The 144,179-nt window shown below is 42.8% G+C and overlaps 1 protein-coding gene and 1 long non-coding RNA gene across 2 annotated transcripts; one reads left to right on the forward strand and one right to left on the reverse strand.

Annotated features, from left to right (window-relative positions):
- Nucleotides 1-288: 288 nt before the first annotated feature.
- On the reverse strand, nt 289-83,847 carry KDM7A (lysine demethylase 7A). Its single transcript, XM_043589706.1, has 20 exons — nt 83,486-83,847; nt 47,326-47,411; nt 42,301-42,418; nt 38,875-39,035; nt 36,916-37,057; nt 36,424-36,610; nt 35,031-35,193; nt 31,271-31,358; nt 29,882-29,988; nt 26,433-26,524; nt 24,038-24,127; nt 16,879-17,088; nt 15,252-15,376; nt 14,884-15,038; nt 13,314-13,411; nt 12,678-12,826; nt 12,070-12,278; nt 10,353-10,438; nt 7,548-7,821; nt 289-6,883 (listed from the first exon to the last, which is right to left on the reverse strand). The coding sequence occupies exons 1-20, from the start codon at nt 83,677-83,679 to the stop codon at nt 6,789-6,791; spliced, it is 2,829 nt and encodes a 942-aa protein (XP_043445641.1). The 5' UTR covers nt 83,680-83,847; the 3' UTR covers nt 289-6,788.
- Nucleotides 83,848-134,828: 50,981 nt separating this feature from the next.
- On the forward strand, nt 134,829-139,378 carry LOC122488397. The gene is made up of 3 exons (XR_006298606.1): nt 134,829-138,374; nt 138,565-138,651; nt 139,008-139,378. It is a non-coding gene; the product is annotated as an uncharacterized LOC122488397 (long non-coding RNA).
- Nucleotides 139,379-144,179: the final 4,801 nt, after the last annotated feature.

The raw sequence follows: 144,179 nt of genomic DNA on the forward strand, positions 1-144,179 counted from the left end.
TCTTTCCCCTCTTTCAGCAACTGCTTCCCCAGAAATACATCTAATAAAAGAATAGGACACATTACTCTTCACAGTTAAATCTTCGGAAACAGTAAGAAGCGGAAGTGTGACACAGCTTTTCACATTCCCCAATCTCCTATGAGTCAATAAACAGAAAAAGGGAGCAGCAAGTCAGATTTGGATATAGAATTCAGGTTTTTTTTTTCTTTCAAAGACACATTTTATACAACTTTCAACATTTATACTTTCAAACAAAATGAGCAAAAAATACACCGAGTGCTAAAAAAATCAAAACAGAAGTAATACAATTTTAATTTCAATATTTTAAAATACAGAAATTGGAAAGTAAGAATACTAAATACAACTTTAAACAAGTCACTTGTCCTCCCCTAGAATAACCAATGTAAGCTACTTGAAGACTTACAAAGTGAAAACAGAAACAAAATAAATACTGTACACTTTCCCCGCCTGCAGGCAAAAGATGGGAAATACTGTTACGAATCCAAAAAAAATGCTCTTAAAGCTTCCGCATCCCATTTCCCAGCCACACCCCACTCTGTTGTCACACCGTGTGCTTCTGTATTCAAAGGACACACATGTGCACACATACCGACTGCCTATACAAACAGACAAGACACTACTCCGCAGACACCCCAAACAAGAAAGGGTGACAGTCACCTTGGACCATGGGCATAAAAATCAGTTAAGGAAAGTCAGTCAGGCTAGCAAAACGTTACTACAAAACTAGTAAATACCATAGCCAACAACTGTCCCCTTTTCAAATTTCACAGATTTAAAACCCCTAAAACCAATACTACCCCCGCATCACCACCCTCTACACCCCACCCACCCCCCAAAAAAAACCTGCTGAAGCACTGGCAAAGTTAGACATTTCACAGTAAATGTGAAAATTCATATTATATAATCTCTTAGAATGAACCTTTTCACCCTCTTTCCACAGCATGAAACTGTTATGGCTTAATTTATATTAAAAGTAGAAAAGTCTTGTCGGAAGGAAATAGTCTGCAAGGGTGCACTGTGCTCCCTGATCAGCGCTATTTCACACCTAACAACTGCATGAATCGCTTTTGCAGTCAGAAGCTGTTTTTGAGAAAACTGAGGTTATTATAGCTTTTGATTCAGTCTAACCATATATGTAAGGCCCTTAGTTTGGTTTAGGTTTCTTTTGCAAGATAAAATAACCTTGGGGTTCACTTAGCAAGTTACACCTCAGGTCCCTGACTATAGTGTGGAAGTTATATGTATGCTTTGTAAAAATAAAAGGTTACTTATGAATCTTAGAGGGAAGAAATGATTCTTGGCAAGGAATCAACTCCTCATTATAGATCACACTCAATGCTGGTAACTGTCACCAACCAAAATCACCAAAGAAACGTAAGAAGAGTATGTCTGGGTTATTTTATTCCTGCAAAGTACTATATATTCCAGCACTTATGACCACTGTTTTGGTGAAAAATCTTGGGGACAAAGAGCTGACATCTTGAAAAGGAAATGGCCAAAATAAAACTGGGTGGAGGCAAGGTTTATCTTTATGATTAGGTTCCATTTAGGACTGATTTCCAAAATAAAAGAGGATTCAGAATGTCACAGGTCTTGCATAGGTTTATAAACTACTTGGAGGTCAAGGGCTACGTGGTAGCCAGGGTTTATTAGTGAAATAGTGCAGAGCAGATAAACTTGGAAGATTCACTGTATGCAGTTTCAAAAAGGTTTTAACAAAAAATTTAATTTTCCACTTGATAAGACAAAGCTTTAGGACACTACAAAGGGCACCAAGGGTGAGTGGGAGAGTCTACGGGGTAGAATGCAGGCAAATGAGTATCATATTCCCCTACCCATTATAAAGGGAAAAAATACTATAAAAGAATAAAACCACAGTCATGATAAGCTGATTGCTTTGGAAACAGGCATTTGCTTCTTAGCGACCTTACTTCTAAAATTGTGTTTCTGTAAGGGGATCAAATATTTGACTTATGGCAGGAAGCTCACTGAAAAACAAATGAAAATATGAAAAGGGTTTTTAGTAAGGCTACAGTATTAAAATTACATTACGTTCGTTCATCAGCAACGTAGTAAGCATATTATTTCTTTCCCTTTCCATGTGACTTCTAGTAAGCTTATCATCGTCATCCACCACAGGAGGAGCAGAGGCTGCACAAGGTCACACAACAGGGGCTGCTTCAGGAAGCGAGGGACCTGAGGTCTAGGATCCACTGTGACCCCAGGCGAATCACTGCCCTCCTGGCTTTCGTTGGTCTCCTTTATTTACTGGCAACACTCTTTTCCTAAGCTAACGATCTGAAGCTCAGCCTTCTCAAGATTGCTTTAGGTGAAGGTCTGGGACATCCAAAAATGGCTGCCGATTTTTAGCAGGGAGGGAGCAATTAGCTTAATATTTAATGGGGGAGGGAGAAGGGGAAGGAATTTTTGAAAAATGTTCAGATTTACATTACTAAGCCCTCATTTCTTAACATGAAATTGTAAAATGTTTACATACTGTAGTAGTTACTCCTGGTATCGCTTCTCGGCCTTTTGGCTAAGATCAAGTGTAGTTACTCCTGGCAGTAGTAAAGTGGGCCGTACAATTACTCATCCACTCTTTGGGGACTAGCCCTATCACTACAGACAGCACCTCTTGAAAAGAGCAGAAGGAATCTTCTCCTCTGAAGATGTCCAGTCAAGTCTCCTTTCCCACTACAGCGTGTTCTCTCTCTACCCAGCAAGCTCTTCGTGGCCAACTGCGAGCTGGCTTTATTGGTTCCCATCTTTTGACCATCTTCTATTTTTTCCCCGGCTCCTTGGGTAGCTGCTAAACCATTTTCATTCCATGACTTATTTTACCTTTATCTAGTACCTGAAGAGTCTGTGGAGCAGCACTGACCTAATTCCTCTTTGAGCAAAACCTCAAACCACCTTTGAGTTCCTTTAAACCATCATAACAGCTACTTGTTGTTATCCATAAACCCTTATCCATAAACTAGCTCATTTCTTTTTCTTCCACTTCAAGCACTAATTCTGATTTTAACTCAATGCCTTGTTAGAGATGCTTCTGATTTTTTAGGTACCATGCTCCGGGCATGTATTGTATGTGAAACAAAATTTATGAGTAATAGTTTTCACTTAAAAATGCATAGAGATGTGCACTGTCAGTTGTAACTTAAATGATAAATTCTCGGTAAGTATGACGTGTTAATAATTAAGGAATGTTTTTCTATGTTTTTACTAACCACATTTTTGTCCATACTTACAAATGAGAAAACCAAGACTCAGAAAGAGTGACTTATTTCCGGACACACAGCTGATGCATAAACGGTAGGACTTGGGACAAAAACCCAGGTTCATGCTCCCTTCCATGTTACACCACACCCCTCTACTACCAACATTAAATTATTAACTTCTGAAATACTTCTTAAATTTTAAAAATTAAAAAAAAAAAACCTTCCACTTCTTTGAAACTATTAAAGTTATGCTTTTTTTTTTTTTTTTTTAAATACACGGGCCCTCTTTTGCATAAGTTTGCTTAGAAATGAAACTAATACTGCTTATTTCTTGGAGAAGATGCCTTCAAGAGCAGAGACCACAACTTCAACTTTAAATTCCCCCACAGGACTAAGTAGTGCTGGGCACACAGGTGTTTCGTAAATACCTGCTGCTAGTACACGAGTCAATACAGTAGAGTTCATTTAAAAGGCAATAATTAGGATTATTAAAAAAACAGAACAGTCTTCAAGCTAAGTATTTAAGTTGTGATAAAGATGGGCTTGTTTTCTCTGAGTTTACAAGACGATTTCAGTCAGAATTTTTAACTCTGTATGCTTAAAACTTAACTGATGCTTACGAAGTTCAGTGTATTTCTAGGACGCCAAACTACTATCAACTGCCAGCTTTGTATTATTTACATCGTTAATCAATCCTGGAAAGCATGTTGTGTGACATTATGAGTTACAGTACAGGGGGTCCCAGGTTAACAGAAGTCACTTATTTGAATCAATACAGAAAAACCATGATCTACTAGTACCATTAAAATCACATATGTTAAGTCGCAATTGTTTTTACCTATTTATTTGCATATGATCAGCTAAATGCCACCACTGTTGTCTCCTTGTCTATGCTGCAGTGTCCGTGTGGTAGTATGGTTTATAAAGGAGACAGAGGAAAACATGAAACGTTGTCTATCACAGCAGAGTCCAGACCCTGGCTGCAGTCATCTCAAAGTTCAGTCATTTCCATGAGATGAAAGGATGCATCACAGCCAGTAACTTTAGAAGACCTTTGACTAGGAGACTCACTGGGCCAGTAGGCTGAATTTTCACCAATTCAGAGAAAGATACATGAATTCTGTTTCAGTGGTTATATTATACTACCGAAAGCTGTTTTTTGGTTTAACTTAGCCCGTTAATGGGCTAAATGTGCCAAAAATGAATCCACAGTACCTTCACTTAATACTTTTATATACTGGCTACTTAAAATTAGTATTTATTGGCCTAAGTACACAGGGTGGACACTGCTCCCCACTTTAATTCATAAAAATAAATCGATTTCCATTTTTATAGCTAAAGAAAAGAGGTCAGGTAATTAAAAACACTTAGAGCTAAGAAAAATGTAAAGAAAGCGAACCCAGATCATGATGTAGCCGGAAGAAGAAATTATAATTCTTATTTCTTAAACCCAAACAAAATCATGGGAACGCTAACACTAAAACGGTGTCTGCAGAAAACCAAAACGTCACAATAATACATCGGGAGGTGGGAGAATCAGTCAAACCCCAACTTTTGACAACTTGAGATCCAATGACCAAACAAATGACTGATTATACCCATCTCCTTAACTAGTTTTGGCATAGTGTAGACAGAGTTTAAGTAGGCCATTTACAGACATTTAGTATTTCCATACCAATTCTTTTTCCTGACACCCAGTTAAGACCCAGACTTTGGTCCAGTCGCTTGGACCAGAAAGGCTAATTCATAAGCTATTTTATATTTATTCCATGAAATACTGGAATAGAGACAGAGTAAGAAATATTTCTCTTTGAAAATACACATTTGAATACAACCATGAAAGATGATGGTATAGGTTTTTTTCTTAGCTCTTCAAGTGACACTTAATACAGAAGGGAATGTCCTGCTACCTTGCTGAGTAAAAAAGAGACAAATCCACAATATGGCCATATTTCTTCTCCATAAAAATAAATTTTATCTTCTTTGCCTATATTTTCTTTGTAGAAACGTGTAAAATGTTCTATTGTCAGAATTGGGAATATCTCCACCCCACCCCCAGAAATCACTTATTTTTATGCCATGGGGGAGAAAAGGGAAAATATAAGCTATTAGAGCAACTGAAAACTGGCATTTAGTAAGAACTGTGCATAAAGGAGATAAACGATTCCTTAAAGCTCGACCAGATACTTAATCTCAATATGCACTGGTTAAGTTAGGACATATGGAAGAAACTGCAAGAAGCACCATTTTACTCCAGATCCGTATCTTAAATAATTCCTTAGAAAGTTAAGAAATAAGAAACTAGACACACATACACCCAAAAGATCTACTCCAACATGCTTGCTTCTATACAACTTAATATAGTATAGTCCTATTATATTACGGCTTATTATGCAGATTTGAATATACTAAGTCAAACCATATCTCATATTTTCCAACAAGTTAGATACACACAGAATAAAAGCGTCATAAAATATAACCTCTGTGGCAGGTGCTCGTCCTGCCCTCCAACACCAGCAGTATGAAGAAGGCCCTCTGTAGTTACAAATGTATTTGAAAAACTATAAACATGACAGTTTAACCAAACTTATGATCCTTTCCCCAAAGGTAGGAAAAAGATATTAAAGCTGTTCTCTTTGGGACCCAGATATCATCAGCAAAAATGAAAATGCAAGAAGCCTATTTATATATAATTAGAAGAAAACTGCAATGTCAAACGAAATGCGAAATGTGGGATCTTTTATGTAATTCTTACACGTTGGCTACGAAAGTGTTTCCCTGCAAAGAGAAGAGTCTTGTGTCGTCACAAAATGATGGGGAGTGCAGAGGGAAGGTGGGATGTAAGGTAATCGACCTGGATAACAGTATGCACCTTGGATGTTAGCAAAAGCGAAGCTAATAGCTTATAAAAAACACATGAAATATATAAAATAAAATGATTTTCATATACATCTTAATTTAAAATAATTAATGCATCAAATCCCTGTTTAAGACTTTAACCTGAATATCAAATTTAAGAGTCCAGACTAGTTACTGTTACTGTGGCTCCTCCCCACATGTAACATACACACTATCAAAAATAATTTAAAAACTTTCACATTCTTAAATCTAAATTAGTGAGATATTTCTCCAGAAATCTTCCAAATAAATAGCTTTAAAAAAGAAAGAATTTAAAAGCTGTTAACTTTAAAAAAAAAAAATCTGTTAAATAAATTATTGATAATTCTTTACCTTACTACTGAAAATAAATCAAGACACTACCAACAACAAAATGAAATTCAAGCCCTGACAAGAGACCTTTCCCAGTTCAAGGTCTCTTTTTAAGGTTCTACCCTCCTTCTTCCTCTCCCCCACCAGGTCCAAAACGGTTATTGCTGAGTGGGTGTGGCACAGTGAAAATGCAGCATCAGGTTCATTTTGTTCTTCAGGCAGTGTTCTCTACTGTACATGCAAACCGCGTCGGGCGAGGGCCCGGCCGGAGCTCCAGGCTCCCGCGCCCCCGAAACCAGTCTGTCTCCAAAGGGAAGAGTGGCCACAGCAGCAGCCCCGTCACACAAAGAAACGGGCGTGGCCATTTCTGTTCAACTTAAGGATCTTCCCAAGACGTTGCTTGGCTGTTGCCATTCCTTTTTTCGGACGTTTACCTATAAAACACCAACGACAGTGTAAATCATAATGAAAGTCATTCTTGACAGACAGCACTTGGAGGACCTAAAGGGAGAGCTGTACGGAAAGCAAGGCTTTTAGGTGTTCCGATCGGGCAAAGTCACGCTCCTGGAATCCTGTTGCTTCAAACTTCCACCTCAGCACTTGAGAGATACAGGCCAACCTCCTTCACAGGACTTACCAGGCCATCCACCCCTCAGTCTGATCCCTGCCGATCTCTTGAGCATGAGCTCTAATCGGATTCCTGCGTCATCCGGTGCTTCAGTGACAAAACGGTGGGTCCCTAAATACCCCCCCCCCCCCCCCCCATACTGTTTCTCACCTTTGTACCATGGGCCATCCCATCTCCTTCACCCTCACTGTGGTCCACCCTGTCACTTCCCCAACCCGGCCTGGCTAACCCCTTAACCTCCCTTTTCGGGATCCACCTCCTCTTCCAGAAAGCCACTCCCAATCCTCACGGCTGACCTAGGTATCCTTCTGTTCCCACGGGCATCTCTGTTCGCACAACAACCTCTGCAAGCTGCCATCACCGCACCATCCCTCAGGCATCAGGCTGTCAGCAGCTGCAGGGCAAACCACTATACGAGGCCATCGAAACTGCCACCAGCACCGCCACACACAAAATTATACTCAGCCTACCTTTTGTTGCCTGGTTGCTGATAGGTGGTGGATTTGATGCAGGTCTCTTGGTGGGGTGAAGGGGCACTGAAAAGGAAGTTTCACCAACTGGCCTTTCTGGGCTTATACTGCCATTATTTATCTGGCACGCCCCTGAAATCAAGCTTGAATTCTGCGTATACTTTCCATTTTGAGGGCTTGAGCCACTGCTGTCCACAGAATTTCTACTTTGTACCTTCTGAATGATTTCGGATGAACCTTCCTTTTTGATGCATTTCTGGCCTCTACTAAGATCCTAAAAAAGGAAGGAAATAAGGCCGGATTTTTAGAGTCCTTTAAGATAAGTGAGGTATTTACCCTCTCTATTCAATAGCAAGTCAAGAGAGAGAAGAAATAGACTACTGAACTGCGGCTTTTGTAAAATGTGGCAGCCACAGAAGACCACCCCTTCAGGATGGCCATGTCACTCCAAAACCAAACAGCACGAAGGGATTCAAGTATTGAAGTTTGCACAGTAACTTAAGTCCAAAAAAAAACTTTTTTATTTACATATTTATATATACACACATATATAGTTTTATTTACATAATTTATAATTTATATATACATAGCTTATATTTTTTAAATGTTTATTCATTTTTCAGAGAGAGAGAGAGTGCGCGAGCACGCATGAGTAGGGGAGGAAGGCAGGGTGGGAAGGACTGAGGATAGGAAGCAGGCTCTGTGCTGACAGCAGTGATCCTGATGAGGGCTTCAAACTTCCCAACTGTGAGATCATGATCTGAGCTGAAGTCGGTCACTCAACCGACTGAGCCACCCAGGCACCCCACTTATAATTTATGTATATAAATACCTCTTTTCCTAAATGTATATCTTTGTATAAGTACATATAATACATAAAGTATATTATACTGCAACATGGCACTGTGCGTGTGCCATGATATGACATGGAAGGAACACGGGGATGGGGTATGTGGACCTACCATTTCCTTAGCATAACACAGCTCCCATGTATGGTGTAATGCACTCTCTTTTTTACAATCTAACCTCTGTTAAGTTTATCTCCACTGTATTTAAGTTGTGTGCTAAGAAAAGCCCCTGGATGTTGAGCCCCAAGTCTGATTTTTCTCTAACAATTCTTCCTTCAGTCTCTTCAAGATCACTGAGTGAACCATTAGGAAAAACAAACAGTGCTACTGACTGGTAGGTCTTGAAACCAATGGAAAGGGTCATCACCAGAATTAAAAAAGGAAAGGAAAACACAAACTTGAAAAGAGCATACATCTGATGTGATGTTTCATGAAACCAGTTGTATATGTGTGTATGACATAAAATAAATTCCTGATTCCGTAATGGTCAAATAAGTTTCAAAAACAGCATTAAACATAGACTTGCTTTAAATTAGTCTTACAAATCTGCCTGAGGATGAGAAAACAATTGTTATGATTTGACATGCCTCTCTATAAAACCTCTCTAGCTTACAGGCAAAAGAAATCGGATATTTTCTAAGGCGATCTTGCTAATTATGTGCTTTACTTCTTTATTTTCAAAGACAACAATAAAAACAACAGCTAGATTCAGGGGCGCCTGGGTAGCTCAGTTAGTTGAGAGTACAACTCTTGATTTTGGCTCAGGTCATGATCCCAGGGTCGTGGAATCAAACCCCACACTGGGCTCTGTGCTGAGTGTGGAGCCTGCTTAAGATTCTCTTTCCTTCCCTCCCTCCCCCCTTCCCTCCCTCACATGCTCTCTCTTTAAAATTAAAAAAATATAAAAAACAAAAGATTCAAATAATAGCTTATTTTTAATATTGAATCCTATAATACTAACAAATTATAAATTTTATGACCAGTGAGGTACTATAAAATCATACACTGAATGAGTGAATTACTAATAGTTAAAGGATTCCTTCCTTGACCTTTGATTCTGGAGCATATTCTTCTATTAAAAGAACTTGTACTTATGAAACTTTGCCTTAAAAAAATAACTTGGCTATTTTTCTTATTGTAAAATCGATAGCTATTTAGAAAATGTGGATAAGCCAAATGAAGAAAATAAAAACCACACATAAAATCCACTGCTCAGAGTATGCTTGGCGTTGGGAAGGTTAGGGGACTCAACTCTGCCACATGAGAATTTTGATTCTTCCTCTGTCATTTTCCAAGGTTTGCAGCAAAAGGTCGTATCACTTTCCTTGTATGGTGCTACTGGTAAGGCTGTGGCTTTTCAAAAAGCTATTTTGGGTTCATTTTGTTTGGTATAAGCAATAATACACTGGGATCCCAAGACATCAAGTGTCTCTTCTCTTAGAGCAGGGGCTCCTAATCTGGAGTCAGTGGATGGTCTGGGGTAAGGATGGGACACAAACCGTGAGAAAATTCTATGCAAAAATCAGTATTTATGATGAACATTTTTCTGGAAAGAGAATCTATAACTGTCATCAAATTTCAAAGAAATTTACTATCTAAAAATGTTCAAGAAACACTGTCAGAGATTAAAAAGAGATCTTCATGGTACTTTTTTTCCCTTTCACTCTACCCAGACATAACTTAAAAGTGTTGGCTTCAGGAGTTTTTAACTTTCCTTATATCAACTATTCTTTTCCAGATCACATTATATCCACATGGCTTGCATTAGCTGTTACATCGGAAACCCGTAAGGAGGAGAGCTGTTAAATGTGCATTTAACTGTAAATTATTTTTTTACCTTTACAGATCGAACGGTTGATTACTGGTTGCAGTAAAAAATAAAAAAAAATAAATAGAAAGCAAAAAGAGTTAATAACAATCTTCAATCTCCTTTTGATGTTTCAAGCCTGGCACATACCTGAAGATGAAATCTGGAAGTGGTATCCAACTGTTTTCTCCAGGAAGAACTCCTCAAGTCTTGATCTTCAGTCTTGACATGGTACCCTAAAGAGATGTTTTAATTAAATCATCTCCGTACAGACTTGATCGTAATGAACAAAATTCGCCTAATGTTTAAAAGTGAAAGTACATTTAGGTGGACATTTTATTAAAAAAAACCAAAAAACAAAAAACAAAAACAGTATGTTAACCCTTTAGGTACTTATGCACATACTTTCACCACACTTGTTTCCCTCCCAAGAATAAAACAGCCACCAGCTCACAATCTAACACATTAAACCTTTCAATTCTCTCCAAGACTGTCTTTCTATGACAGGTTTTGTGCCAGATGCTGCAAGATCTAGAGTCAAATTCTAAGGCCATCTGTTGGAGATGAGAAACCAAATGCAACATACTCTAAAACTGGTATATTTTTCCATATAGAATAAAGGCATATGTTTGCCTGAATTCCGCAGTATTTTCCTAGAAGCCTTCTTTTCAAGGGACCAGAGAAATTACAAGGAGACACAATGGTGTGGACAGACAGATAAACCCAGACCTGAATCTGAGTTTTTCCATTACCAATGCATCTTCAGGCAAGTTATCTCTAAACCTCAGTTTCCTCTTCTACAATAAGCCCAGAGTTTGAGATCAGACAGTCCTGGGTTTAAATTCCAATACCAACAAATAATAGCTATGTAATACTATAATGGCTATGTAAGTACTGTAAGTACAGGCAAGTTCACTCAGCTTTATTAAGTCTTCTTGCCTCCTCCTATAAAAGCGTTATTACATACACCAAAATGTTGTTTCAAGGACTAAATGAAATGGATGTCAAGTATCTGGCAGACAATTCACACAACTAGGTGGGAATGAACACAATTTCTACAACAAGAATTTCGTTTTAATGTGGTACCGTCTTCTCCACCCGTCTTCCTCAGACTTTCGGTAGACAAAATCTTCCCCCAAGGCACAGAGAACAAAAACGCTACATGACATCACTAATACTGTCACTGAGTCTTCTCTTCCCCAGTACTTCTTTTTCAAGTAGGAGAGAGAATATTCTCAACCAGAAAGAGATCAAAACTTGTTTCCCCTCCCATGAAAGGAAAGAGGGTTGATGGTTCAAGCCTAGCAGACCATGTGAGATGCCTCAACATTCTTTCCACTCTGAACAGCTTAGGAAAGGGAAGCAGTACTAACTATCTTGCAACAGAACTGGTAGGATTATGCCAGTGAACATGATTCTCCGGCCATTAATTTACATTTTGAGTTCTTATACTTGCATCTTGTATACATCAACATTATGTATTTTTTGGCCAATAAGTGTAACACCATCTCCAACTAAAGATGTCCGATCAACAGTTCTTTTTTTTTTTTTTTAATTTTTTTTTCAACGTTTATTTATTTTTGGGACAGAGAGAGACAGAGCATGAACGGGGGAGGGGCAGAGAGAGAGGGAGACACAGAATCGGAAACAGGCTCCAGGCTCTGAGCCATCAGCCCAGAGCCTGACGCGGGGCTCGAACCCACGGACCGCGAGATCGTGACCTGGCTGAAGTCGGACGCTTAACCGACTGCGCCACCCAGGCGCCCCTCAACAGTTCTTATTCATAATCTTTAACTGCAGCTAGGATTACAGAGCTATTAGTTGCGGGAGACATGTTACATTTTAGAGACTAATTTATGTTTCTTACCACATTCCACTGGTTTATCACAGCGATACACCTGTCTGACCTCATGGTTACTGCTGTGGCAGCCGCTGGGATCCTGGAGAGAGTCTCTTTCACCATTGCAGTCTGTGCTTTGTATCTGCCTTTGTAAACATGTGGAATAGTGCAACCCTGCCATAGACAGCATGCCCTGAATCGCTTCTTCCTCTGTGCTCGTCGAGGTAGGACATTCCCTAAAGAGAAGGTAAGTAAAAGGACAAGAGTTTATTTATTCTTTTGACACTTTTTGGTAAAATTTAAAAAAATGTTTTCATATAATTTATATCACAATGTAATAACACTACTACCATCAATAAGCCTAACTTTTTTTTGAGAGAGAGCACACATACACATGAACAGGGGAGGGGCAGAGAGAGAGGGAGAGAGAGGGAGAGAGAGGGAGAGAGAGGGAGAGAGAGGGAGAGAGAGGGAGAGAGAGGGAGAGAGAGGGAGAGAGAGAATCTCAAGCAGGCTCCATGCCTAGCACAGAACCTGACACAGGATTCAATCCTACGACTGTGAAATCATGACCTGAGCTGAAATCAAGAGTCAGACACTTAACCGACTGAGCCACCCAGGCACCCCAAGCCTACCTTTTAACTGGAATTTCATTCCTAGATGGCTTCTGGCCCTTTTGAACAAAGTTCCTCATCACAGTAGAGTCCTCCTTGAAGTTTGATGTTATTTCTTGTTTCTTTTCATCACCTGAACTTTCAGACTCTTCAGTGGTAAAATTATTTTTCTGAGATAATAAATAATTAAATGGAAGCAAATAATGTAAGAAATCTGAGTAAGTCTGTACGAACCAAAAACACTTTCAGTCTAGGCAAAGTCAGAATCTTAATTATCATGGAATTATTTCTGTATTTCATATGACAGCTAAAGTTTCTAGCAATTACAGTACGTAACTCCTTAGTACAAAAACATACAGTACAGGATTTCTTTAAAGTAAAATGAAACATAACCTATGAGAAATATAAGAACAGTATTTCCACCCACCCTTTCTAAAACGAGACAAAAGCCACATTTATCAAATGTAAACAGTCTGTGACTGGGGGTATGTGTGCACGTGCATGTGTGTAATCACCATTACAGGGAAGACCGGGTGCCACAAAGGTCATGGAGACAGGCTTTGGGAAAAGCTGTCATTTACTTTCCTCGTAGGTGAAGGAAAGTAGGTGTTCATCTTTCCATCAAAGATTGCAGTAGTCACAGGGGTTTGGGCATACCAGTGCAGTGCAGTCAGGTCCAGAGTCTTCTGAATCAGAAATATCAGAATATTCTGATGATCGATTCCTGAGTTCTGATTTCACACTTGTAAAAAACCCTACAAAGGAAAAGGAAGAGGGAAAAAGGAAAGTCAGTGGAAGCTTACGAGCAAGGTGGTACCTGAAGTTGGTCCAGCCTCCAGGTCTATCTCGACTGCCCCGCTCTCCCCTTTTCCACTGCTTTCATTTTGTTCATTTCTTTCTTCCCCCAGAGACTCTCTCCCTAATTGACCATGATACAGACTGAACTGTACTCTTAAAACGTTTGTGGCATTTACTGAACATGATGATATAGTCCTCATTTGCGTGGAAATTTTGTATTTCTTTCCAGAAAAAAACCTCCGACGCTAAAATTAGCTACAAGATGCTTTTCACTTTCCCTTTTGCATTCTTTCACTCAACAAAAAACAAAAAGATAACTCTCCTAAACCGAAAAAGCATCCACGTGGATAGCGAATTCAAGAAGTGTGAAAACCAGGCTTTGCCACTGCCCTTCTCTCCCACGTGGCATCACCACATAACAACTGTCTGCTAATCCCACCGATGAGCTGCCTTCCCCCTGGCGTGTGAACACATGCACAGCCACACCAAATTTACTTGGAATTAGCAGGAACTGACGTATCCAAAACGGACTTGATGTTAATTTTTCTTGTCATTATCAAAATACTTAACTACTTTTTAAAATAGAAGCGTAGGGGCGCCTGGGTGGCGCAGTCGGTTAAGCGTCCGACTTCAGCCAGGTCACGATCTCACGGTCCGGGAGTTCGAGCCCCGCGTCGGGCTCTGGGCTGATGGCTCAGAGCCTGGAGCCTGTTTCCGATTCTGTGTCTCCCTCTCTCTCTGCCCCTCCCCCGTTCATGCTCTGTCTCTCTCTGTCCCAAAAATAAATAAACGTTGAGAAAAAAAATTTTTTTTAAAAAATAAAAAAAAATAAAATAGAAGCGTACACAGAGGCTCTGAAAAATGCTAAGAAATGAAGACTTCATTCAAACAAGAACGATCTCAAGAAGGAGGAAGTGTTACTATTTGTCATGCTGACAATAACCAAGCAGAGGTCGTCCTGTCAACAGGCAATCAAATAAAACAATATATGGATTACTAACAGCTTCAGACCAGCCAACTGTACTGCCTCCTAATTCTGAAAACCATATACATGTTAGCTAAAATTATTTATGAGGCTGTATTAAACTGGTGACTATTTTATTATTTGGAGTAGAGGCCCATAAAACGCACAGGCTTTCATGTGACTCTTGCTAAAAACTGTCACTAGACAAAGGTGTCACTGACCAGCACGTATCCTTGTCACTAAAAATGCCTTCCCTGTGCATTACACCTCACTTGGCATCCGCACCCACATTTCCCCGATGGACCAACTACTCGGAAACACTTCAGATTTCTCAAAAGAGTATTAGGGACACGACAATTTTCAATCCTGCCACGAATTTAAGAATCTTAAAGTTAGCAAGATACTTTACACATTATCACATTGGTAATAAGCAGACCTTTAAAGCGACCATTAAAACAAACATACTGTTAAGTGGTTTTTGAGATTCTTCATTCTCCACCCCCTCTATTCCTGAACTCTCTTCCATCTTCATTTTGGCCTTTTTTGTCCTTCTCTTGTCCTCTTCATTTTCACTATCTGCTGTATAAAGACTTGGATCTGCAAAGGGCTGTCTCTCATCCCTGTACATGGAGGGAAAAGTGACCAAGTCACAAAACAGTGCAACGATGCAGCCAAATAGTATACCCTCTCCCCTAATTTACAGTCGGAGTGGAAAACCGAGATGCTTTCCCTGTATTTGAGTCAGACGTGCAATAATATGGACTAGGGATTAAATGAACACAGGGAATCCACCGAAAACTCATCTGTATGGCACTGTGATCTACTTTACATACTTAATTATCCTTCCATTTGTCAGCAATAATCGTAGATCATTATCTTTTGCTCTCCATTCAGGTACCGTGGAAGATGGCTGGAGATGTTTGTTAAATTTTCCATTCAGTTTAGAGCTCAAGATGTCCTTAAAGTATAAAAACAGAATTGAACTTAGCATCTGCCCTCAAACATGCCGGCCTGACAAAAGAAATGCAGTATACTGCTACCTTCCTCCATGGCCCTGAATCCCAAACTGTGCTAGACAGCCCCCTAGGCCAGGGGATACACAACGTGTGGCACTAAAGCTATGTGGTTCCTAAAACCAAAGCATAAATATGGTTTATCTTTCTGTAGGGCCATTGACAATAAAACACATTCTATAAAGCAGAATGTAAAATTTACATAAAGTGAATTTAAAGACATTTCACTCTTGCGGAAAGCTGAGAAGCTAGAAAAGCAGTGCCTTAATGTATTTTAATTCTCATTTCCTTGCTTCTTCCTGCGAAGCACTAGTCCCTCCCAGTCATCCTATCCTTGACCTAATCTCTAGTCTTCCCAAGAGGCACCATCAGCAACTCACAGACCACCACCCTGCCATCACGAGGGACAAAGGCCACTGTGTGACATAAAAGAACAACAGTAGCTGGTTTTTAATAGAGAGTATTTCCTATTGGTGGTGATTTTTTTCTTTAGTAATAAATAGAACCTTTCATAATAAGCTACGTCTTTTCCAGAGGGCTATCGGTTAAAAAGGTTTAGAACAAAAGCTTAAAATAGTATCAATACAATTACATAAAAATGTAAAATATTTGTTACAATTCCTACGGAACTTCTTTAAATATTTTAAGTCAGAAGTACTTCTTTCTTATTCATTTTAAATTATTCCTATCCTTTACTTAAGATGTAAATTGATGGGTGATCTGCATCTCATCACAAACTCATTACCATGTTTTACAAAGGTCCGCCCTCTCCCCTTTGTCCATTATGCCAGCATTTCTCTGACAGTTTCTCTGGGTTTATTCTGACCGTCTTCCTGTCCAACAGTCCCCCATGCTGGTGCTGTTGAGTCAGGGATAGGCTTTCTGCAATTGCTTTTCCCTCTGTTTCCTCAAATCCTTGTATCCACCTGACTTCTTCCAGTGTTTGTCAGCTCAAATGCCACCCCACCTGAGAGGCCCTCTGACGGCCCCAGCTAAAGTAGCCAGCCACGCACCAGGCCCTTTATTCTCTTGCTCTACTGTTCTGGCTTCCTTTATAATGCTTGTTATCTGAAATTACAACATTTTAGTATACGCCTCATGTTCCATCCTTCCAACTTGAGCTAGGATGGAAGCCACACAATAGCAGACACTTAAGCTTCGCTCACTCCGGTATCTTTTTCAGAGCCTAGAAGAGCACAGGGCATTTGGCAAACACTCAATAAACATGTCTGTAGATAAATGAGATCTACTCATCCTACTTCTACACCGATGCCCACAAAGCTGAATGAAGCCTGTTCCCTGTCGTAAGCATCAGTACTGTTGACCCCTACAACACTAAGCAAAGATGAGACAACAAGAATGGCCACACTCTTCTTTTTATGACCCTTCTAAAGAACTTGCAGGAACAGCCAAGTCTCTTTCTGTAACAATGAAACATAATACTTGCCTCTTCCCACGGACACATCTCTAACCTTCTGAGGACCTCCCTTGTATGGAGCTCTAGGATGTCTAGATTAGAAGGAGTTCGGACATTATGATCTCGAAGTTTCCTCATCTTTCGTCGGGAATGATATGGGGAAGTTGCTTCATTTGAGGATCGTGAAACTGGACACACAGTAGGAATTCCCTGAGATTTAACTGGTTTGCCATTTTCCTCCTTTAAGAATTAAATTCAGAGTGTTTTTATGACAAGACCACCATATATACCTGACTAAATAATCAGCCACACAAACATTTTAGAAAACAAAAACCATTCAGTTCGATCATGTAAAAAACAAAGACCAAATCATAACACTCCTAAGACTCAACATAAGCTTTGCTGAGACCATTATTCCCCTCACTCCCCCATGTAATATACTGTGAACGTATTTCTTTGATTTCAAATACCATTTTGAAAGCTGGGTTGTGTTCCACTGTATAGATATAGCATAATTTATTGACCTAATACCCACTGGTAGTTATTACAGGCTGCTTCCAGTTCTTTCCTATGATAAGCATTTTTTCACACATACATATTTGCATAAATCAGCAACTGTTTTTTAAACCAAAGTCACCCATCTACGTAGTTTTAACAATTAACTCTATAAAACGTATCGTGAAAAGCAGTTGTCTCCTCTTCCCCATCCCTGATTCCCATTCTCTTGAGGTAACCACTTGCAAGTTTCTTTTTAGTGTAGTGACATCCATGTGATTTTGCACCACATATACGGTAATATATACGTAACTTACCATTTTAACATTTTTAAGCGTACAGTTCGTGGCAGTAAGTACAGTCACATTGTGATGCAACCATCACCACCATCCACCTCCAGAACTTCTTAATCTTCCCAAACTTAAACTCTGTACCCATCAAATACAGTAACTCCCCATTCCTCCTCAGCACCAGCCCCTGGCAATCACCATTCTACTTTCTCAATGAATTTGACTGTTCTCGGAACTTCACGTAAGTGGAACCACACAACAGTAGTATCTTTGTGACTGGCTTATTTCACTGAACACGGTATCTTGAAGGTTCATCCACAGTGTGGCATGTGTCAGAATTCCCTTCTTTCTCAAGGCTGAGTAATAGTCCCCGGTGTGTATGTGATGTCTATACCACTCTTTGTTCACCCATCCATCCATGATGGACAGCTGGGCTGCTTCCACCTTTGGGCTGCGTAAATGATGCTACTATGAACGTGCATGAAAACCCTGCTTTCAATCCTTTGGGACATATACCCAGCACTTCCAACTCTTGTAGCTGTTTTGGTGCTGGTGGTGTTGTTTGTTCAGTTATTTGCCCACAAATTTCTAATCACGTTATTTCTTGATTTTTCAAGAAAAGAAACACTTTTCAAAAAGAAACACTTTTCAAGAAAAGAAACACTTTTCAAAAAAGAAACTTTTTTAAAGTGTTATTTCTTGATTTTTCAGCTTTAGATATTACTGAGTTCCTACTACGCAAGATGAAGTTTTAATCCTTGTACACTTTTCCTAAATGTACACATATTTCCTCTTCCTTCAGTAAACTGGACTCAGTGAAAATTACTTACGACTGAGGGCCACGACTTATTACATTTCCTTTCTTTTACATCCTTTGACTTTCCCTTGAATTTATAATTGTCTCACCCTCTGCTTTGTTTTCTATGTACTTATCACCAACTGATCTCAAAATTCTCCACTGGAAGAATATTCAAACACATTAGGTAATCTATCAATTTTATATTTTTCTTTAGTGACATGCCTCCTGGACAGGAACACCAGCTAAAGTACAAGATGCTCAGCTAAATTTGAATTTCAGATTAACAACAAATATAGAGCCCTTCATTCTCCTGATCCATCCTTGGCTGGTTGCTCATCAAAAACCCTTCCTGACCTGCCACTTAAAACTGCAACCCCCACCCACTTAAAACTGCATTCCACCACTTAAAACTGTAACCCCCACCACCATCTCTGGCTGTCACTCTCTATCTTTTCCCCTTCTTTATTTTTCTTCATAGCACTTGTTAATTCCGGATACATTAAAGTATTTATGGCTAACCTCTTCCTACTCAGCTCCATATGGGCACGGCCTCTGTTTTCTTCAGTGTTCTATACCCATCTTAGATGGACACAGCACACAGTAGGTATTCTGTGTTTGTTGGAAGAATTCCGGAGCTCCTTCTTTTGTTGGTGTTATTTACTTCCTCTCTTTTGGAACAGCACCTAAGAGTTTCCTGAGAAGGGGTACATGGGAGGCAAACCTTTTGAAATCCTGCCTCTTTGTCATCTTTATTTTAAAGTATGGCTCTGGCTGAATACAGACTTTGGTAGGCTGACATCGCTCCCATCACCCTCTTCCCCCAGAATGTTAAAAGACTTCGCTTCACTGTCTTCTAGTTCTACAGTGTCACTGTTGAGCAGTCTGATATTATTCTGATTCCTAATGCGTTATTTCCTAACGCTTTTTAGAATCTACTCCGTTACATGTATTCTAAAATGTGACCACTATGGGCCTTGGCATAGGTCTTTTCTCACCTAGTGTACTCAGCATTCTGTAGGGTCTCAATCTAGGAACTTGTGTCCTTGAATTCTAAAACATTTTCTTGGATTACTCCTCTGATAATCTCCTTATTTTCTACGTTATCTCTTTCTGGACTTTCTATTATTTTGATGGTGACTATGTAAAATGACCTTCTAATTGTTCTGTCCTATTTGGCCTTTTTAAATTTAATTTTATTTTTTAACTTTATGGCAGATTTTTCCCAACTTTATCTTCCAGTGATTTTGCTAAATATTATTTCTATTATATTTCTAATTTCCAAGAACCCCTTTCCTTTCTTCTTTAAATATTCTTTGTTATAGCCACCTGTTCTTTTCTCATGGAAGCAATATTTATTTACTCTCTTCTCTCGAAGATATCAATTATATTTGGGTTTGGGCCTAAAGATTTGTTTGTTTATTGGTTGTTGTTTCCTTCAAATACTTTTTTTTTTCTTTTTCTCTTTTATTTTTTGTCTTTGCCTTCAAAACTCTTCTTGGTTCTCCATGCATTTTAAAAGAAAAAGCATTTATTTATTTAAAAAAAAATGTTTTTTAAATGTTTATTTTTGAAGGAGAGAGAGAGAGGGAGACACAGAATCTGAAGCAGGCTCCAGGCCCTGAGCTGTCAGCACAGAGCCCTACGTGGGGCTTGAACTCATGGACCGTGAGATCATGACCTGAGTCGAAGTCGGACGCCCAACCGAGCCACCCATACACCCCAAAAGAGAAAGCATGATTAAAAAGCTAATTGGTTTCAAGAAACTGTGGCAAGAGAACTAGTTAAATATGTAGGGGGAAAATAATGCCTTAATTTACCTTATGCTATACATGAAAATTCAAGATTGCCCATGTACCCAAATGTAAAAGCTTCCAGGAAAAAAGAAAGTACCTTCAAATCTTGGGGTGGACAAAGATTTCTTAGAGTGGACACAAAAAAAATATTATAAAAGAAAACAAATTTATAAATTGGACTTCTTCAAAATTAAAAATTTCTGCTCATAACAAGACACTATTAAGAGAATGAAAAGATAAGCCACAGGCTGTGGGTAAATATTCACTATATTCATCATATATGAACACAGGCATGCCAAAGGACAAAGAACTTGTGTCTAAGAGCGGCGCCTGGGGGGCTCAGTCGGTTAAGCCTCCGACTCTTGATTTCAGCTCAGGTCATGGTCCCAGGCCATGGAATCAAGCCCCACATCAGGTTCCACGTTGAGCCTGGAGCCTGCTTGGAATTCTCTCTCTTCCTCTCTCTGCCCTTCCCCCAAATAAATAAATTTTACTTATAATAAATAAACATTTTTTAAAAAGAACTTGTGTCCTCTCAAAATAAATAAACATTAAAAAAAAAAAGAATTTGTGTCCAAGATATATAATGAACTCCTACTAATCAATAATAAAAACAATATAATTTCTTAAATGGGCAAAAACTTCCAACAGATACTTCATAAGAAAAGATATATAAACAGCCATGTACAAGAAAAGGCGCTCAACATCATTAGTCGTCAGGAAAATGCAAATTAACACCACAATGAAACAGTATTTCGTATCTCTGGGAAAGCAAAAATTAAAAAGACAGAAAACCCCAAATATATAGCAAGAATATGGAACAACTACAAGTCCTATACCTTAGTGGTGACAGTGGCACAACCACTTTGGAAAACGGTCTGACAGATTCTTATAAAGTGGAAATTCACTTACCATATGACCTGATAACTCTACTCCCAGGTACTTACCCTCCCCCTCAAATGAAAACATATATTTACCACAAAAAGACATACAACGTTGTTTATAACAGTTTAATTCATACCGACCACATCCATATGTAACCCAAATATCCATCAACAGAAGAATGGAAAGCAAATCATGGTATATTCATTCAATGAAATACCACTCGGCAACCACAAAACAGCTACTGGCTGATGCAACAACACGGATGAATCTCAAAAGCATTAAGTTGAAAGAAGCCAGACACAAAAATAGTATGCACTACATGGTCGCCTTTATTTGAAATTCAAGAACAGGCAAACTAATTCATGATGAGAGCCACAGAGGTCTGAATGGTGGTAGCTTTTAATAGATTATATTGGGGAGAAAGGACTTTCTGGGATGACAAAAATGATTTCTGTATCTCAGTTGCAGTATTGGTTACACAACTGCCTGTTTTTGTCAAAACTCGAACTGTACTTTTATGATCTGTGCATTTTACTGTATGTAAAAAGAAAAAAGCTAATTGGGAGCTCTGTGTAAGTAGGGCTTTGTCAATTGGTGGGTTTCACTGTAGGAAGCTGCCTGAGTTGTTCCATTCAGGAAGGTTTCAAAGGTCACTATCAGCGGATCTTCTTGCTGGCCTGGGAGGTATAGGCCAGGGTGCCAGCGTTTGGAGAGTCGGGTGGAAAAAGAATCATTCACTGTAAACTGTCACTTAATCCCCTTGTTTTCAGTATGTACCCACGTCCCTCAGCTGGGTTCAGTGTCCCCAAGTCCAGTCTCAAGTCCAACCTTGCAAACCACTAAATCCCTAGTTTTCTACATGTGTTAAGACAGGGATTTGGAGATTAATTCATTTCTTAAACAGACCTGTAATCAATCCTGTTCTCAATCCCACCTCCACTCTGATATTCAGAGGGTCCTAGCTCCCTAATTCCCGAGCTTTTTGAAGGTTCTCCTGTACAAGTAAGACCTGCTTCTGGGCTTCACCCACTGCCCACACAGATTTTGGCTCTCTCAAGCTTGTTAAATTGGTGATCACTTGTATACTTCTTTCCAGCTTCCACAATCATGCTGGAGTTCATTTCTATTATTCTCCTTGTCTTCAGGAATATCGTTTTTATTCTTCTCCTATCATTTTGGCTCCAAGAGGTGAGAGCAGTAAGTAGGTATGGTCAACATACCAAGTTGAATTAGAATCCTCTTTACTGGATTAAGGGCAAGTGCTCAGCTAAGGGATATGCCACTTAGAAAGTGCAAGCTAATTTACACTTCCTGACCAGCAGGACAAGAATACAGAATTTTATCTTTGCCAATTAGATGAACGATCATTTGGAATCATAAATTATTTGGCAAAATATGGCTGAATACTTTTTCACATACTGAGAATCTTTTTCATATTTTTATTGGATTGGCCATTTCTATTTCTTCTTTTAGTGAGATACCTGTTTATTTTCTTGGCACATTTTTCTACAGTCATTTTGCTGCCTTCTATACTCTCAACCCTCAACAACAGCAACAACAGCAGCAGCACTTTGCTGGCTATTTTTGCCCAATTATTCTTCCAGATAGATCTCACCATTTTAAATTTGTAATATCAATTTGGAATTGACATATTTCAGAAATGACATTTATTCAATTGTTATTTCACCTCCCTTACTAAAGATTTATAGTTTTTTTTTCATATAGACCCACACCTTTCTTTCTTTAAAAATCTTTTAAATGTTTATTTATTTTTAAAAGAGAGAGAGAGAGCGAGAACAAGCATGCACTTGAGTGGGGAAGGGGCACAGAGGCAGGGGACAGAGGATCTGAAGCAGGCTCTGCACTGACAGCAGAGAGCACAATGCAGGTCTCAAACTTGGGAACTATGAGGTCATGACCTGAGCCAAAGTCAGATGCTCAACCAACTGACGCACCCAGGTGCCCCTAGACCCACATCTCCTTTCTTATTGAGTTTATTCTTAGTTTTGGTTATCACACATGAGATTTATGCATTTATGTACCTACACATATATTTAAGATTATATATGTGACTCTTGATTTCAAAATCTATCTCTATGCATAAATAAATAAAATCTTTTTATTGCAATTACCACCACTCTTTAAAAGCGGAAAATATTTTTCCACTGTATCGGAACACATTGAGAATTATATAAAATATTCTATCCGAGGATATTAAACACAGCATTTCATTGTTTCTTAGATGTATACCTCTTTCCATTCCCCAAACACAGCCTGAATCTAAGCTGTTAAATTATCACTTAGCCTCCATTCCTCCACTTAATTTCCTTTCACTTCGAGCGAGACACTAACAGAACCACCTTGGTGAAGAATTACTTTAATTAAAATCCCCTTTAATACCGAAAATAGTTTTCTAATTAAACAATTAAAACAACTAATCTCAGATTTTATGGGCTTTTATCAAGGGGGGGGTTTACCAACCCAAGTTGCTCTAATACTTCAGTCACGTGGGTCTCCTTGCCTTTCCCCACCAGTAGCATCCCTCTTTCCCAACGAGCCTGACCTGGCTCGACTCACCTGACATTTTGTCTCTTCCTCTAATTACTTAACACATACTCATCTCTGCATAGCAGAAAGGAATGGGATCTGAATTTTTTTTTATTTTGTATTTTTTTATTCTTGGAGTAAGCTGAAGAAATTCAAGTAACCTGGTAACCACTTCTTTATTTCTTCATTATGATATAATACTCTAAATTTCTCTGTAGAAGCTTGGAAGCCTGAGAACCTGAGACTCCTTCCAAGACACAGCTCATTCTATTTCATCTAAGAGTATAAGTGCTTTCCAATGTTTGTAATGTCATGGTAGCTGCGTTTGCTTCTCAAAGCAGACAGTAACCAAGCATTCAGTTGACAGTTTCTACTCTTACCTCTATTGCGCGAATTACTTTTGAAAGTTCTTTAATAAGATGTCCAGGTCTGACGTTGTCGGGGATCTCAAAGGCATGTTCAGATACAAGCTGGATTCGGATTAACAAAGATAAGACAACCAAAGTTATTTACACTTTAATAAGTGAAAACTAATTTACTAAACAAATTTTGGATTCTCCAAGCGAAATACTAATAAGCCAGGTCTCAGAGTTCACAGAGTTGGTATAATACTCTTTAAGGAGAGCCTTATTAGCATGAAATCCTCTTAGCTCAAGTTAAAGATGGACTATCTTACAGTGAGTTTTGCTTTACACTGAGAAGTAACCTTGTACTCTATCCCTCAAAGCCCACTGTAATTCTAACTACTACTATAATTAGTAAAGTTAAGTCTAGCATTTAATTCATAGTATATAAGGATTTGTAAGTAGGAACACAGGGACTAAAATAATCCTATTTCCTATAGGAGGTCTAATCTGAATAAGTTTTTGAAACTTCTTTTCTAATTTAATAGGAAAAAGATTGCATCAGTAGGACAGACGCAGTGCTGAGAAACCCCATCTATCCAACTGCAAACTACTGCCATAATTTCTTATGTCTGTTTCTAAATCTTAACTGTTGTTAAGAACATTTTGATTCTTCAGATGCATTTGATAAACCAGTTTTTACTTTTGCTTTACATCTTCTCCTTGGTTTTAGCATAACTTGTTAAAACAAACTAGGAACAACAGTAACCCCAAGTGCTAACTATGTGCCAGGCAAGGTACTGCACTGATAAGCGCTTGAGGGTGTTAACTCATTTATCCTTTCACCAACGCTATGACAGAGCTAGTACTATTCTCACTTTACATTTGAGGGAAAGAATGCACAGGAGTTCGCTAGTTTATTAGTAGCATAGCTGAGATTTGAATCCAAACATCTGACTCCGGAGTCCATGCTCCTGACCACTAGACTAAGCTGCCTCTCATCCTAGAGCAAGGTTAACAGGCGGTTAAACGCAAACATCATGCTTTTAAAAGAGCACTTCGAATGTGATGAATTAACAGGATTTATTATTAATGAATTTCACTGTACATCAAAATCACTTACAAAGTTTGTTAAAAACAGAGGTTCAGATCCCACCACCAATCTATTTAATCAGTATCTCTTAGGGAGGATCCAGGGAGTTTGTTTTTAGGGAGCTCTAAAGGCGATTCTGACAAATACGGGAGTTTGAGAAGAACTTATCTCAAGTCTTCAGCAGGAAACAAATTACACAGTTTTTGCCACATATCCTTTATTTTGTTATGATATGGTTGTACGGTTTTGTAATCTGTTTATACTTTTATGTGTCATCTAGACGATGACGTCTCTGACAGGGGAAGACACAACTTTCTCTTTCCTGAATGCTTCCACAGTGCCTTGCTCTAGAGGGTATATAGCGATGATAATACAGTGAAAAGAAGTGAAAAAAAATTACTGGAAGGGTAACCTATTAATTATTGTCTCCAGTATCTCTTAAGAGCAGAATTTTTATTTCAAGTAGGCATTCAAAAAATTAATATGGGAATGTATTTTCATCAGCTCACATATATATCACTTATTAAAGAGTTGCATGTCAAGTTACAGAGGGGAATAAAGATGGCAAGTCCCTGTTCTTCAAAAGCTCATAAACCTAGTGAAGGGGATGTGAATATGTTACTTTACAGACATTACTGTGAAGTCCACTGGCATAAGAAGGATGCTACTAAGCATAAGGGTAGGACACACAGCTTCCAGTTGGGGAGCTGGGATGACCTCTTGGAGGCAGCAGGACTCCAATGCAAACAGACCACATTTTAGTGAAAATGGAAGCTCCTGCTTGAACCTTGACCTCCCTTTTCCTTTATTTTTACAGAAGTCTAGCAGATGGATAAGAGTACTTTGCGATTACAGAGCCCCAGCTTTAGTCCAAGACCCTCCGGTATTCTTGGGCAAGTCATATACAACTCTTTGAACCTCAGCTTCTTCATATGTAAGACAGGGATAAGGAGAGCATCACAGCCTCACAGAGTTGCTCTGAGAGCTAAATGGGATTATGGATATAAAGACTAAGCACAGCGATTAGCACACGATACGAGTTCAAAGTTATTTATTATCGTTCTGTATCTACATGTTCTTTTCTTAGCATCTTAAATATATTTGAGTTATTTTCTTTTCAGGCTAAAGATTAAAGAAGTACTTAGGTACTCTATCCTCATCAACGTAAACACAAGCCAGGACATCTGTGCACCACGTATGACAAAACACACGTTGTACTGAAAGCGTCCATTCCCTTGACCACGCCACTCAAAGTGCTGCCGCGGCAGCATCGGGACTCGCGCTTTGGATCTTGCCATAGAAACAGTAGCCATCGTTTCCCCAAAGAAAACTACTTACTTCTTTCTTCATCCATAATTTTAAAGCAGCATGCAGTGCCTTCACTCCCTGTACCAGGTACGTTTGAGGCTGGAAACCGTCTTCTCTCAGCTCTGTGGGAAGGGAAGCGGAGCGGGGAAGGGAGTTACAACGGAGAAAAGGGCTAACTTCAGACGCTGAGCAACCACCGACTATCAGAGTGCGTAACTTCCAAGTTACCAGAGAGGAAAAAAGTGAAACAAAAGGCAAGAAAGAAAAAGAAATGGAATTACATTTAAGCATAGTTGTACTAGGTGCTCCAGGCAAAAAGAAGCTCACACAGTGCTGAGGAAGAGACAAATCATGAAATAATGTCATATGGATCGACTCACGTGAACTCTAAAAACGGAAAACATTGTGCTATTTTATCACTTGTGACAGAGGTGATAAAACGGAAGAAAAGGATTATCACAAAAGTCAGGACAGTGGTTCTCTCTAGAAGGGAAGGTGGGGGAGCGGTGGGAAAAATAACTGGACGTTTCAAGCGTCTTGGCAAGGCTGTTTATGCTCTCCAGGTGAGCCTTGTAATTATTTAAACTGTTAAGCTCGTGCACTCTACACAGTCAGTGTGTGTTGTCTACACAGTCAGCTATAGGCATGACATATTTCATGATTATAAAGGTAAACACACCACACACACATGCGCATACCTTTTCCGAGTCTTTAAACCAAACTAATTATCTAAAACTCACACAAAATGTATTCTATTTATGTACGATATGGTCTAAAATTTGGGTAAGGTGAACCAAAAGCAAAAGGTTTTACTTCTGTCCAGTGGCTAATTTAGTTACACAAGTCCAAAATTAGTTCATTGCTGTATTATTACTGACACTAAACACAATTAAGTTTCATACAATCTATCCTCATTTTACCCATCACATAAGCCTAATAACAGTCTGAGAGCTGGTAAGTAACAGGCCCCGATGGCAAGTTAAAAGGTCAGGTGTGAAAGAACATAATGTGGGGTGACAAGACCACCATTCCCGCTTCCAGGATTGAATGCCTAGGATGATGAGCAATTGGTACAACGGCCACTTGGCCCCAGCCTTAGTGGGATTTGATGGCCTCGCTCGTGTTGCCGGCTATCCTATCCCATACTGATCCTGTACTGATGAAATAAAAATATTAAAAAACTTGAGCTACCAATATCCGTTTATAGTAAATCTTTTTAAGTCTTTAATGTACAGGGCCATGTTTTCAATCAGACCTCTGTATTTCTGAACTCTCAATGGCCTGAAACAAAGGCTAAATCAACATTCTAAGCAAGGTGCTGTTTGTGGGTGCAAGAGGAACAGCAAGATTTTGTCTTTCAGATAAATTTTTTAATTTGTTCCAAAAAGTTGATTGATGAACCTCTCTTGGACATTAGGAAAAAATACCACTTGAGGCGCCTGGGTGACTCAAATGGTTAAGCGTCCTACTTTGGCTCAGGTCATGATCTTGCAGTCCGCAGGTTCGAGCCCCACACTGGGCTCTCTGCTGTCAGCATGGAGCCCGCTTCAGATCATCCGTCCCCCTCTCTCTCTCTGCCCCTCTGCTTGTGTGCTCTCTCTCAAAAGTAAATAAACATTTAAAAAAAAAAAAAAAAGGAAAAGCATCACTCGAGGGCTGGGTGTATGTTAGTGAGAAAAGACGCAAAAAGACTCTGAACTTTCTGAGTACTGAATTGCCAATCTCTTATCTGGAGAGTTCAGTAACAGGGTTTTATTTCCAAAAACCAAGGACATTTATAAACATTTTTATAAGTACTTGTAAGTGTTCCTATTTATGTAGGCTTCTACTACCCAGTACTTTACTGGAAACCACACACGGCAACTCTATGTAGGGTCCACCGGGAGATTCCTGCAGTCCAGACATCAAGGCATGCTCACTGAAGATGAGGTGGGGCTCAGCCTCACCAAAACCTGAAAACACTCAATGAGTCAGGGGTTTAGGATTAGGATGCATTTCTGGAGACTGGTCTTGTGGAGAAAGCACCCATTCCTCTTCATCCATGGTCTCCTTCCTCCATCATATATATGACGGTATACCTGCACCACATTAAGACATCTACCTCCACTGCTGCAAATGTGGGAAGGAGCCCTACTGTTCTTTTTTTCCTTTCAAAGAGAGGGAGGTTGTGGGGTGTGTGTGTGTGTGTGTGTGTGTGTGTGTGTATCTTGAGGAAAGACACATAAATGACTTTTATCATTTAATTCTGTGCATTCTATCCTGGGAAATTATTGATTGTTTCTTTTCATTTTACCTTTTATTCTTGTGCAACTTTTAAATGGAGAAAGAAACAAATGTTTAGAACAGACTTTACCGTTTATGTTTTTATCTGTTTTTCTGAGAGTTAATTTTTTTTTAACGTTTATTTATTTTTGAGAGAAGGCAAGTCAGGGAGGAGCAGACAGAAAGAGACAGAGGATCTCGACAAGGGGCCTGAACTCACCAACCATGTGATCATGACCTGAGCTGAAGTCAGACACTTAACCCACTGAGCCACCCAGGCGCCCCCTTCTGAGAGTTAATTTAATAGCACAATTTACAAACTGACTAGAAAAGTCAGACAACACAAAAACCAGACAAAATGTATTCTCATGAGCACAAGTGAGAACATGGATAAAAGCAGACATGACAATCTGTGCCAAACTTGACTGCTCAAAGATAAAACACCAAAATATGAAATTCCACATTAAAAAAGTTGCTTCTAAGATTAAATTTTTTTTAACATCTATTTATTTTTGAGAGACAGAAAGAGACAGCACAAGCAGGGGAGGGGCAGAGAGAGAGGGAGACACAGAATCCTAAGCAGTTCCAAGCTCTGAGCTGTCAGCACAGAGCCTGACGTGGGGCTTGAACCCACAAACCGTTGAGATCAGGACCTAAGCCCAAGTCAGAGGCTTAACTGACTGAGTCACCCAGGTGCCCGGTAGCTTCTAAGTTTAAATTAAAGAATTTTCCCTTCCCAAAAAACATTATTTTCAACAAGAGACTCATAGCTTGACATTCAGCTGTTTTGTGCTAACAGGGACCTGAAACTGGCCAGCCTAATCGTCATTAAGGGCAATGAAACAGGTGCTACCTGATTCTTTCAGGACATAAAAAATTCACATTACAGTAACAGTCTCTTAGCTTAAACTCCATTTTTGTGAGGGAGGCCCTTTTACATGCCTGACAGTGTGTGCAGGCTACTAGAGTCCAAAGTGAAATGAACATTTTTCAGTATAACCTATGCTGTTCTGCTACAGCTCTTCATATATCTGATTTTTAAGGCCACGGACTAGAGACTCCGATTTGCTAAAAAGGTTCTTGGCAGGGAGAAATCGTGCATTTCAAAAGCCAAATAGGGGCAACAGTTACACCATAATAAAAAAGGGCCCTTCTCTCAGTGGCTTTCAGTGGAATTTACAAACATCATACATCATAATGTGAAGATTAGTAATTACCTTTCAAGGTTTCCAGCAAATTTTTGGCTACAAACCAACATATGGCTTCAAAGAAAGGGAATTTGAAAAGATCTGGTGTTTTTAGCCTTTTTTCCATCTCATAACACCTAAATAAAATTTGAAGAAATTTAGTATTAATATTAGCATTTCAAAGTTAAATGGAGGCACCCAACTCAAGGAAAATAAAAGCAAGCAGGCCACAACACATAAGCCCTATCAAGTAGGGTGTATTACTAAGCACTGCTTCATTTGAGTAAGAATGAACTGTGATCTTATCCAGGTCTGACTGACCGTAACAAAAGTACACTGAAGAATAACACCGGTCTTCCAGAAGATCAGAACCTCGGAATTTGTATCCCAGTTTTGGTAGAAGGAATTTTATAAGGGTTCCACCGTAATAAGTAAAATAGTATGCTTAGAAGAGAGCTCCCTGTGTTGGACAACACTGCAACACCCACTCAGGGAGTTTTCTTCAGGCCCTACTAAGCATTCAGGTTCAAGGACACAATCGGCGCTGGTCAAGGTGAGAAGACAGGAACCACAGCTTGTCACAGTGTCAGTCTTCCGTGGGAGTCCTGGCAGCAGTCCATATAGCCAGGAGCCATCTTTCCCCCAGGGACAGTTCAGGTAAAGAAACAAGATTCACATCTGACAGGTGTGTAAGGTGCCCTGGCTTAGAGCTTCCTGACCCCTAAGAGCCAGTATTTCTGTAGTAACTCCAAGGACACATAGCTTCCAAGTTCCCCGTGGGTATGGCAAATTACAAGAGTCACCACTTTCAGGAAAGCCCAAAGATATGGCTTCCTACTAGGTATCTCTAGTTCTCCCCGTCGTGATGCAGTTACTCAATCAGAAATCATTTTACCATAAGCAGTGAATGTAGCCTGGTAACATTCTACTCTCTTCAGGCTACCAAGGGGAACAGAGGCATCCAAAGGTCAAATTCTCAGACAGAAGGGGAAACAGCTGCTAATCCTTTACCCACAGCAAAACTAAAGCAGGTGTTCAGCAATACTAACCTAGAATTACTTTCCCCCAGCACCGTCACACCTGAGCCTGAGGGATTTGGTTCATCTCCCTTATTGTAAAAACAGTCAAAGGAGAGGACCCACCCATTTTTATAAAATTTTGAAATTCAGGGATACATTTAGTCTCAAACTGAATAAATGATTCTTTTTGTTTTTAGAGTTGAAATACATCAAGGAACCTTCCTGACAAAATTTGAAGATAATACATTTGTTTAAAGGTCCTATTTCTAATAATTTCTCAGGGCCTTTCTTCGTGAGATTTCAATTAAAATATATTGCTGAATTTATTTTTTGGAAACTTTAAAACAATGCCCTATTTAAGAAAAAACAAAAGATCCTTTAAATTACTGATGACACAAACCTGAGCTGCATGCCAATGTTAAGGTTGTGCAGAAAGTTCCCTCCAAAAGCCATGCAGTCCTGAGATGTGAGCACAGCATGTATCCACCCTGAAATAGTTAAAAGAACATAAAGCAGTGATCTTTCAATATTTAAACCAAACAAATGTGCTATCTATCTGGGAGACAAACTCACAATATCAACATCAGTTTACTTCATACTCCGCCCGAGCTAGAGAAGTTAATGTCTATTATGATCTACAGATACATTCATTTAAGTATCCATTAAATGCCTATTCTATGCCAGATTCTGTGCTGAGTTGGAGGAAACAAACGCATCGATCCAATCAAACAAAATCATGGTACAGGATAGGTGATGGTTTTTGTGGTTATTGCCGTTTTCGTTTTTTAGTTTAAAAACACAACCCAACTTCACATTGAAGATTTTACTCCGAGAGTAGTCAAATGTGGCTAGAATGAGCTGAACACATGTCTATGAAATGAACCTGGGACTGGCTGAGCACGTCCCTCCTCTAGTGTCATCCTGAAACGAGTGGTGCCTTAGGGACTAAGCAGAGGAGCAAGAGTAGAACTCAGCTGGAGGCCTGGCTCTAAGAAGAAAAAGGGAGATCACCCACATTTCATTATGGAAGGTTATGGTCCTATAAATATAAATGTTGACAATCAAAATGAGGTCTTTTTTTTCCCCACAAAAATGTTTTGAAAGGAAGAATCATTTCTAAGAGATGATGCCTAACTTTTGAAAGAAATATGCATATGCTGAACATAAAGCCTTGATATAACTATAAATATATACACACGTTTGCACGTAAAAATCAGCTACTAAAATAGAACCCATTTTCTTTATATTTTTCATTTTTTGATCTCTCATCATGCTGCAACACAACATGAAAAAAACTTTTTTTCATTAAAAAATTTTTTAACGTTTATTTATCATTGAGAGACAGAGAGACAGAGCATGAGCATGGGAGGGGCAGACACAGAATCTGAAGCAGGATCCAGGCTCTGAGCTGTCAGCACAGAGCCTGACGCAGGGCTCGAACTCACAAACCAGGAGATCATGACCTGAGCCGAAGTCGGACGCTTAACCGACTAAGCCACCCAGGTGCCCCGACAAAAACTTCTTTAAAGACTTTCATGTGGTGCCCATTTGTGTGCTCAAAGGCACACAAAGCCTTGAGCTTCACCCTGAAATCACAAATTAGAAATTTTTGTCAGCTACGAATCCTATATATACATCAGTGGTTCTCCACAGAGGCAGCACTGTCTATAAAGGATGTTTTGGGAAGTTTGGAGGACCTTTTTTGATTGTCTCAGTGATCAGGAGGCACTACTGTCATTTCATGAAGGAGAGCCAGGGATGCAATGAGCAGGCCACTCCACGCAGTAAGAAACTGTCCTGTCCTGCACTAGTCAGGACTCTCTCCTGGGCACTCATACAGGTACAAAATCTGTCATTAACTGTTGAAGTCTAGAAACTGTAAGTCCATTATATATGTAAACAGTATTTTTTGCACATTTGGCACAATTTCCCAGGAATACAACCTACTCTGTAAATTGAAGGAAAGTATAGTTTGTTTGAAAGTTTATCAGCTGCCAGCTACCCTGGAAAAAAGCAACAGTCCCTACAGTAATGGTTCTCAAAGTGTGGTCCCCTGACCAGCAGCATCAGCATCAATTGGGAACCTGTTAGAAATGCAAATTCTCAGCCCCCCTTCCCAGATCTACTAAATCAGAACTGCTGGGGATGAGGCCTAGCAATCTGAGTTTTAATAAGCCTTCCAGGTGATTCTAATGCTCAGTGATATCTGAGAACCATTAATCTACACCAATGCTAAAGAATTTCAGTTGCCAATCATACACTTGTCTGAACAGGCACGTATAAAATTGTATTTTACTATAAATTACTTCTTAATTTCTTCTTTCTATTCTAGTTAGAGCACTACATTTTGGGGGAAATTATTGGTTACTGGAGGTTATATCATCAAAGAATATGAATTCAAGATTTTGAAGAGGGCATAACAAAATATTTGTTATAAAAGGGTGCCCTGGGAAGAGGATTGAAGGGAGGAGCTGAACCCACTCACAATAAAAATATTGATACTCATCGAGATTTCTAAATTCTGGCAGTTCTAGGCATTTATTCTTCATTTATTCAATACATATTTATTATTATATACACCAGAGGCAAGGCAACAAAGCCAGACCTGCGGCGACAGATCCCTGTGAACTCTGCAGCCATTAAGGAAGGTCACCCACATCAGAAAAACATACTTCTCAAAACCACTGGCTTGGAGAGTCCATACCCTGCATTCAGTCACAACTCAAAGTGACTGACCTGATACCTATACTTGAGGTTATAGTTAAGGCTGGTATTCAATCCCTTCCCAGGGTCCCTCAAAATATACCTGCTGTCTCAAGAATGTCCCAGGACAGCAGCCCAGATTCTTAAAGCAGACTTGGCCTTCGGCAGCAATGTAGAGCCGACTAATTAAAATTGAAAGGGTGTCATCAAAATTTCAAAATTTTGTGGAAAGGACATTACAATGAACTATTAAGAAAGTGAAAAGATAAGCCACACAATAGGAGAGTCACCTGCAAATCACATATCTGGATATATCTAGATCATATATCTACTATACAGAATAGATCAAGAACACTTAAAACTCAACAATAAAAAGACAAATAACCCAACTTAAAAATGGGCAGAGGATATGAACAGACATTTCTCCAAAGAGATACAAATAGTCACATTAAGCACAAGAAAAAAGTTCAGCATCACTACTCATTAAGGAAATGCAAATCAAAACCATAATAAGATACCATTACTTCACACCTACTAGAACAGTCAAAATAAAAAAGATAATTACAGCGTTGGTATAGACGTGGAGAAATCAGAACATGTGTACATTGCTGGTGGGAATGTAAAATGGTACAACCATCTGGAAAACAGTTTAGCAGTTCCTCAAAAAGTTAAACGTCATAAACTGTATGACCCACAATTCCATTACTAGGTATATATATAACCAAAGAGAAATGAAAACATAGCTCCACACAAAAACTTGTACACAAATGTTCAAAGCATCACAATTCATAATAGCCAAAAGTGGAAACAACCCAATGTCCATCAACTGACAAATGGATAAGCAAAATGTGGTATATCTATACAGTGGCATATCATTTGTCCATAAAAACTAATGAAGCACTCATGTGCTACAACATGGATGAACCTAGTAAACATTATGCTAACTAAAAGAAGCTAAATACAAAAGGCCATGCACCCCGCATATTATATATGAAATGTCCAGAACAGGCAAATCCAAAGAGACAGGAAGTACATTAAGTGGTTGCCAGGGGCTCAGAGGAGGGGGGGGGCGGAAATGGGGAATGCCAACTAATTGGTACAGGGTTTCTTTTTGAGGTGATGAAATGTTCTGGAAGTGGTATGGGTCACAACTTTGTTAATCTACTAAAAACCACTCGCTCTTATATGTTAAAAGGATAAATATTGTGGTTTGTGAATTTTATCTGAATAAAAATTTAAATGAAGGCAAATGACAAAAAACACAATTCTGAAACAGGTCCTAACTACAAGAGAAGCCCTCTAACGGACAAAGCAGTGAAAAGTCTAAAATCAGGATTATCTCTCAGGCTATGCAAAGCTCCTTTCCAAGCATGTTAAAGCCAGAGGTTCTAATAAAAAGCCAGCTTCATGTGACTGAGTATCAACCATGGGGTACGGGAATGGGATTAAAGCCTTACCTGTAGGAACAAATAATGTATGTCCCTGCTTTACCACACATTTGTAGCACTTATCCACTTTATCTCCAAAGAACACCTCACTCTGGGTCACAGATGAACTCCAAGACTCATAGAGTGCCAAGTTTTCATCTGTTGGTTTTATCAAATAGAAAATCTTCTCACCCTAGAAGGAAGCAATCACACTATTTTTGAAGAAAAAAAAAAGCACCATCCTTAAGACGCCCTACAGTGATGCAATTTTCCAGTACAACGATCTAAGTTAAATTACATAATTATCAGATTTTTTAGGCTCAAAAGGACACCTTTCACAAACCTGATCAATAGCTCTTGCCCTTAATAAACATCTTCACAAAAGCTAAAACTCCTCCCCTCCCCCGCCAAAATCCGAGCAGAAGTCAGTAAGACAGCATCGGAGAAGCAGTTAGAAGAGAGGAGGGTAAAGAATCATGAACATCTTACTGATCTCATTTTCAAAGTATGCAAGCAAATACATGTTAACAGGCCCAGGTCACAGAGAGGCATCTCTGCAAACTCTGCAAACTCTGCCCTTGCCCCTAAGATCTACAATATGATTATTTTTAAAGGCCTGTAAGTAAACTTCATTTCATCAACTAACCCTTTGCCTTCTCCTAGAGAAAAGGAACAGAAGCTCAAGGACACAGCATCAAATACAGTCCAGAGCATCACAGATGCACAGGCATTGTATATAGATGAAGATGTGGTTCTCGACCAGCACCGTCCAACAGAACTTTGTGTGATGATAGAAATGTTTTTTATCTGTGCTATCCAATACATGAGTCATAAGCCACATGTGGCTGCTGAGCACTTGAAATGTGGCTAGTGCAAATAAGGAACTGAATTTTAAATTGTATTTAATTATTATTACTTAAATTTAGCCACGTGTGGCCAGTGGCTACTGTACCAAATAATGCAATTCTAGCTAAAGCAAGGTGAATATAAGCTGCCAAGAAAAAATAGCAGCTTTGTGGGCATTCCCAATTTATCCAACTCGCTGTCCTGGCCTGCCCTTAAGATCAGAAGCAATTACTACTGTAATTTTGCTATAATCAGGTATTTGATTCAGGGATTAACTGATCATTGACTAGGAGAAAAAGGAAACAGAGACAAAAGGCTAAAAGAGACCAACTTACAAGATGGAGACAAAAAAAAAAAAGGAATCTAAATATAAATTAAAAACTCATGGTGGCCCCTCCATTGCTTGAGACTTAAAAACCAACAACATAATACTTAAAGGTAAAATGATAGATCCTACTTAAAAAGGACAAAAACTTCCCTCTTTACAAATGTCATTTATAGCAAATGAATGCATTCCTGGAAAAACAAGATTATGTGTTTCTGGCAATAAGGGAACAGAGAAATATACCAATCTTACCCAGAGGACATGGTACCAAACTGAAGTTCCCCCAAAGTCAATATGGAAATCTGTGTAGCTGTCTTGAACTCCCATTAAGCAATATTTCTGAACAAATGGCTTGGGAAAAACTGAATCATCTGGCCAATAATTTTCCACCCAGGACAGTTTTCTGGCTATATCAGGGACCTCCACCAATTCAGACATCCTTTAAAAAAAAACAAACACACGCATATACATATACCCACGTCATGCAAATGAGTTCTTAAAATTTCATCCCCCATCTCAACCCAAACCAAGAAATTAACTGGAACTCAAGGTTAACACCAATAAAGTTTAAAATTCATCATATTTCTAAATATTCTCTGTGTGTGCCAAAGCAAAATGCACAACATTGCTATCACTGGACCACTTTAGAAGTAATAATTATAGTTCTTACTAAAATAAATGTATCATTTAACTACATTCAGCTAATACTGAGAAGACTAAACCAAAATGTCCAGAACTACTCACTTTGTATCTGAAAATTCAAGGCTGATCACATTTAACACTTTTGGTCTGTTAGGATTCATGAAGTATTTAACATAATTGTGAAGTGTCATTTTGCTGTCTGCCTGCCTTGCCACATCAATGACATCTATCACTTTGTCACCACCTGCAGAGAAAAATTATAGTCTTATTATCGGGCTTAAGAGTTACATCAATAGATGCCCTAAACAAAAATATTTAAAAGACCATATTCACTTCAGCCAGCTATAAAACTACATAGCCTAGACAAAGAATCTGCCTGTATTCTTGCTTTTTAAGTCCAACTGGAACTTTTGAAAAAGGGGGCAGTTTTTGAGGGAAAGAATAAAGCAATGAAGACAGTTACTCATTAACACTGAGTGTGAAAACCTAAATGTTTACAAAGTTTTCCATACGCTAGTGATTTTTCGTGTGCAGCTCATACTGACAAAAATGCATTCTATTGGTACGTGCAAAGTGCACCACATGCTCGGATTCTCCATTTCCTCACGCATAAAATGAGCGGACTGACTTCCTCCTTTCGCTTCTATAACTTCTTTGAGAAGTATCTTCTACAAGATTCTATCATTTAGAAAAACCAATCAGTCTCTGCGGAACTAGTGAGCAAGGTAACCCAACAGACAATTTCTGCTTGCCAGGTAGGGTCTCCTCTTCTAATATTCTGCTTCAAGAAAAAAGCCAGTGGTTAGGAAGCAAAAATCAGTTCCTATTAGTGCATGTGAGAGGAGTTGTGAATTGGGATTAATTTATAACTTTCCTATAAAACCATGAGGTGTCGCCTGCACACCAGTGCACTGTCCCCCCGGGAAGCATCACCAGTTCTGCAATGTGCTACAGGACAAGCGGAATTCAAAACACGGCAATAATCAATCTGAAAAAGAATTCAAGTAAATGCCATTTTCTTACTTTAACTTTAAAGTATTACCTAGTAGACTTTATTTTATACTTCAGAGGCAATACAATTGTTAACCAAGGCATCTTGCAGTGCTGAAAAGGAAGCTCTCCAGTCATTTGAATATTTTTTCGCTAGCCACTGACTCTACAGTGCTATTTATGCAAACAGGTTCAGGTTAAACCTCAGCCTCATCCCCTGATTCATCAAATAACTCAAAATTAGCTGGATGTGAAGTCATGACATTTAACCGGGTTTCCTCAGTGAAACAGTTATCAATAAAAACTGTCAACCAGCAGCTCAATAAAAGAAGAAGTCCTCAGACATTTCAGACTCAGGAGATAATGTATCACAGTAAATGTACAATTCTGAGTCAAGGGAGATTTGAGATCTAACCCTCAAAAAAATCTCTATCTACAGCTGACAAGGAATGAGATCTACAGAGTCAGTTTTATCTATAAATAGCATGATGAGAAGGAACAAAATGACTGAAAATGTCAAGAAGATGGCAAGACATAAATGGTTTTCCCTCCTGTTTCTTAAGCCTTTCTGGGCCTCAACATCACAAATGGAGTCCATACATCATTAAGTGGCAATATCATCAAGTCGTTAATATAAAAACAGCCTTGAAAATGGTCTCCTCTTTTTTCTAGTCTTTCTCTACACACAGGAGGCCACTACAACACCAGGACCCAGAGATTCCTCTCTGAATGAACCCGTCCGGCTTCCCAGTGTCTTTCTTAGTATTTACAGTTACACCTCAGTTACGGTTTTTCCTAAGCAAGTACCAGAGAATTTGATGACAAAAAAAAGCAGCATGGTGAGCCTGAGTAAATAAGAATAGATACATTGTTTCATTCTGTTTTCCTGGTAATTGTAGGTCTGCTGAGAAGAAATAGTTTTCAATATAGGTGATACTGAATTTCACTTTTCCTGACCCAGAAAACCGAACTAAATTAACATCTCCTCACTTAACTTCTCATGTTATTAGGACAATACCACTATTACTTTTACCGCATTCTCCCAAGTACTTAAAGGAATCAAGTGCGTACCTACATAGCGTTCCACATCCATGACTGAAAAAGCAGGTGGAGGGAGCCTGAGTCCCAGGTCATCTAATTTGGGGACCATAATAGGAACTTCAAATCCATGTTTCTCCAAGTATCTTTGTGTCAGCTGGCTGCCATGCATCTTTACAATGATTTCATCGGCACTAAGGAAAACAGAAGGATAAAATGTCATCTTTGTTGTTAAGTTCAGTTTTAAAAAAATAGTCTGGTAATGGGTTAATTCATACACTGCATTATTGTCCATATCAGCAGTTCTCAACCTGTCGTACCGAATTCTCCATTCTATAAAAAATGTTTTTATAAAGTCTCTTTTACTATTCTAAAGTAAAATTCATAATTAGTCCAATACATATAATTGGAAAAATACAGATGTATTAGATGCCTTCACTAACACAAGAGAAAAAATTACAGCAAAATATATATATTTCAAGATGTAAATGTTTAGGAAAACTATGCTAGAAGAGAGAATATAATAATAGGGTGATTACAATTTGTTGTAATGAGTGGCTGAATTTAAAAAAGTAACTAGATCAGAAGCCACTCAACACAAGTCGTGTAGGAAATCAGAAGAGCAAAAGGGAAGGGGCACATCAGAATAAAAATTAGTGTCAGGATAAGTAAAACAGATCAGATTCCATCTGGCTATAAAATTCTACATAAATACTTGTCAGACATTTCAAAGTCTCATGGCCATAGAACAATTCACTGCTGTCCTGCACAACACAGGCAGACTGGCTCTCACAGTCCCTGCCCACTGAGACAAACATCCAGAATGAACTCCTGACTTAAATTATCTGGTACCACAAGTATTTCATAAGTTCCAGTAAGCAGTCACCTTAAGCCACTAAAAAAGGATAACCCCACACGCCCTCTCTGATGATTAACACTCCACAGGCATTACACATAAGTGTGGTTTGCCCCTTTTCACTGTCCTCTCTCTTGCCATAAATTGAAGATCTCCTTAAGGGAAGTTCTAGATTTTATCTCCCAATTGCTCCCAGAATGCAGCTGCCGTACATTCAAATAAGTGCAACCCTTGCATTATAGGTTAGATCACAAGAGTTTCCATTTACACAACGAGACCTTAACCGTCTTGATGTCATCTGTGGCTTAGCCGTCAAAGAGAAGACAAGAGGTACCAGTTCTCTGAATTACTGGCTCTGTCCACCCTCTCAATAAGAAAAGGTCGGTTTGAGGCTCCCCAAAATGAGATAGACTTTTCCTGGATAGTCTTACATTTGGAGGGTGTAGATCTCCTTCACCAGACTCACTGAGTTCTGTACTACCTTCTACTCCCCCCCACCCCCCAGTTTCCCTCCTTCCCCAACCTCTGACAATCAAACACTTCCTTGAACTCCAACCTAAAGGAGAATTTCGAATCACTTGTACACCCTGATTTTTAACGTTTGGTGTTTTACTTCCCCTGTCGATCAAAAATACATAAACACAAGTGCTTAAAAACACAGGTTTTTTTTTAAACCTATTAAAATCTAGTATCTGCAAGAGAAAAAAACTGGTGACAAACTACACATGTATCACAGAGGGACAGTTAAGTAAATTATGGTGAATATACACAACTGCATACTACACAGCAGTTAAGGAGGGAGGTACATTTTTGTACACATAGAGAAAGACACAAATGAAATATAATAGAATTAAAAAAGCTGCACATCATTTGCATAACATAACCCCATTTAAAAAATTAGATGCATATATATTTATATATTCATACATCTATATACTAAAATACTTTATTTTATTTATTTATAAGTTTATTTTGGGAGAGAGAGAACACACACACATGAGCTGGGGAGGGGCAGAGAGAGACAGAGAGGGAAAGACAGAATTCCAAGCAGGCTCCATGCCATCAGTGCGGCGCCTGACACAGGGCTCAAACCCACAAACCATGAGATCATGCCCTGAGCCGATATCGAGGGTCAGACACCTAACCAACTCAGCCACCCAGGCGCTCCTAAACATAAGTATCTTAAATGTAATTATGTAGACAAAAGGCTTACACTAAGTCTTAAAACAGGGGAGGAGAAAGATAACCCATTCACTTTATCTTATACACTTGGTGTGTTAATCACATCAAGTATGTGTAATTTAACTAATTATTGTCACTCTCTGGTTTTAAATGATATGAAGGTTTACAGAGTTAAACAAAAGAAAACGAAAGACCTTTAATTAACGGTAATTACAATTTAGACATCTGTGACCATCTCCATAACTTGCTCTCGTTAGTGATTACTTTGGCAGAGAAGCCACCGGCATAGCCAGGATTTTTAACACTATTCTTTTGGGTCACAAACCTATTCGAAAAAAATAAAAGCTATGGCTCCTCTTCCTGAAAAATGTACATTCACATACTGACTGAACTGTTTATACAGTTGTAAGAAACTCACATGCCTCTCTGAAGCCAGTCCGTAGGCCCAGGCCGGAAACTCTGGCCCTACAGTCTGAACCAATCAAGGAAAACAAACATTCTCCTAACCCCTTTGAAACTGAGAAAAGAGAAATGTTGAGACTAGGGACTTTAATATCACAAAAGTCATGTGGAAACCACTGTGGAAACCTCAGTAGACCTGAGGGAGCCAACACGAGGCACGTATCAATTCTAGGTTTCTGTTTAAGGATTAAGGGGAAGGGGACAGACCGGAATGTAAAGGCTGTGAGGCAACGTCAAGGGTTTTATAGTCACAGGATCTGAAATAATTCCATAAGAGGCTGCACGTGATGTTGTGATTTAAATTTAAATTGTGCCTCTCCTCTTTCACAAGCCTGGATATGATCTGTGTAAAAGGCTATTAAGCATTATCACTTTAAATAGATGTCAGGCAGCAAGCAGGAAATGATCTCAATTAGCATGATTCAAAGCTGGATCATACTTTTGACTCTCTTTGAGCCACAGATAAGTCAAACACTTTCCATTAACTTTAAAAAATCAAGAAGCCTAGTCCTGGTGCCCCCAGAGAGGCCAAGCCATGGTTATGGGTCCCTCTGGTAGCCCTAGGGTAGAGAGAGAGATGCAAACTACCTAAGAAAAAACCCAAGTTTGAAAATCAGAAGAGATGAGGTAAAAGAGAAAGAGAAGCAGCAGCTGTACAGCAGAAGGAACCCAGCACCAGGCTTAGTGTATCTCAGAGTTTCTGGACAGAGACCAACAGTGAATATATTTTTATAAGGTGACCCAGTACACATATAGGACACAATAGTTCGTGAAACTGCACTTATTCCTGTTGCTAACAACATGCCGATATTTTCTATTTCATTTATTTAAAAAAAAAAAAAGGTAAAAATCTGAGAATAATGGGGTTGCAACCTGAAATTCGAAAACATTGCTTTAGATAATGTCACGTTACCAGGTAACACTCTCCAATTGTCTTTGGTCACAACAAGTTTCCGTACCTTGGGAAGACTCGAGAACGTAATTCCTGAACAAAAGTCCTGGTCCCAGCCTGCACTGGTTTGGAGCCATCATCAATTTCGGTGTAGTCATGCCTGTGCCAGTTCCTCCTCTTTTTCACTGGATTTTCAGATTAGAAAAAGAAAACAGTTTTGGTAACTGGTGATACCATGCACTTTCTAAAAGTTATATTCTATATAATCAGAAATAACAACTGTTTAAGTACAAACACACTTGCTTTTTAATGCATTTCCATGCTGAAGAGGTAAATTTTACTTTGTGTAATGCTGCAATTATAGGCAATTAACTGTGGATTTTTAAAAATCTTTTTATTTCAAAAAAATTTTTAATGAAAGCAACAAATTCAAATTAGCAGGTGGAGTCCATTATAATAGCCACATTTACACATACTATAAAATATCACAATTATTTTAAATCATGATTTTCACTAGACCATTTAAGTCATAATATGGTTTCTATGGATCATCCAAGTCATCCTCTCAGGATAGGACCTTTGATCCCACATCGGAAATTTATTCCAACAGCACAGCTCCCTTCTCTTTTATGTCAAGATCTATTCCCAAAATAAGCATGCTTACACTGCCACAAAAGAAGAGCAGGTGGCTACATCATAATTAAAGGAAAACAAGAGGAATGACAGAACAAATAACTTTATGATTAGTTCTAACGCTAAGATCCTGTGATGCTACAGCTCTGGGCAGCTACGATCTTCAAGAGTCACGGCAATCAAAATCAGTAGACTTGGATTTGACTCCTAGTTCAGCCATGACTTACTCCACAACCTTGGGCAAGTCACAGAACACGACTGGGTCCAGTTTTCTCAAGTGGAAATGAAGGCAGGAGGGCTGTGTTTCAAACTGTGTCAAGAAACCCTTGATAAAGCGGAAGATGGAGAAGAGGCTGAAAAGGGAACTCCAGACCTCATTCTGCTTCCACCAGGGCAGCACCACATACATCCCTTTTGTTGCTATTGGTGTAAGATGTCAATTTTCTATCTTTTTTTTTTTAAGTTCAAAAATCACTCTTAAGCCTAAAACCTTCATGATTCTGGGAAATGTACTGAAGTCTGCAACCAGCTTAGAATGCATCCAAAAAAAAAAAAAAAAGTGGATACACAAATAGACAGTGGGATAGTTACACAGACCACAGTAAAGCAAATAACGTAAAATGTTAATAGAGTCCTAGATGGTGAGTTTGGAGGCGCTTCCTGCAAAATTCTTTCAACTTTTCCTGTATGTTAGAACAATGTCATAATAAAACATGGGGTGGGGGCAACTCTATGAATCTAAGTTATTTTAAACCTGCACCTCACAAAGATCATAATAATAAAATAATACTGGATCCTCATATGGATAAGAAGTCACACTAAATACCCAATAGGGGAGGAAATAAGCCTTATTCATATCTAAGAGTTTAAAACAAGATTCCCAAGTAATTCGTGGCAGTCAGACCCTCAACATTGAGAAGAATAAATCCCATTTTTTAAAAGTCTCATGAGAAAAACTGAGAATCTTAAAGCAACCTTCCTAGAAAATACCATTTCCTAGTATCCTTCGTGTGTTATTTTTTTTCTCATTTAAATCACTTGTAAAATTCAAGGGTGTTTCATTTCAGGCTTCTGTTCTACATCTATATAGATTCATAACCCCATTTTATTTTCAACTGGGATCATGATATTCATCCTGCTTACCTTTCTTATTCTATCAGGAGCATTTTCTCATTAAAAATTCAAAAGCAATTTAAAGGCAGCCTAGAATTTTAAGACGTAGATGTAGATGCATCATTTTATAATCCTTTTTTTGATTCTTAAGCACTTAGCTCATTCTGAATCTTTCTTCAAACAAAGTTAAGATTAATATTCATATACATAAATCTGTTTCCCTCATTAATTCCTCAGGATAAATTCTTAGAAATGCTAGAAGAAAGATTCAATATTATGAAGATACTTGCTACATACTGCAAAACTGCCTCCAGAAAAGTGGTAGGTAACTCGTACTCTTACCAGAAAAGCAGTAGGTGACTCATATTCTTACCAGTGTACGTATAAGCAGCAGCCATTTCAAAACCCTGGATCAACAGTGAGCATCAGCATTTAAAAAAAGAAAAAGAAAAGGGTGCCCATCTGATAAGTAAACTATGGTATTACATTGTTTTAATTTTCATTTCGGCAGGACAGATTAGAATTAGAACAGATTTGGGACTGGACAGCTACGGGCTCAAACCCCAGCTCTACCAAACAGCTACGTGAAAGAGCTGGTTAGATAATATTTTTCTCACATCGAGGTGTTACAAATACCAAAGGAAATGACAGAGGTCAAGTACTTCTTAGCACAGTGTCCGGGGCATCCCATGAGCTGCCAATTACTTCTCTTTCTTTTTAAATAAGCAGTCTTGCATGATGTTAACAGAATGTTATAAATGTCCTGTTAGGCCAACAGGCTTAACACATAAAATCAGCCACTGCAAGAAGCTGGCTGAATATCTGAGGGGAAGGAATATTCTAGCAGTGGTCCTAGGGAGAGAAAATGTTGAGTTTGGCTTCCATATGCCTGAGGAGCACTGAGGTATGTATTTAAGTATTGGGCTTTTTTGATACTTGCCCTTGAATAGAGTTCCTGATTCCCATTAAAAGGGTCAAGTCTAAATTCACTATACCAAGTGGGTATTATACTGACTAATAGTATCTATAATAAGAATTCCCAGGGAATTCTGAGAAGACAGAAGCCCTAGGTAGCCAGCAAGAGAGGCTTAACAGCAGAGGGAAAGAGGCCAAAAGGGATGACCCAAGTTGAGGGTGGAGGGTGAGGGGGTGGGGAAAATGAGCCTTAGATCAAGATAAAACAAATTACTGGATCTTGGGCATTTTCCCTGTGGGTATTCAGAGCTGGACTCTTGCCCAGAAGATAACCAATGCCTGACCTTATGTTATTCAAGGATGAGAAGCATACAGGCCAGGGCCAGGCAGTAGTCAAGCTTCTCTCTGAAGCATCGTTATTCAAAGTGCAGGTCGTGATCCATTATGGATTGTGAAATCAATTTAGTGAGGATGACAAGCTTTTTAAAAAATTAAATCACATAGGAAAAATAGAAAATAGAGTGCATCACATATCATAGTTAACCCACTGGTATTTCATAGAAATTAAATTCAAATTATTTCATCTTGGGATTACATACTTGAATTCTAAACTAAAACTGTTATAAATTTTAGTTCCGTTTCCTTTCTTGAAATAACAACCCAGTATTGGTTATTCCCTCTAAGAATTATACTTGGTCAATAATTATTACAAGTTATATGCCACATACTTCACGGCTACACAAAATAAGAACTTTTAAAAACATTTATGACAATAAACTGGTCAATTACACTAACAATTCTACCAATTTGTGAACCTCAAATTTTATACTGTGTAACTAATAAATGGATAACCTGTAGATTACAAGGAAATATTTTAATGTATTCTTACAGCTTAAATTTCTCAATCTCTTACAAAGAGACTAGATAAATTACTAATATTTCTAACAGATAAGCAGTCAGTTGCTAGTAAGTTTCTCTTAAGTAATTACTTGCCCACAACTTCAGAAAAAAATTTCTGTGAAGAAAAAAATACTAGGAAAAAAGCTGCATTTAAAAAGGTTGGATACGGGGCGCCTGGGTGGCGCAGTCGGTTAAGCATCCGACTTCAGCCAGGTCACGATCTCGTGGTCTGTGAGTTCGAGCCCCGCGTCGGGCTCTGGGCTGATGGCTCAGAGCCTGGAGCCTGTTTCTGATTCTGTGTCTCCCTCTCTCTCTGCCCCTCCCCCGTCCATGCTCTGTCTCTCTCTGTCCCAAAAAATAAATAAACGTTGAAAAAAAATTTAAAAAAAAAAAAAAAAAAAAAAAGGTTGGATAGGTTACCTACATCTCACTCAAGTGTGTATCAAAGTATGTTCAGGTAGAGTTTTCTTCCTATTGCAAAATGATTAAGCCTGGTTTTTCCCTCTAGTCTCATGAACACAGAAATGCTAGTTTGTAGTCTACATTTTTTACAAAAGAAAGTTGTAACATCCTTCAAAACCTTTTAAACGTTATCCCTACTTTCCATCTGCACAATGACCATTAGCATTCCAGTCTATTCTTCTGAAGCATCTGTAAAATATCGTTTTGTGTGTGACGCTGGTACACCCCAGAGGATGTGTGAACTTCCCTGCCTGTGTCCTGCCCCTGGGGCAGAAGAGTGCAGGCAGACACTCGGTCTGGCTTCGGTCTTCCTCAGAATGGGACTGGACGGGGTGTGGCTTCAAGTTGGGCAGGACTCTAGGCCATACTCAAACTGATGACCAAATTCAGAAAACGTAAGTAATATTTTAGCATATTGATGCCCTAATTTTCTCCTAAAAATATAATGCATGTGTGTGCATTAAAGTCTGTCCCAAATATTACTGAAAGGTTTTTTTAAATTTATTTATAAAGAGATAAAGGCAGTTGACATCAGTTTCTAGAATTAGCAAATTTTTCACATTTCTCAAATTGAAAACTTTGAATATATGTCCTTGAATTTGGGGGCTTTGCACTGGCAATTAAGAATAATATTTTTTCATTTAATCTTTTTGACTTATGAAATAAGTTATTCAATAATTCAGACAGAAAGTGCATTCTCAGTATCTTCAGAAAAATATTCCCTACAGTTCTTAGTGGATGTAACATAACTAGTGAAAGTATTATTAAAATATTGTCATGTACACATTAAATTCTTTTTATTTTTTAATGTTTATTTATTTTCAGAGAGAGAGAGAAAAAAACATGCAAGCGTGAGGGGAGGAGGGGCAGAGAGAGGGGGAAAGAGAGAGAATCTCAAGCAGGCTCTAAGCTGTCAGTGCAGAGCCCGACACAAGGTTCGATCCCATGAACCATGAGATCATGACCTGGCCAAAATCAAGAGTCGGACACTCAACTGACTGAGCCACCCAGGCACCCTGTACACATTAAATTCTAAACTTCAGTTTTTATTTAAGCTTCTAGTACTTACTCAAGGAGGAACCATGTAGAACTGCACAGTTGGGACAGTGATAAAGGTCAATGTCAACAGCATGATGTTCTTCTACACCAACACAGCTAAGATAAAGAAAAATAGAATCAATATGTAAATAAGTTGAAAATATTTACTTAACTGTAATAGACGGTTAGAATTTAGCTGCGAAGTGTACAACAGCCTCACCAACAAATTTTGTAGATTCCAGAAACATATGTACAAATTTTATTCTCTTCCCTACACACTTGCTAAATAATTATGGGGCAAAAATATGCCCAAATACATGGGAAATGATTCACTATTAACAGTAGAGACATCAGAAATAATATAATTATAAGCCATAAGAGCTCAACCATTATGTAAATGTCACCTAGTGTGGATTCAATGTTTGTGTCCCCCCAAAGTTCACATGCCAAAGCTTTAACCCCTCCACGTGGCTGTATTTGGAAACAGAGCCTCTAAGAAGTAATAAAGACTGAATGGGGTCATAAGGGTGGGGCTTTGATGCAACAGGATCAGTGTCCTTAGAAGAGACACTAGAGAGCTCTCATGCTCTCTTTCTCTTCTCTTCCTCTTCCCTTCCTCCTATATCCTAGCATTCTATTAACCTAGCACTTAGTATTCAATTAAAAATATGTTTCAAGAAGGAGGGGGGAGAATGATTCGTAGTGAACCAAAACCTGAGAGTTCACCTCCAGCTAACCCACAGCACAGGAAATGCAAAGGACATACTTCTGGAAAATGGGAGATGATCACAGGTCTGGATGCAAGAAAAAAGTGAAAAGCTAAAAAAAGTAATAAATATATGGGTAAATTTACATGGAGACTCACTACCGAAAATAATGTCATGTGAGATTTAAAAATATATAGAGAACTAAAACACATAACAACAGCACTTGAGTAAGGAAAGGACAAACGGAGTTACAGGCTCTTCAGGCACTTATCCTGGAAGGACAGGAAAGGTGATGATTAACATCACCTTAAGTTGAGAATGCCTATTAGAATTTCTTGAGAGATGACTAAAGGAACGGAAATAGAAAGTATAGCTTCCAGGGGCCCCTGGGTGGCTCAGTGGGTTAAGTGATTTCGGCTCAGGTCATGATCTTGCAGTTTGTGAGTTTGAGCCCCGCGTCGGGCTCTGTGCTGACAGCTCGGGGCCTGGAGCCTGCTTTGGCTTCTGTGTCTCCCTCCTCTCAGCTCCTCCCCTGCTCACACTCTGTCTCTCTCTCAAAATAAATAAAGATTAAAAAAAATTTTTTTTTCAAAAAAAAAAAAGTATAGCTTCCACACTAGTACCGAAGCAGAAACAGAATTTATAAGAATTTATTTTTAAAAAATCAATTCAAAAACAGGAGGGGAAAAAAAAGAGGAAAAGAAATAGAGACAGCAAAATAAGATGGAGGTATAAATTAAAATATATGACCTCTGTCATTACATTATATGAAAATGGATTAACCTGTTCCAATTAAAAGCTACAGATTACCTGGCTGGACTTCCCTAGTTATAGGAGACATACATAAAACAGGAATGCAGAAAGATTGAAAGTAATAGGATGGACACATAAATACCATGAAAATAGTAATCAAAAGAAAGTACGCTATATTAAAATTAAGCAACACAAAATCTAAAGTAAAAAATATGCGATAAAGCCTAAAACTTTCAGTTCCCCAGGAGGACAATAACAAGAACAACTAACTGTACTGGGAGATTTTGACACCTCTGTCAGTATCTGATGGAATAAGCAGGTCAAACAAGAATCTAAATATACAAGATTTGAACTGCAGGATTAAAAAAAAAAACATGAACTAATGGACATCTATGGAATACTCTACCCAACCTCTCCAGGACACACATTCCTTCAAGCATACATGGACCATTGGTAACAAGCTACCATACACTGGACCACAGTCAAATTCTGAAGGTCTGAAATTAGGAACTCTCTAGCTACAGTTCAATTAAGCTAGAAATCAATGACAGAAAGCTAAATGGAAAATCTTCCATTGCTTAGAAATTAAGAAATAAACTGCTAAGTAACCCATAAGTCAACAGATAATGAAACACTGAAATTATCTGGAAGTGAGCACTAACGAAAATGCTACATAACAAAACTTGTGGGATGCAGAATTTATAAACAGAATATACAGTTTTTTTTTTAAATATCCCTTACAAAGTGTTTTTATTTCTTTTTAATTTTTTTTTAACGTTTATTCATTTTTGAGACAGATAGAGACAGAGCATGAATGGGGGAGGGTCAGAGAGAGAGGGAGACACAGAATCTGAAACAGGCTCCAGGCTCTGAGCAGTCAGCACAGAGCCTGACGCGGGGCTCAAACTCATGGACTGCGAGATCATGACCTGAGCCAAAGTCGGATGCTCAACCGACTGAGCCACCCAGGTGCCCCAGAAATATACAGTTTTAAGTGCATGCATTAGAAAAGGCTGAAATCAATACACTAATAAGCACCTACCCGAAGAAGTTACAAAACGAATAGCAAAATAAGCCTTAAAACATAAACAGAAGGAATAAAAAAGCAAAATTGATGACACAGAAAACAAACCATGCAACAGAGCATCGGAGTCAAAAATTCTTTGAAAAGACAAAACTGGGAAAACCTCTAGCAAGTTTAAGAAAAACAGGTGACACGAATAACCAATACTGGGAATGAAAAGAGGTAGAAACTAGATTCTTATAGACATTAAAGGTAAAAGAGAGTATTATGAACAACTTTATGCCGAGAGACTAGAATATATAGGTAAGACAGACAAACCTGAATCACAAGGAAATAGAATATTTGAATAGTCCTGTAACTGTTACTTAGTAATTTTTAAAATTGTCCCACCAAAAAAAAAAAAAAAAAAAAAAAAAAAAAAAAAAAAAATCCCAGTCCCAGATGGCCTCACAAGCAAATTCTATCAAATACTCAAAGAGTAAATAATTCTTGTACTAGAGGAGCATCTGGGTTGCTTAGTCAGTAAGCACTGGATTCTTGATTTCAGCTCAGATCATGATCTCAGGGTTGGTGAGATCAAGCCCCGCATAGGGCTCTGCATTGACAGTGCAAGCCTGCTGGGGATTCTCTCTCCCTCTCTCTCTGCTCCTCCCACGCATGTGCACACACATACTGTCTTGCTCTCAAACTTGTTTTTTAATTTTTTTTAATGTTTATTTATTTTTGAGAGAGAGAGAGAGTGGGGGAGGGGCAGAAAGAGAGCCACACACAGAATCCAAAGCAAGCTCCAGGCTCCAAGCTGTCAGCACAGAGCCCAATGTGGGGATTGAACTCAAGAACCTCAAGATCATGACCTGAGCCAAAGTCGGGCACTTAATCAACTGAGTCACCCAGGTGCCCCAGACAAACTTTTTTTGTTGTTTTATTTTATTTATTTTGAGAGTGTGTGTGACAGCAGGCGAGGGGCAGAGACAGGGGGAGAGAGAGGGAGAGGGAGTGGGGAAGAGGGAGGGGGAGAAAGGGGGTGGGGAGGGGAAGGGAGAGAGAATCCCAAAAGACTCCACCATGCTAGTGCAGAGCCCTATACGGGGCTTGATCTCACCAACCATGAGATCATGATCTGAGCCGAAATCAAGAGTCCCACACTTAACCAACTGAGCCATCCAGGCACCCCCCCAAAATAAATAAATTAAAAAAAAAAAAAAAAACTTGCACCAGAGGGTAGGACAAAAAGCCTTACTCCCTACCTCATCTTAGGATAGCATAACTTGATACTAAAACTTAGGATGATACGAGAAAGGAAAATTACAAACCACTCTCATTTATGAGAAAACATACAAATACCAAGTTTGGCCTATCTCAGGAATGCAAGGTGGTTTTAACACTAAATATTTTAATCAGTGAAATGTGCTACATTAAACAGATTAAAAGAAAAAACTTATGGGTGCCTGGGTGGCGCAGTCGGTTAAGCGTCCGACTTCAGCCAGGTCACGATCTCGCGGTCTATGAGTTCGAGCCCCGCGTCGGGCTCTGGGCTGATGGCTCAGAGCCTGGAGCCTGTTTCCAATTCTGTGTCTCCCTCTCTCTCTGCCCCTCCCCCGTTCATGCTCTGTCTCTCTCTGTCCCAAAAATAAATAAAGGTTGAAAAAAAAATTTTTTTTAAATAAAAAAAAAAAAAGAAAAGAAAAAACTTATGACCATTTAAAAAAAATGCAAGACAAGTTCTCAACAAAATTCAACATTTACTTATGATTAAAAAGCAAACAAACCTCTAAGAAAATCAAGACTAGAAGGATACTTCCATAATCTGTTGAAGGATACTTCTAAAAAATTCTATGCAAATAACATGAAATTGGTCTGAGATTAAGAACAAAAGAAGAATGTCTGAGCTTACCAGTTCTAGTGAATATTAGCTGGTGTAATAAAGTAAGGTTAAAAGGTTTAAGAATTAGAAAAGAAAAAAAAGCTACTATTTGCAAATGTTACGGTTACATATGCAGAAAACTCAAAAGAACCTATACATAAATGATAAGAATCAATAAGAAGGTTGCTCGATATGTTATCAGCACATAAAAATCAATCACATTTCCATATACAAACAATATAAAGCTAAACAATGAAATAAAACACCACATAGATGCCCCCCATAATTAAAATGTTTTAAGGATAAAATTCTATCTTATTTTTACAACTACGTAAAAAAATTAATCAACAAAAACTTTGAAATGTAGCAATCTAATGACCATAGCAAAATATCAAAAAAAATCTTACAGATCTCTGAATATACTCAAACAAGCCTACTTTCATGTGTGAACTCCATCCAGTACATCTGCTACCATAAAGTCATTGAGACTCTGAGTAGAGCTCGCTGCAATCAAGACAAAAAAGCTAAAACCAGCTGTCAAAAATAACATGACAGGGGCACCTGGGTGGCTCAGTCGGTTGAGCATCCAACTTAGGCTCAGGTCATGATCTCACCGTGAGTTCAAGCCCCATGTCGGGCTCTTTGCTGACAGCTCAGAGCCTGGAGCCTGTTTCGGATTCTGTGTCTCCCTCTGTCTCTGTCCCTCCCCTTCTCCCGCTCTGTCTCTCTCTTTCTCAAAAACACAAATTAAAAAAAATAAATAAATAACATGACATTGCCATTCAAACACTCAATCCATGTACCTTAATCAGGTAAGTGCAATTTACTTTTAAGCAGACTGAAAATTGCTTTATTTTTTTTGTCCAATTTAGATTTATTTCATTTATTTCCATAGAAAGCAAAAGGTGAATATGCTAATTGTTTAAAAAGCTTTTTTTTTTTTTTTTTTTTTTTTTTTTTAAAAAGAGAGAGAGTGTGTGAGCAGGGGAGAGGGAGAGAGGGAGGGAGAGACAATCTTAAGCAGGTTCCACACTCAGCACAGAGCCCGGCGCAGGGCTTGATTCCACGACCCTGGGACAATGACCCAAGCCAAAATCAAGAGTCAAACCCTCAAGCGACTGAGCTACCCAGGTGTCCCTATAAAGCTTTTTTTATTTTTTTTAACTGAAAGACTATAAATTTCCACTTCAATAAAATAAACCCTAGTAAAATTTTCTACGTATTTATGTATCATGTCCTGGGCCCATGGTTTCTTATACCCAAAAAGGTTTCTATAACCCAAAGAAAAGGTTAAAATTCATTGGATGGAGGATCCAAACTTCCAAATTTCAAAACTTACATATAAAACTACAGCAATCAAGACTGTGTGGCAGGAGCATAAGGACAGACACACAGATCAATGCAACAGACTTGAGAACCCAGAAATAAAGCCTTACTTTTAGGATCAACTAATTTTCGACGACAATGACAAAACCATTCAATGGGGAAAGAATAGTCTTTTCAACAAATGCTCCTGAAATGAACAAAGATGCAAAAGAATGCATTGGGACCTCACCATATACGTATACCAAAATTAACTCCAATGGATCATACACCTAAATGTAAAATTAAAACTATAAAACTCTTCAAATAAAGCAGAGGAGTAAATCTTCATGCCTTGAATCCAGCCCCACACGCACACGGAACAAAGGAAAAAATTGATAAATTGGATATCACACTATAGCCGGAAGGCTTCGGTTTTCTCAGCTTAGTCTGGTGTGAGATAACCAGCTGAATGTGGACAGTGTGAGAAAAGAAAGGCGTGAGGCGTGAGGAGCTAGGGAAGAAAGTATAAAATTGCTGACCTGAAGAAGGAAAGACCAAGAAACACAGTCACACTGCCAGGCAGTGTTGAGAGTCCACCTGAGGTCTGTGACCACAAATTCCAAGTAAAACCACTTCTGCCCATGTGTGCAATGTTTTTTCAGCAGTGTTCAACACAGGCCCAAGGAAGGAGAGTGGGTCTGTCCAGAGCTGGGGTTTTGTGGACAAAGACCAGAAAGAGAGGTGAGGGTATTTCCAAGGAAGTTAACATAATGATGGACGCTGCAGTGTGAGCTGGACAAAAGGGGCATGGAGACGGGAAAAGGTAGTGAAAGCGAAAAAATGGTCAGATGGTCTGAGGCGTCTCAGTGTGGTCCTATGTGCCTCAGCGGAGGCCTTGAGCAAGCGATCCGCGAGGGGCAGAGGTTATGCTCAAGTAGCGGAACGTTTAGAGCTTGAAACATCCAAGGAAGCAGATTCTCTGACAGTGCTACGGGCAGTAGCAGCGTGCTGAGATGCAGCAGAGAAGCAAGCGAGATGGGGGAGAGCTCTCTCTGTATCCAGTCAGAGCTCCAAACCAAGCCTCGAAAGGGAGGTTCATGAGGTGCCAGCAGTAGAGGCTACACTCCAACCAGAACAGAAACTCAAAGGCACAGAAGCCAACTTGACACTTCCAGAAACTCAGATTTGTCAGGTCATACCTCAACTATGGCCACATTCCTCTTAAATAGTGACGGTTACACCAAATTAAGTAAGAAAATAATGTCCTGGAAAATCTAAATCAACATATAACACAAACTCATCTATCAATAGCTAAGATACATAAATAAGGGTGACTCCCACAAGGCTTAGGGAAGAAGATAGGGCCACTTGAACTAATTTAGGACCCTTTAGGCAAAACTTAGCTAATAATCCCCAAAGATCCCTAGTTCCTCTCTCCAGCTTCTACTCTTCACCCCCCTCCCCAATATAATCTCTTACACTAAAATGTCAGTGATGTTTTCAGGTTTTGACAATTCTCATCAACTAGCAAAACATTTTCACCAGCATTCATTTTAAAATTTCAGAACCTGGAGTGCCTGGGTGGCTCAGTCGGTTAAGTGTCTGACTTTAGCTCAGGTCATGATCTCGCGGTTCCTGAGTTCGAGCCCTGCGTCGGGCTCTGTGCTGACAGCTCAGAACCTGGAGCCTGCTTTGGATTCTGTGTCTCCCTTGCTCTCTGCCCCTCCCCCATTCACGTGTGTGTGTGTGTGTGTGTGTGTGTGTGTGTGTGTGTGTGTCTATCTCTCTCTCTCTCTCTCTCAAAAATAAACATTTTTATTTTTTTTTTAAAAAAAATTTTAAAATTTTTTTTCTCAGAGTCTAAGAATTTTAAGTTTTTATCAAGATAAAAACTAAAAATAAACCAAAACATTATAAATGGCATTTTACTGAAGAACCTCTCACTACCTTATGTGCCCTCATGATTATCAAGCAAGCTAAATGTCTGCATGAGGTGAAGCTATACTCTCTTCCACTATGTGTCTGATCTACTAACTCCTACCTGTGCTTCAAACTTGGTTCAGAAATCACCACTTTGTGGACCATCACTGCCTGCCTGACTCCAATCACAGCTGACAACTGAGTTAGGTTTTCTTGTTCCTTTCTATAGCTTCTGTTATAAAGTTCAGAATATATCTTTTACCAATTTGGATTGTAATGGTTTCACAGGCCATATTTCCAGTAAATTATGAGCTCTGTCAAAAAAATAAATAAATATAAATAAAATTTAAAAAACTTTTTTTTTTCAACGTTTATTTATTTTTGGGAGAGAGAGAGACAGAGCATGAACGGGGGAGGGGCAGAGAGAGAGGGAGACACAGAATCGGAAACAGGCTCCAGGCTCTGAGCCATCAGCCCAGAGCCTGACGCGGGGCTCGAACTCCCGGACCGCGAGATCGTGACCTGGCTGAAGTCGGATGCTTAACCGACTGCACCACCCAGGCGCCCCTAAAAAACTTTTTTTAATTTCAGAACTTTATAGTAAATTTGGTACACTATTTTTTTACTAAAGCAATAAGTTGATAAATTATTTAAATCTCTTTAATCATATAAAATATCATTTAAAAAAATCAAATTAAACACAAAAAATTAAGTGTTCCCAGGGCACCAGGGTGGCTCAGTTCGTTAAGCATCTGACTCCAGCTCAGGTCATACATGATCTCATAGTTTGTGAGTTTACGCCCCATGTCAGGCTCTGTGCTGACAGCTCAGAGCCTGGAGCCTGCTTCGGATTCTGTGTCTCCCTCTCTCCCTGCCCCTCCCCTGCTTGCACTGCACTCGCTCTCTCTCTCTCTCTCTCTCTCTCTCTCTCTCTCACAAAAATAAACAAACATTAAAAAAAAAAATTTTTTTTAATTAAATGTTCCCAAACCAAGAAGGTTATTTCAGATCTCTGAAGGGCAGTAAAAGGAACTACTACATACATTTCAGTTTCTTTCCCAGAGAAGGGATAACTTTTCCCACTTCTTACCCTACATTAAGAGAATTCTAGAATCACTACAGCTTTAACAGGTATGTTAAAAGCAAATAGAGTAGGACACACAAAATGCAGAATTCTGAAAGCAAATTTTGTAAGAATCACTGTCAACCCTTTAGTCTCTCCATTTATTTCTCTTATAAAACTTTCCTTCATATACAAATCGCCCTTTTTCCTAACAGCAAAACATTAAATGTTTATTAGACTAGTGTGTGTATATGTTGGGGGTGGTTTTCTATAGGGGTGACAATCTGACCTTTGCTGAATAGCTTCCATCTATAGAAGAACAGCCCTATTGCCATTTGGTGAGTAGGACAGTGACAACTTTAGCACTTTCTATTGTCTTAATCTTCTGAAATTGTTGCTTAGCTGGCTTTTTTTTTTTTTTTTTTTTGGACCCTTGACAAGAACAGAATTGAATTAATGACTAACCAGAATTCCGTAGGATCTGCCACACATTCTCTTTTTTCCTCTTAGATAATGCTCCCATTTATATTCTCTACTCTTGTGGTTGGAAGGGTGGGTGGCCAAATTCTTTAAGATCTTACTGTCCTGTTGACTTCATTAGGTATTAGTCCTCTTGCTTCGAATTCTCTCTCCATTCTTCACCAAGCAATCCACACTACCTAGTCTTCAAAGACTCAACTCAAATTCCAACTTCTCGGTGAAACTTCACTGGATCACCCCACAGAAAGTCCTTCAACATTTTATTGCTACATTTTCACACTTTGATATTGAGCTATTTTACATACTCTATTTCCTGAGTTGAGCTCAAGATTTCTCCTGGCTAAGTACAGTGTCCCCACACCACCATGATCCCAGCAAATTTCTACTGATTATTAACTATGCAGAATACCTATCTGAAAACTAATACGTTGTGTTAAAGCTATAAGCAACTTTTTTTTTTAAGTTTATTCAGCTTGGGGTGTCTGCCTGGGTGGCTTGGTGGGTTAAGTGCCCGACTCTTGATCTCAGCTCAGGTCTCGATCTCAGGGTTCTGAGTTCAAGCACCACATTGGGCCCCACACTGGACATGGAGCCTACTTTAAAAAAAAAAAAAAGTCCATCCAGCTTTAATTTTTTTTAAGAATTTGGGGGTGCCTGGGTGGCGCAGTCGGTTAAGCGTCCGACTTCAGCCAGGTCACGATCTCGCGGTCCGGGAGTTCGAGCCCCGCGTCGATGGCTGATGGCTCAGAGCCTGGAGCCTGTTTCCGATTCTGTGTCTCCCTCTCTCTCTGCCCCTCCCCCATTCATGCTCTGTCTCTCTGTCCCAAAAATAAATAAACGTTGAAAAAAAAAATTCTTAAAAAAAAGAATTTGGTACAATAACTAAAGACATCAAACAGTTGGTAAAAAAGGGAAAGATCTTTCAACATATGAATTAGTAGATTTTTCATCCTTTCTTGGATGATAGAAGGCTCTAGTAAAGAAATTCATTCATTTAAAATTTTCCTTCCTTACAAAAGTTTTAACCTGTGTATCAAAACTCCACCTTCTCACCCAAAGCACCAAACTACTCGACTACGACCTCCAAAGCCCCACACTATCATCAAAGAGGCTGGGAAGTAGCCTTTGAAGTGAATGACCTCCAGGAACATAGAAGATAGTTTATAACCCGCCTTCATATTTCCTTTTAGATTCTAACTCTGAGGTCAGTGGGCTCATGGGACAGCGATAAGCCAGGCAATATCTACCCGGCCTAGGTCCTTGCCACAAGATAAACAAGTGTGGACTAGCTTCAGTGAGATGCACGGATTCTGGAATTAGAAAGGCTTGGTTTGATTTTAGCTCTCAGAGTTTTGACTCTGAGCAAGTTTCTTAATCTCTCTGGGCAGGAGTTCCCCTAGGATCAAATAGAACAATGTGTGTAAACACGTAAGGCACAGGGCTTGGCAAATAGTAAGCAATGGCACTGTAAATATTTTAAGTAATAAATGGTAGCCATTAATATTATTACATTTCTATCAAAGAGCGGTCATAGCTAGTATAGCTTTGGGTTTATTTATGAGGTTTGAGCGTGAGCAGGAAACTTGGCTTAATATTTTTTCTTCCCGATGTCTCTTCAGAGAACACTTAGATATTCAAATGGCCATTCTTTAAGGGGGTGAGGGGAGATACTTTGTTTTCAATTTCTGATTGATTTTGATGGTTGCATTGTCTGGACTCAGTCAGCCTATATTAGAATCCTGGCTACTCCACCTAGGTAGTTGTGCGACTTGGAGCAACTGACTCTGCCTGTTTTTGTCTTATTTGTAAAGATGGAGATAATGACACTTGTTTCCCTCTTAGAGCTAATAATAAAACATACATAAAATGCTTAGAATGAAACTGTAGAACATTAGTTTTGCTGGTCCAAAAACTTTATTTTGCTAACTAGTATTGGCTTAATAGGCTGACATTCTTACTAAAAGTACAAGGATGCCAAAAGGCATTTTCTTTCTTTCTTTCTTTCTTTCTTTCTTTCTTTCTTTCTTTCTTTCTTTCTTTCTTTCTTTCTTTCTCTTTCTTTCTCTCTCTCTCTGTCTCTGTCTCTCTCTCTTCTTTCTTTCTTTCTTTCTTTCTTTCTTTCTTTCTTTCGAGAGGGAGAGAGAGAATCGGTGTGGAGCCCAATGGGGGGGCTCAATCCCACAACTCTGGGATCATGACCTGAGCCGAAATCAAGAGTCTGATGCTCAACCGACTGAGCCACCCAGGTGCCCCAGGCACTTCCATTTTTAAATTACATTTTGTGCAGTGTGTTAACCCTGAGATTATTAACAGATATCAGCTAAAGTAAAAATTTATAATCTGCACATATGAAATTCAAAATGGTAATTTATGATTAAATCTGTGGTTCAGAAAAAGCCCAACTTCTATTATTTTCTTGCTGACATGTAAAGCTATTTTCATAAAATTAAGTGCTTTTCTTTATAAGTCAAGTATGGCATATTTCAACTGCTGGGGAGATTTTATTTTTGACATATTAAAGCTATTTATTGGCATATTATGTGCTTAACTATATTTAACGAGGGTTTTGAATGAAGTGCATACTATGAACCAAATTCCTTCAGTTCATAATAATCTCAGAAAATGAGATACTTTTTCTACCTCAAACAGCTGGCTTATGCTTCCAACTGTTCCAGGGCTTCCCAACTTATTTCCAACCAGCTGAATGAGAACATCTATGTTACTGAAGAACAGAACGAAGAACATGAGAGAAAAACAAGGGGAGGTTGAAGAACCAACAGGTGTGCTCGCTGGTACAAAATGCACCCCTTAAAAGCCGAACATTCTGTTAACAAGCTTCTAACAAAATTTGTTCCAAGGTAAATTTGTGAAACCTATCGACTCGACTACATCAAATACATTTTAAATGCTGACACACTGCACTGTTTGCTTCTTGAGTGCCAAAAACATGTTCCTTCTGCCTGTCACTGCCTGACATCTAAGTACCGAGTAGGCAATGTAAATGGTAAATGGATGAAATGGATCTTTACAAATAAACTGTTCTCTCACGAAGGTAATAATTTCTATTAAAATGTTCTAAAGAAAGAAAAGGTGTTTAAAATTTCCGAAATACCCAAAGAGCGAAACATATTTGCCTTTCACCAGCCTGTGGCCATTCCACTAGCCATTCGACCTCTTGGGCTAATAGTCTTGCTTCTCTTTGGCGAACTACTTTCTGCCTGTCTGGCTCTGTATAAGGTATGTCTGCAGAGACTAAGGGAAGCTATAATGCAAACAATACCCAGCGGGTCCGCTATTTGAGGATCTGCTATTTCATGGAGCTAGACTATACTGCACTTCTATTTGTAACCAGTGAAACAGCGAATAAACGAATAAACGCCACCCCAAAGTAAATATGATGTGAACATGTAAGAACTTTGTAAATTATTGGGGGGGGAGAAAAAACTGCCATGTCAATAAAGGATAAACATTAGCAATTTCATAAAGGTTTGCTTGGCAATTTTCTTAATAAAGGAAGGAATTTAAAAGTATGTTATCAGTATGCATATCAGTATATAATGCCTTATATATTATAATGCCTTATATATTATATATCATATATATAATACATATAATACTACTGTCTTAATGTATTTTTGACTGACAAATTTTACCTAATAACCATATCAAGTAAACATTATGTAAAAACTTGTTCTAAAGCAACCTGAATCTAGAAGTACACAAAATGTTTGCTGAGTCTAGTTCCTTGCTGGGAATGCAAGATTTAAAGCATTAACATTTCAAGAAAACTTTTCCTAACCTCCTTTAACATTCAGACTATCTGTGGCTCCCAAACCTGGCTGTACAATAGAATCCCCCGTAGGGTTTTTATAAGCTGCTAGGAGGCAGCCTTTCAAAAGAATGAGGCAGCTCTGTGGGGAGAGACAGAGAAAAAGATCTTTAAGATATGCTGGAAAGAAACAAAAGCCAGGTGCAGATTTGTATAATATGATGCCCCCACCCGGCCAACCAACCACACATGCATGTTTGTAAATGCATGCAGAGTATAAGTCTGTAACAATATGCAAAAAGTTGGTACAAGTGATTGCCTCTGGGAAAGAAATCAGAATGGATGCAGAATGGAAAGAGAGAATTGCTTTTTACCATATAACTTTCTAAATCTTTTGTGCTGTGCATTGCTTATTTTTCATTCTTTAACGTTTTTATCCATTTTTGAGAGACAGAGGTGGGGCAGAGAGAGAGAGAGAGAGAGAGAGAGAGAGAGTGAGGGAGACACAATCTGAAGCAGGCTCCAAGCTCTGAGCTCTCAGCACAGAGCCTGATGCGGGGCTCAAACTGTGAGATCATGACATGAGTTGGATGCTTCACCGACTAAGCTACCCAAGCGCCCGCACATTGCTTATTTTTAGAACGAAAAACATATTCTTGAGCCCCACCTTAGATCTACAGGGAAAAGTTAATGGGTGGGGCCCAATAACCTTTATTGTTAACAAGTTCCCCAGGTGGTTCTTTTACAGCCAGCTCAGAGCAATCCTCAGCAATGGTATCTGAGGAACTACGGATGTAAAATCCTGGCAGGGAGGCCAGGGCAGTACCTTATTCACAGTTGTTTGTCAAGACGATGGTAAGATGGAGACGCAGGTATGGTAGAGCACTTCAGGGACAGGTTTTTCTCCCTTCATAAAAGAGAAGGCCACGTGACAGAAAGATTGCTTTTGACCCCTTCCTTCCCTCCTGCTTTGGATGCTCTTAAGAAGACCTTCGCCAGCTCTCTTGCAACCATGTGGTGACAGGCCCGAAGACAGGTGTCAGCATACCGGGGAGGTAAAATAACAGTTTTCCTTCACATGGTAACTGAAATCTGTGCGTTATCAGAACCTTGCTAAGTGAAGACTGCACATACAGCAGTCTCCAAAAGAGCATGTCTTAACTGTCCCACAGGAGGTAAGGTTCCTCACAAAACGATTCCATACTCAAATAAGACTGCCTAAGAGGCAAGATACAGCCTATCACCACCCCGGCCATCGGCGTGTCCTCCGGGTCAGACTACCTGTGAGCCAGCACTACCCTCATTCACCAGGCAGAGCTTCTGCATTCCAAGCTACTATCCAGCGTCACGAGCACACTTTAAAAATTCTAACCTTTCCTGCCAGACCTATTGAAACGGTAACTGCCAAATCCCTCGGCATAGCTTGATTCCATTCCTGGCCGGGCTCATCCTGTCACAAGTGTAGCACAATGACAGAGTGGGCAATTTAAGAAGACCCGTTGTCTGATTCTACTTGAAATCTTCCATTTCTCTCCAGTTAAGAAAACACAGTAAAACAGGAGCAGAATGTAAGAGCTAGCAGGAAAGTGTAGCAAGTTAGGAGATGAAACACTACCAATAAATACCACCGGTCTGAGGCAATTTAGTGCACAAACGGTCCAACACATGCCAGCAGCCCATGCGGCACAGCAAACCAAGGTCCGTGATGCTTAGTCATCAAAATTCAATAGTGCAGTATTCTCTAGTAGAGCATAATATGCCCACCAAAATCCTTCTAAAAATAATTGACATATGGGGAATTTTATCTCCAGAGCAACTTTTCTAAAGACATTCAACTACATTTCACAAGGAGAATCTTCAGTTATAGGGAAATTTTATTCCAGTAGACCACATCATTCCTCAAAGATAGCAAAACGGCTGCTAGTTTTTATATGGTAATTAATCTGTGAAATGTTAACACTTGATTGCAACTGGACCCATGCCAAAGGTTACTTACCACTACAGAATATTTCTAGCATTTTGAAAAAGGGATTCAGAAAGGATAAAGAAAGGGAGAAATAAATTAAAACAGTAGCAAACAACTTCAAAGTCAAATCTTATCACACAAGACATCTTTTTAAGGTAGCAGGACCAGAAAACTATTCAATGAGGTAAGTAAGTGGCTTTCATGTTGTACTTTGCAGGTAACTTTCCCAGTGCATCTGCACACAGATACAAGTAAACGAAAGCACACTTATTATACAGGCATTAATACACAAATATGACCATCAGGTAAAAAATCTGTTACTATTTATCTTTTATAAATTTTTCTTCAACGTTTATTTATTTTTGAGAGACAAAGAATGAGCAGGGGAGGGACACAAAGAGAGGGGGGCACAGAATCCAAAGCAAGCTCCAGGCTCTGAGCTGTCAGCACAGAGCCCGGTGCGGGGCTCCAACTCATGAACTGTGAGATCATGACCTGAGTCGAAGTTGGATGCTTAACCGACTGAGTCACCCAGGCGCCCCTGTTATTTACTATTTAATAAAGGGAATCCAAACTCTACTTTCAAACCCCAGTATCTCTCATTTATGACCTTTCTTCTCATTAATAATTTTCTACGGCTTTGGGTGGGAGTCTCCCAAAAGCAGATCCTGATACACAAACCTGAATGCAGATGTTCACATGGCAGTGATCGCAGGAAGCACTAGCAGAGGAGTGTAAAAGTGGGACAGGAAGAAGCCACAGTACAAACCCTAATGAGCATTCACCCCTTTCGAGACAGCTGGAAGACTGTGTAGTAGGGGCATGGTCCCATCCAAAGGAAGAGAAAGCAAGGTTATTTATCCAGTCTCCCCAACAGACAATGGTGATGGCTATCCTCCAGGCATTAACTTCCCAGCATTTCCAGCCTATTTAAAATGCAAGGTGTTGAGCTCCTACAGCTGGAGAAAGTCCTCAGGCCAAGTCTCAAGTGCTTTCAGCAAGAAGTCTTCAAGAGATAAAGACAGAGGGGCGCCTGGGTGGCTCAGTCGGTTAAGCATCTGACTCCTGATTTCAGCTCAGGCCATGATCTCATGGTTTGTGAGTTTGAGCCCGGTGTAGGGCTCCACCAGTGTGGAGCCTGCTTGGGATTCGCTCTCTCGCCGGTGCGCTCTCGCGTGCGCTCGCTCTCTCGCTCTCTCTCTCTCTCTCTCTCTCTGTCCCAAAATAAATAAACTTAAAAAATTAAGAAAAAAAAAAGGGAGATAAAGACAAATAGAAATAGATTGAAACACTGAGCGCCAGGGGAAACAAGGGTAGTGTTCCTACAGAGCCTGCTACATATGCAAAATTCCAGTCTAGTCACACTAGTGTGTGCACCTACTTGTTCATTCTTGGTACATGTATGTTCATCTCAATACTCATTGAGTTCTTCCCCCTTCTCCCTATTATCCCTCCATTTTCTCGGGGACAAATGTTGAACAAGTATATATGTAAAATACAATAAAGTTATCATAAGTAACTAGGTATAAATTAAGTAAAAGACACTAATGTGTAATACTAATAATATTAATTACTTAAGTAATATGCAATATACTAATATGTGATATTAAGTAATATTAATAAGTAATATTTCTGAACAAAAATTAAAGAAAATTTGTCCAACTTGATGAAGAAATTCACAACTGATTTGTGTAGGAGGGGAAGAACCATCACTGGACCTCGGCAGCTCTCCAGAGGGGAAAATAATCATTCCTAGCAGCATATTATGTATCAGCTCCAGAGACACACATAAAGTTGATGAATTTTCTTTTTTTTTTTTTTTTTCCAACGTTTATTTATTTTGGGGACAGAGAGAGACAGAGCATGAACGGGGGAAGGGCAGAGAGAGAGGGAGACACAGAATCGGAAACAGGCTCCAGGCTCTGAGCCATCAGCCCAGAGCCCGACGCGGGGCTCGAACTCACGGACCCCAAGATCGTGACCTGGCTGAAGTCGGACGCTTAACCGACTGCGCCACCCAGGCGCCCCAAAGTTGATGAATTTTCAAGACAAATTTTGTTCCACCACTGAGGGCAGTCTCAGCTCTGGGCTCAGCTACCCTGAATCTCTTATGAGACTGGACCATTATGTAGAAGAACGAAACATGGAGCAGATGGAAAGAGGGCAATCTTTTAGACAAAAGGGATTAAAATATCTTAGCTATCCTAAGAGAGGTTCCACAGAAAAAAGTACCATTTCAGGAACTATTTTTATTGTATTTTATTTTTTTATTTTTTTTTTTAATGTTTGAGAGAGAGACAGAGTGTGAGCAGGGGAGGGGCAGAAAGAGAGGGAGACAGAGTATGAACAGGGACAGGGCAGAGAGAGAGAGGGAGACACAGAATCTGAAGCCTCAGGCTCCAGGCTCCAGGCTGTCAGCAAAGAGCCTGACACGGGGCTCGAACCCACAAACCGTGAGACCATGACCTGTGCCGAAGCCGGATACTTAACCTACTGAGCCACCCGGGCACCCCACCCCAGGAACTGTTTTTAAATTAAAGAAGAAATCATGGTGATGACTAGGGAATTTCCAGAGACTTTTGCTTAAGAGGAAAGTGCTACACTAAATTACGTGGGGAGGGGGGAACAAGGGGGATGAAAAAGGAGCATACAGAAGGGGTTATGGAGGGGGGTGGCTCAAGGAATGAGAAAAGAAAACAAAGGAAGCTGGGATTAGGTAGAAGAGATTAAGTCACAAAGAGACCCCTCGAGGGCAATGTACAGCACGGGAGGTGAGAGCAAGAAAAAGAAATGCAAGCAGGTGGAGGTGCAGGCCGTAACACCGGTTTGTTAGTTTAGCAGCCGTAACACCGGACGTGGGTAAAAGACACACTTGACATCTTCTTTCCTTCATCAAGGGATAAACTCCATACCATAAAGTGAACCCAGAATGCCTTCTATGACTCATCCATTCACTCATTCAAAGCACTATCAGGACACCTGAAATGTAACAATGATAAAATCAAGAAAATCAAGTGTCTACACTCCTGAAGCTTACATTTTATTTGGGGAGACAGAAAAACAAACAAGCAGCCATACAGTATATGTCTGATGTCAAGTGCTGTAGAGGAAAAAAAAATGTGCCAGAGGGTAAGGGATTTTCTATCTTATACTACAGTAGTTAGGGAAAAGATGACAATGAGAAAAAACCTAGAGGAAGTGTGGAACAGACCCTGGGGTATGTGAGGAAAGAATGCTCTGAGTTGAAGTAAAAGCAAATGCAAGGGCCCTGAGGCAAGTCGGCCTGTGTCAGAAACAAGAAAGCAGGGACGCTGCTGGCCAGGAGCAGTGGAGGACATGGTGTTCTTAGAGGCACAGAAGGCTTTTACTCTGGGGGAGATGGGACTCTCTGGAGAGTTCCAAGCAGAAGAGTCACAAGACCTGACTTATATTTTAAAAGTGTCACTCTGGTTCCCATGGCAGCAGAAGGAAGGGGACCAGTTAGAAAGCTACTGCAATAACCTCAATTTATGTAAGGGGAGCGATGTGAAGGGATGAGACCATGAAGGTAAGCCAACGGCGTTCTGCTGGAGAATTTAAAACACAGACTAAGAGAAGAAATAAGGATGACTCCAACGATTCTGGCCTGAACACCCTGAAGGAGAGTTGCCATTGACAGAGGCCGGGAAGGCTGCAGGAGGAGGAGAGGGCTGACTGGGAAGGGAGCTCTGGGTTCAACTGTGGACACACTAGAGGACGGGATGACTACTACTACAACTCATCCGAGTAGAGACATAAAGTTGGCAACTACATATTCAAGACTAGGGCTCAGGGGAGAGGTCTCTGAAGGAGATAAAAATTTAGGAATCATCCACATACAGATGAAAGCTGAAGTCACAGATGAGATAAATGCTAGAAAAAGAGAGCTACTGAGGACTAAACCCTGGGATCCTCCAGTGTTAAAAGATCAGGAAGATAAGAAGGACTTGCTGGAGAAAACCCAGCACGAGGATTCCCTGGAAGCCACGGAAGGGGAAGCTCACCAGCAACTTTGACAAGACCGTTGGCACAGAGTGGTAAAGATGAAAGTCCGATTGGGTTCAGACAGAATGGGACCTTAATTAGCAAAGAAGAGATAGAGAAAAAGAACAAAAACAAAATTGGAAACTGTGAACATGGACACTTCTTTTGATGAATTTGCTGTAAAGGGAGTAAAGAAATGGGGGCTGCAGATGAAAGGGGAGTGTCAGGTTAAGGATGTTTTTCTTCATTTTTAAAAAATGAAGGTTATATACTACTTGCTAATGAGAAAAAACAATATGGGGTAAGGGGTACAATTATTGAAGCCAGGTCCCTGAACAGATGACAAGGGGCAGGATCTAATATACCTAAAGATAATTCCCAATAACTTTGGCAGTTTCCTTTTCTTTCTGGAAAGTTACATTTCCAAAAATTTCCGGAATCTGAAAAGAGATCTCTCCATACTACAGCAAACTTCGGCAACTGTGGCTCACATACAAATGACTGAATACAAGATGTATAGCACTGACCCTTCAAAAACAATGACTAGAATAACAAGCACTAAAGAGGAAAAAATGTCATTTATTTCAAGAATACATGTTGTTCTGACAAAACAGATATGCTACATGTCCTCATTTAAAGATCCCTTCTTTCCAGTGGGTATGCAGACAGCTTCCAGTGACTCTATACTGACCCAGCTCAGGGTCTACCAAAGTGTAGTTATGCGAACCTGCTTGAGAGCCTCCTAGGAAGATGGTAACGTCTGAGCAGCTGATCTTCAAGTCACCCTGTCTTGCTCTCAATGCTAAGGGATATGCTGTGGTTCGGAGCAGTTACTCTTACTCGCTGGGCAGGCAAGGCCATCACTAAATCAGGGAGGAATCCAGAGAGCCCCACCCAGCACCACCACCATCGTTAGAAAGGCTGGACAACCTGATGGGATCCAGTTCCCAGATGGCATTACATTGGCAACAGGACACATTCACGAGAACTGAAGGCCAGGACGGCTTGTCCTGCCACTGGGCCTCCTGCTGTATGAAGCCATTCTCATTTGGTTAAGTTCTTCTTCTATCCTTTACTTCCCTTAAAGAAATGTGTATTCTTGGGGCCACCTGGGTGGCTCGGTCGGTTAAGCGTCCAACTTCAGCTCAGGTCACGATCCCAGAGTTCATAGATTCAAGCCCCACTTCTGGATCTGTGTTGACAACTCGGAGCCTGGATCCTGCTTTGCATTCTGTGTGTGTGTGTGTCTCTCTCTCTGCCCCTGTCCCGCTCATGCTCTCTCTCTATAAACATTTAAAAAAATTTAGGAAATGTGTATTCTTTCCCTGTGTCTGTAATTACCCTGTCATCAATCACCACCACCCTTCTGTCAATCTTACACATACACATTTTCTGTGGTAAAGAGTCTTTATCTCAATACATACATCTTTTCTCACAAAAATTCAAATACGTAGTGAGTACTGCAAACATGCGATTTAACAGACACCTTTGTTCAGGACGAAGTTACATTTAAAAAGCCAAAATCCATTTAAAGCTGTTTTAAAGAAAAATGTTAAATAAATATTGCAGTACACAGATACAGCAGAAACCATGATGGTGATCAATAAGACGAAAACTCACTGATGTGGTGGAGAGGAAGAGACAGAAAGGGAAGAAAAGTCACCCATATCCTAACGCCACTTGACCTTAAAGTCCTAAAAAGCCATGCCATCATCTTTCTCTGTTCTGTCCAGAGAAACAAAAGGACTTCTCCAAGCATGGAGCTGGTGAAAGAACCACGCAGCAGGCCTGGGGCCAGGACTAAGGCTGGAAACAAGCACTCTGCGACTGGCAGGAAGTAAGAGAAACTGCCTGGGTCAGGTAACACTCCCGAAGAGACGAGCAGCCCCAACAAGGTGATTCTGAGAAAAAGATGTGCGTGAAAGGCTGTGGATGAACAATTAGAACAAGGGGTTCAAGGAATGAGGACACCGAAAAGAATTTCACATCAGGGGATCCGGTCTCTCCCACCACAGGCTGGATGCCCACAAAGGGAGAGGCAAGAACAAGAAAATTTGGGAGCGGAGGCCAACACAGGCTACTTGGCATTTGGAAGGTTGGAAAAGCAGGTTTGGGGCAAGAATTCCCTGAGTCAAACAGAAGAGACTCTGCTCTCCCAGTAACCATGGGATCTGATCCTTTGATATACAGAAAATAAGGACAGCCTAGCAAAAAAAAGAAAGTGACTCAAAGAACCAGGCACACAAAAAATCAGCCTTAAAAAAGTACTGAAATAGGGAAGACTCTAAGAGAGAAATATGAGTCATATCTGTGACAAGTTAAATTAAGTAAAAAGACTCAAATTCCTCTAATCTGCAGATGAAACTATTTATACCCCACAATTCCTTCAGAAAGCAATGAAGTAAAAAGGACTGACCACATGTCTCCAATATAGTGTGTGTGATGTGATAGGTGAGGCAGTGTGGGAGCTCACAGAGAAGAGGAAAAACCCATGAACCCACAAAGCAGTTTCTGGGGGGAGAAGGCTCTGATGTGGCCTCCCCAGAAGGCCACAGAAAGTTTCTGACGTCATTGATGGGAACTGGCCAGAAAGCCTCTGCTTCCAGGGTGCCTTGTCCCACACTTTGTCACTTACTAAATTAGGATGCTATCCAAACTCACTCGGTTCTGACTTTCGTTCATGTGGAGTTGTTGGGTTTGGTTTTTTTTGTTGTTGTTTTGGTTTTGCTATTGTTTTTTAAATAGTCTGTGGAGTTCCTGAGCAGTAAGAATATCTCCAGGACCTCCAAGCAGATCCCCAGGACCATTTAATTTTCTTTTTTATATTTGTTAATACTAAAGTATCCATAAAACACTATGTAAATCAAAAGGACCACAGTGGACATTATCCCAATTTCTTTGTCAAATAGTAACTGCTTATCTGACAACAGCTTGTGCACATAAAAAAAAAAAAAAAAAAAAAAAAAAAAAAAACACCAAATTGGAGCACCTGGGTGGCTCAGTTGGTTAAGCCTTTGACTCTGCTCAGGTCATGATCTCACAGTTCACGGGATGGAACCCCATGACGGGCTAAGCACTGACAGCATGGAGCCTGCTTAGGATCCTCTCTCTCTGCCCCTCCCCTGCTCATGCTCTCTCTCTCTCTCTCAAAATAAACAAACATGAATAAAAATTAAAAAAAAAAAAAACACCAAAAATGGTATAGGTTCTCCCAACTTGAACAAGGTCATAATTTACTGCACATGATGTCAGGCTGTTATGATTGCTAACTGATAAATGGGAATCAATATTAGATATTTGAAATGCCTGTGTTTTGAGCTCAAGGAAAACTATACTTCTAAATTACAAAGGAAGAGAAGTTCTGCACTTCTTCACAAAACATTCTGAAAATGTTTTATTCCCCCTCCCCATAATACAATACAATTTGGATATGTCGTTGTATGTTCTCTAATACTGATTTTGATGTATTAGAATTAGCTGATGAATGCAACTTACTGCCTTGGTAAATTAGTATGTTAAATTTGCATAGTTAGTAGGGTTAAGCTCACCAAACTTATATTTTAGTATCACTGTTCCTTCTGCTTCCTGGTTGTGCTCAACATTCCCCTTAGAACATAAATTTTAAAATATGACTACAGGGGCGCCCAGCTGGCTCAGGCAGTTAGGCATCTGACTTCGGCTCAGGTCACAGTCCCATATTTTGTGGGTTCGAGCCCTACATAGGGCTCTCTGCTGTCAGAGCAGAGTCCGCTTTGGATCCTCTGTCCCCCTCTTTCTCTGCCCTTCCCCAGCTCGTTCTCTTTCTCTCTCTCTAAATAAATAAACTTAAAAGAATTTTTTAAATAAAATATGACTACAGATAAAAAAACATTTAAAAATGTGTAACACTAGGAACTTATCTTAAGGCTACCCAAATGCTTGTCAAGAATAAAGATAAACATACAAAAATAACACATACTACAGCACAGTTAGGTACTAAGAAGAAAAGAAAGAAAAGAAACGGAGAAACCAGATGAAGAATCCATCATCAGAGAACCAGGTTAATTATGGGAAATTCACAGAATGGAATTCTATGCAGCCATTTAAGAAGAATGAGATACCTGTTATGCTGTTACAAAAAGCTCTCCTCAACCTCCAGGATATTTTAATAAATGAAAAAGAGCCAGTACAGGGGCACCTGGGTGGCTCAGTTGGTTAAGCATCCGACTTCAGCTCAGGTCATGATCTCACCGTTCGTGAGTTCAAGCCCCACATCAGGCTCTGTGCTGACAGCCTGGAGCCTGCTTCACATTCTGTGTCTCACACTCTCTCACTCTCCCTCTCTCAAAAATAAATAAACATTAAAAAAAAAAAAAGAGCACAGTATAGAATCATCTGTACTGTATGATGTCCGCCTTCTTGGATGGTGACTCAAAACCGTCAATGTTGTTTACTGCTGGAGAAGTGAACTGTAGGAAGGAGACAAGAGATTTTCACTTCTCATTTTTTCATCTTTCTATATTGCTTGAATTTCTCACTAGATTTTTTTTGTTTTGTTTTTTTTTAATTACAGGGTATGTGGTCAAAGGAGATATGAATCCTTTCTTGTATTCATCTTTTTACCTCCCTATATTGCTTAAAGCTGATAAATGTTATACATTAAAATAATTCTTTAACGAATAATCAATAAAGAATGCTAATAAGCCGATTAATTCCAAAACTAGTGATAAAGGGAAAGAAACAGTTAATTCCGCCTCTCCTATACAAACTGTACCACTAGGTAACCAAAGGGGTAGATAAAGAAAAATCTTCTCTTTACAGAAGTAGTCTAACTAGTAAATAAAAAAGAATCACGTAAGTAAATTATCATCATTTTGGAACCACTCATAAATAAATGAATGGATACTGACATTGGTCAATGGCAGTAAACATGACAAAAAGAGAAATCAAACATTTTATGCTTCCTGATGGAAGACTATACCTCCCACTTATAAAATATTCTTTAAATTTATTTATTTATTTATTTTGAAAGAGAGACAGGCAGAGGGAGAGACAGAGAGAGAATCCCAAGCAGGCTCCGCACTGTCAGGACAGAGCCCAATGCAGGGCTTGAACTCATGAACCACAAGATCATGACCTGAGCCAAACTGAAGAGTTGGACACTTAACGGACTGAGCCACCCAGGCACCCCTATAAAATATTCTTGAAGGGAAAAAACTGAATCTGATCAAGCTTCTCTAGATCCAACTACCAATTTACAGGAAAGAGAAGAATATGTTAAAAGATGCAGCAGGGATGTGATAAGCAAAATCCAGAAAGTGGAAAACTTTGCAGGATAAAAGAGCACTGTTGACCAAAAACAAATTGCAAGGGGAAAATAAGAGACATGAGGAAAATCTGTAGATGAGGGTTTTCCAAAAGCAGCACTAGTGACACTTAGGGATGGATAATTCTTTCTCGTGGGGGCCGTGCTGTGCACGGATGTTTAACAGCATCCCTGCCCTCTACCTACTCGACTCCAGCAGCAATTCCCCCTCTCTGTCCACCGGCCCCAAACCCCGGTGCCACCAAAAATGTTTCTAGATATTCCCAAGTATCTTCTGGTGGGGAACAAAACCTATCCAGTTGAGAACTACTGCTACAGATTAAAAGACTTGTGGACTATATTTGGATCCTGATTCAAACAAACAGTAAAAAAAAAAAAAAAAAAAAAAAAAAAGTTAATGACATTTTTGAGACAGGTGAAAATTTGAACAATGACTATTTCATGAAATTAAGGAATTGTCAATTATTTTTAGTTGTGATAATGGTATTTTTCTGTAAGATGCCTTATCTTACAGATACACATACTAAAATATTCACAAATGATTGGTCATGAATTTGCTTCAAAATAACTAAATGCAGGGGCTCCTAGCTGGTTCGGTAGAGCATGCAATTCTTGATCTGGGGGTTGTAAGTTCAAGTCCCATGTTTTGAGCGACAGATTACTTAAAAGTTTTTTTAAATCTTAATACAAAAAATGCAAGGGAAGAGGGAGAGTTCAATGAAACAAGACTGGTCATGAATTGATAATCACTGAAGCATAGTGATGGTTACCTGGAAGCACATTATATTATTCGGTCTACTTTTGTGTATGTTTGAAATCTTCTCTAGAAAAAACAAAAATTAAAGTCAAGACCATCATGGTAACTAGCAGCACTCAGCTGAATGACAAGCCAACCCAGTAACTCAATCTTGGTAACATTCAACTGATTTCCACTAACTATCCCATGAATGTCACTCAGAGGCACTCAAACTAATGCATTAAACACACACGCACACACACACATGCTATTCCTCTTTTTCCAAGACAAATTAAAAGAAACTCCCAGGATACTTTAAACCCCGGGGGTTCACAAAACACAGATTAGAAAATGCTGCTTTAGAGATATTCCTGAATCATTAATAATGCTTTAGAGATTCCTATTATATTCATTTAGTTGCTCAGTGTATATCTGTTCCTTTATGTCGCTTCGATTCGTCAATTTTGTTTAATACTAAAAATGACCAAAAGCAGTGGTATTTTAAAATTTAGATAAGTATAATATTTTTATCTTTCTTTTTAAATATAATTTATTGTCAAATTGGCTTACATGCAACACCCAGTGCTCATCCCAACAAGTGCCCTCCTCAGTGCCCATCACCCACTTTCCCTCTCCCCACTCCCCCCTCCACCCTCAGTTTGTTCTTTGTACGTAAGAGTCTCTTGTGGTTTGCCTCCCTCTCTCTGTTTGTAACTATATTTTTTCCCCCTTCCCTTCCCCCATGGTTTTCTGTTAAGTTTCTCAAGACCCACATAAGAATAATATTTTTAAACTTAGGTACAAAGCATCACAGGAATACAACTTAAATATCCACTAGTGAACACTGTAGTGAAGAATATTTTCCCACAAGGCTATTCTTCCCAGCCAGCCAATGATAAGGTACACTTAAAAATATGTTATGTATATATTAACAGATGTAAGAGGGAAAGCATACGGTTCTCTTCATGGATGCTGAAGAAGTCTTTTGACAAATTCAATATTCATTCACGATAAAAACATTAAAAAAAAAAACCTAAAGAGACTCTTAATAGGATAAATTATGCCTAAAGCGTATCTAATTTAATGAAGAAACAGGGGCCTTTCCACTAAAATCAAGAACAAAGAAAGGATGTCCACTATCTCCACCACTATTTAATATTGCAAGTGGGATAAGCCTGTACAATTAGATAAGAGAATTCATTTAGAGGCAGAATAGGTATGATAGGAACCTCTAGTGAACTGATAATACAACGAACTCAAACAATTCTTTTAGTAAAATAGCTGGAAATAAAAGTAACTCCCGAAGTCAAATCTTCATATATACAACCAATAACCAATTAGCAAGCAAATGATAGAGAAAAGCCCATTTACAACAGTAACAAAGAAAACAATATATAGGAATAAACTTATAAACTTGCAAAATCTTCAGGAAAAAAAACCATTTAAACGTATCTGATAGTCACATTAAGTAGACCTAAATAAAGACACATCCCTGTTCTTGGGATTACAATGTCCCTTCTCCCTAATTTAGAAATTCAATGTAATACCAGTAAAATATCAACAAGCCTTTTTTTTTTAATTTTAATTTTAATTCCAATTAGTTAACATACAGTGTTATAGTAGTTTCGGGTATACAATGTAGTGATTCAACAACTCCATACATCACCCAATGCTCATCACAACAAGGGCACTCCTTAAATCCCCATCACCTATTTAATCTATCCACCCTCCTCCGGTAACCACCAGTTGTCTATAATTAAGAAACTGTTTCTTGCTTTCAAATAATCAACAAGCTTTTAATTAAATTAGACAAGTTGCTACTGAAGTTCATATGGAAAAATACACCCCCAAGAATAGCCAGAAAAACACTGAAAATAACTAACTGCAAGGCTGGGACTGGTGTTACCAGACTTTAAAACATACAATAAAAGCCATACTTAAAAGTATGGTAGTGGTATAAGAGTAGATAAACAGATCAGTGGAAAATAACAGAAAGGGGAGAAACTGATTCACATATATAGAGAATTTCAATATCTGATAAAGGTAGCATGTCAAACTACCGGGGCAAATAAGAACTTTTCTTTTTTCTTTTTTCTTTTTTTTTTAACATTGATTTATTTTTGAGACAGACAGAGAGAGAGAGAGAGAGAGAGAGAGAGAGAGAGAGAGCATGAACAGGGGAGGGTCAGAGGAAGAGGGAGACACAGAATCCGCAACAGGCTCCAGGCTCTGAGCTGTCAGCACAGAGCCCGACGCGGGGCTCGAACTCATGGGCCGCAAGATCATGACCTGAGCCAAAGTTGGCCACTTAACCAAATGAGCCACCCAGGCGCCCCAAGAACTTTTCAATAAACAGTGCTGTGACAGGAAAATTTATTTAGAAAAAAATAAAACTATATCCCTATTTCATACCATATACAAGAATAACTTCCAAATGTATTAGGGATCTAAATGTAAAAGAACACAGAACCATACAAGTTCTCAAAGAAAACCATTAAAATCCTTTTTAACCTTGGGGTAGAGAAAAGCTTGCTAATTATGACTCAAAATCCAGAACCAATAAAAGACTGGTAAATAAGACTATATATGTGATGTGTGTGTGTGTGTGTGTGTGTGTGTGTGTGTATTCATTTGCATGGCATAAAAAACATCACCACAGGCAAAATTATAAAAATAACTATGACCATGGAAGGAATATTTACATATGCCACAAAGGGCTAACATGCCTAAAATGTAAAGAGCTCCAAAAACCTGACAGAGTCAGAAAAAGTTATAAACAATCTTCAAAAAAAGAAATGCCCTCAAACATATGAAATGTTGTTTAAACTCATTCATAATTAGGGAAACACAGAGAGATACTATTTTTCGCCTATCAGACTGGCAAAGATTAAAAAACATGACAACATTCTGATGGCAAGAACATGGGGAAAGATGCACTCTCACATCCTGCTGGTGGAACTGCAAAATGGTGCAACAATTCTGGAGGGAAATCTGGTAATCCTAACAAACGATATACGCACTTATCTTTTGACCAAGTAAACCTACTTCTGCTAATCTAACCTGAATATACCTCCAACAATATGAAAATACATATGCACAAGGTTATACTTTTTTGGTAGCCATTTGTAATCACAAAATACTATAAACAATCTAACTGCCCATATACAAGAGAATGGATGAATAAAACAGGGAACATCCACAAAAAGGAGTACTATACAGCTGTTAAAAAGAATAAGGAAGAGCTCTATGAACAGACATGGAATGATTTCCAGTATGTATTCTTAAGTGAAAAAAAACAAAGAATACTCATCATAAGCCACCCTGTGTGTAAAGGAAATAGATACAAGAAAATACACATTAATCTTCCCACATTTTGTGGGAAAACAAAAACTCCACAACGGATAAATCAGAAACTAAAGAGAGGTAGCTGGAAAAGAGATGCAAAGGTACTGGAGAGATGAACAGGGTGTGACCCTTCTGAGTAGACCTTTTCACGTAACTCTGACTTCTCAGAATCATGGTAATATTTTACATACTCAAAGTATAAACCAACAATTAAACCAACCAGGATGTGGGAGGAAACCAAAATCCAACACAAATAGTAACGTATAAACCCAACTGTATTACAAATAAATGACATGACACACACACACTAAATTGGGGGATAAAAGAACAGAACCTAAGTGTGGAAAACAGTGTTTGACTAGATGTTATAGATAGCTAGAAAGTATAGGCTAGATATTATAGATACATATTTGATATTATAAAGCTAAAGATATTGTAGGTATAAGGCTAAAAACAAAAAGAACCACAAATAAGTGCTATAATTTAGTTAGTAAATCTATTACAACAGTGTGGTTTAGCAATTCTAGAACTACTTTATGTATATACTAGGATGGAAGAAAACATAACTATATTGCAGCTAATAGCTAGACTGTCCAACCCACTGCTGGACAAAAAAGTTAAAAGTAAGGAAAGGGAGAAGGCTAAACTGAACTCTGTAGTATTAGATTAGCATCAAAGTTATGATTATGAAAACTCGTAGGTTTTAAAACATACAGGTAGATGGAACAGAAACAAATACAGTTGTGTATGCATAATAAATTTCCTAGCTTTGTCATGGAGAACGCCTACAAGCAAAAAGCCCATCTAATGCCAGACCTTCGTTTCTAAAAACCAGTCTCCAATAAAAGGAACCAGGACTCACAGAAACACACACAAAAATCATCCAAGTTTCTATTAATTCACACCATAATTAATGGAAAAGTATAATACTAATAATATTAATGGAAAAGTAAACAATCACTATAGTAACAAAATGTCACTTCCAAAAAGAATCAGAAACTTGGTAGCAGCTGCAAGATCAACACTGGTCAACTGTTCAAAAGCTGTGCAAATTATTGTGGGGTTTGAATTGCTCAAACCAAGTAAAGCTTGCTTTATAATCAAATTCCTCTACACCTGTTCCATTATTCTTAAATCCCCATTTCAGATCAAATATAAAGGCATTCTTCCCCTTGGATATTCAGTAAAATCAATTTCATACCTAAGAACACAGGATATGAGAGCATACCAAGCAGAAATCTTCCCCAAACTGAGAGTTAAAAAAGAAAAAAAAAAAAAAAAAGTTGATGAGAGAACTATGTCACTGCCTCCAAGCATCCTGAGATGACTCCCACATCAAAACAGATTTTGTTCAATAGCAAAATCAAGTACACATATATTCACTTTTATAAGTCAAACACATGAAAAGAATGCTCACATATTTTCTTATGATAAACTGTCATCTCAAAAAGAAAGTGGCGGGGCGGGGAGCGGGGGGGGGGGGGGGCTTCTGGGTGGCTCAGTTGGTTAAGCATCTGACTCTTGATATCAGCTCAGGTCATGATCTCACAGTTCTTGATTTCAAGCCCTGAGTCAGGCACCGCACTGACAGCTTGGGGCCCACTTGGGATTCTCTCTCCCTCCCTTTATCCCTACCCCCCACACACACACACTCATTCGCATGCATGCTCACTCTCCCTCAAAATAAATAAATAAAACTTTGGAAAAAAAAGATATTGATAAGTTCCTCAAATGGGCTTTCCGTTTTCTTATAGGGAAATACACGTTCACCTAGTAAGTTTATGTCGTAACACTAAAAGTAATTTCACCTTTAAGAAGATACATAAAATAAATTTTAAAAATAATTTTTATCCCTGATGTAAAAAGTAATAAAGTAACAAGAAATAAAGAAGTAAATAAAAATAAGAAACCCATTATAACAAGCATGAAAACAAAGTTATAAAACTTCTCAAATATTTTATAAGTGCTACTCCCAAAGCAGTTATGACCATTTTTAATATATTCATGCCAAAGACAATAACTTAAATTGTTAGAACAATTTGTAAGAACAATTTGTAAGAACAAAAACAAAAGTACAATGTTTATAGATGTATCTCTCTGGAAACTGTTGCATCTATTCCACCAATGCCCTCCCTCACCCCATCCCAGGATAAAGACAGACAAGGGGGAAGAAACCCAATACCGCCCACTACTGGTCAAGAGAGCGAGCTCAGGAGTCAGCTCACCTGAATTCAGATGCTAGCTCTAAGACCTTCTAGCTTTGGATGCTGGAAGAGTTAGTAACCTCTCTAACCCTCAGATCCCATCTGGAAAACAAGGATAACAATAACCCTTACTCAGCAAGGTGACTATGAGAAATAGATGAGCTAATTAATACATCTAACACAACAGTGCCTAGCACTTGGTATAAAGCATTCAATAGTGTCTGAGTGAATTCCAGGACTCCGATGACTTCAGGTGAGGACCTGAGAAACTGCTACCAAATAGCACTATTCTAGATAAAATTTTTCTTTTCTCGTAAACGAAGCTTTTCATTCATTCTTTTATGACATCTGAAAATTACCAAAATTGATTCCAACTTTTAAAGTCCTCTCACCTGGATGATTACAACAGCCGTCTTCCTGGTCTGCCTGTCACCTTTGCCTCTCTGTCTATTCTCCACATAGCAGCCAGAATGAAGCTTTTAAAGGTTAAGTCAAATCGTTTACTCCTCTATTCAAAATATACCTGAGCAAAATCAAAAATACTCTTGTGTTCAAATGTCTCCTCAAGGCCTTCCATAATCACACCATATAAAAGCGGCCTTTTATACTACTTCCCAGCCTTTCTTTTTTCCTAGGTCAATTTCCTTTTCTTTTGTAATGTATACTTATCTATCCTCCCCCACTAGAATATAAGTTACAAGAGAGCAAGGAACATCTTCTTCATTGCTATACTCCTAGCACCAAGAACAGCACCATGCATACCACAAACCCCAAGCCAAAGCCAACATCATACTTAACAATAAAACACAGGCGGCAATCCCATTAAAGACGGGGACAAGAAAAAAATCGCAAAATACCATACATCAGCTACCAAATTGGCAAATTATTAACTTTTTAAATTTTGAAGTACACTTCAACAATAAAATCATTTTTAAAAAATCTCCAGTGCAGGGGGCGCCTGGGTGGTGCAGTTGGTTGAGCAGCTGATTCTTGACTTCATCTCAGGTCATGATCCCAGGGTCATGGGATAGAACCCTAAGTTGGGCTCCACGCTGAGCTCAGAGCCTGTCTAAGATTCTGTCTCTTTCTCCCTCTGCCCCTCACTCATGTGCATGTGCGCTCTCTCTCTCAAGTTAAAAAAAAAAAAAAAAGACAATTATTTAGGGGAGCCCAAGGGGCTCAGTCAGTTAAGCATCCGACGTCAGCTCAGGTCATGATCTCCGAGTTAGTTGGTGGATTCGAGCCCTACACTGGGCAGGCTCTGCCCTTGACAATGTGGAGCCTGCCCAGTATATATTCATTCATTCATTCATTCATTCATTCATTCATTCCTATTTTCTCCCTCCCTCTCTCCCTTCCTCTCTCTCTCAAAATAAGTAAACTTAAAAAGAAAGCTCTCCAGTGCACATACATCTCAGTGAATTTTTACAACTGCGTACATTTATGTAACCACCACCCAAGATCAAGATACACAACATTTCCTGAACTTCAGAAGCTCTCTTGGTTGGGTCTCCTCTCAGTAAATACCCCCAGAGAGGTAAGCACCAGTCTGACTTCTCTCACCCAACTACTCCTGTACTTGAACTTCACATAAGTAGGTTCAAACAGTAGTCGCTTTTGTGCCTGGCTTCTTTCATTCAACTTTGTATCTGTGACATTTGCCCATGTTATTGCATGCATCAATAGTGCATTCCTTTTTTAATCATTGGGTAGCACTCTGTCTTATGAATATACCACAATTTATCAAATCCACTGTTGATGACATTCAGGCTGTTTCAGTTTGGAGATAATATGAATAGTACAGCTGCAAACAATCTTCGGTATGTCTTCTGGTGGAAATATTATCTGCAGACTGGCAACATGTTTGATTGGTTCTGGGGGAAGGGTTTAATAATACTTTAGACTATGGATGACACAGGGAACTAGAAGTGGGCAGTGCTGGTGAGAGTCTAAACTGGAATAACCTTTCTGGAGGACAATGTGGCAACAGGCACCAGAAGCTTGAAAAGATCTGTGCCCTGAGACGAATAATTCTACTTCAAGGAAATTTCTTATCGGATACTTACAAGTGCCAGACTTCTAAGTGTTTTGCATGTATTAACACATGTGATTTATTCTATGGACATATTAGAGATGCTCACAATGGTTTAGAAGGATGTCAACCATCCATCATTAGGAACTGCAAGTAGTAGCAGTAAATAAGGTAAAAAACTAAAAGGGGAATGATGTTAAAACATATTGTACCTCTATGAAATTAAACATTATGCAGCCACTGAAACTGTTTTTAAAGAACATTACAGACACAGGAAAAAATTTATGTTAGCAAAGTTAACAGTGGAATGAATAAAATGAATTCCAGTTTTTTAAATCTATGCATATACCTTAAATGTTAAAATAGTGGTAATCCCTGGAAGACATGGGTACTTTCGTATTCTTGATATTTTTCTGTACTCCCCATTTTTTCTATATTGATTTTGTCAATCAAAGAGAATACAACCCTAAAAGGACTAATAAACAAAGGTGTTTACATTCTTATGGGGAGACAGAAGATATAATCCAATTTAATTAGGGCAGTGACGCAGTTTTGTATAGGATGAAATTAAGAGTACTATGTGAAAGACCTCTAGCCTAGAGATTAGCGGGTGAGACATTATCAGGAAAGATCTCCATTGTCTTACTTCCACCAAGGACTCCCGAGAGGAAGAACTCCATCTCTAGGCTGGAAGGAACCTTCACAAGAAAATCCTGTTAATTCTTCAGCTCACCATCCTTAGGATATCAATTACACATTGTACCCTGGCAAGTGTTCTTTTCCCCGCCCACTTGGAAAAAAAGGCTTAGCCAGAGGAGGAGTGAAAGAATTCCTGAACACCAAGGATACGGTAGTTCAACAGCTTCAAATGTGGAGGAAGCTGGTTCCACCCACTCTGCAGCCTGGCTGAAATGCATGAAGGAAGGGCCTCTCTTTCCCTGTCAGGCTACATGAGGGCAAAAACTTTTCAGATTTCCAGATGTCAGAAACTCCAGATAGAGTAAACTCAAATTTATACCAAAACACTGATCCCTTGAGTTCAAAAAATTCTTCTACCTGAAGAAATAAAATCATCAAGAAAATTATCCTGGTAAAGGTAATTCTCTGTATCAGCCCTCCCACTCCCTCCTCCTCTGCAGACAGACCACCCCTGGAAACCAGAAGAAAGCGGAGCATGAAGATTAAAACGGTACCTTAGTATTTGAGTGGCCAATTCTCACTTCAGCAAATGATATTTGTTTAATAATTAATACATAAAGAATATTTTGAGGTGTTCAAGAAAACCACCACTCATTTTTATGGTACAATAAACATTATTTTCTCAAATGTTGCCAAATTACCCATACTTGATTAAGAAATTTGCTAAGAAGATGTTGCTTTTGCATGGCAGGGCGTTATTACTAAATTTTCTAACTTGTGACATCTAAACCACATTGAAATTCTCAAGGACTGCTGGTCAAAAAACAAAACAAAACAAAACATTTCAGAGTCACTTCCACAGATATGAAATCACACAAATTTATGTGATAAATTTATGTTTTGGTCTCACTCTCCCTCCTTCAATATATGCCCTCTTTATTTTCCCTTCAAACTTCTGTTTTCAAATTTATACTTAAATGTCACAAAATTCTCCATAACCTACCTGCAGCTTTTCATGGCTATAGTATTCAATTGCCTAAATTAAGATTTAAGAAAATTCTAGTCTAAAATTTATTAATGTATCACATCTCTACATCGCACAATAGAACAAATTTCTTATGCGGCTAAAATAGTTTTTTGAAAAAAGTAACTATTTACATAATCACCAGGGATCCTGGTTTTATTCTATATGTAACCTAGATTTTTGGATAATCTACTCCGGTTGCCTAGAATATGTTATGGGAACAGAGGATATAGAAATAGAACTGGCAAAATTTGGTATGTTCAAATTTCGGCTTTAGATATAATCAAAATACAGAAAAAAAAATCGCTTTGGAATAATAAAAAAAGAACGTTGGATAATTTATTCTTAATTACATGTTCCAAAGGTGCAATAATATTCCCTTAGCATAGACCAGACTGTGAAAGATTACCTGATATACAAAATTAGGACGCTGTCCCTCTTTCACAGTGACAATTTGGCAGGGGAGGGGGGGGTGGTCATTGTTGTCGCCGTCAGAATTGTGCAACCTGATTAAATAAAACTACTTGAAGATTAAGTAAAACTAACTGTACCTAGCACTAAACACTGTAAAGAACGCGGTAACAGAAGCGGTTTTCTCTCCCAGGGCCAGTAGAGGGAGACTAAGACATCTGGCCTGGTCGTGCAGTGTTTCTGTAAAATTGGGGAGGGGGAGCGGAGGCTGTATTTAAATGTCCTGCTGTCAATCAAAGGACACTTCCTACAATCACAGTCACCATATCTGCTATTAGCCGTGAGCGTACTCTCGCCAAGATACAACACCAAACGGTGCTCGCGTAACCTGCTTCACCTAAAGGTGACCGCAGGCTTTGCCACAACACCCAAATAAGGACTTTGGGAGCCCAACCCCAACTAGTTTCTTTGTTTAAATGCCTGCGAATCCCTCCCACGCCGGAGTCAAGAGGCTGTGGCGCCGCCCTTTATTAGCCTCACACTTTGATTACAAAACACACGAGTCGACGGCTTGGCGGCGGAGGCGGCCCGAGCTCTCACAAACGTCAAACCCGAAACGCAGGCGGCTGCGGAGGCAGAGGGCGACGCTCGCCGCCCCCGCCACCCGACCCAAAGTGCCCACCGGCCGGCCAAAGTTCGCCCGCACCAGGCCCCCCGGATGCGAGCCCCCGGCCGTCCGGGTGTCGCCGGCCCCTTGGGCGACGGGAAATTTCACTCTTTGTAAAGTTTGAGCTGCGGCGCGGGGGCGACTCAGGGGGTTGGGGACCAGAGGCTGTCGTTCGGGCCCCGCTGACCACTCCACCCCCGCCAGGACCGGGTGTGCTGGGGTGGCGGGTGGGGGGCACGGTCAGAGCCGACCTGCCGCCCCGCCCGGGACCCCCGGCCCCAAACTTCCGACTGGCATCTTTTAAGTCCCCGAGAGTGCCTCATCTGTTGCTCTGTTTACTCCTCGGAGCCTCGCCGGGCTGGCGCTGCCGACGCCCCCGTCCCAGTGTCCCGCGGCCGAGGAAGTTTGATAAAGACCGGGGAAGGGGGCGCGACGGGGACCGCGGAGGGGGAGGGGAAGAGGGCAAATTCTGGAGACCCTGAGCTGGGGCGAGCCGGTCGCCGCCCGGAAGGAAGGCGCTGCGGCCAGCCGAGCAGGGCGGCCGGCCGGGCGGCGACTCCGGGCCGGAGCCCCGGGCGGGCGGGCGGGGCGGCGGCCGGGCTGCGGGCGCCGCGAGGGGCGGCGGGCCCCGCCGGCGCTCCGCCCGCCGCCTCCGCCGGCGCCTGCCCCGGCCGCGTCCCCTCGCCCCGGTCTCCCCCTGCCAACTTCTCGGCCGGCCCCCTTTGTTCCCGTTTGTTGTGGCGACTCTTCTCCCGGCCGGGAGATCCCACCAGCCCCCCTCAGCCCGCCCGGCGCCCGGCGAGCCCGGGGCCCCGCGCGCCCCGCTGCCCGGGCCGGGGGCTCGGAGCTGGGGCCCCTCGGCGCTCGGCGCCGCGGCCGGGCGGAGGGGGGCGCGGGCGGCCGGCGCGGCGGCGGCGGCGGTTGGCCCGTGGCCGTCCGCGGCGGCGGCGGCGGGGCTGGAGGGGGTTTATTTACCTGCCGTGGAACCAGTCCTTGCAGATATCGCACTCGATCATGAAGCGGTTCACGTCGTACGGCTGCCGGCACACACAGTACACCGGCGGGGGCGGCGGGGGCGCCGAGGCCCGGCCCGGAGCCGCCACCGACACGGCTGCCGCGGCGGCTCCAGCTGCTGCTCCCGCGGCCACCGCCGCCGCCGCTCCGGCCATCTTTAAAAAACACACACACGCTCGCTCGCTGCTCCGCTCGCCGACTGGAGCGAGCGCAGCCGCCAGCCAGCGCCGCCTCCTGCAGCAGCCGGAGCAGCAGCCGCGGCGGCTGCGGCGGCGGCGGCGGCGGCGGCGGCGCCTCAGTGCGCGCGCGCGAGGTCGCTGCCGGGGCCTGGGGGCGGGCGGCGGCGCGCGCACGACGCGCGAGGCTCCGGCCCGGCTCCTTCCGGCGCTCCGCGCGGGGCCGTGCGTCTCGCGCACGTCGTCCCGCCGCCGGCGCGCGCGCCCCGCTCCCCTCGCGTCGGCCGGGCGGGGGCGCTAGGGGGGGCCGGGGGGGGGGGCGCACCCGCTGAAGGGCACTCGGGGCGGGGGAGGCGGAGGGAGGCAGAGGCTCCCTGAGGACACGCGCGGCGGCGCAGGGAGCGCGGCCACAGGAGGAGGACGGCGGGAGCGTGCGAAAAGCCGGCTTCGGCGTTTCTGAGTGCGAGCTGAGGCCGGGGAAGTTCCTGCGCAGTGGAGAGCGGCACACGCTGCGTCTGTGCGCCGGGAAGGGAAACCGAGGAAGTTAGAGCCCCGCCAGGGCCACCTCCCGACGAGGGGAGAATCCTTAGGCAATTAGCAGCCTCCCTGCGACCTTTGCGGGCCAGAGCCGAGGGTTTAACAGCACGCGGAGCCCTGCCGAGGTGCCCGAGTGTGCTGGGGAGTTCCTCAGACCCGAAAACGTCCCACTCCAATTCCCACCGACCAGCTAGGGAATTAGTGTTGATGGAGCCGCTGATAGGTGAAGGAGGTGGTTCTCAAGAGGAATTCATTAATGTCAGCGAGCCGAGAGGGACCAGCGTGAAGTGTGCTGGGTGGAGAAAGGACTGCAAAGGACTCTGGCGTGTTATAAATAACACGACGTAGATGCGAATGCTTTCGAGTCCCAAGTTCGGAAGACAAGGATAAAATTCTAAATGACAGTGACACCTCGGGAAAGGAATACTACAAAAAAAACAGACAATACGGTATCTGGCGCGTAACAGGCCATTAATAAATATTTTTGAATGAAAGGTGAGATTGATAAGAATAAAAACAGCTAACAAGTACTGAATAGAGAAAGAATGCTTTGGAATCATAACTACGCGAATTGGAAGGCACGTTAAGGATTATTGAATCAGATATTTGTAGCTGAATTTCGTAGTAATTTCTATCATGGGGAAAGCCCTATGGCTCCCATCTCAGCCAGCCCGACAGAGAATCGCTGATCCAGCCTACTTTTTATAACCGAGGAAAGTGAGTAATTTGCCTGAAGTCTCACCGATCCGAGCTAGAGCTAAACTTTCAGTTTCTTTTTTTTTTTAATTTTTTTTCAACGTTTATTTATTTTTGGGACAGAGAGAGACAGAGCATGAACGGGGGAGGGGCAGAGAGAGAGGGAGACACAGAATCGGAAACAGGCTCCAGGCTCCGAGCCATCAGCCCAGAGCCCAACGCGGGACTCGAACTCACGGACCGCGAGATCGTGACCTGGCTGAAGTCGGGCGCTTAACCGACTGCGCCACCCAGGCGCCCCCAAACTTTCAGTTTCTTGATTATGCGCCAATCCTTTTTCTTCCACACCACTACCTGGCACGTATTTTGCAGGCAAAGAAACACCTGGAAATCAGAGTTGACCACAAAGTGAATGCGTTCGAAACATTTATACCGGAGAAAAAGGAAAAAAGTTACTGTAATTTTGGCGTATGTTTAGAGGCATCATGGAGTGGAAGCCCCACACTCAGACCCTACATATATATAAGCTGTGCAACGTTGGGCGAGTCACTCCATTTCTCTTCAACTAGATCCCTTGGAGATATGTTCAAAGAAAAATTATGGATACTAATACTACCTCACAGAGTTTTCATAACAAGCAAAAGAGATCATGTATTTTTAAATTTGTTTTAATGTTTACTTATTTTTGAAAGGCAGACACGGAGCACGAGCGGGGGAGGGGCAGTGAGAGGGAGACATAGAATCCGAAGCAGGTCCCAGGCTCTGAGCGATCAGCACAGAGCCCCCACGAACTGGGAGATCACCACCTGAGCCGAGGTTGGATGCTTAACTGACTGAGCCACCCAGGGTCTGCCAGATAATGTATTTTTAAAAGTACATTGTAGAGGATGTGTGTTGTTAGGGGAGAGCACAGCCGAGTGTAAGGGAAGGAGAGGCAGCCAGAGCTGTCATGTTGGATTTGGGGTGAGAAGGGCATCCACACAGGGAACTGGTCCGGTGCAGGGTGCTCTCCTCTCCCTGCTGAGGGGCTATCTGACCTTGGGAAATCAGCCTGGGTAGGTTGAAGAGAGCAGCCAAGCAGAAGAGGGGGCAGTATTGGTGGTGGGAGATTGGTTATATATAAGAGTATTGATCCAATAAGTAAACAAGGGAAATGGGAATCATATGTCTCACTATTAAGGAAGAGAGTTACAAATATATGGAAAGAAAACTAGAATGAGCCTTTTGGTAGTGGACTGACAATGGAGGTGTCAATTATTTATATAGGTGTTTAAGTAGTATATACTCTGTCGACACTGAGAGAGAGTAGTGACAAAACAAAACAATGAGTACATCTAGTCCAGATCTTGGCTGCTTTTTTTTTTTAATGTTTATTTAATTTTGAGAGAGAGAGAGAGAGAGAGAGAGAGCGCGCGCGCGCGCGCACAGGCGGGGGAGGGGCAGAGAGAGAAGGAAACACAGAATCCCAAGCAGGCTCCAGGCTCTGAGCTGTCAGCACAGAGCCCAACACGGGGCTCCAACCCAAGAACTGTGAGATCATGCCCTGAGTCGAAGTCGGATGCTTAACAGACTGGGCCACCCGGGTGCCCCCAGATCTTGGCTTCTCTACCATTCTCCTTATTTTTCTTTTTTGGCAAATTGGCTGATTTCAGGACTGGAGAAGAGAAGTACAGGATGAGCCTGGAGCCTCTAGCTGTGCCAGAAAATAAGGACATGCTCAAAGAATAATGGGGCATGTCAAATGGACACAGGCCAACTTGGGTCCCACTGGCCAAATCTTTGACAAATCCAGCTTCAAAATAAAAAATGATAATAATGTATTATAACCTATTGAATAGCACAGGAAACCATACAGAGGTAAATAACATACATTGATAATTTGAAAAAGATTGGAATATTTACATACTTTCAGATTATGTCCCCACAAAATACTTGCTCATTATAAAGGGAAATAGAGTAATTTTACAGTGGAGAGAGTCTGGCAGACACCATCTTAAGTGATTAAAGGCCATTGGTAATGGGACAAATCAAAACTGTGCCCCAGCTGATAGGATCCAATGAGAAGTATACTAACACCATTTCTGTGTAATTCTTCCTGGCCTACTTAGAGGAGTCTCCAGTTTGGAAATGCAACGTTTTAAAAGGTACATCAAGAAATCAGCAAGAATAAAAACACTATAAGGCATACGATCTGTAAGGAAAGGTTAAAGAAATTGTAAACACAAATATTTGACCTTGAGAAGAAAGGGATGAAGGCCACACGTCTGAATAATGCCAAAATTTTAGTGACAAGCGCCATGCATGGTAATTAAGAGCATAGATTCTACAGTCTATTATCTCTGTGACAACGTACTGTTGGGCTTTAGTTTTCTCATTTTAATGGGGATGATAAGAATAACTACTTCACAGGGTTGGGTTCATTAAAGGAGATAACAAAATGCTGGCCACAATTCTTAGTGCCTAATAACCCATATAGCTGTTAGCTGTAACTATGAATAATTATTTTACTCGTTTATTGACAATAATAGGACTGAAGAGCATCTAGAGAGTTAGAAGGGAAGCCTACGAGAGTATTATCCCAAGTCAAGGGGGAGAGAAATTCCGAAAGAAAATATCTTGAAGAAAGACACCCAGCTCCCTGCTAGCATTGGTCGGCAATGACTGTGGGGCTCCCTCCGCCTTTTTCTCCTTTGCAGATACCCTAGTACCTGAAGTAGACCTTTACTTTTCATATCAAACCTAAGCTGCTCTGTTGGTTGTTTTTAACACTGCACTTGTCCTTAAACCCTCATTTCTGTGAAAAGAAATATATTCTCCAACCTAACAACTCTGCTTCCTACTACTACCAATATTTGTCTAGCTCCATGATCATGTCTGCTGTTCTCTCCCTTTTTCTTCAAAATGCTGTTCAAAACTCACCCCCAATCCTGATGATACTGTGTACCTTTATATACATAAAATTTAATTTGCATACTACTTGTGTGTTACCCAGATATTCAGCCAGTACCCATACTTTTTTTTCTAGGGGATAATTTCCTTCTTACAAATTCAGGAACTGAAAGAGCCTGCTTCCCAAAACTTTATATACTTACAGGAAAAAACTGAATAATGAGAAAAAAAATTTTTAACAAAAGAAGGGATATTAGTAAAATATTTAGCAGTAGCTCTGGATGCTTCTGTGGTGATGAAGGCTATAGATCATTTGTCCTATGCAATTTATTTGGGGTCCTGAAAGAAATTACCTATCCCAACTTGTTTTCTTCATCAACCTGCCACGGTACATAAAAGTCCCATCCCTCAAAGGTAGGGGTAGGGAGGGTTTCCTATCCTCAAGGCTCCTGAACAAAGACAGATGTATCAAGTGTGAGAGGTATCCCATTGATGGTGATTCTGTGGAGCAGCAACACTAAGAAATATTCTGGGGACTGCAGGGTTCCCACAGCCAAGTAAGTTTGTAAGATACAGCCCTACACATCGGGCTCTGTGCTGAGTATGGAGCCTGCTTAAGATTCTGTCTCTCTCCCTCTGCCCTTCCCCTGCTCATGTGCTCTCTCTCTTGCTCTCTCTCTCAAATAAAAAAAAAAAAAAATTAAAGAACGAAAAAAACCAAGCACAATTCATGAACCTTGATCCTGATTCCAAAAAAATAGCTATAAAAGACAGTTTGGGGGATAATTGGGGACATTTTAATATAACCTGGGCATTAGATGATGCTAAGAAAACATTCATATTCTTTGGTGTGATACAGTATTGTAGTTCTATAGAAGAATGTCCTCATTTTTAGAAGACACATGCTGAGGTTTTAAAAGTGAAGCATTATTTTTAAAAATAAATAAATAAATATTTTAAAAGTGAAGCATTATGACATCAGCACTTGCTTTGAAAGATTTAGAAAAAAAAGGGAAGATGGAGATGAATGAAGACAGTACAATAACGTTAGCCATTGTTGAATCTGGGTAATGATGTGTACATGAATGTTCAATGGACTAGTCTTTCAACTTTTCTGTATTTTTGTAATTTTTCATAAGTTTAATAATACAGCCTCTTTCCTGAGTCTGCTCAGAAGTTAAATGATACTTATGTAGTCAATGATTTCCTATTCTGAATATCTCTACAGTTTCTTTTCTTGTTATAATGCCTTCTAGAGTTTCACCTGTCTTCCAGAGAGCAAAGTACTATAGGACCATTATTTCATTAAACTCTAAAACCCAAATATGGCTCTTCTAAACAGGAACAGGGAGTGGCACATTTTTAGACTATCTATATGCACATCCAGAAAGTTTTTGAAGTGCTCCTAACACTGTGCCTCCACCCCTCCATCTGTCATCTAGTGGGAGATGTTACTCATGGGTGTGTGCCACACATGTGTACAACATGGAAGCAGAAAAAAGTTGATAACCACCATGTTAGATCCTTATAAAAAAAAACTCCACTTGTGCCCCAGTCTAACCATGAGAAAAACACCAAACAAATTCCTACAGAGGGGCATTCTACAAAGTGCCTGACCAGTATACCCAAAATGGCCAAGATCATGAAAACAAGCAAAACCTGAGAAACTGTCACAGCCAAGAGCGTCCTAAGGAGACGTGACAATTAAATGTAATGTGGTAGCCTCGATGGCATCCTCAGGGGGAAAAAAAAACCACATTAGATTAAATCTAAAGAAATCTGTATAAATCATGGGCTTTAATTAAAGATAATGTATCAATATGAGTTCATTAATTACAACAAACGTATCAGACAGATGTAGGATGTTAACAATAGGAAAAACTTGGTACTTGCATATGGAAACTCTGTACTACTTAGAACTGTTCTAAAAAATAAAGTTTATTCCAAAACACTGTTGTGTACGTCACCTACAAGGTCTCCATGTTTCAAATACGAACCCAGTTGCTAAAACATAGCTACACAGGGCACTAGATCATGCTTTCCCATTCTGATTTCTGTGATACTTTGATGCAGTTTAAGAAGGTATGCCTGGTGGGGTGAGCAACATATTACTAATGATTAAGTCCGGAAAACTATTCAGGTCTGTGTCTATATGTGTAACATTATTAGCCTGAGGGATTGGCTAAATTTAAAAGTAAAGTAACTTATTTATCCATCCATTCATTCATCATTATTGAGTGACTGGCTACTACATACATCTGATAGTTGCTAAGAAAACCAGGGATGAAACACACATCCTCTATCCCCAGTGGGCTCTCACTGTAAAAAAATAAATAAATAAACAAGTAACTATAAAACCATAGCACGGGACACCTGGGCGGCTCAGTTAGTTAAGCGTCCAACTCTTGATTTCAGTTCAGGTCATGATCTCATGATTCGTGACGTCGAGCCCATGTCAGGTTCTACACTGACAGTATGCAGCCTCCTTGGGATTTTCTCTCTCTCTGTCTCTTTCTCTTTTATAAAATAAATAAACTTAAAAAAAAACCCATAACACATTATGGTAAGTGTTGTGGTGGAGAAAAACACAGAGTTGTAGCAGCACATAGGAGGGTCAGCTAATCCAGACTGAGATAGATCAGGACATGTTTAGATCTAAAGGGCAGACAAACACTGAAAGAAGCTCTATGTCCTTCACCATCCCTATTTCTGAAATATTAAAAATGTACTTTCCAAGCAACATAAGGAAGTCTTACTCTCACTGCAAGTAGATGTATCTATCAAGTAATATATACACATGTTTGTACGTATGTTATGTATGTATATATGTGTGTGTGTATATATATATGTGTGTGTGTCTACACATATATAGACACATATATATCAAGTACATACATACTATACATATATATCAAGTAAATATATACATATATATATACATTTACTGTGTGCATATATATTATTATATATATATCTCAAGTAGTTATATATATTTATATAGATATAGATACAGATATAGATACAGATATTGGTTTTAGAGTTTTCAGGCTATAAGAAGCAAATGAAATAATCAAGATAGTGCTTATTAGTAAACAAGTCAGGTTGTATATCTTTAAAAGTGATTGAATAAGAGACAGTGGCAAAATCACTAGGGTACCAACAACCACAAACACTTTTTAAGCACCCAAGGCAGTGTGTTTAACAAAACTGCAGATATAAAGAAAAACTGGATAAATACCATAATAGAAAATTATGGACAAGTTCTTACTAAATTTTGTTTCCATTCCTAGTTCAGGGGTAATTCATCCTCATTTCTGATTGATAACAATCAGTAGTCACTCCTAAAAACCTATAAATAAATATTTCTAAAATGCAAAGAATCTCTTTCAAACTGACCCCAAATGACAGGTAATTCTTTTGTGACCTGAAAACTGAAGCATTAAATATATATGTAATAAGTACAGATATTGTTCATTGTCTTTAAATTCCTCATATATCACCTATGGCCTATGCGTAACTATATTTACAGCCTAGTAAGTCTATAAATTTAGTTCAATTGTGAGTCCTGCCTCTTGAGTTTATTGTCCCACAGATTTATTCCTCTCTAAACCCTAATTGAGAAATTAACAATAAGACCAAAATTGAAGTTACAGTTATGTTTTGTTTTCTTTCTTTCTTTCTTTCTTTCTTTCTGTCTGTCTTTCTTTCTTTCTTAGAGAGAGAGAGAGTACGAGTGGGTAAGCAGGGAAGAAGGGTGGAGAGAGAGAGAGGGAGAGAATGAATCTCAAGCAGGCTCCACACTCAGAGCAGAGCCCGAAGTGGAGCTCAGTCCCACGACCCTGGGATCATGAGCTGAGCAGAAATCAAGAGTTGGATGCTCAACGAACTAAGCCACCCAGGCGCCCCTTAGTTTTTTCTAATTGCTCAAAAACTGTAAAATGCCACTGAACATCTTTCTTCATAGTATAGGAAATATAATTTAGAATTCCCAGCTCTCTTTTGCTTAAGTACTTAAAAATGGTAATTAATGTACAGTCAGCCTTAATATTTAGGGCCATTTATGGGAAAGAAGGTTGCATTTCCACATGTTTGAGAAAGAATAGCCTTAAAGATGCTTTTAACAAATGCACTAAGAATTACCGGAGCATATAATAACAAAAATAAAGTGGGTTAATAAGATTTTGCTGAGGTCTGTTTCATGTAAGGCAGTATGCTAGATGTGATGGAGAAAAATGAAAGAAATATACAAATGGCTCCTGCTTTTAAGTAACTTATAATTTACAGGAGTAAAAATAGTGAGCAAAGGGCTAATCGTGTGGTACACAAGGAGCCCTGGAAAGCCAAGATTTTCAGAGAAGTTGGACAAAGGGACATTCAATCAAGAACAAATACAGAACTGCAGCACAGACTTGTATAAAAGATATGAGGAAGATTTGGGGCGCCTGGGTGGCGCAGTCGGTTAAGCGTCCGACTTCAGCCAGATCATGATCTCGCGGTCCGTGAGTTCGAGCCCCGTGTCAGGCTCTGGGCTGATGGCTCAGAGCCTGGAGCCTGCTTCCGATTCTGTGTCTCCCTCTCTCTCTGCCCCTCCCCTGTTCATGCTCTGTCTCTCTCTGTCCCCCCAAAAATAAATAAACGTTGAAAAAAAATTTTTAAAAATAAATAAATAAATAAATAAAATAAAATAAAAGATATGAGGAAGATTAAAGCATGGGATGGGATGGGCCTTGCCAAAAAAAGTTAAAGACATTAAAGGGACTCTGAGAAAAAGAGTGAGAAAAGAACAAGGAAGGCATAGGCAGGATGCTTGGGGCTGATGGTGTAATACTGACCGATGACAAAGCAAACTTGCCCAATTATCTATTTCATTTTCATCACTCTTACCAGAAGACATCTTTGAGCTAGAAAATACTCTCTGCCAAAAAAAAAAAAAAAAAGATGGCATGTGGAACTAAGCACTGATTTGACCCGACTTATTTGTAGCAGGATTGGGAAGACTAGAAAGGTTCTCTGTTTAAAACTAGACTTAGTTTTTGAGTGGGCCAAAGGGAAGTATCAAAGTACGAGAGAGGCAGGGGTAGGTGATGCCAGAGACAGACGTAGGTTCATATGTATGAGGGTCAGTTTGCCCAAAGGAAAGAGTAAAACCAGTTGGCAATGCAAAGAAAGCTGTTTACTGGGGGATCAGAGACAAGGTAATAGGGCATGGAGAATAGAGCTAGTATTTCTATGCAGGAACTATCCTGGATGCTTAGTATACATTCTCTCATTTAATGTCTTCAACAATCTTTTTTTTTTTTTTTAATTTTTTTTTCAACGTTTATTTATTTTTGGGACAGAGAGAGACAGAGCATGAACGGGGGAGGGGCAGAGAGAGAGAGGGAGACACAGAATCGGAAACAGGCTCCAGGCTCTGAGCCATCAGCCCAGAGCCTGACACGGGGCTCGAACTCACGGACCGCGTGATCGTGACCTGGCTGAAGTCGGACGCTTAACCGACTGCGCCACCCAGGCGCCCCTGTCTTCAACAATCTTAATGGGAGTAGGATGATCCTCAGACTTTTCTAATGTGGGAAATAAGGCTTAACGTGCAGGTTAAGGTTAGGCAGCAAGTGAGAGGAGCCAGTGAGCTCTTCACCCAGGTCTGTATGACTTCACAGTATCTTCCTCTATATGCTGAAGATGGCCCAATAATGTGGAATCTGAGGAATAATAAACTCAAGAATCAGAGGTGCCCATTGGCATCAAGTAAGTCTGTGAACACCTATAACAGCCCCCCGCCCCCCACTTCTTGGGACTGGAGTCTAGGGTTAGGGTGACCTTCCCTAGGCGAGGAAACTGACTAGAGCAAAGTTAGGTACTAGGCCTATGTTGTCTAAAATACATCAAAAGAATGACCTAATCACAGGGACTAGGCCAGAAGGCCAGGAATTTGACATACAATTCAAGGAAGAATGACTTGGCGCTGACCTGCTTAAATACTTCCTGCTAAGATTCACGCAACATGGGAAAATGGTTAAGGGAAACCCCAGGAGTGCAGCTGAGCAGAAGCCTGCAAAGCAACCTGTCAGATGGGAAAGGCAGACAGCTAGGAGAGGAAGGTCTCCAGGGACTAAAACAAAAACAAAAACAATGAAACTGACAAATGGCTTGAAATGGTATTTTAAACAAACAAAATACAACTGATGAGTGTGACAAGTATATTGGAGCATTTGGGGAAAAAATTAATAAATAAACACTAAAAAAAATAAGCAAATTCAGGGGCTCCTGAGTGGCTCAGCCAGTTAAGTATCCAACTCTTGGTTTTGGCTCAGGTCATGATCTCACGATTCATGGGTTCAAGTCCTACATCGCGCTCTGCGCTGATGGTGGGAAGTCTGCTTGGGATTCTCTCTACCTCTCACTCTCCCTCTCTCCTCTCCCTCTCTCTCTCTCTCTCTCTCTCAAAATAAATAAACTTTTAGAAAGGAAAAAAAAGAAAAAGAAGCAAATTCAAAAATTGGTTGATTTTAACATTAGGACAAACTCAAATTGTAAACGAAAAACAGTACACTATGAGGTTCTGTAGTGAATCCTATTTAAAGTCTGGTTATTGATTTAAAAAGAAAAAAAACCTAATACATATAGGGGCACCTGGGTGGCTCAGTCAGTTAAGCATCAGACTATTGATCTAAGCTCAGGTCATGATAATGGTAATATTCAAAGTTGATAAATTGAGAAATAGCCCTATAAGTATGTTATTTAGAAATATAGAGTTATAGGGGCGCCTGGGTGGCTCAGTTGGTTGAGCGGCCGACTTCGGCTCAGGTCATGATCTCGCGGTCCCTGAGTTCAAGCCCTGCGTCGGGCTCTGTGCTGACTGCTCGGAGCCTGGAGCCTGTTTCAGATTCTGTGTCTCCCTCTCTCTCTGACCCTCCCCCGTTCATGCTCTGTCTCTGTCTCAAAAATAAATAAATGTTAAAAAAAAATTTTTTTTAAAAGAAATATAGAGTTATAGAGTGTCTCAGTCGGTTAAACGTCTGACTTCAGCTCAGGTCATGATCTTGTGGTTTGTGAGTTCAAGCCCCACATCAGGCTCTCTGTTGTCAGTGCACAGCCCACTTTGGATCTTGCATCTCCCTCTCTCTGCCCCTCCTCCGCCTCGCACATGCTCTCGCTCTCTCAAAAATAAAGAAACATTTAAAAAATTTTTAGAAATACAGAGTTAAATAACAGAAAAAGGGGCTGAAAGAGTTCAAAACAGTTGCCAGTAGAGAATGAGTCTGGGTGGCATGGGTGAGGGCAGCAAGGTGTAGTGATGTTAGCAGAAGACTGCTTTTTTCATTGCAAGTCACTTTTGTACTATTTGATCTGTTGCTTATATCATTATGACAAAATTCCTAATTTTTTATTTATTTTAAATGTTTATTTTTGAGAGGGAGCGGGCACCCGCAGGGTTCTGCGCTGTCAGTGTCCAATGCAGGGTTCGGGCAGCACAGAGCCTGATATGGGGCTCGAACTCACGAATGGTAAGATCATTACCTGAGTCGCAGTGGGACACTTAACAGACTGAGCCACCCACGTGCCCCTAAATGGCTAATTTTTTTAAGCTTATTTATTTATTTTGAGAGAGACAGCACGAGTCGGGGAGTGGCAGAGAGAGGGGGAGAAAGAGAGAGAGACAGAGACAGAGACACATAGCAAATCCCAAGCAGGCTCCGCGCTGCCAGCGCAGAGCCGGATGTGAGGCTTGAACCCACGAAGCCTGAGATCGTGACCTGAGCAGAAACCAAGAGTCCGACGCTTAACCGGCTGAGCCACCCAGGCGCCCCTAAATTGCTAATTTTTTAAAAGCAGATGGGGTTTGATTGAAAAAGAAACAAGAAACCACACCACAAAAAGTAATAATGAGTCACCAGTCAATACATTTAGAGAGGAGTGAGCCATGGGACAGTCAGCAAAGCAACTCACTAAAGAACGTGAGAACCAGCTGGAGCAGGTGTACCCTCTCCCCTCTCCTTCTCAGAAACAGAGTTGCTGGCAGCGGTGGCTTCGCCCTAGGCCAATAGGTGTCACACTACTGGGCTTGTTTTGGGGCTTGTTAAAACCTAGATCGCTGAGCCCCACCCCCAAAGTTTCAGTCGGGCTAGGGTGGGGCAAAGAATTTGCATTTCCAGCAGTTTCCTGATAAAGCTGCTGCTGCGGCTACAGGGAATCTGGGACCACAGTGAGAACCTCGAATCCGGGATGAAGCTAGAACTGCTCTCTAAACAGGCAAAACCATAACACTTAACGACAGAGAACAAACCGAAAGTTGCTGGAGGGAGGTGGGCTAGGTGGGGGATGGGGACCAAGGAGGGCGCTTGTCATGAGGAGCACAGGGTGTTGTATGGAAGTGATGAGTCACTCAATTCTACTGCTGAAACCGATATTGCACTGTAAGGTAATTAACTAGAATTTAAATACAAACTTGAAAAGAAAAGGAAAAAAAAGTACATGAAAACCGGCAGGCAACGTGCCTCAGGAGGGTTCTTAATAAGGGGACTGAGGGCCGGGAGACACGCAGCACAGCTAAAACTAACTCCAGGCCTCCACAACAGATGCCAGGAAAAAGAAGGAAGAGAAGAAGCAGGAGTAAAAGCCAAGGATAGAAACACGCTAACTTGCTATTTTCCCAGAATAAAGCTCTTCTTACTTTGACAATTGAGGAGGTCCCCAACCTGCTTGCACGCTGCCCACATCCTGACCAGCAGAATGCCTGCAAATATTCCTCACCCACTGACCTAAAACCCACACTCAGGGCTCCCATACAGGGAAGAACCACGTCAATCAACTGCAGGAAAACCCCAAAGCAGCTACACACTAACGTCTATATTTTTATATATATAAACGTGTATTGTATATTTTTTAATGTTTATTTATTTTTGAAGGGGGGGGTTGCAGAGGATCCAAATCTGGCTCTGCCTTGACAGCTTGGGCGCTGACAGCCGTGAGCCCCAATGCGGAGCTTGAACTCACAAAACGGGAGACTCTCCCACGGCGAGATCACCACCTGAGCGCAAGTCGGATGCTCAACCAACTGAGCCACCCAGGCGCCCCACAGGAACGTGTATTATAAATGTGAAGGGACGAAAAGGCATGTGAAGAAAATCCACGGTATAAAAGAGGAGGTCTAACGTGAAACACACACACACAAAAACAACTCACCCTAAAAGAAGTATAATTCAGGAAGAGAAATGTATTTTTGTCCTAACTCTGGTGAGTAGCCTCGGAGAAACTTGAGAGAAAATGTCAAGCAACAAGAGCAAACTGCTATGAAAAAGGAGCCCAGCTTCTCACAGAGTTTGAGGAACGTAAAATACATGACTATCAAAACTAAAAAAAAGAAAAAAAAAAGTGAATGAGCAGAATAATGAATGAACAAATTAATGGCCAAATTCGTGATCTGGACGATAAACCCAAGGATATGTCCCAGGACATGATACAAAAGACAAGAAAATACATGATATGTGAAGGAAAATGAACAGAAGAGGAAGGAAGTCCTATGTTCATCAAATGGAAGTTCTTCAAGGAAAGCAAACGGAGAAGGGGGGAAAATCAGAAACAACAAGGCAATATATATATAGATATATATAGATATAGATATAGATATCTCCCTAAGCTTAAGAATGAGTGATTTCAGAATGAAGGGGCCCACAGAATGCCAGGCCAGTGCGGTATAACAAGACCCAGAACTAGGCGCATCTTGGTGAAAATCCCTAATAAAATTCAGATTAAAATATCTATGTGTATGTACGTGGAAAGTTTCCAGAAAGAGAAACATGTTACTTACCAAGGAATAAGAATCAGTCTGACTTCAGACTTACCAAGATTGCCAGATGCTTGAATGTCTTCTAAGCAAGGTCAACTTCATAACTTAAGGGTTCAGTGGCAATGAAAATGTGGGACTCCATGATAAAAAAGTATTAAGAATTTCAAGATGGTGACAGGGGAGTCTTATACCAAACAGGGGAGGGTGGGCACTTCCAAGCACGGGGTCCTTCTAAGTACAGGGGCCTCTTATTTTGTGCTTCCTTTATTTCCTGGTCCTTCCCAGCTCCCAAGGCTTATAATACTTCATGCTATTTTCTTTCTTGGAGAGCACAGGTCTCATGCCAATAAAGGCAGTCCTGTTTCCAAGTTCTGAGAAGCAAAGATTTTGAACCTAACATTCTATACTCAGCCAAACTGTTGACTAAGTAGAAGGGCAAATAGAGATGTTTTGGGACTTGTAAGAATTTAGAAAATTTATTTGACACCTATCCTACATGAAAATGGCATTTGAGTAGCTTTCAAAACAACTTAGAGCTTCCAGAAAAATAAATCAGGACTCCAAGAAATAAAGTGGCTTGAAATACCAGACACAGTGGTAGCTGGGAATGACCTAGAAGTAAAGGAAGATGAAAAGAAAATGGGATACATTAGGTATTGATGCTTAAGCAATTTTTCTTGAAACTTCTAAGATTTAGTGACAGTGGATTCCATTCCTTTTCTATAGAGCCAATCATTGGTGGTTCAGTGGTAAATAATATTTAAATAAGTATAATATTATAATGGCTTTTTAAATGATTTTTATTCGTAGAATCAATCTATAGTCAACACACACACACACACACACACACCCCATCATTATGATTACAGAACAGAATGTAAACCTTGGTAATGTAAGAAAAAAGAAAGTCACATAAGGAAATAAGAGACAGATAAGAAAAGCAGAGAGCCCATTGGATCTGCCAGCATTTGATAAATCCAGAAATAAAGGTTTTAGTATTTTATCTGAAATTGTAAAATACCCCATAGGAAAACTAAAGAACTAAAATAATATATCGAATAAAGACTGGTAGGGAAAGTAGGTGGCATTGTAAGATGTATTAGATTCTTCATTTTCATAGCAAGGCATTAGTAGACGCTTTCTGAGTAACCAAAAAACAAAGGTATAAGCACATTATTTCAGGTTCTGTGATAACCACCATAACATTTCTAAACAGGAATTCTTGACAATTCTGAAGAGTGAGACTGAGGGAGTAGTTTGGCAAGGAAATATAATGTCTATTTTTCGTTTTATATTTTCATTTTCTACTTTTCTGTATCATTCTAATTTTGCTATGCGTGTGCATTATTTCTATAATTAGAAATCAGTGCATCAAGAAAGGAAATGAGAGTGATAGGAATCAGCAGGAGCCAGTATGGCTCGATGAACTTGACTTTCTTCCTGGTTACTAGCTTGGTAGATCAAGATAACTCATTACGACCATGTCCCAGACCCTCTTCTAGGAGCCGGGGATGCAGTAGTGAACCTTAAAAAGAAAAAGAAACAAAAAACTGAACCTACATGCAAGTACAGGAAGTTCACATCCTAGGTGGTAAGGTCTAAAGCAACTTCAATTAGGGAAAGGTCAAGGGATGCCTGGGCGTATGGCAGTTTTGGATTGGGTGACCAGGGAAGGCCTCGCTGAGAAAGTGACTAAATAACCAAAGACATGAAAGTGATAAGGGGAGTGCTCATGGGGATACCTGAGGGAAAGTATTCCAGGTAGAATAGCCAGTGCAAAGGCCCTGGGGCAGGAATACACGGAGTAAGCTCCAGGTACCCAGTGGCTGGAGTGGAGAGAGCAAAAGGGAGTGTTGTAAGAGATGATATAAGAGAGGTAAGAGAGTAGGGGCAGATGATACAGGCCTTATCTGCCCTTTGAAAGACTTCAGTTTTTCTAGTGAACAAAATGGCCAGAAAGAGCCCTGTGAGATGGTAGAGCACGGAACTTCTCAAACTTTAGCAAACACTCACGTGACCTGAGGGCCATGTGAGAACACAGATTCTGATTCAGCAGGCCTGAGGTGGGCGTTGAGGTTCTCCAGTTCTACAAGCTCCCTGGTTATACAACGCTGCTGGTCTGAGGACCACACCGTGAGCAGTAAGAGCCTCATTAGACAGCTTTCAACAGAGGGGGACATGCTACTTTAAAAATCTCTGGGGGCGCCTGGGTGGCTCAGTTGGTTAAGTGGCTGACTTCGGCTCATGTCATGATCTCATGGTTCTTAGGTTCCAGCCCCACATCAAGCTCTAATGCTGACAGCATGGAGCCTGCCTGGGATTCTGTCTCCCTCCCTCTCCCTCTGCCCCTTCCCCACTTGTGCTGTCTCTCTCTCTCTCTCTCTCTCTCTCTCTCTCTCAAAATAAAGAAACAAACTTAAAAATAAAAAAAAACAAAATAAAATCTCTGAGCACTACAGACTTTATTCACATGGCTGGATGGAGTTATTTGCTTCAGGTAAATAGTACCTAAAGAATGAGCAGGCTCTTCCATTCAGAGGACTCTGATCAAAAGCCAGTGAGGACCTGAGATCCTCAGTCCAACAAACTATGTTGAACTATATCCTGCCAACTACCACTTAAGTGAGCTTGAAACAGAATCAGGGGCACGGGGGTGGCTCAGTCGGTTAGTCGTCTGACTCAGTTTCCGCTCAGGTCATGATTTCATGGGTTCGAGCCCTGCATCAGGCTCTGTGCTGACAGTGCAAAGCCTGCTTGGAATTCTCTCTCTCTCTCTCTCTCTCTGACCCTCCCCAACTCACGCTGTCTCTGTCTCTCTCAAAATAAATACATAAACTTTAAAAAATTAAAAAGAAAAAGAAAAGACACAGAATCAACCCCCCCTATCAAGCCAACTACAGCCCTATCAAATACCTCGACTGCAGTCTGTGACAGACCCTGAGCCAGAAGACACAGCTAAGCCACCCCCAGATTCCGGACCCACAGACACTGTGAAATAATAGATGTTTGTGTTTTGAACCACTAAATTTCAGAGCAATTTGTTACACAGCAATAGATAACTCATACACCATCAAAATTCTCCTTTAAATCTATGGGGCATTTATGATGCTATAGCCCGCATTATCAAGAACATTCTTGACAGGCAAGTTCCTAGGCAGGAACTTTTAACTAGGCGTTGATGAAAACCAAATCATTTGTGTAAAGCTCACATACCCGATGACTGAAAGAATTTTCCACTGACTGGCCTCTGGCTCCATACATTAAAAAAAACTGGTTTCTTCTCCCTTATTCACATATTTTGTATCAAATTACCAACTCTTGCCCTGAACCTTCGTGGCATAAAACGGGGTGAATCAACATAGTGGCGGTAGGAGTGCTCCTGGTATTCAGCGCTGTGATGGGGCTGGCTCATTCTGGCTCACCAGCGCCGACTCTTAGCTTTTCAGGAATTTGGGGAGGTCGTCGTTGATCATAGCCATTCTTTTTTTTTTTTTAAACGTTTACTTTTGAGTCAGAGAGAGACAGAGCATGAACAGAGCAGAGGGGCAGAGAGAGAGGGAGGGAGACACAGAATCGGAAGCAGGCTCCAGGCTCTGAGCCATCAGCCCAGAGCCCGACGCGGGGCTGGAACTCATGGTCTGTGAGATCGTGACCTGAGCCGAAGTCGGACGCTCAACCGACTGAGCCACCCAGGCGCCCCTATCATAGCCATTCTTAAAAATTAAATAACATAAACATATAATGAAATAATGCTAAAAACAAAGATAATAAATACTCAAAACACATCCTTTCCTAATTATTTCATGACATTTTACTATCACTATGCTCTCGGAGTTATTTACATCTACTGTATTCATACGGTGCCTATACTAGACGATGGTATATACTCTTCCCGCCCCACATACAGTGATGACACCAAAAGCTTGGAGTAGGTGGGAGCATTTATACCACAGAAATCAGCGTTCGGTACCAACCTGGTTCTAAGCATTTCCTAGCACGGCCTGGTAGCCGCTCCTACTCCAGGTTTGCTCTGCCGTCGCAAAACCACGCACAGAACTGACTGCGACCTATCGAAATCTGTCCCACAAACCCAAACAAAAGGAAACCCCAATTCAAATTTCCTTATCGGGGCACCACTCCTCCACAACCCACCAGGAGGGTACATGTGACGGAGAGGAAACTGGAGTGGAAAGAGACGTCAGTTTTAAACAGCTGCCGTCAAAATATCTTTTTGCTAAAAGGCATCCAAATCGGCCAGAAGAAGGTCAAATTGTCACTCTTTGCAGATGACATGATACTCTATATGGAAAACCCAAAAGATTCCACCAAAAAACCACTAGAACTGATCCATGAATTCAGCAAAGTTGCAGGACATAAAATCAATGCACAGAAATCAGTTGCATTTCTATACACCAATAATGAAGCAACAGAAACAGAAATCAGGGAGTCAATCCCATTTACAATTGCACCAAAACCCAGAAAATACCTAGGAATAAATCTAACCAAAGAGGTGAAAATTTTATACACCGAAAACTATAGAAAGCTTATGAAAGAAATTGAAGAAGACACAAAAAAATGGAAAAATATTCCATGCTCCTGGATAGGAAGAACAAATATTGTTAAAATATCGATACTACCCAAAGCAATCTACATATTCAATGCCACATCTATAAAAATAACACCAGCATTCTTCACAGAGCTAGAACAAATCATCCTAAAATTTGTATGGAACCAGGAAAGACCACAAATAGCCAAAGCAATCTTGAAAAAGAAAACCAAAGCAGGAGGCATCACAATCCCAGACTTCAAGCTGTATCACAAAACCGTAATCATCAAGACAGTATTGTACTGGCACAAGAACAGACACTCAGATCAATGGAACAGAATAGAGAACCCAGAAATGGACCCACAAACGTATGACCAACTGATCTTTGACAAAGCAGGAAAGAATATCCAATGGAATAAAGACAGTCTCTTCAGCAAGTGGTGCTGGGAAAACTGGACAGCGACATGCAGAAGAATGAACCTGGACCACTTTCTTACACCACACACAAAAATAAACTCAAAATGGATGAAAGACCTCAATGTAAGACAGGAAGCCATCAAAATCCTAAAGGAGAAAGCAGGCAAAAACCTCTTTGATCTTGGCTGCAGCAACTTCTTACTCAACACATCTCCGGAGGCAAGGGAAACAAAAGCAAAAATGAACTACTGGGACCTCATCAAAATAAAAAGCTTCTGCACAGCGAAGGAAACAATCAACAAAACTAAAAGGCAACCAACAGAATGGGAGAAGATATTTACAAATGACATATCAGATAAAGGGTTAGTATACAAAATCTACAAAGAACTTATCAAACTCAACACCCAGAAAACAAATAATCCATCAAAGAAATGGACAAAAGACGTGAATAGACACTTCTCCAAAGAAGACATCCAGATGGCCAACCGACACATGAAAAAAAATGTTCAACATCACTCATCATCAGGGAAATACAAATCAAAACCACAATGACATACCACTCACACCTGTCAGAATGGCTAACATTAACAACTCAGGCAACGACAGATGTTGGTGAGGATGCAGAGAGAAAGGATCTCTTTTGCACCACTGGTGGGAATGCAAACTGCTGCAGCCACTCTGGAAAACAGTATGGAGCTTCCTCAAAAAACTAAAAATAGAACTACCCTACGACCCAGCAATTGCACTACCTGGTATTTATCCAAAGGATACAGGTGTGCTGTTTCGAAGGGGCACATGCACCCCAATGCTTATAGCAGCACTATCCACAATAGCCAAAGTATGGAAAGAGCCCAAATGTCCATCGATGGATGAATGGATAAAGAAGATGTGGTATATATACAATGGAGTATTACTCGGCAATCAAAAAGAATGAAATCTTGCCATTTGCAACTACATGGATGGAACGGGAGGGCATTATGCTAAGTGAAATTAGTCAGAGAAAGACAAAAATCATATGACTTCACTCATATGAGGACTTTAAGAGACAAAACAGATGAACACAAGGGAAGGGAAGCAAAAATAATATAAAAACAGGGAGGGGACAAAGCATAAGAAACTCATAAATATAGAGAACAAACAGAGGGTTACTGGAGGGGTTGTGGGAGGGGGGATGGGCTAAATGGGTAAGGGGCACTAAGGAATCTACTCCTGAAATTATTGTTGCACTGTATGCTAACTAACTTGGATGTAAAATAAAAAAAATAAATTAAAATACCAAAAAAAAATTTTTTTTTGCAAATTTGTCAAAAACAAGATAATGTGAAGGGGCACTTGGGTGGCTCAGTTGGTTAAGTCTCCAACTCTTGATTTCATCTCAGGTCATGATCTCGTGGTTTATGGGTTTGGGCCCCATTTCGGGCTCCCAGCTGACAGTGCAGAGCCTGCTTGGGATTCTCTCTCTCTCTCTCTCTCTGCCCCTCCCCAGCTTGCGTGAGCTTTCTCTCTCAAAAATAAATAAACAAAAAAACCCCAAAACACGATATGTGAATACCTTGCTAGAGCCCCTCCTAAGACATTGGGAGGAGCTCCAGCAAGTAGGAGGCCCCTGAAGCTAAAGCTTCATGGACCTCATGGTAAATCCACCTCTGTTCCAGAACTTTCTGGATGCTTCCATCACCCCTCAGTGGCTCCCACCAGAGTTGACTCGGGGCTTGGGAACATGGGGTGAGGGACATTGAGAGCTCTAGCATCTGACATGTTTCTGCACGTTCCGTGCTAATGCTCACTCAGTGGTGGGGGGAGGGCTCTCAACACACACATGCTGGAAGGACTGTGCCCCTCCCCGTCTAATATTTCTCTCCGAAAGAGACTGCCCTAGGGGCATGTCTTTCTCATTCTTCATTGCCAAAAAGCCATTAGCTTGCCTGGGCTGCCACAACAAAATACCACAGACTGGAAGCCTTAAACTATAAAAATGAATTTTCTTACACTTATGGAGGCTAGAAGTCTAAGAGCAAGATGTTGGTAGGTTTGTTTTCTTCTCAGCCCTCTTTGTTGGCTTGAAGATGGCCATCCTCTTGCTGGACCTTCCCAAGGTTGTCCCTCTGTGTTGTCATGCCCTAGTGTCTCTCTGTGTCCAAAAATCCCCTTCTTAGAAGGACACCAGTCAGATTGGATTAGGACCCATTCTAAAGACCTCGTTTTAACTTAATCATCTTTAAAGACCTTATCTCCAAATACAGTCACATTCTGAGGTACTAGGGTTGGGATTTCAACATGTGAATTTGGTGGGGGGGAGGGGGACACAATTTACCCCTTAACGCTAACCTTCTCGGGAGACACTAAGCTCAGCCTCTTGTCCTAACACTGATAGTAATAAGACTGATGGAAAACAGACCTCATTTATCAAAAAGGAAAATATAGCAGTATTTCAAAAACCATCATTCTGTTGCAGAATTATTCAGGAGATTCACAGAGAATGGGGTCATAAGGAGGACTTCACGTCTGGGAGCTACAAGGAGGCAGGTGATGACAGTGTGAAAAGCGCCGTGCGAAAGTGGGACTGCCTGGTACCCGAAGAGTTCTCCGTCACTTGAAGCCTTCACAGAACTCAATTGTCAGAGACAGGTGCCCAAGCAAAGCTGGAAAACTAGTCTGAGGCTATTCAAGCACTAGACAAGGTTTTAAATTAAACAATCTTCGGGGCACCCGGGTGGCTCAGTCAGCTAAGCGCCCAACTCTACTCAGGTCATGACATTGCAATCCGTGGGTTCAAGCCCTGTGTCAGGCTCTGAGCTGTCAGCCTGCTTCCGATTCTGTGTCTCCCTCTCTCTCTGCCCCTTACAGGCTCATGCTCTATCTCTCTCGCCTTCAAAAAGAAATAAACATGGGGTGCCTGGGTGGCGCAGTCAGTTAAGCGTCCGACTTCAGCCAGGTCATGATCTCGCGGTCCGTGAGTTCGAGCCCTGCATCAGGCTCTGGACTGATGGCTCAGGGCCTGGAGCCTGTTTCCGATTCTGTGTCTCCCTCTCTCTCTGCCCCTCCCCCGTTCGTGCTCTGTCTCTCTCTGTCCCAAAAATAAATAAACATTGAAAGAAATAAACATTAAAAAAAAATTAAACAACCTTCAAGACTCCACTACCCCCACATTGTCCAATTTTTTTCACAATCAACATGACAACCACATCACTAGATTTAGCAAATCTTTTATTTAAGAAATGTCGACTGTTATAATTCAAAGTCTATTTCATCACTGAGAGCTATTGCTAAGTAGTTTTCCCTTAAATTTCTGTCTGGGAAAGATCTGAAATGATGGAAAGGCAAAATAAAACAAAAATTCCCCAAGCTTCAAGATTTGAAAGTCAAGAAAAATGTTCCAGATCTCAGCATGAAATGATCCAAAATAGGCAATATAATTTTCACATCTCTTGGAAAAATACTGAGTCATATTGCCCACCCACATCTTACAAAAATAACAGAAATCCAATGATTCAAGCAAGATACTCTGCCATTGTCTGAAGCAAACATTTGAGTCATTCAGGAAAACGAGGAGCAAAGTCCCCTCAGTGAGAAAACATTGAAATTCCATGTCCCAAGGGAAGTTTTGTTATGAGGAGTTCTCTCCAGCCCCAAACATACCTTTTTCTCACATCCCGGGATACCTTCGGGCCAGAAATCAGAAGTCCCCTTTGCCAGATCAACAAACAGCACTTGTTGAACAGGCAGAGGACAGCCACGCGTTCAGTGAGCAGTGATTAGGACTCGGTCAACAGTCGCCTGGGACAAAGGCGGGAACCGCTTCCCAGAGATCCCCAGGGCAGATGGAGGCCACACTTCGCCCACCCCCTGGATTCCGGTCACCTCCCAGACAACCTGTGCATTTCTACATTCAGCAGCAGCAGGCTGGCCCTCCGTGCCCTCCACCCGAGATTCACCCCCCTTGCTCTCCCTCTTCTGGCCAACTGTTCTGTGCCTTCGTCCCCTTCCCCCCATGTGCCTCCTTCCCTCCCTGCTCCCCATTAGCCCCTTTCTCTTTCTGCAAAGCCCAAGTTTCCCTGTCACCGCCTAGCGGAGTGTCTGATGGCAGTAACTGCTCAAGAAAGGTTTGACACGGGACGACAACAACAGAAGGAATCCTAAATAAGCTGCTTCTGGGCTTGTCACTCCTGAAGGAACTGACCCAAGTGCCCTCCCCCCACGAGGAACTTCGGAGCCTCTGTTTCCTCTCCGGTCCCTGGTGCTGTGCTTGGCACCCCTAGGAAATTACTGAAAGGGCTCCAGGAAGGGCACCAAGGCCCAAGGATGCCAAATGAGGGCCCTCTGCCCGTCCTCATTCCACTCAGTCTCTGCAACACCGGGCAGCGATGATGACTCACTCTCTAAAAGAAGTATCCTCTCGGCTGCGGCAGCCCCTGCTCTCTTCGTAATTCAACCAACCACGGCCTGCACGGCCCTCTCTCTGCGGCACCTGCTCTGGGGCCTGGTCTTTGCCGACTCCTCTTGCTTTCCACTCTCTGCACACCTCAGACCTCCCCTCCCTTCAGACAGCGCCCCTTCGGAGGCTTCGAGCCGACCTCAGTCTCCATCCCTGTTCAGACATGGCCGCTTCTCTTCCTCATCCCTGCTCATCACCCGTCTTCCAGTCGTGCACCTTCAACCCTTTATCTTCTTGGATTTCCATCGAGCTTTGCCACCCCACCTTTAACGCCCTCATCCCAGTCACGTGAATGAGAAATAGTCTTTACCAGGCCCTACGAGTTCTTTCTTTAATTTTTTTAAATGTTTATTTACTTTTGAGAGGGAGAGACAGAGACAGAGACAGAGCACGAGTGGGGGAGGAGCAGAGAGAGGGAGACACAGAATCCGAAGCGGGCTCCAGGCTCCGAGCTCTCAGCACAGAGCCCGACGCGGGGCTTGAACTCACGAACTGTGAGATCATGACCTGAGCCGAAGTCGAATGCTTAACCAACCGAGCCATCCAGGAGCCCCATCTTTCTTTAAAATTGTTTTCTCAGGGAGCCTGGGTGGCTCAGTTGGTTGAGCATCCGACTCTTGATATCAGCTCAGGTATGATCCCAGGGCTGTGGTATCAGCTCAGGGCTGACCCCACGTGGGCCTCTGCACTAAGCATGAGGTCTGCTTAAGATTCTCTCTCTCTCTCTCTCTCTCTCTCTCTCTCTCTCTCGGCACCTGGGTGGCTCAGGTGGTTAAACATCTGACTTCAGCTCAGGTCATGATCTTACAATTTATGAGTTGTATGTGTGCTGACAGTTCAGAGCCTGGAGCCTGCTTTGGATCCTCTGTCTCCCTCTCTGCCCCCCACCCATCCCTAACATACAAAATTAATAAGTAATAATATATTAGTAACGATACATATTATATTGTAATATGTTATAATAATATACTATTAATATGAACTAATAATTAAAATTAATAATTAATTAATTTCTCTAAAATAAAAAATCAATAAAAAGAAATTAAAATTGTTTTCTTCCCTGCCTCCCTCCCACACTTTTCCTTCCTTCTTACCACACACCTGGATGCCTTGAGTTTTAGCCCCTCTTTCCTCCAGTTCGGCTTGAGGCATCTTCCTGAAGCACCTCACTGATCCACACTGCCCTGCTGTTAGACTGCAGCAGGCTCCCGGTCTAAGGAATTGGCTCATGTGATTGATTGTAGATTACGGAGGCTGACAAATAAAAACTCTGGGCAGGTTGGCAGGCTGGAGACCCAGGGAAGAGTTGTCACTCAGGTTCGAAGGCAGCCTGTTTGCAGAATTCCCTCTTCCTCTGGAGCAGTTAGTCTTTCTCTTAAGGCCTTCAACTGATTGGATCGGGCCCACCCACGTTATGGAGGTAATGTCCACTGGTTCAAATGTTAATCCCATTCCAAAAAATGCTGGGTTGGTCAACCTGTGCTGCTATGACCAACACCATACCTGGGTGGCTTCAACAACAAACACTTGCTTCTCACAGCAGTTCTGGAGGCTGAGAAGTCCAAGACCAAGTTTCCCGCCAATTCGGTTCCTGGTGAGGGTCTGCTCTCCGGTTTGCAGAAGAATGCCTTGTTGCTGTGTCCTCACATGGCAGAGAGAGAGAAATTGTCTCGCATGCTCATGTGCTAATCTCATCATGAGAGCTCCATTCTTCTGAAGGCCCTACTTTCAAATACCACCACACTGGGATTAAGGCTTCAACTTATGAATTTTTAGGAGAACACAAATTTTCAGTCCATACCAAATACCTTCCCAGAAATCTCCAGAATGGTGTTTCGCCAACTGTCTAGGTACCGTGGCTTATCCAAGTGGACACATGAAATTAACCATCACAGCCTCTCCAAACTCTGACACTGGCTCTCTCAACTCAAGACACCGCTAGGCTCTGTTTAGATTCCTCTCCCTTACACGGCAGGCAGAAACTCTCTCCAGGTAGTAATCTGGGGGAAATTAATGGTGCCCCTTATTGGTTCCAATTCTTTCAGTGATCACTGTTTTGCATTGCCTGTTGTATAAAGTCTGAAAACTGTTCTCTTATCCATCTTGTCTGGTTTGTCAATTGTTTTAGGTGGGAGGGTAAATCCAGTCCCTGTGGCTCCATTATAGCTCAAGGCAGAAGTTTATTTCTACAACATGCTATGAGGAGTGCTTTGTTCATCTGAGCTCATGTTCATCAAATAGCATTTCTATTTTCGAATTTAACATTTTTTAAATGTTTTATTTATTTTTGAGACAGAGAGAGACAGAGCATGAGCAGGGGAGGGGCAGAGAGAGAGCAAGACACAGAATCTGAAGCAGGCTCCAGGCTCTGAGCTGTCAGCACAGAGCCCGATGCAGGGCTCGAACTCACAAACTGCAAGATCCTGGCCTGAGCTGAAGTTGGACGCTTACCGACTGAGCCACCCAGACGCCCCTCTATTTTCTAATTTTAAAATGAAGCTGTTTATATCACAGAAAGGGCAAAAAGAGGCCACACCTTTGGCTGTGTAATCTTCTTCTTTTTGTGAATATATTACTCTCTCCATAAATCCATTTATGACTCTTTTATTATCATCATTATTTTTTTTTAATTTTTTTTAATGTTTATTTATTTTTGAGACAGAGAGAGACAGAGCATGAATGCGGGGAGGATCAGGCAGAAGGAGACACAGAATCTGAAACAGGCTCCAGGCTCTGAGCTGTCAGCACAGAGCCTGACGCGGGGCTTGAACTATTATTATCATTATTATTAACCATCTCAGTAAACACTTTTGGATGAAGACCTGTGAATTGGCGCTAAAATCGTTCTGGGACCACACACTCATGAATCCTCTTGGATCCTAAGAGAGAAGCACCCTGCCACTATGCAGATGCTGGACACGGAAGTTCCTGCAGCGGGGAGGTTACTTAGGGAGTGTGGACAACTGGAGTCAGAACACAGAGCCCAAACCTGATCTGCTTTTGAGGTGTGAGTTGCTCTCAGTTGGCAGGCCCCAAAGCCTCTCTTTCCAGGACAAAGACTACTCTCTATCCAGTAAAGGACAACAGAGCGTCTGGTTGCATGCTAAGGGAATCTGGTCTGAAATGACTAACGGAAGGAGGGGAGAATTGATCTGAGAGGTCAGAGGTGCTTGGTCCTGCCGAGGCGATGCCCCGCTACACCCCAGGAGGAAAGAGACACCCCGAGTGTCCTGCTATCATGGATAGAACGTGCTTCACGCCCTTCTCCTTGTGCCTTGCTCATCGAAGGCCCAACATAAATATTGGTTATAATTGGTGAATGGAAGATAGAACCAAGGGGAGTGCCAGGGTGGCTCAGTAGGTTCAGCACCCAACTCTTGATTTCGGCCCAGGTCAAGATCTCATGGTTCATGGGTTCAAGCGTTGGGCTCCATGCTGGAGGTGCATAGCCTGCTTGGGATTCTATCTTCCTGTCTCTCTAAAAAAAAGGAAGGAGAAGGAGAAGGAGAAGAAGGAGAAGGAGAAGGAGAAGATAGAAGGTCTCTGAGAAGCCAATTTTTTTTCTGGAAAGCTCTGTTTCTCCCTGATGGTTTCACCTTTAGCCAGTGTTTTGGTAGTTTTGCCAACACCAGATCTGGGGTGTCTTACACTCACACCACAGGGACAGAGGCCCGATAATTAGTTGGCTCACAGATGCACACATTTTTATCATACTTTAAGTCTTCAATTGTCTGACCTTCAACCATTTAAGGGGCCAGTCTGATGACCTTTGACTCCTGTCATTGACCTCTGACCTCTCAATCGCTTCTGGGAGCAGTGGGGGAGGATAAGGGGTAGAAGGAAGTTCAACTGTCTATGAAGCGGAAGTAGAAGAAATTCTCTTTTGGTAAGAATCCACCAAGAAGCCTTAAGATAGATAGCAACAGAATACAATGGAGGTGAAAGAGAGAGAGAGAAAGAACCAGATCCCTTTTTTCTGCATCGAACACCGGTGATCCTGAGGCTGGAGACAGCCAAGCAGCCTCAGATCTGATGAGCTCAGCTGACCACAGGAGAGCACCTTACGCAGTAATAATATCTCAGTTCTCGTTGACCGGGCCTGAGAAAGAGCCCCCCATTTTTCCCTCTTTCTCATCTCAGTCAGAGAATCTGCTGGGCAGGACGTTACATTGGCTGAGGGCACGGGCTCAGAAAGTTACACACCAGAGTTTGCAGGCTGGCCCCACCACGTAACACCATTGTGACCCTGGGCAAGACCCTCACATGTAAGGGGGGGCAGAGTTTGGCAACACCTACCTCATGAGATTGCTGTGAAGATCCAAGTAAGTAAGGCATTTGGAATGTCCCTGTCCTCCGTACATCTCAGTAAATCTGAACTATTATTTTATTTTTCAGACCTTTCTCGAATGTTCTTTGAAGTACCTGGTTTCATTTAAAGAAATTTTGAGGGTAGAGTTGTGGATTGTTATGAAAGATTGAAGACGGGACAAAACAAAACATTTCTGATGGGGGGAAGGGGACGGGGAAACTTGGAGGAAAGAGAACTATATTAAATGGGAAAGATACAAAAATGGCCTTCAAAAAATTAAAATCTTTTTGCTGTTTGGAAACATGAAAATGGACTCTGTATAGGTTGCTGCTCTTAGAATGCTTTATATAATAACTGTAAATGGAGAGCTTATCTGAGATTTAACTCTAAAACTATCAGTTGAGTCGATAATCGTATGTTCTTGAATTCTTGTTGCGGATGGGACTACGAGACGTTAGGAATCTAAGTTGTGCCTATTTGCAAGAATCAGACAAACTCTAAGAACCGGGGGAGAAAGTAGCCTTCCAGTAAAACAAAGAAAGTCATTATGTTCTCTGCACTCGGTGTCCTCCACTGTTTCAAAAAAGATACAGAAAGCCCTGATTTCCAGAAAAGGAGCTGAGAATAAAATGAACCCAGATTCACAGAGAACATCTTTTTTTTTTTTCTTTTTTTCTCCCACAGCTCTAATTAGTCTTGCTTTGGTGCTGCCACTAACATAAATTTCTGCCTTTTTTGTTTCTTTTGCATCACCTTCAAGGATTTCGGAAGAATGAGGTTTTGTCCAAACTAAAATTAATTGCCCTATCTTTCCCATGCTAGATTATTTCTAGAACAAATACATGTCATTTGTTTGCTCACTCAATAAATATTGATTAAGTCCCTCCGGTGTGGCAGGCACTGGGTGGGGGGCATAAGGACACACACAGCCCCTGACCCCAAGGAGCTCACAGGCTGTGCGGGAGACAGGTGAGGAATTATGCACACTGGAGAGCTATAGGAGCAGCAGGGCCTGGCGTTTAGAGGGGGGCACTCAGGGACATGCCCACCCAAAGGGAGAAGAGCCTACGTCTGCCCGTCAGTGGGAGGGTTACGAATGTTTTCAGGGGATGTATTTGATGACTCCTTTTCAGATATGCTTTCCAAATTGGCCTCCTTCTTTCCTTTTCTGTAGGACTTGGGGGCCTCTAAAGTCATCAAGGGTCATGGCTTGCAAAGGCCTTGTACAAATGTGGGGATATTTTTACAGTCCCAATATGTGCTGAGAGCATCAGTGTTATTCGTTAAGAAATGACTGAGAGAGATGCTCAGCCCAGCCATTTCCTCCCCCAGTGTTTGTTGATTGCCTCCTGCAGGCCCCTGTGACTATTATGCTAATTTCCTTCGGGGACTTCCCCAAGGTGAGCCAGAAGTCCTTCTTCTCAAGGACAAGGATCCTTACATCTAGAAGTCCTTTGGGTACCTCACCCTTAACTTTCAGGCACTCCTGGTTTTCACAAACACTCACAGCACTTTATAGGGGACCCTTACCAAGATTCACCACAGAGTTTCAGTATCTTTTTTTGCCAGACATTCTTTTCATTTCTTTTTTTTAAATATTTTTTTATTTTCGTATTAAAAACAATTTTTTAATGCTTATTTATTTTTGAGAGAGACAGAGAGCAAGCAGGGGAGGGGCAGAGGAGGGGGCGATCAGAGGATCCAAAGTGGGTTCCATGCTAGCAGCAGAGTGCCCAACGCAGGGCTCGAACTCATGAACCTATGAGATCATAACCTGAGCTGAAGTCGGATGTTTAACTGAGTCACTCAGGTGCCCCTCTTTTCATTTCTTCTTAAAGATGGCGTCTACCTGAGTGGCTTTTATGGGAATGACCAAAGGTCACGGTTGAGGAAGGGTGTGAAGGGAACAGGAGTCCAAGTGGAAGGGGGTGAGCAGACAAGTTGGGTCAAAGGCCTGGAGAGAGCAAGCCTGGGACCTCAGAGCAGGCTGCCAAGGTTACAAGAGCAGGTGGGGAAAGGCAGTCAGACTCTGCCACAGCCGTCTACTTCCTCCTGCAGGTGAACACCAGGTGCTGACGACAACACCCTCCTCTAACGTCTAGAAGATTTTATCATCTGTTCTAGCTTCCCCAGATTTAGGGACAAACAGGTTTAGGTCTCAGGTTCCCAGGCAATCGGACTCTGAGACAGACAAGAAGGTTATTGGGAATGCCCGAAGGTTCCTCGCTGATGGGGCCAGAGGGAAACAGGACGGGGCTAGGGAGGCTTTGGGCTGTGATGTGGTCACAACAAAGGCCTCAGCTCCCCCGAAAGGAGCTCTGGAGCTGGGATGGCCCATCAGTGTCTAGCACTGGGGCAAGGGAGCCACACCCCAGCACTCACCAGTCAGTAGATGTGGCAAGTCCTGGGAGAAGGCGGGTGACCTTGAGCAAGGACGGCAATTTCTGGAAAGAGACTCAACTCAGAGCCATCAGCCACCTCCTCCCAGCAGGCAGGGGAAAGAGCATTCACAGAACCCACTCCTGAGGGGGATGTTCACATAACGAACAATCGTTACCTGTACTTCTCATTTTGTTTCCACGTTGGATGATGAGCATGTTGTGGGAAAGACTTGCCCTTTCAGCTAGAAGCGTCCCTCACAAGGCCCTGCCTCTTGAAGGCCTCCCTGGACGGGATTACCAACTGGGCCTGCAAATACCAAAGTCCTTTATGCTACAGGGATGCCAGCCATGATAAAGGGGCCTTCGGGGGACCGTCATGCTGGCTTGGGATGCCTCATCTTCCCAAAATGCTGAAAATCAGGAGCTGAGGGTCAAGGGGCCTCTCAGAATCTCCACTCCCGCTGACCTAGAGATCTGCAGACCGTGGGTCTCGGTGTGGTCTGGGACCAGCAGCCTCAGCATCACCTAGGAACTCCACAGAAATGCAAATTCTCGGGCCCCAGCCCAGACTTACTGAATCAGAAACTCCAGGGGCGGGGTCCTGTGATATGTGTTCTCACAAGCCCTCCCCGTGACTCAGGCTCACTAGTTTGAGAAGCATGGAGTTAGTAACACAGCATGGTAAGTGTGGGAGGCAAGGGATCCCATGAATCAAGGGAGCCTATGAATCATGCCTTTGCAAGAGCCCGCACCTGGCCAGGGAAGAAGAAAAAGACAAAAAGCGGGAATGACAGAGTATCAAGGGTCAGCGTGTCCATCCAAGAGCACGGTGTGTCCACTCTGGCCTAAGGGCCAGGGGAAGAAGCCAGGCAGGCCCCGACACTCAGCACACACCTGATGCCACCTGAGATGCACTGTGGCAAAGGTGTAAGAGTATCTTTGTTGGCATCCTGCTTCTCGCCACGTTCAAAGGGTCCCGGGCTGGTTGTGGCTTCCTTATCGCAGTTGAAGGGAGGCACACGGGGTGCCACCTCCTTGGCTGAGAAAAAACAAGCTTCTGTCCAAGCCTCTACCCTCTATGGGAAGGAGAAGTGAAACGGGCTGCGGGCTGGGGAGGAAGGAGGGCCGAATGGGGTTTCTGGAGATGCCGAAACTTTCTGGTTTGATCTGACGGTACAACCCCAGCCGTGCTAGGAAAACAGAAGCGGCTCCCTCCCTCCCTCCCTCTGGGCCGTTTGGGCAACGGCTGCGGTAGTCAGGACTTACTGGCACCTGTCCACGCTCTGGTCTTGGAAGACAGAGCCCTTTGTGATAGGTGCATGGAGCCTTGTTAGAGAGAGCAGGTTCAGTCACCTGGAAGAGTGACAAATGAACCTGGCCCATATACCTAGGAGCTAAATGGCATGGTGGGGATCTCAGTGGGATCTGTCAGGGGGGGAGCGTGCTGTGAAGACTCAGAAGACCCCCGGGAGGAAACTGGAGGGAAAGACAGGCTCAGGAGGCCAGGAGAAAAGGAGGAGAAGGCATGGGGGCCAGTAAGAGCAGGACCAGAAGCAGGGAGGCGGGGAGGCCAGGGAGGAAACAAGTCCCACTGGAGCAGAGGGTCCTGCAAAACACACCAGGCGATGGGTCAAGGCCAGCCTAGGGAGCCTCCCCGACAGGGTTGCCAGATAAAACACAGGATGCCTAGTTCAATTTGAACTTCAGATAAACAAAGAATAATTGTTAGTATAAGTGTGTCCCAATTATTCCAAGACTTTCTGTTCTAAAATATTATCCACCGTTTTTTAAAAAAATTTTTTAATGTGTATTTATTCTTGAGAGATGGACAGAGCATGGATGGGGGAGGGGCAGAAAGAGAGGGAGACACAGAATTGGAAGCGGGCCCCAGGCTCCGTGAGCTGTCAGCACAGAGCCCGACGCAGGCCTTGAACTCACAAACTGCGAGATCATGACCTGAGCCGAAGTCAGCCACTTAACCGGCTGAGCCACCCAGGCACCCTGAGCATCCTGTATTTTTATCTGCTACATTGGGCAACCCTGTTCCTCAAGTAGTTATATTTTATGGTCCCCCACTTACTCCATGAGGTAGTTCTGTTGTCACCATCAACCCCATTTTACAGATGAGAAAACTAAGTAGCCGCGGTCACACAACTAGCGACTCTGTGTCCACAGCTGGGGTTCCTAACCTCTAGGCTACGATATAGAGTCTGGAACCCGTCAAACCTTAATTCAAAATCTGGCTCTGCCACTTACAAGGTAATGACGGAATAACAGGGACCCTCAGCAAGTCATTTAATCTCTCTGAGCCTCCAGTTTACCTATTTCCAACTCCTCCCCAGTAGTGTTTTATGAGAACTAAGCGAGGCAACTAAACAAATGGGAAGTGCTCAGTCAATGGTACCGTGATGATGATGATGGTGGTGGTGCTGAGGAGCCTTGAAACTCATCAAGAGGAGTCATTTACGATGCTACAGAAAATGAGGAACCACGAGCAGGGTCTGGGATGGTGGCAGAAGCTGACGTGTCTTCTGCCCTCTCGTGCCTGCCTCCTACCCGGTACCCGGTCTGCTCAGTTCTCTGACTTGTCTCCCTGCCCCTACCCTTACGCACTGAACCAGCCCATCCCGCGCGTATCAGAGGCATCCTGGCCCACGCTCACTTCGGAGTCCAGAGCCCCTCGTTGCTGGAGGCGGGGTTCCCTGCCTGGACTTCCAGCTCACGTTCCTGACTGTAAGCGGTCCTGGCCTTTCCACTTGTCCGTTAGCTCCTCAGATCGCTGCCCGGATGTGCCCACATCCCAGTTCTTGCTGCCACCAGGAAAAAAAATCCAACAGACGGAGCATTTTGCACCCATCTCCAACCACATATCACAAACGGGTCCTCCTCCCTGTTACATAACTCAGCCTCACCCAGACCACCAGCACGCATGCTCGGAATGCCTTTCATCGACATATCTCCTGAGTAAAAGCAAGACAGAAAATATCTGGTGATTAGGTTCAGTTTTAGTCATTTCCTGCCTTCTCAGGACAAGTCAGGTAGAAGTTCGCTCCTGGCTCCTCAGCTTCCCATGAAGCCCCTCACTGCCCCAGGTCCGCTTAGCAAGGGGCCATCCCAGACAAGCTGCCCCACCTTCTCCAGACGGGTTAGGTGTCCAGGGTACTAGGGATCCAGCATAGATGCCTAGTGTCATCACTGTTCACTTGTTTATTCCTTATGATTTTTTTTTTTTAACCATCAGGGCTTCATGTAGCCATTAATCCTAGTAAATAAACTAAAAACCGTATGACCAGTGCTCTCACAAGAACTCTCCTCTGGGGCTCAATGAGTCACGATTACCTCGACCTTCAAGCAGCCCCCCTGATTCCGTCTCTCAGTCTGACCTGTGTGACTCTTTTGTTCCAGGTCATGACAAGATTCCTGCTTTCAGGGGGCAAAATAATACTTTTGACCCAGATTCCAACCATGTGGTCACTCACTCTGAGTCCCTGTTTAACTCACTTTCTTGACTTTTAGAAGCAATGGCCCCCGGCTCCAGCCTGCTCACCAGGCTTGGGCTCCATGCTCTCAACACCGACCCATATTTCTGGTCTCATCTCTTCCCATGCCCTTTGCCTGTGTGGTTGATGTGACTTTCCAGCCCTCTTCAGACTCTCCCAGCTCCAGGGCTGAGTCCTACCCCCGGACCCTCAGCCACCCACCCCGCAGCACTGACAGTGCCCGGACTCCAGCCATCTGGCCCTCATAAAGTGTCCCTGGCTCCGTGCCGAGCTGCACTACAGATTGGCCCTTGGTTCCCTAGGAAACTGTAGGCTGAACTGGCTGCCAAGTCAATGGAGGGTTTCAGCCATGTGGTTGGCCACCTGGGCAGAAACCTTGCTGATTGCTTTCTTACCTATCATTTCCCCTTTTGAGCTCCGAAGCCCAACCCTATCTGAGTCACCTGGGCCTTGGAAACCTATTCCTTTGGAGTCATTTGCAACTTGGAAACCCAGTCCTCCTGGGTCACGGGCACCTTGGATATCTGATGAATGTCCTGCGTTAATTAAGTCTTTTGTACTCTGAAATATTTCATCTTGTTCCTGGTGTCCTAGGCCTGGGAGAGCTGGGCTCTGAGAACCGGCCACCCTGTCTCCAGAACCCAAGTATCTGAGTCACCAGAGCCTTGGTTACTTTTTTTTTAAATTTTTTGTTGATGTTTTATTTATTTTTGAGAGAGAGAGAGTGCACAAGCAAGGGAGGGGCAGAGAGAGGGAGACACAGAATCCGAAGCAGGCTCCAGGCTCCGAGCTGTCAGCACAGAGCCCGACGTGGGACTCAAACCCAAGAACTGGGAGATCATGACCTGAGCTGAAGTCAGATGCTTAAGCAACTGAGCCACCCAGGCACCCTGAGCCTTGGTTACTTTTGCTAGATCAATAAAACCTTGCAGTCATGTCAGAGTCCTGCCTTCATTCACCCTCCCCCACACTCATTCACCCAACTTATCTATTCACAAATGTTTATAAAGCATGTATCTTAGAGCCACATAATATGTTAGCTCAGGTTTCCCAGCAAGGAATAGGCAAGACGTGGTTTCTGGATGAGAGGAGCTCATAGCCCAGTAGAAGGCATCAAAGTAGAGCTAATTCATCTCAACAGTGTAGACAACGTCACAGTAGGGTTGGGGCAAGTTCAAGGTAATGGGAGCAGCACCTGGCAAGAGCATATCTCCTGCCCAGGGGTACAGGGAATGTCTTCCACAGTGAGTCTACACTGAATCCTGAATGACAGTGAGAGCCAGTGAATGAGTCCAAGTGGGAGGGGGCACTCCAGATCTCATGTGTGAAAGGTCAAGGAGAGAGAGCAACTCAAAAGGGAAATGAAAATCATCAACGTGACCAGGGCAGGTGGAGAGGTAGTCAGGCCTGACCATCAAGAAGGAGTTGGTTGGGGGTGCCAGGCTGGCTTAGTCAGCAGAGCATGTGACTCTTGATCTTAGGGTTGTGAGTTCAAACCCCACATTGGGCATGGAGACGACTTTAGGGAAAAAAAAAAAAGGAGTAGGTTGGTATCCTGAGGGTGATGTGAAGGCACTGAGGGATTCTAAGTAATACCCATCTCACCTGCTCTGAATTTCATGCTCAGATCCACACTTTGGGAAGCTCGCCCTGCTTCCCATGATGGAGATGGAGAATGAATCAGAGGGAAGGCAATGTTCTTGGCAGGAAGAGGCTACAGTGGCAGGATTCTGAGGCTGTGATGATAATGGCCTGAACCAAGGAAGCAGTAAAATGTATGAGGAACATAAAATCCACGGGACTTAAGATTGTGCACAAAGCTGAGGGAAAGGGAGAAGTCCAGGAGGGGAGCTCCAGCCCGGGCTGACATCAGTGCACAGAGGAGGGAGGGCTCAGGGAAGGAGAGCCAGGAAGAGCGGTCCTGAGGGGCATCCGGTGAGGGAGCTGTGTCTCCAGGAGCCATGTTGGCCAGAGACAGAGGTCTGAGACTCAGCAGTGTGAGAGGAGGAACAGGAGCCAGGAACACGATCCAATGGGAAAAGCAGAGGCTAAGGATGGAGCCCAGGAAAGATCAGCATTTAGAGACAGAAATTCCACGTAGTCCAAAGTATCTCCCACAGCTGATGCTGATTAATTGTGATGGAAAAAAGTAACTTTATGATGGAGAAACCTGGAAGACACCACTTTCACCAAAGCTCCTGGGTTGCTCAGCCGGTTAAGCGTCCAACTCTTAATTTTGGTTCAGATCATGATCTCATAGTTCATGAGGTCGAGCCCCTTTGTCAGGTGCTACACTGACAATGTGGACCTGTTTGGGATTCTCTCTTCCTCTCTCTCTCTCTCTCTCTCTCTCTCTCTCTGCCTCTCTCTCTCTCTCTCTCTCAAAATAAATAAACTTTAAAAAAAAGTGATCATCATAACTATTGCCAGTAATGGGACAAATAGCCATCATGTGCCTCTTGATATGATGTACTAAGAAGGACACAACATTACTTCTGCAACATTCCTGCCCCAATGCATGATCTGAGTCTAATCAAGAGGGAACATCAGACAAACCCTCACTGAAGGACATTCTACAAAATAACTAGCCCATGCTCGAATCCCAAGCAGGCCCTTCAAAGATTCCAAGAGTATGAAAGACAAAGAAAGAGGGGTGCCTGGCTGGCTCAGTTGGTGGAGTATATGACTCTTGATCTTGGGGTCATGAGTTTGAGCCCCATGTTGGGTGTAGAGAATGCTAAAAAAAAAAAAAAAAAAAAAAAAGGAAAGGAAGGCTGAGAAATTGTTTTGGATTAAAGGATACCAAGGAAGGGGCACCTGGGTGGCTCAGTTGGTTAAGCATCCAACTTCGGCTCAGGTCGTGATCGTGCGGCTTGTGAGTTTGAGCCCTGTGTTGGGCTCTGCACTAACAGCTCAGAGCCTGGATCCTGCTTCAGATTCTGTGTCTCCCTCTCTCTGCCCCTTCCCCAACTCATACTCTGTCTCTCTCCCTCTCTCTCAAAAATAAATTAACATTAATTTTTTTTAATAAAGGATACCAAGGAAAAACCACAATAACTAAAGAATTCAGTGTAAAATCCTGGGTTAAATCCTGGACCAGGAAAAAAAAAAGCGAAAAAAAAAAAGTTTACCATTAATGTGACTTTGGGACAATTAGAAAAATTTGGAATAATGTTTACAGATTAGACAACAGTACAATATCAGTGTTTTTCTGAGTTTGAGCATTGTACTTTGTAAGTGAATGCCCTTGAAAGTAAAAACCAATAGAAGTATCTCGGGGTAAAGGAGAATTGTGTCTGCAATTCACTCTCTACAGTTCAGGAAAAAAGTAATATGGATGAATGGATGGATAATGATAAAACAAGTTAACACTTGGGAAAGTAGGGTACAAGTGTACTGGAATTTTCTGTGGCATTCTTTTACATTTTTCTGTAAACCTGAGATTATTTTGAGGTTGTATTACATGCTAAATATTTATTAAATGGAGTTGAAAACTGACTTGTTAGTTGTTTCTCTAAGAACTTCAACCTCCATCTCTTCCTTCCCCTTTGCAATGTAACTATGCCTTCAAACAGCATTCTTTTTTTTTTTTTAATGTTAAGTTATTTTTGAGAAGCATGAGTAGGGGAGGGGAAACGAAAGGGGGCAGAGGGTCTGAAGTGGGCTCGACACTGGCGGCAGTGAACCTGATGTGGGGCTTGAACTCATGAGCTGTGAGATCATGACCTGAGCCGAAGTCAGACACTCAACCAACTGAGCTACCCAGGCGTCCCTCAAACAGCATTCTGTTTTAAAGCTGTGGTTAAAAAAACATATAACTTTAACCATTTTTTAAAATGGTTAGCCATTTTTTAAAATATTTTTTTATTTATTTTGCCATCTAACCATTTTTTTAAATATTTATTTATTTATTTTGAGAGAGAGATCATACATATACAAGCTGGAGAGAGGCAGAGAGAGATGGAAAGAGAGAGTCCCAAGCAGTCCCTGCACTGTCAGCACATGGCCTGACGCAGGGCTTGATTCCACAGACTATGAGATTGTGACCTGAGCTGAAATCAGGCATTGGACGCTTAAGCAACTATACTACCCAGGCGCCCCCCATCTTAACCATTTTTAAGGGTACAACTCAGCAGCGTTAAGTAGATTTGCACAGTTGTGCAAATATACTCTCTCTGTCTGAATTTTTTTTTTAAGATTTTACTTTTAAGTAATCTCTATACCCCAACGTGGGGCTCGAACTTACAACCCTGAGATCAAGAGTCGCAGGCTCTACTGGCTGAGCCAACCAGGCACCTCAGTCTGAAATTATTTTAAAAGAAAAGAGAAAAAAAGCAAGAAAGCAAGGGAGGGAGGGAAGGAGGGAGGGAGGGAAGAAAGAAAAGAAAAGAAAAGAAAAGAAAAGAAAAGAAAAGAAAAGAAAAGAAAAAGAAAAGAGGCAGGAGAGGCACCAGAGGAGGAGACAGAAAGAACAGGCATGGAGGTAGAGGAAAAACAGCAGACCATGAGGGGGTAACAGCCCAGGGAGGAGAGCATCAGTCAAACAGAAGTTTGTGGTCTGAGGGGTCAAGGCTGCAGAAAGGCCACATAAATGCAAGGGGGAGACAAGACAAACAAACCTCAATCCCACAAGTTTGCTCTAGAAAAGCTCTCCACTCTCCATCCACAGGCGCTACTGGTGGGGAGAGAAGCCGGGAATATTCTTGGAAATCACTGACTCCATGAAAGAAAAGATGGCTTCAGAATTTCTGCCAGTGTTCTGCGTGGCTGAAGGTGGAGACCCAAGGGGAGATTGCATTTTGGTATGGAAGATGCCTCGTGGGCCCACAGTGTAAAAGCGGGGGAGGCTCAGCCCCCAGCACCCACCCTCACCACCCTCACTTTAAAAGGAAAGTTGAGTCAAAAGGGAACTGGAATTACCCAGTGTGAAAGGTAAGGGTTATTTTCACGGGCCCTTGGTACCCTGGTGACCTCAGAGACAGGACTCTGGGATGGACCTTGGCAAGAAGGGAAGCTACTGAATGTGGGAGGAAATTCTATGTGGGGAGCAAGAAGGCTCTGTCAACAGGGCAGGAGACTGGTCAAGAAGAGAGGCTGCTGGAAAGTTTCCACAGACTCACTGGACAGCGGACATCAGGAATGTGGGTTCAGATACTCAGTGTTCACACTCTCCGTGCCATAATTCCCAGGAAGCATCTATAGACTTTAATAACAGTCCCTTCCACCCAGCGCCACTGGGTGAGCATTGTCCTTGGGTATGAAGACAAGAGGTGAGTTCATATCTGGGATGACGCGCATCAGAGAGTGAGGCTGAGACCAGCCACAGGAATTGGGACGGGAACGCTTAAGAGAGAAAATTGCAAGAATTTAAAGACATACACACACCACATTCCCTCAGAAATATTGGGGCTCACACCCCACTTATACGTTCTACTTACAACTGCATGCTGAACCTTCCTTTGTTAAAGAGTGACCTCAGGAAGTCACAGGAACTAGGGACATTCAGGCCGCAGAACTGAAGCCAGTTACTGGGGATGTTCATGACCTTGGCAGGAGCAGATTCAATACAGAGGTCAGGCACAAACCCCCTCCCCAAGAGCTGGCAGAGCAGAGGTTGAGAGAAAGCGAAGCTGGCCCACGCAGACAATGCATGGCTGCGACAGGAGGAAGGACACAGGTATTGACAGTCATCTGCCTAGAAATAGAAGGAATTTTGTCTCAAGATGAGAAAGACTTCAAGTATGTAATGGATGGCGAGGGGGAAAAGCCAGTAAGGAGGGAAAGACTAATGATTTAGGGAAGAGAGTAACAACAGCAGGGTGACTTGGTTGGTTTTAGGGCACTGGAACATCAAACCCCCACGGGACAGGGGCTCAGTCTAGACACCATCAGGGTGATGCTCCCGGGTCCAGTGTCACCATTTTTTAAAAAGATGTTGACTTATTTTTGAGAGAGACAGAGTGCAAACAGGGAAGGGGCAGAGAGAGACAGAAACACGGAATCTGAAGCAGGCTCCAGGCTCCAAGCTGTCAGCACAGAGCCCAACGCGGGGTTTGAACTCACGAACTGTGAGATCATGACCTGAGTTGAAGTCAGACGCTTAACTGACTGAGCCACCCAGGTACCGCGCGTGTCGTCATTTTTATCTTGAGCCTTAGGAACCAATTGGCTGAATCACTTCTGCTCTCCCTCCCCGCTACCCCAGGCAGTATGGGACCCTCTGCTCAACGGATGACACTGAAGAAGACCAACACTTCCTCATGGCCTAAGCTTCCTATACTCAATTACATTCAATTCTCCCAGCAGCCCTCCAAGTGGGCGTTATTATCCCCATTTTATAGATGAGCACACTGTGGCTCAGAGAGGCTGAGTATCAAGCAGCAAAAAGCAGAAGAGGAACAAGCCTGGATCTTACTCCAAAGTTCATTGTCTCTTCACTCCAGCCCTTAGGAAATATATTCTAATGTCCCCGAGTTAAGAAAATTATGTCTGGGGGCGCCTGGGTGGCTCAGTCGGTTAAGCGTCTGACTCTAGGTTTTGGCTCAGATCATGACCTCACAGTTCGTGAGATCAGCTCCTGCGTCGGGCTCTGCGCTGTGGGCACAGAGCCTACTTGGGACTCTCTGTCTCCCTCTCTCTCTGCCCCTCCCCCTCTTTCCCTCTCTCAAAAATAAATAGACATTTAAAAAAAAGAAAATTATGTCTCATTACCTACAAAATCATAAAAGTATTACCAAGCTTTTTAGCTGAGCCTGGGTTTCCTGAATTACAGAAATGTGTGCCTCTGTCTCTAGAACCACAGAAACCTAAGCCCACATAACCTGTTCAATTTGCTTCTCTTGAAACCCAGAAACTTTCCACCATTGCTCCTGAAGTTTCTCCCTGGGGCCATGGAACTTTACAACTGCTGAGATCCCTGGTAACACAACAAAGCAAATAAAAAAGCAGGTCCTGGCTTGGGCTCCTCTCCTGTCTCAGCTCAAGGTGCTTCCGTTAGCCTCTGAGGCGCCTCCAAGAAACCCCAGGACTTCATGGAACACAGTTTAACAGCCACGGCTATTGGTCAGGAAGTCTAACTTTTTTCTTTTTTCAGTGAAGATGCCGAAGCTCAAAGAAGTAAAGTGATCTGCCTGGGGTCGGTGCCACACAGAGTTAAGTGAATTACAAATCCCAAAAACCTGTTTATTTCACAGCTACTAAATACAGCTTTCTCTGATAGAGATTGCTAGATGTCTGCCCAACCTAACAGCAATGCTGTTTCTCCCGCTTGGTAACAGAACCCCAAATTTATTCCAAGTAGAATTACCCCCTGCTAATGGACTAATTTTCAGCTGAGTCTGGCCATTAAGTTCTAGCCAGTGAAGTATAAGCAAACAGCATGGTTCTTCCAGTCTTTAAAAGAAGGTATAGGGCCTTCTTTCTTTCCTCTCTCCTACTGCTTAGAAGTCAGGTGTGATGGCTGGACCCCAGCAATCGTTTTGGACCATGAAGGATGAGACACACAGTCTAGAAAGGGCAGACAGAGGGCTGGAAAGAGCCTATACCCCTGATAATGCTGAAGCTGACATATTAGAACTAGATTGTGTACATGAGAAGCAATTTAATATGTCTGTTTGAAGCTGCTATTGTTGTGGCTGAATCTAAACTAATTGATATAAATCAGGAAATTTCAACTGTTTTCTCTAAACCATAAGGATGATTCCTAACTATATGGCCCAGAATGCATATCTGGGCCTGAGAAGGTATGACCAGCAACTTTCCACTCACTCTTGAAGCCTCTGTGTGCTGTGTTTCCAGAGGCAGGAGACCAGTCCTCTCGAAGCTTCTGTGTGCTGTGTTTCCAGAGGCAGGAGACCAGTCCTCTCGAAGCTTCTGTGTGCTGTGTTTCCAGAGGCAGGAGACCAATCTAGCAGCATTACTCATCCTTGGAGGATCAGGTCATCCAAGCTGCCAATCCAGGCTCATCAAGGATCTGTAAATCTACATCTGGGCTCTATTTCCAGAACTCCCAAAGTCCATCCACCTCCTGAGCCTTCAAGCTGCTGTTTTCTCTTAACCTCAGAAAACCCCTGCGGTTGTATGATCATGAACTCCAAACGGGGGTCATTGAAAAATCACAAGAAGTCAGGAAATAAAACTACTTAACCTGTTCATAGAAATTCAGTAAAAGTACACTTAGTAGCATGAGTGAGGCAGAGCAAATCTGTAAATATAAAGAGCTTAGAATCCAATAGTGATAGAAATCGCTGGGATGGGATGCTCAAGCCTTCACTAAAAGAGTTTCCCATTACAGCAATAAGTTCAGTCTTGCCCGAAGAGATCAGAATATAGGAAATTTCCATCCATTTCCCACTGACGAGAAGCATCTTGGGAGACTCAGCCCGTCACAGGTCAGCAGCTCTTCAGTCCCTCCAGCACCTGTCCGCCCCTCCTTCCTGGTCCAGCCCCAGTGCTGGGAGTGAACAAGGTGTGGGGAGATTGCACCTGTCAGCGGGAAGACACCCAGCAGCTTCTTAGTGCATTTTCCTAGCTGCCAGGGAGACCGATGGGCTGTAGGGAGAGTGTATGGGTCCCGGAATTTAGGAAACTCAACCAAAAGCAAGTTTACTCCCTGACAAGGCTGAGCTAATCATTACATTTGCAACCATCTCAATTGTTAAGGCTGCAGCCCGTGGAGGAGATTAGCCACATGGGAGGTGGTCCAGAGGCAGGTGACGGGTGCCCGGGCCCCTGGCACTGAGCATGTTGTGGTGCATATGGAGATCGTCATGTAGAAAATCTAGAGAGAACTCTGCTTCCGGGTAGTGTAGGCATGGATGGGGGAGGTCCCGCCGTGATGCCGAATACGGGGATGGGACATCGTGCCTCACATCCTCTTTCTGCTCCAGCTGTTGCTACAGCAACCAGCCACACAGGGTGTCACCTACGGCACCTTGCCTCAGCCGTGCCCCGTATCTCCTGCCTTCTGCCCTGGCTTTTCTCTACTGTCACCTGTGGAATCCGTAACCTGCAGCAACCCACTCACCATGGGGCAGCTCTCACTACCAGGAAACAAGAACCAGTGGGGAGTCTCCACCCCCTTTGCTTGGGCAAACAAGTCACAGGCGTGGTCTTCACGGCTTCTTGGAAGACCCCCGGCAGGACTGAGCCCTGGTTACCCAAAGCCAATTGGGGTGACGTTTCCCTTTCCTGTTTCTCTTGCCCGGTCCTCTCTCTAGTTCCTCGGGATCATTTCCCAGGGGAGGTGACCTGCACGCAAGTCCATCTTCTCAGGCTCCGCTTTCAGGGGGAATCAGGCTAGAAAGACAGGAAACAGACCGATGCCCAACTGTGGGAAGACACCAGCCTTGTGGGGTCCCAGCGGAGCACCTGTGGTATTTAAGAAAGTACCCAAAGGGAAACGAATAACTCCAGTGGCTGGGGATGTGTCCAAAGGCCTGAAGCCGGGACTCTGGGCTCTGGGACACCGTGGCTTTTGTGTGTGTTCTTCGGCTCCATACTCTGCCCAACTCCTCATCTCAGAGCCCCTCTGCCCACACGGTTTCATGCGTCCAGTCTACACTGACGGGTTGCAAACACTGCATCAGTTCACCATCCCATTTCTCGCCCAGACCCCGGGCTGGTTCCAAGGTACCTCTCTCGGTCAGTATCTGAGAAATGTCTCTCCTTCCCAATTTCTGCTGTGAAGGTCCAACTACCAGGCTGGAAAGTTCAGGATTCCTTTCCCCCAGCATTAAATCAGCCAGCAAGTCCTGTAGTTCCTTTAGTGACATTCTTCATGTCTTCACTCCTTTCCCAGCAGCCTGGCCCTGGGCTCACTTTTCAACGCAATTCCTGACACAGCTGGTCTCCACCAGTGACGCCAGTGATGCGACCTCCAGCACCTTTCTCCAGGAATCCACCCTGGGCCCCGGGGTGGGGCACCACTCTGTCCGGAGGGCTCACGGGCTCTCGGGGCCCACAGATCTTTGGCTCGTCCTGGGGGCAGACAGAAGGTTCCAGTGAAGACCACCGCAGCCTGGTCTCACAGGAGCGAGTGGGGAGATGGGCCCCTGGGACCCTCCAGCACCAGCGGCCTGCACCCCAAGCGGCACAGCGAAACCCCCCAAAGCAGAGCCTGTGACGGTCGCTCCTAACATTCCATTTTCCCTTTGGACAGTTTTTTAAGTGTTGCAAGTTGTCCTGTCACTCTAAGCCAACACTGGCGTCACTCCAGCTTTTGCCCACTGGCTCTTGTCCTGCCCCCCGGCTGTCTCTGACCTGGACTTACACGTATCAGTCTGATCCCTCTTTCGTGCGGTGGCTTTTCATACTTGAAGACAGTTCTCCTGTGCTCTCCTCCTCCCCTCAGTGCTTTCAGCACCTCCAGCAACCTCCTAAATGACTTGGTTTCTAGGTCTTTCGTCATCCCCAGGATTCATTCATTTGTCCAGTAAATAATTATTGTGCACCTACGTGCCAAGTCTTGCTGGGCAACGGGAGGTAACATTGAAAAGGTCAGGCTTGATCTGCTTTCGTGAAGCTTATTTAAGTCTGGGGAGTTCTTGAGTTTACTCTTGTGCCTTTTAAAATGTGATGCCCATACTGAATGTAATAAATACCTCGCACCTAGGACCAGTGAATTGTATGATGGGCCTGTTATGTCTCCTTGTACCTTCCCGCAACTTGAATTTTGTGTTCAACGAAAATAGAAAAACACTGGGCCAGGGGGCCAAGTCCATTTCTCGCTTAAAGCCGAGCCTCTTTAAGGAGCGTCTGGGTGGCTCAGTCAGCTGAGCGTCAGACTGCAGCTCAGATCCTGATCTCATGGTTCATGGGTTCAAGCCCCACACCGGGCTCTGTGCTGACAGCTCAGAGCCTGCAGCCTGCTTCCGATTCTGTGTCTCCCTCTCTCTCTGCCCCTCCCCTGCTCAAAAATAAATAATCTCTCTCTCTCAAAAATAAATAAACATTAAAAACAATTAAAGACACGCTTCTTTGAGACTTTGATTCCCCATCCATAAAATAAGGGTAAAAATACCCTGTCCGTCTTCCTGAATCATTCTGAAGAAACCATGCACGTGCACTGAGTTTGCAGCAGCCTGGGGTGAAATCTGATCCCTTTTAGATTGCTACTTCAAATCACAGTGATTCTGAGATGCTGGAGGAATGTCAGTGCTCAGTCCCATCCCTGAACGTTTCCCCTGGGTCTTTCAGGGAGTCCTCAAAAGGGTTCCCCAATTAGTCCCAGTCACGACTGTGTCCTTCTGCCCTGACTTCTCTGGCTGAGATCCATGGCCCCCAAACCACCACTCCGAGCCCCAGGGCCACCACTGCTAATGGCACAGTGCCCATGGTGAGGCTGTAAGTCTCCAGGTCAGAGGGGCCGCCTCCATGCCCTGGAGCCCCCACACCCCACGTGACCCACCAGTGCTGATTCTGTGCAGAGACGGAGAAAATGCACCTTGCACCCTTGCACTCGCCCCGTCTCCTGCAAGCAGCCTGCAGCAAATCTCCACCCCTTCTCCACCCACCTCCTTCCCCCCAAGGGGGAAGAAAAACCCAACAAAAATACCAGTTTCTGTAAGAGTGAGTTTAGGAATCACTGGCTCTCCAGTCATTTGCTCCCCCGGATTCAGACCTGGCTTACCGTAACAGATGATCAACGTGCTGAAACCAGAACGATGAACCTCTACGCTCAGGTGAGATGAACAGTGTATTTGTTGAATTGAAACATCCACCTCAAAAAAAAACCCAGAAAGCGGCTAGCCACTTTTAAAAGACAACCCCTCCTCCTTCCTGGCACCTGGACTGCCCTGCCTGGGATAAATGAAGGGCACAGGACCTGGTGACAGTGGTATGGCAGAGACGACAGAGCATATGGGCAACATAGATGGTCAAAGAGAATCAGGCAGATGAAAAGAAAAAAACAGCCGATAATAACGCCTTAATAAGAAAAGGGTAGTAGGAGAAAGGGGTGTGGTCAGAGGCTGACAACATTTGTCTAGTCCCAACAATGGGTACACTGACCACTTCATCAAATGTTGTAATGGAGGGACATGGTAGGGGGCTATCTCCTCAGCTACCATGGTTGGAAGTCAACAGGTAATGTCTCAAAGTGAAAAATCAAGAAATAGTAATATACACAGATTATTTAGGAAAATAGAGGTAAATGCCAGGAAAAAGGCTATCCAGCTGAGAGTCATTTCCTCAGAGGAGAGAGCCCAGAGGACAAAGGGTGGTTGTTCCTTTTCATGACGATAAATATTTATTCCATTTCAGTTTCTTTTTAAAGTTCATTTGAGGGGCGCCTGGGTGGCTCAGTCGGTTAAGCGTCCGACTTCGGCTCAGGTCATGATCTCGTGGTTCGTGAGTTCGAGCCCCGCGTCAGGCTCTGTGCTGACAGCTCGGAGCCTGGAGCCTGCTTCAGATTCTGTGTCTCCCTCTCTCTCTGGCCCTTCCCCTCTCGAGCTCTGTTTCTCTCTCTCTCTTTCTCTCTCTCTCTCTCTCAAAAATAAACATTAAAAAAAAATTTTTTTAAAAAAGTTTGAGAGAGAGAGAGAGTGCAAGTGAGAGAGGGGCAGAGAGAGAGAGGGAGAGAGAGAGAGAATCCCAAGCAGGCCAGATGCAGGGCTCAAACTCACACACTACAAGATCATGACCTGAGCCAAAGTCAGATGCTTAACCAACTGAGCCACCCAGGCGCCCCTCCATTTTACTTCTAAACTATGTACATGTATCATTCTGTTAGAGAGAGGAGATGACTTTTTATAAAACAGGCCCTCTCTGGGGTTAAGCGTCCGACCTGCGCTTAGGTCAAGATCTCACGGTTCATGGGTTTGGGCCCCGCATCGGGCTCCATGCTGACAGCTCGGAGCCTGGAGCCTGCTTTGGATTCTGTGTCTCCCTCTCTCTGCCCCTCCCCGGCTCACGCTCTGTGTGTGTGTCTCTCTCTCTCAAAAATAAATAAACATTAAAAAAACACTTTTTTTTTAAACAGGCCCTCTCAGCTTCTACAAAGCAAGGTTTCAAAAACCGAAGGGCTCTACGCACCCAGGACAGCCAGCCGATGTGCTGCCGTTTGTATTACTTTGCAACAAAGTCCTGCAAACGGGTGGCTTAGCCAGCAGAAATGCCCTGTCTCACGGTTCTGGAGGCCAGAAGCCTGGACTCAAGGTGTCGGCAAGGGTGGCTTCTTCTGAGGGCTGAGAGGGAGAATCTGTTCCAGGCCCCTCTTCCAGCTTCTGGTGGTCTGCCTGGCTGGGAGACACTTCACCCTGAACCCTGCCTTCATGCCCACACGGCGTTCTCCCTGTGCGTCGTGTCTGTGTCCAAATCTCCCCTTTCCGTAAGGACACCAGTCATATGGGATCAAGGACCCACCCTCCTCTGGGACGACCTCATTCTAACTTAGCTAATTACACCTGCAATGAACCTACTTCCAAATAAGGCCACATCCTGAGGTATTGGGAGTTAGGACCTCAACGTATGAAGCGGGTAGGAGGACACGACTGAACCCATACCACCGTGTTACTGAGACGAGGAGTTACTGGGATACTCTGAAGCCGACTGGCCGCCCTGCAGGTCCCACCTCTTACTGTGGACCCCTTCCTAGGACACCTGCCTTCCTCTGCTCCCGATGGACTCACCAAGGCCCCCCTCTCTCTTAGTTTTTCCCTGAACACATACCACTGGAAGGACCCTTGCTCCTCCGACAACGACGCCAGTCATGACGCTGTCCCACTGTGTCATCTGTCCTGCTTCCTCTCACCGATCCCTGCTGGGCCAGGGGACCCTTAGCTATTCTCCCCTTCCCTCTGATTCAGCCAACTCCTTTTCAAAAGTTTCTTCTCAGGTAGAGTCGGACCAGGAAGCCCCTAAGTTTCCCCACCACAAGGGCTCGGAAACGGAATCTCAGCAAAAACGAGCAAAGCGCTTCTATCCCCACGTGTCTGGGTGACACAGCCACGAGCGGGAGCCCTGGCTGAGCCACTTCGTAGCCCTGGGCAACTGAACCTTCCTATAGCTGCCTTCCCAGCTGCCGAGTGGGAATACTGACAGTCACCTGCCTACTTCATGGGGTCCAGTGATGGGAGGCCTGTGAAGCCCGAGTGCGGTGCTCAGAACATGGTAGGGATTCAGTAAATACCATTTGTTATTATTTTTATTATTACCACGTGTGACTCCGTCATACGTTCCTCTACCTTTTTGTGTTAAGAGCAAAAGCCTGGCTGTGCCGGACCTCCCCCCAGCCTTCGGCTAAAGAGAGGCCTCATCGGTGCTTCACGGTGCTGTTATCAGTGCTTCTGTCGCTCCTGCCCCCTCCCCGTGCTAACCGCCGAGCAGTGGGGCAGCTCGCCGTCCTCCCGGCTCTCCCAGGGCACACCCGGGTCCAGGACAGGCTCCACCACACTGCCCCGCTCAGATGATTCCTAGTCAGTCTCTTAACTTCAGGGGCTTTCAGGAGGACCTCTACCCACCAAAGCAGCACTTTTAAAACATAGGGGCGCCTGGGTGGCTCAAGCGGTTGGGCATCGGACCCTGAATTTCGGCTCAGGTCATGATCTCACGGTTGTGGGATGGAGCCGCGTGTAGGGCTCCTTGCTGGGCAGGGAGCCTGCTTGGGATTCTCTTTCCCTCTCCCTCTGCCTCTCCCTAACTCATGCTCGTGTGCTCTCTCTCTCAAAAAAAAAAATGTTTTTTAAGAACATTATTTTGGGGGCGCCTGGGTGGCTCAGTCAGTTAAGCGGCCAACTTCGGCTCAGGTCATGATCTCGTGGTCTGTGAGTTCGAGCCCCACGTCGGGCTCTGTGCTGACAGCTCAGAGCCTGGAGCCTGTTTCAGATTCTGTGTCTCCCTCTCTCTGCCCCTCCCCTGTTCATGCTCTGTCTCTCCCTGTCTCAAAAATAAATAAAACGTTAAAAAAATTTTTTTAAATAAAAAAAGAACATTACTTTGTAAAATCAAAAAAACCCCACTTTTTAAAAAAAGTAAATGATTTGGTAAATAATGTCAAAGTCAAGTTACCATTTCCATGTCATTAACACACACACACACACACACACACACACACACACACATTCCATTTTAACTCCAGGGCATCAAAGCACCCAGCTGAGGTCTGAAAGGCATGTTTTTGCTAACGTGTTTTTGCTAACGTCTCCAGTTGGGAAGGAAGGACAGATCAGGTCCGGAGCAAATCTCTGTGGGAAAACTTCAGTATAGTTTGTCTTGGAGCAACTTGTTCTGGAGTCCAATTCCCAATACCATTTAGAGACAGCTCTCACCAGGGAAAAACAAAACCCTGAATGCTTCTGAAAGAACGCATCAAGGTCTACTGCCTACGACTGCTGTAGAACTTGCTATCACGATAGAACTTTCATGCTTATTCTTCGTAATGGCGACAGTCATCCAAAAAATCAATAACTTTTCACTGTGCAGTTACTGTGTGCCAGGCACTGTTGTGCTTTGTGGGTTTCGATTTGTTTGATTCACCCAATTGGCTTTTAGCGGAGGAGGTGCTCAAGAAGGAAAGCTCTAGAGGCACCTGAGTGGCTCAGTTGGTTGAGCGCCCTACTTGGGCTCAGGTCATGATCTCGCAGTTCATGAGTTCGAGCCCTACATGGGGCTCACTACGCTCAGAGCAGACCGTGCTTCAGGTCCTCTGTCCCTTCCTCTCCCTCTGCCCCTCCCCCACTCATGCTCTCTCTCAAAAATAAATAGCACATTAAAAAAAAAAAAAAGGAAGAGTGGGGCCTGAGTGGCTCAGTTGGTTAAGTGTCCAGCTTCAGCTCACGTCATTATCTCGGGGTTCCTGGGTTCAAGACCCGCCACCTGCTCTGTGCTGACAGCTCAGAGCCTGGAGCCTGCTTCACATTCTGTGTCTCCCTCTCTCTCTGCCCCTTCCCTGCTCGCACTCTCTCTTTCTACAATATATAAACATTAAAAAAAAATGGTTTTTTTTAAGAAGAAAGGGTCTCAGACAGCTAGGCTTTCAATTCCCCATCTATAAAGTGGGGGATAATACTCGCGTGGGAGAGAGTAGTTGTGAGGAGTAAATGAAATAATGTAGATAAAGCACTTGGGCCCAAGGTTTTCCACTGTAATTTCACAGGCATCAAGAATTGAATGATACATTTGAAAAATATGAACAGTATTAATTAAAAAAAAAAACAGCAGGAAATGGAAAATTTTAAGATTCTAGAGTATTTCAGTCTGCCCTTCAATATGTCCGTCCTGCTGGAGGTGAACTTGGGGGTGGCGTTTGATCTATGGGTCCCCAGGAGCCAGTCTCTGCTAAGCCTGGCGTCATTCCACATCAAAGGAGACAAGGAGAAGTCAGAGGAACCGAAATGCTGCCCACACTTCAAAGGGAGTTCCTCTTCCGGAAGTTGTTACAGCCTTTCAAGGAGGGTAAAACAGCGGTGCAGCTGGGGGGGGGGGGGGGGACTCTCAGCGAGGTACAGCGACATCCAGCTGGCTTCCACGCTGGGACGCGGAACTTTCCGGGGTCCAAGCAGCACAGCGGGGAATGAAGATGTCGCTGTGTGTACAGACCGTCGGCCCCTCCGCCTTCCTCCTTCCCAGCACACTGAGGGGCAATCGGCAAGCTCCATCTCGGAGTGGACCATCAGCGACGGCCAGTCCCCTGCAGGCGGTGCCCCGCTCTGCGCTCTGTCAAGTCCACAGCTCTGATTCCTGGGCCTCCGCCGAGAGGCCAACACATTGGATGGCTGCGTTTCAAAGTCACAACCAGAAATAAAACGCTCCCTATTCTCGGGGCGGAGACGGCGGCGGGGATGCAGGGAAGGGAGGGAGCGGGGCGGGGGTGGGGAGGGTGGTAGTGAAGAAGGGGCCTAAAATGATCTGCTGTCTCCTGAACAGGTGCTCTGGGCCCGGCATTTGAAGGCCCCCTCTCGCCGGCCCCCCGCCCTCCTGCCTAGGGCCCTCGGCTAAGCAGGCGGTGGACAACAGGCCCTTCTGCACCCGTCCGTAGCTCACTTTCTAGTGACAGAGAGGGACAGAAACGGGCTGAGAGGGCTTGGGGAATTTCCCGGCGCTCCCCTAACAGGTTAGGGAGGTGGTCGAGCTGCGGGCGGACCCTCCGGTGGGCCCTGGGGCACTCCCTCGGCGCGCAGTACTCCCCCGCCCCCTGCGATCCCCACCCCATCGACCCTTAGGCATCCCCCTTACCCCCTGCGCGTTCACAGCCTCTCAACACCCCACTGACCGCCCCCCCACCGGGCCGCTCGCACCGCCCAGCCCACCCCCCCCCCCATCCGGACACACTCCCGACCCCCGCGCGGTCCCACCTCCAACCCCCTGCGCACCCCCCTCGCCGGCGCAGCCCGGGTTGTCTCGGGACCCACCCGCCCCCCCCCCCCCCGCACCGAAAACCCGGCGGAGCCCGCGCGGGGCGGGGGCCGGATGCGGAGACGTGCCGCACGTGCGCCGCGCGGGGATTGGCAGCTCGGGCCCCGCCTGCGCCCCCGCGCCCCCGCCGAGCTGCTTAGGCCTGGGCTGGTGAAGGGGCGCCCCGAGCCGCGGCGGCTGCAGCCGGTCCGGAGCGCGGGGGGCTGCCCGGGCGCGCGGGGCCGGGCTGCGGGGTGCGGGGTGCGGGGTGCGCGGCCCGGAGCGGCGGGGGAACAATGACAGCGGGATGGGAAGTGGGAGGGGGGTTGGAGCAGCCTCCGGAAAGCGCCGCCAACTGCACGGGTGCTTTCTTGCCCGGCGCGGCTAAGACGGGGTTGCTCAGAGGGGCCGGAGCTGCTGTTTTGCCGAGTGAAAATACTTTCTGTAAGTGATGAAAAAATTTTCCACTTTATTCGGTTGTTGGCTGGGGCCCAGTGCATTGAAGTCTCAGAGTTCTTCGGGGAGGAGCCAGTAGGTTTACTGCATCCTCTGACCTGTGTTTCGCGGGGAGAAGAGTTAAGAAGCCTGAGCATTCTAACGCAGCTGGCGGAGCTTGAGAAAGTGACAAAGGCAGAGCTCGTGTGCGTGGCTCGGGGACTGATGCCCCGCCTCTGAGCCGGGGACCAGAAATGTGTCCATTAAGGGACTGGTAATGGCTGGGTTTAGCCTGGGACGGTTCCCCCAAGGAGGCGATTTGAGAGGAGGCTGTAGGTGCCCGGCCTGGGACTGGAAGAGCAGTCCGGGAAGGGCCCAGGGGGCGTGGAGGGCGCTCCCACCGGCCACCTGGGGACAGGAGGCAGCAAAGGCGCCAGCAGCCCTCAGAGATTCCCGGGGCTGTGAACTGCGCAGGGCCTGTGGCTCCTGGTCCCAGCTACAGTCAGCCAATAAAAGATACACGCAGGGGACCCCTTCCCTCCCCCCCCCCCCCCCCCCGCGCCCGGAGCCAATGGAAACCTACCCGCCGGCGGAGGAATTGCCACCCGCGTGCGGAGGAAACATTTTCGGACACCTGGCCAAGAGGCTTCCCTTGGGGGTTGCCTTTCCAGGAGCCCAGGACAGGCGTGTATGAAGGACCAAAATACCAGGAGCGTGTTCAATTAGTCATTCTTTTGGATCAGAGCGCCTGCTGCTTGTAAAGCCACACACACGCCATTACAAACTGTGAGGGGGCGAAGAGCAAAGGCAAGAGGGCAGAGGGGAAGAAACGTGCTTCCTGCCCTGAGCATCTTAGAGGGGCCTTTCCCCCTGTTGTATGTCCTGCATCATGTTCCCTGCTGTAAAGGTTAGCGTCTTGTATTTGTGTAATGCTTTACAGTTTCAAACTGTATGATTTATCTGGTAATCACTGTAACCTATAAGACAGGTATTATTACTCATGTTTAACCAGCAGAGGAAGTGATGCTCAGATTAGCTAAACCCTACACCCAAAGTGATACTGCCGCTAGTGATGGCTGTGGGACTAGTACTCCGTGTCGTGGCTGCAAATCCAGGGCTCTTTAAATGCATCAAAGGAAGGAAAGCAGGCCTGCTTTATGATTCTGGCGCCCAGGACACACCCAACAATTAGAATGAAATCCAGAAGGACTAGGTTAATTTCTTAGTCATTGCTCCTTCAGATCGTCCCCTTGCAACACAGGTGAGCTCCAGTGTTATACACCTGTGTGTGAAGAAGGGGTTCCATTGACTCGCTGCCAGGAAAGCCAGTCCTGGAGGTAAGAACAGAACGGGGGGATGAACACGGGTCACCAGCTGTGGCTCCCTTCCTTATCCACACTTAACAGTGCCTGAGAATGAGCAGAAGGACAGCTCCATTCACGAGAGCCCAAAAGGGAAGGAAAACCACTGATGGTAGGAAAATGCTGTGTCGCGTGTAAGACCTTGGAGGAGTATAGGGTAGGGAACTGAGAATGGGTGGGAACTTTTTTTCACTAAAATAAAATGAAAGAGTCAGGACTCTAAACCGAGATAAGGTCAGTGGCTTACATTTACATGACTTCTATTCTGATCAATGGACCATGTTTGCTTCATTTCCTTACTCTCTAGACGTGCACTGTTCCTACAGTAGCCACTAGCCGTGTGTGGATGCTGAGCCCTGAAGTGTGGCTAGTCCAAATCAAAATGTGCTGTCCATGTAAGATTTGAAAGACTTGGGAAAGGTAACAGCTTACTGACACCTTTAACACTGATTATGCCTTAAGAGAATATTGCGGATCCACTGAATTAAAATCAAATACATTATTAAAATTAATTTCATCTGTGTTTCACTTGTTTTCATGTGGCTCCTAGAAAATTTTAAATTGCATACATGGTTTGTGGGGGCTGAGATCGTTCTTGATCTGGGTGACAGAGATTTATGTATATGTGCGTAGGTGTTCATTTCATCCAACTGTGCCCTTAAACCTTGTGTACTGTACTGCTGTATGTTAATAAAAATCCGTTTAAAAAATTTAAAAAGAAACTAACAGTGGGTTCCTGTTGCATTTAGAGCAAAAGCGAAGCTCCTCTCCTGGGCCGCCAGACCTGGCCTGCTCCTCTCCCTCGCCGCATACCATTCTCCCTCCCCATGGCTCACTGACCTTCCCACTTCTCCAGTGTGCCTAGCTCATACCCATCTTGGGATATTTGCATTTGCATTTTCCTCTGCTTGGAAGGTTTTTCGTCCAGATCTTCTTTGCTCCCATTCATATCTCAGCTCAAACATCACCTCCTTCTTCCTTGACCATCTATATCGGTTAAGATGTTTTGGTCAAAAGGAACAAGAAACCTAAATCGGCTTAAACACTGAAGGGAGTTTATTGGCTGTAGAACTAAGTCCAGAAGCAAATCAGGCTCCAGCCAGGGTATAGTCAGGATTTTTCTGTGATTCTCTGGGTGCTCCCCTCAACAGGTCACCTTTATCCTCATGCTCAATATGGCTCATGCAGCAATATGGCTGCAGCAATCCCTGGCCTCACATCTATATCCAACCTCATCCAGAAAGAGAGATTCTTGTCCTCCAACGCTCAAAGGAAAGTCCGGACTTCACCTAACCAGTCCCTTAGCCCAGGAGAATCCCACACACTAACTGGTATAACCCTGAACCAGTCAGTGCTCAAAGGACCCTAATTAGTAGGCTTAGGCGGTGAAAGCCCCATGCCACCACCCAAATCTCAAGGCTACGATGTGTTTGAGACATTTGGAGGGGTCCTGGGGAAGCAGCTGATGTGTCACTAGACCACCCTACCACCTTGAGTCACTGTCTAAACCAGTACTTGGCAAACTTTTTCTGTCATGAAAAAGAGTAGATAATGAGGGTTTGCATGCCTCCTAGAAGTTTGTATTGTTTTAGAATCCTTAAAAATATATAAATGATTCTTAGCCCATGGGCCTTACTAACTAGGCCAAGGGCCGGAGTTGACCCAAGGGCTGGATTTGCCAACCCTGATCTAGACCATCGTGATGCTTGTGATGTCTAAATTTACCTTGTTTATTTATTTCCCCTGACTATAATGTAAGCTCCATGAGAGCAGCAATCATGTCTGTCTTACTCACCACTGTCCTCTCAACACCTAAAACAGTGCTGCGCAGAGATGCTCAATAAATACTGGACGAATGATGAGAAGAACTTTATGTCAGAGTAGGAGGACCCAGTGCCTTGCTCTGACCTGGCTTTTTCTGCCCTCCCCTCTAGAGGACACAGCTGTCCCATCCTGGGCAGGACAGCCGCTGGTCCATGAGATGGCTTTACGCAAACTGAGAAAAGGAAATCGCTCTGACTGATGCAGCCTGGCACCCAAGGCCATGGTGAGGGGGCAAGGACTGGATTGTGGACAGCGGCCTCGGGGTGGAGTTCTGAGTCAGGGTTCTAAGATCTCACCTTCTTTTATTGTTCCCACACCTCTACGGCAAATCCTCTGCCTGTGCTCTGCTTGCTTGCTGCTTTGACTCTCTTCTCTTTCACCAACTCCCAATACCCTCTTGTTCCGGTTTTCAGCAAAATGACTGCAATTTGCATGTACTGAAGTGAAATTCTCATTTGGTACCTGGAAGGGCATCCAAGCGTAACAGAATGTGGCATCGGGTCAGTATGCGGTGGGGGAGGGATGTCTGTCCAGTGCGCTTACTAAAGCTCAAGAAAGACAGTGGGAACCTAGAAAAAGGGCCGGCCAAAGTCGTCAAGGAAATAGGGAAGCTACCACAAAAATACAGAGTAATATGTTGAGGGTTCTTCCATCTGGGAAGATAGAAGCCAAGAAGGAATCACATCTGTTTGATCATGAATGTTAGGTGAGGCTGGTCACGAACGCATTCACCAAATCCTGAACTAGACCAGGGTGCCCTGCTTAAAGCTTGAGAGAATTCTGTTTAGGAAGAATAAAAGAAAATCTGACTTCACTCCGTGGGTGGTAAGCTCATGGAACTCATTACCCCAAGCAGGCATCAGGCGGGAAATAAAAATGCCCAGTAACCCAGACTGCTGTTGACAGATTTTAACGACTTACAAGAGGAATGAGGATGCCTTGGGATATCAGGATGTGCTCTTAGAAGTGGCTGACAGGAAGCGTCACTTCACATTGCTTCCCTGCATATCCCCAGAAGGGACAGAGTTCCAAGCAGGAAAGATCACGAGTCATGGCCATAGGCCACCCGTGTCTTGGGAGGTCTGGAAGATTCCCTTGCTCAGGGGAAGGGGGCCTCATGGATCAAAGAGTGACTTTCCCAACTTGGGTTCCTCTAGGCCAGCTACAATCTGTCACTGGGAATCTGGAAGTCATTAAGATAATAAAATGATATTCGTGGAAACATTACATAAATGCCTACTCAGTGGAAACTCACCTGTTGTCATTGTAATAGCTAATGTATATTATGTGCCACGTGCTGCTATAAGTACTTATTTAATCCTTATAACAACCCTGTAATATGGGTACTATCACATCATCATCCTATTTGACAGGTGGGAAAACTGATTCACAGAGAAATAACTTTTTCAAGGTCCCACAGCTAATAAGTGTGGATTCAAACTCAGGCTAACTGTGGAGTATATCATTTCCCCCATGAAACCAGGGTTAAGGCCACCCCTACAATTCTACTGAGGAAGACACTGCTCAGCTCCAGTCAAGTGTTTCCATGAAGGAATGCAGGCCCATCGTGCCCATATAGATTTTTTTCAAGGAAAGTCATACGAGTCAACACTTGGTTCTGGATCGAACAAATCCAGCTAAATCTAGCCTGAAGTCATCTGGCTCCTGACTTCTGCTCTGCCCGCACCACCTCTCCAGCAACATGTCTCACAGACAAGACGCTTGACCCAAGTTCCTAGGCATGTGCTCTGATCGGTGGGACAGACTCATGGGGCTGGGGTGCTTCTGTGACTGGGGGGTCTGTCCCCACTGGAACAGACTTTGTGTCCCTGCCACTCAGCAATGTCCAGTAATCTCTCTGCTCCCTTGCAGTTCCGGGACCCACTGGAAACTATGAATGCCATCACTGAAAGTACCATCAAAGGCTCTGAGGCAGAGAGGTTGGATGTGTGGGGAGATAGGCTCGGTGGCATAGAACTTGATTGTCCAGAATAAGCGCATAAGCCAGACAAAATGTTTAGAATCCAGGGCTACACCTTAGATCTGGTGGGTTCTGAGAAAACTGGCAAAGCAGAGGCAGGGCAAGAACCCGTGGCATCTATTGGAGCCTTCATTCAGGGTCACCCCCTAGGGTTGGGCAGGTTGCGCACCGCACCTCAAGATGAACAAAGGGGACTGGGGGCCTTTTCCTAGTTTACACAAAGGCACTATCTATTTGTTAAACTGAGCACTCCTGAGGCTGTGTCTGCCCAGAGGAAGGACCTTTTCTAATTCATACCAAGTCTCCATATGTACCTGGGGGACCCTGAAGAAATTTGGGGTGCCACTCTATAGCACAGAGCCTGATGCACCGCCACCTCAGGACAGGGCTCCGGGCTCAATGACAGGACTGAAGCTCAGCTTCAGTCCAGGATTTAGAGCTCTGGCTCCCCAGCTTCCTGTACCAGCCAGGGCTCCAGGGAGGAAGAAGAGGGAGGGCAACGAGGCCAGCCTGCAGCAGGACCAGGGTTCAGCTTCCTCATTCCGTCCCCAGTGAGGAGAGCAAGGCCTACCCAGCCCCTGGGAGCAGGAAGTGAGAGAAAAGGCCACACCTGGGCACACGACCCTTTATTGCACAAGAGCCCCACCCCCCTCATAAAAGTGTCTGAAACAGCGTCCTGGATCCTGACCAAACAGATTACAGCAGCGACCTTGGGGGGAAGCCAGCAGAGGGGTGGAGACTTTCTCTCCCCTACAGAACACGGAACCAATCTCAGCTAATCCTCACAATTTCCCTGTTCACGGGTAAGGAAACTGAACCACGAGCTAAAGAAAGATAAGGAATTGGGTCAAGGTCACATAACTAGTAAGTTGCAGAAGTGGGCTTTGAACTTGAAGTGGACGCCGTGGCCTCTGTCCAGGTTCCCCTTCAGGGCTGACGACAGCTCACAGCCAGTCCCTCAGGAATAGCCCTGCCTGAAGGGAGCCACCCCACGTCCAACACTGGCCCCTTCCTGGGGCGGCCCCCATCCAACTCAGCCGTGCTGGGGTGGGGGTGGGGTACAAAAATCAAATCCCTTGCCTCGATTTGGGACAATTCCGAAGGGCCATCCTGGCTTCAGAGTTTTTGTTGCAACTGTTGCATGTCAACATATCCCTCTGCTTCCCTCACTTCTAAGAGCTGCTGCTGGGGGGATGCTCCCCAATAAACTCTCTGCTTGCAAATCTCCTTCTTAGCATTGGCTATGGGGACATCCCACCTAAGACCCCTGCATTCCCCACCTTTATGAAACACTGCCTCCCACCTCAAGCTTGCCAGGATAGAAGAATCCAGAATTCCAGTGGGGGGGGTGAGGCAAACCAGCAATGAGCAACAGCAGGAAGCCACCATCACCCCCTAGACTAGGACAGAAGATGGGGCAGCGTTACCCGAGCCCAGGGGTCATCCAGCAGAAGCTGGGACCACAGTAGGTCACAGCAGGTCTGTCTGGGAGAAACAGAAACCCCCTACTGGAGACATCCTTGAGGTTTGGGAGCGTAAGACCCTGGCTCCTCCCTTCTCCCTCCTTCAGATTTATGACTATAGACTACTTACAAGCACAGAGAGTGAATACCCAGGGTTAACTCTGCACCTATTTAGGTAATATTAAAAACCGAGAATGTTGAGTCAGTTTCAGGTCCCTTCTGAAAGGGAAACATTGCTGTGGAACGAGAGCATCATCAGCCTCAGCCCCGGCCCTGCACAGCCTGAATGTCCAGACTTTCTATCCCTCCTGGATCTTTGATCCCTCCTGGATTGGGGGTGGGTAGCCCAAAACAGCCTGGAGAGCCAGGGGACTTTACAGCCAGAGGGTCCATCCTATGGAGGGGCCCCTAACTTTAGGAGTCCATCACTCCAGGGCATTAAAGTCACCTCGGGGCTGTGAATGTCAGTCCAGAAGAGTGTGTGCGTATGCACAGTGTCTCTCTCTGTGGTTCGCAGATGGGCGGTGTGTGCACATCTTTTCCAATGGAGAGGAGTCGTTGGCATCGGTAATAGATGGAATGTGAATATTGTATTGTGTGGAGGGACAGCTCCTCTGGCCTGTCGCCAGGGAAGGAAGACAAGATCCAGTGGAGAGGTGAGGACCAGGGAGCCCAGCCCAGCTCCCGGCTCCAAGGAGGCCGGCCCCGCCCTGGAGACAAGCTGCCATCTGTTTGTTTTCCAGTGGGCTGGAGACCTGGGCTGAAGGCACATCTGCTTCTGTTTATTCTTCCTCCTTATCTTAATGGGCCCCCACCCATCACTCCCTGTTACTCCTTGCCACCCACCTCACCACCGCTGGGACACTCTCTTGCTGCCCCAGGCAAAGACTCAGGGCTTGGGGGTGGGGGGGCGGGGGAAGGACAAGCCGGAGACTTGGTGTCCTGGGTTAAGCGTCCTCACTAAACACCACCCCCACACACACACAAGTTCAGCTGGACTCTATGGTCAAAGTGGAAAAGGACAAAAGGAGTAAAAGGCCAAAGACTCTCCTCCCGAGAAGGAAAGCAGGAAACTGGTAGGTTGCCAGGGGCAACCTTAGCTCTAAGAGAAATGTAATTACATTTAAATTTCAGGTTACACCTAGGCTAATAACTACAACTGGAAATTCCTGTGGGGAGGAGGAAGTTTTCTCTCGTTAAGAGATAATAGAGAGTTACTCGCCCTTGAACCCAGAACAGTCAGTTTCGTACAGGAAGAACTTCAGTCACAGAGGGCCCCTGCTAGCCAATAAGGCACCTTTGTGCAGATTAGAGAAAGGGGCCCCTTCCTCCAGGCGGCTGCCCTCCCTTCCCAGCACCCTGGGACAGGAGAAAAGGGACAGTTACATAATCCTAGCAGCTCTCCCTTCCTCCCTCCCTTCGCTCTCCCTTTCAATAACCTGGACAGCCTGAGCTCTGAATAGACCACCCCAGGAGCAGAGAAAACCACCGGTAGCTGTGAGGGAAGCTCGAAAGGCTTTGAACACTAAACTGGTCCAAAGTCCCTGCTCTATTTCATTCCATGATAAGGCTTTGAGTTGAGCTGTAAGAAAGCTTTCTAATCATGTTCCAGGCCTGACCTGGGTTATGCTAAGTTGTGGTTATTGGCAATTTAGAAATCATGAGAAAGGTACCAGATTTCTCAAGGATTTCCTTTTTTTTTTTTTTAATTTTAATTTTTAATTTAATTTTTTATTTCAGACAGAGAGAGAGAGTGAGTGGGGGGTGGAGGGGTAGAGGAAGGGAGAGGGAGAGAGAGAGAGAGAGAGAGAGAGAGAGAGAGAGAGACCCAAGCAGGCTCCATGCTCAGCAAGGAGCCCTACAAGGGGTTTGATCCCACAACCCTGGGATCATGACCTGAGCCAAAATCAAGAGTCAGACACTCAACCGACTGAGCCACCTGGGTGCCCCATCAAGGATTTCCTTCTTTAAATTTTGCTTAATACCTGTCATCACCAAGCATGGTTTTTGCTTCTGTTTTTAAGTGTAGATATTATGAAGTTCCGTTCTTTTTAAGTAGTTCTCTTTTTTTTTTTTTTTTTTTGGTAGCAAAATTGGCAATATAGCATGGTGGTTCCAAGCCTGATTTTGGAATCAGAATGATCTAAATTCTAATTCTTTACTCCCCTAATTGCTCGCTGAGTGGCCCTGTACAATTTACTTAACTTCTCCACACCCCAGTTTTCTCATCTATAAAGAATTGGCATACCATAAAGAATTGGCACATGAATTAAATGAGGTGATGCATGGAAAACAAAGTGCCGGGCACACGGCACCTAATATCCATTAGCTATTCTTAAGCTTCTTTTAAATGGGTAGGGAAAGTGACACCTTACTTCTGGGTAACCGAGAAGGATGACCATGTTTTCTCTCCCTTGGAGAAATGGCTGATTCACTGTCTGGGGCAGAGAAAGTGAAACTGGGGCATCAACTTGTGCCAAAAGACTAGGAAGTGTTCAAAAACATAGGAGATATAGAAGGGATTCTTACTGGCCAAATTTGGGACAATTAGAGCACCAAAATGAATAATGACTACAACTGGTAA

The sequence above is a fragment of the Prionailurus bengalensis genome, chromosome A2, assembly GCF_016509475.1.
Source record: "Prionailurus bengalensis isolate Pbe53 chromosome A2, Fcat_Pben_1.1_paternal_pri, whole genome shotgun sequence".
Taxonomy (NCBI): Eukaryota; Metazoa; Chordata; class Mammalia; order Carnivora; family Felidae; genus Prionailurus; species Prionailurus bengalensis.

Bases quoted from the DNA above. Each gene is read 5' to 3' on its own strand.
- KDM7A (XM_043589706.1), bottom strand. From the start codon at position 83,679: ATGGCCGGAGCGGCGGCGGCGGTGGCCGCGGGAGCAGCAGCTGGAGCC. The intron at 42,419-47,325 runs GTAAGTACTAGA...CTGAAAATCCAG, and splicing joins TCTACATGGTTCCTCCTTGA to TGAAAAAGAGGAGGAACTGG. The intron at 15,039-15,251 runs GTATGTAAAGTA...CTCCATGTACAG, and splicing joins ACAAATGGAAGGATAATTAA to GGATGAGAGACAGCCCTTTG.